Source organism: Chlamydotis macqueenii, chromosome 16, assembly GCF_036417535.1.
Source record: "Chlamydotis macqueenii isolate bChlMac1 chromosome 16, bChlMac1.mat, whole genome shotgun sequence".
Classification (NCBI taxonomy): domain Eukaryota; kingdom Metazoa; phylum Chordata; class Aves; order Otidiformes; family Otididae; genus Chlamydotis; species Chlamydotis macqueenii.
In genome coordinates this window covers 10,068,594-10,212,772 of record NC_141571.1, presented here as the reverse complement: position 1 = coordinate 10,212,772, position 144,179 = coordinate 10,068,594, and the positions used below count along the sequence as shown (strand labels likewise).

The following is a 144,179-nucleotide window of genomic DNA, read 5'->3' as shown; positions in this document are numbered from 1 at the left end:
CTATGAAAATTTGCTTTTGTTTCCAATGTCATTCCCATTTCTTCTAGCTTTTGATTTAAAATTTAGGTTTTGTAGTTACTAATGTTGTAACAGAATTTGACATATCTGGTTTATAATTGTAAGACATTTTTAACAGCAAAACAATATATGCATTTTAGGCAATAACAATATGATAAAATTCTCAAATTGCATGCCAGATCACCCATAATAAGGCTAAATTATATGATTCAGTGGTGGAAACAATGTTTGCATTGTTATTACACCCACAAATCAACTTGTGTGTGCTCTCAGTTGTACATTGTGTATGACTTCCGTTCCAACTTAGCCTGCCTCGTCAAAAGGAAACAGCCCGTGCTTTCTGATCTAAGTGCAGTTAGCAGAGGAGAACAATTGCTCGTTAGTAAAAGCTCTTTACTACAGAAAATGCAACTGTCACTTTGTAAACAAATACACACACGCTTCCAAATGTAACATCCTCAGTGCGCTTTTTCTGCTTCATCTAGTCTGATTTTAATCAATGGGAACTTTGATTTTGTATATGATCCAATATGGTGTCTTATTGACTAATTGCATTTACCTAAGTTGATTTTAAATGCTTACTTCCATACACGGGGAAGTACATTAGCCTATATGAAGTTTCCAAACAGGGAAGTACTTAGGAAATGGGGTGAATTATTTGTCTGTTCAGCTATCATTTGGGTAACAATAGCCATCAGTTAGGAGGAGGGCAATAGCTGAGAGACTGCATTTGGTGCATAGGGTTGAAATCACTGTGGTGTGGCTGGCAAGGAGGCACAGAATAGCGATCAAATGACTAAAAGAGCATCTTCGTGTGAGATTTTGTTTGTGACTGCCTGCTGCGATAGATGTCCCAGGGAGCAGTGTGGTCCCTTTAAGCTTAAAAAAAAAAAACTTGAGAGAGGAAAGCTGATTTTAGAGAATTTCAGTCAATTTTGCTTAACAAAATATTTTTTTAAGACTGCTTTGGTGTCTGCTGATGGACACTCTGCCCCTCTTTGCTACTCCCTTCCCCTGGAACTGAACGTTCAGGTCATGGCATGATGTAAGAGTTGGCATTCTCTCCAAGAGCTTGTGTTCTCTCTTGTTTTGTGCTTTTAAGCAGCACCTGCTCTCACGATTTTGGTACTGAGAAAGACACTTCTGTGTCAAAAGAAACACGCTGGGCCCATGGATATTTGTTTAAAATGGGAAGACCTCTGGCCTCTGTCCCAAAACTGTCTATGTAGTATGCTGTGACTCCTGAATGAGAAATGCCAGGATGAATGTGGTTGAGGAACACCTTTTTCTTAAAACCCTAGTCTTTTCTTAAACACTCGCTTCTCCTCCCAAAAATTAATTTATTAATGTATACCCAATCTGTATGGAGATTCAAAAGCTTGTGCCAGGCTGACCCAAATTTTCCTCTTTGTACCCCCTCAACTATATGCCATTTACATGGCTCGTCACCATAAATTAAATATGTTGATTTACTTTGCCTATGATCTCTTAGAAGAACTGGATGATTAATACCCTCTAAAGCTTGTTTAAACATTAGACTTTCATAAATCTATGCAAATGCTTTTCATTACTGGAATTGTACTAGAGTTGTGATAGCTGGTTTCTCAGATGAGGGATATGAAGGTGGTTAATGGTGCCTGTGATGGCCTTTGTGGAGTATGTGATCACAGCTACTGATTACACATTCTTGACTCAGAAGGAAATGAAAAGCTGTGTACTCACAAAGGCAAGAACTAAGCCCCCCCTCCTCGTACCTGGCTGCAAACCTGGAAATATAGTAACAGAGTCAACAACACTTTCCTTTTAAGTTTAGGATCATTTTTATATATTAAAGACCAACCTTCATGTTATATAATGTACTATAATGTACCTTTCTGATTAAATAGATGCTCTATTACATAAACATAAAAATGCAACACAGTACACTTTATTATGACAGTAGTATATTGTTTGGTTTAATTTTTGTACATCAAGTTGTACCTGCAAGTCTGTTAATTCCTTTCTTATGTCTGAAGATAAGTTTACTGCATGCCTCATGTTTGGTCCTGCCTCCTGATTTACTTTACCAGAAGTTTTGAATTCCCAAGTCTACCTAAGTTGCTTTCGTGCAGAAAAATCTGTAAACAAAATATTATCTTTATTTACTGTCCATACACCACTTAAGAACTTTAAATTACCAGTCCTTGACTGAGAGCGCATTTCTCAGTACACACTGTACAATTTTGAGATTACTAAATCTTTTCACAGATATCACATAATTGATTGCAACGAAGAGGCAGGCAATAAAAGGCTACAGGGATTGGTCTGGTGTTTTGCCAAAACGAAGAATAAGTTCAGCCTCGTTTTGAGACAAGTGTTTTGTGAAGAGGTGCTTTGTTCTTAAAGGCTGAAGACAGAAGCAGATTGTAGGCTTTGTGAAATAAGACAGTAACAATGATACAGATGAAGTCTGTGCTAATTAGCTGCAGACTCTTGTTTTCACAGTTAATGGTTCTTATCTGCTTATGGGCACCAAAGATATCCATCCTCAGATCTTGCCGTCTCCCATGTCTCGAGCATCACTCCATGCCTCCAGTAGCTGTTTTGCACAGCTGTTCAGACTTCATTTCCCATCCAGCTATCTCTTTTGCCTAATATTTTCTTAGAGGTATTGATCCTGGTGGTGATGAAAATCTGAATTGCAATAACTCAAGGAATTAGCTCATTGCATGCTGGGACTCTTGCCTGCTGGCAGTGCTATAGCTCCAGGTCTCCCAGCCTTTGGGCAATCTCGGAACCAGATTTTCTCTATGATCTCAGAGGTGATGGCATAACTGGAAGGGATAGAGGTGCCTCTGTCTGACCTTTTCCACCATATGTACATTTCATAAAAAGGCAACTTTGTAAATTTTTCACTATTTCATTTCAAATTTGGGAAGGTCAAGGTCTACGAGGTTGGACAGAAATTCACTGTTTTTCACTGAGGTAGAGATAAAAAGACTCCTTAATTCCTCAAGCAAGTAATTTTAAAAAAATCACGCTCCTTCTCTATTTTTTTCCTGAATATAGAATTTTGCAGGATGGCTTACCTTGACAAAACTAGCAATTAGGTAAAAACATTTAGCATGCTAAGTTTTAGCAGCCCTGTCAGCTCCCTCTGAAGCTGAAGAAGAAAGCAGTGGCCTAATTTGACTTTACTCACTGTCTAGAGAAAGAGTCATCCTCTTCAGTGACTGCCGAAAAGGAACTTCCCTGTCTGCAACATTAGCCTTTGGGAATACTCACCACCGTGCAATAAGGTGTTATAGAAAGAGAAAGGGAGTTAAATACACTTAGAGCTGACAAAGTCCTGTGATAACCCTCACAGGTGTACACCGATGGCAGAGGAAGTACTCTGTTCCTTAATGCACTTATTCTGAATCACACTTGGATCCTTTTCTCAGTGTGCTCAAGCAGCATACACACCAATACTCCTGCAAAACCCTGTTTAGGTGTAATATGAACCCCTAATGAAATGAGTGCTAATGGGCCCTCGATGCCTTTCCTCATCACAGGAAATAACTCTTTAACTGATTCACCCAGCTGCACCTTTTCACTGCTTTGATTATCAACTCACTCAGTATAATGGCCCCTTTGGGGTGGGTTGTTTCAGCAGCGTGGCTTTTGAAGGTGGAGAGGCACTGCAATTGCTACCCAATTGCTTTTGTAAAATGGGATTGTGTTGAGTGAGCAAACGTGAATGGGAACATGTGTAATAGCAGGTGCGTGCAGGCAGGGGGTCTGTAGTAGTTTTGCCTCACCTACGTATTTGCAGAGGTACTAGAAACTGTAAGTCCAAAGAAATGTTCATTTCTCAGGTTGTCTGTGGGTTTACCTGTGCCTAAATATTAATTCAAGTTAAGTTAGAGAATCTGAATAGCTGGAAGTGTTTCTGATTTGGTGTATGGGGACATAACATAAGTTGCTTTTTTTTTAAAATAAAAGTCTTAATCTCATTAATTTAAACTATATTAATTGTTACATCAATTAATATGTGTGGTTATAGTATTGATATGTTAATACAGAGTAGTCTCAAGTCCATCATGTTTGGCCTCTGGCTTTGTATTCAGTTGCAGCTTACTCCCAGTGTGCATCCGTACAATTGTAGTGATGATATCAGAAATGTGTTGAAAATGTTATGTTACTTATTCTACCCGTTATAGTGAATGAGGATTGCTCTATATATTTTAATTTTTTTTTCTAGAATACCCATTTCTGACCTTGAATCAGTACTAGATATAGAACAAACCAAAACTGCATCAGTTAGACTCAAAGGTGAATACTGACTGTGTTTATAACTGATAGAGACAGTTTGAGCAGTAGGATCATGGATTTATGGCTTTTCTGAGTAAATTTAACTTCAGCAGGGCCTTCTTTATTTGTAATCACAAGAGAGGAATAGCCTCAAATAAAAGCTGTGTGTTTTTTCATAAAGACATGAAAAATGTAAAACAAGACAAAATCCCCGTGGAAACTAATGTGTTGTGAAGCAGTATTCCTTTGTGGGTGAGCTTCAAAATCACCTTAATGGCTTAGATATAGCTACCAATCCAAACTAGTTTGGCCCCAAACTAGGCTTCAACAAATAGAAGCGTCTTATTTCAGTGAAGAGGTAATAAAGGTATTTGTACTACTAAGTACATAGCTTTACTAATGACCTTGGTTTACTGCAGAATTCTGTGCCTGGACTTTATTTATCCATTAGGACAAATGCTTAAACACTTATTGATCGGCAAATTGTACGCATAGTGCTGAATTTTATATGAAAGAAGCAAATCTGGCTGTAATTTGCAGAGTATGCTGTGGTGAGTTGACTTAGTGGGATAACTCATGTTCCTATGAATTCAAATATTTCTCTGAATATATGAGTGTTTTCTAACAGGTCTTTGAGCAAATAGTAATCCTACAGTGCTCGTGAACTGCCTGATTTTCTTGCAGGAAAACTGAATCAATAAATCCATATAAATGGCACCTTTAGATGAAAAGGATATTATCTCAGTCTGTCATTTCTCAGTCTATCTGGGGCGAAACTGCATGTATCTTATTCAGCCCAGCACTCTTACCAAGGAAGAAACATTTATTCTAATGAACAGATTGTATATACATTAGCTTAATAGTGACAACTCCAAACGTGTTCATGTGTTGCACTGCAGTTATAAACAGGGGCAGATTCTCGGCAGATAGAAATGTTCCTCTGGTTACTAGCATACGTTAAGGACTGCTGCTCTGTGCTAGCATGTGTTGCATGACGTCTTTGTTCTGCTGTGTGTACACATCTGTAGGATGCACTGCTGGGAAATGATGCTGTTTTGGTGGGCTTCTGCTGATGTTCCAGTCCTTGTTTCTCTTGGATGAGTCCTGACTTGAGCCTAAGCTCTGTCCCAGAGGATGGCTGAAACCAAGACTCCCGTCTCAGCAAAGCAATAAGATCTGTCCCACAGCAATCAATAGCAGTGATATTTCCTTTAGAGTCCAGTCTTGTTCTTCCCTTCCCTTTAATTTCATTTCACACCTGGAGCTGTAGCTATTAGTATTCATTCACTGCCTCCTATTATGGGTTCAGTCCCACAGAGACAAGTTCTTTCCCTTCCCATCACAGACAGGCTTGTGATGGCTACCGTCCTGGTTCCATGCAGAAGACTGCACCATGGATTTCCAAAGTATGAGTTAGAGTTGGGAATCTGGAACTGGGGCTAGACAAACCCACTCTTCATCTCAGTGGATAACCTGTGGGGAGGAGATGCACCTTCACCAGCTGGTGCCAGAAAGTGTGACATCTCTGAGGGATTTTATGAACTCTCTTACCATCATGTTTGCATGTGGGAAAGAGAAGTCTGACTTTTTTGCTCTTTTTTTTTTTTTTTTTTTTTGTAGCTCTGTGGACAGCATGTAGAGTTAGGAGGTTGCCCAGTGTTAGACTCTGTTTCCAATTTTGTGAACCAGTCCACCAGAGTGTAGTTTGACACAGCATGGTGCTCTGATAGAAGCAAACACAATTCGAAGTGATGTCTTCAGATTGTTTTATTTGACAGATGTATGTTTTTCTTAAAGGCAAAGCATAGTATGAATCAGTCTCATCTAAAATCACTTTTAAAAAAAAGAGATAAGTAGGATATCAGATACAATAAAGGCCAAATACACAATAACCTGAGGCAGAATATCATGGCAAACCATGCTCCAGAGTGTAAAGGTACATAACACTGACAGCAGGTAGAGGTTTTACAAGAAGTAGATACAGTCTTTCCACACCATGAAAGGCCAGTTGTGTGGCTTCCTGTGCTGATTTGTTTCAGTTCATCTTAATGCACTACATCAGGCGTTGCAGAAGATAGACTGAGCTAACAGAACAGACCTTAGTACTGCCAAACTGTGATTTGTGAGACACAGAGAAGGCTGAAAGCATTCAGGTTTAGCTTACTTGCCAATTGTTGGGATTTTCTCTGGTCTCTACCTGAAATGTGGGAGAATTTTCATCTGTGCCTGTTCTGCCACATACTCCACAGTGACCTTGGTGTTTTAAAAATTTTATTTTATTTTTAAATTAAAAGTTATGTGATTAGATAAGTGTTGGAAAAGTGGGAGTGTTGGGAAGGTAGAAGTCTGGGATTATGGGAGCAAATGAGAACTCAATTAGGGAATTTAGGGTGTGATCAGAGGGCAATAGGGAGCAATATGGTTGGTTTGGGCTGATGGGAAGAGTGTGGCTAGGGCACAGGGACAGATGGTTCTTGGCCCTGTGAAAATTTTACTGTCCATAAGACTGGGAAGTTAGGTTGCTTGCTACATGAGTTGTAGGATCCCGAGAATAAAACGCAGTCAAACACAGGCCAGTATTTGCCAGCCGTGGGACATATCTTCCCCATGGACTGTCAGAGCTGGGTTCTGGAGCCAGTAGCAGTGAAACACCATCAGCTTGGGTTGTACTAGGACTAGTGTGTGAACGCAGAATTGGAGGCAGAGTAGATTGGGAAGCTCTGGTCTGGATAACTGTTCCTAAACTAACATGGGGGAGCCCCAGAAGTAACGACAACCTAGCAACTCCACTCAAATGAAAAAGAAAAGAAAATAGTTTTAAGTCGAGTGAGATCTTTTAGATGTTTGAAAGCAGTAGACAACCCCGAGGGTTTCAGGTTCCTGCCCCTTCTAAAAGCGAGACACCAGAGCGGCGCGCAGCCGGCTGCGGCACGGCGCCGGGGTTTCCCAGCCTGGCGCTGTCCATGGTGCTGCCCGCGCGCTGTGTTAACAAACCGCGTCAGCCTTCGCTCAGCCACGCTCTGATATTGGAAGGCCACTTACGTGGTTTATTCCTATAAAAAGCAGAGCCAAAGACTCAGTTTTTCTAGCAGAAGTTGCATGCTTTTCATGCCACCAGCTTGCACACAGAGTTGGAAAATGATTGGAAACAGCATTTTGCTTTCTTGTTTCAAGTGCAGGAGTGTCCATCCACCGAACTGAGAGTAAAGCTCTTTAAGTAAAAAGAGACTGACCCATGACGTGTATTTCTCGATGCATTGAAGTCACAGCTGCCATACACATCTTATTTCTTCCAGATACTTAACTTAGCAAATGGATATCTCTAAAGACTCCATGAAGCTTTTACACAACACTAAATTTAAACTGTTCTGCTTTTTAGCTATTCCTTATGTTCAGATCTGTGTATTCTTCAAAATTTTCTAGACATGGGTCTCATTGGTGACAATTTATCAAAAGGAGATTTGTGACTTATTTTATTAACATACCAAATACTGCATTGATCAGTGCATTTGAGTTTAAAAAAAAATTCAAAATTTGAGGATATAATACTCCTGTATCACAATAAGTAATGTAAATGCCTTCTTCATATGAGTCACTTCTATCAGACAGCTGCTTAAGTCACACTATCACTGATACAGTAGCTGTTCCTTTTCACTGAACTGATTTCTACTGAAAGAATATTTCATTGCAAGAGGAGTGTTTACTTTCACCCTTCAAAGATTTTACTCAGGTTGCTTTATAGCAAGCAGCATAACTGTTAATCTATTAATAAAGGCTGGAGGCATGGGAGTAAGTGTAGAACAAGGCTGTTACCTGTTGGTGTTTTGATTTGTCTTGTGAGTGAGTAGCTTTCCATAGAGGTTACTAATGGAATCTTTCAGAAAATGCTGACTTGCTGATAGTGGCACAGAGATAAAGCAACAGGTACAAATGAACGGTAGAAAGAGTACTGTTTCAGTCTCTATAAGGCAAGATTCACTTTTCCAGTAAGTTTCTTAAGGTATTTTGTAAGCCACTCTGGATTTCCTTCTGTTTTAACTATTTAAATAATTTCAAATAATTTAGTTGAATCTGGTTTTCATTTTGAAAAGTGTGAATCAAGGCATCAAGTAGGTTATTTTATTTCCTATGCCCTTCCTTCAAGCATTGCTTTTAAAGTGGAGCTGCTATGTATCTAGATACACACAGCAGGTATATGAATATATATGTGTATCCTTTCTCTGTTCTCAACACAAAACCAGATGTTTACAGCATGCACTGTCCCACACTCATGCCGTAACAGCAACACACTATTTCTTTGAAAGTCTTTCTCATCTCCAGACTCCGGAAAGCATAAATGAGTGGATCAATTACTGAGTTGCACATTATCAAGACCAGATAGGTATTGAAGTGTGAAGTGTAGCAGACACAGTATGGATTCATTGGGCAAGAAATGATGAGAATGAGGTGAAGGAAGAAAGGTGCCCAGCAAACAATGAAGACACCAAGCAGTATAGTGATGGTGACAGCTCCCTTCATGCAGGTACGCTGGTAGGGCACTCCATCCACGGGGAGGGCTGCAATTCGCTTAACATGCAGGCGTGCAAACAAGAACATGTGAACATAAAGGGAGGCCATGAGAAAAAGCATGGTAAAGAACATGGTGATGAGACAGACAATGACAGTTTTGCTTTCTGAGTAGGCAATGAATATGATGCCACAGATGATACAAGCAATCCAAATGACCACAATCAGGGTTAAAGCTTTCTTCACAGTCATGATGCTGTGGTAGCGGAGAGCATAGAAAATAGTTATGTACCTGTCAATGGCTATAATCAAGAGGTTGCAAATTGAGGCTACCAAAGAAATACAAATCATTGAGTCAAAAACATTGTCCATATGCTGAATAAAGTGGTCATCAATGATCAAATAGCCGTTGCTCAGGATTGCAATCATGATAGTCTCCAAGGCATTTGACATGCTCACTAACATATCTGCCACAGCCAAGCTACAGAGGAAGAAATACATGGGAGAATGTAGGTTTCCATTCTTGAGCACTGCAAGAATGACAAGGATGTTTTCCAGGAGGCTGATGATCCCTAAAGTCAAGAAGACCTCGGCTTTTATGAAGACCTGCTCACAAAATCCATCGCTGTTTCTGTTGTTCAGAACTGAGTCGTTGAAGTCTCCAGTGACATTAAACAACACAGGCTGAAATGAAAATGCAAAGTGTGTGGTATTCATTGTCAGCAAAGGAGTTGAATTCACAAGAGATTATACACCTGATAGAGCACAGTTTAAAAAAGAGAAGGGGAGAGAAAAAAAAAAAGGGAGAAAAAGGAAAATAAGTTGTTCCAAGTTCTTGCTGTGCACATGGGATGGCATCAAGCAGGACTTTTCTTTAGTCACTCTTAAAAGGAGAAACATTAAAAAAAAAAATCTGCATTTGCAGTGAGTTTTGTGTCAGTCACAGGCTACTCTTCTCCTTTATTAGAAAATGAACTTCAAATCTTGCAGGCATCAAACAGTTTTCTCCGAAGGGGAAAAATCAGCAGCACATTGCTGGTTCTAGCTCTCCTGATGATTAAAAGCAGGGAGTTTTCTCATCTGCTGTTGTCTGCTGGGGCCAGTGCAGGTCTGCTGCCCATATGTTGCAGCTCGGCGAAGTATCTCTTGCTGTTTCAGTGGCAAGAAAGGAAAAGAGAACTAAGGGATTTATACATGCATGAGAGGAAAAACAACTCCTACTTAATCCTCCGTGCAGAGCAGTGGCCATTAGAGAGCAAGCACCTTTCTGACTGACAGCTGCGAGTACCGGGTACAGCATCCCCACCGCTGGCTCCACCAGCAGATCCGAAACTGGCTGGCGCCCTCTGCAGATAGCCAGTAGGGCAGATTCGACTTCAAATTAATCTGAAAAAAGGGATTTTCATCCGGCAAAACTTTGTGCCTGTTCTTGACAGCTGGGTCTCGCCCATGGGAGCGAATGGGGGCAGGAAGCGGAGGGGGGTGGGTGTTGAGGGGCAGGCGGGATGCCCATGCGCTCTCTTGGCTTCCATTCCTCTCCTGGCTGCAGCCAGAGCTCCTCTTGCCTGGTTTGAATGTGCTGGCTGAGCTCTGAGCTGAGCCCAGACAAAGCTTCCCTAGAGCACATCCTGGGCTCACCTGGGCTTTGGACCTTGTGCTTGGAGAGAACAGCCCGAGAGTGAGCTGCAGCACGGACAGCACGTGGGTGCACATAATATGCCTGTGGTGTAGTTGCTGTGGTGCTCCAAAAGCTGTCATTAGCTAGATAATACTGGTTTCATCAGAGACAAGCTCCCAGAGATTTAATTCCTTCCCCACAAATGCATTGGGTTTTCTTTGTTTATTTTGCTTCCTAAATTCCTTGCTCACAAGTGAAGCAAAGAGAAGATATGAGTCTCCATGCTGTGCTCTGTGTCATGACTGTTCAGCTCTGCTGAAGGATCCCAGCCAGCCTAAAGGCTTAACCAACTCTTGCAACTTGATTTTTTGCCCCCCCCCCCCCGCTTTCTGCAGAAGTGTGCTATATTGTACTGACAGAGAAGGGCCATCCCAGGAGGGCAGGAGGCTCAGCTGGTTATTAAACCAGTTACGTGGGAGTTAATTAGTAGCTGAATTCAACTTCCAGACCATCTCTGGCAGCACTGTCGACAGAGTTCTTCAAGTTCAGTTGCCTCAGTTAAATAGATTTTTTTTCTTTTCTCTTCTTTTAATACTCTTGCCCAGTTCATGAGAATGGACAATTAATGTTGATCTGGTTTCCGTGGTAGCATTTCCACCAACCTGAAGCCTTCTGACGTAACTTATCTTGAACTTTCTCATTGTCCCTTAGATCTCTGAAAAGTCTTTTATTCCTAAGAGTAAGTGCTGGGTACGTGGGACTGCTCTGATGTCAGACTTATTTTAATGAAGGTTCTTCTAGTAACCTTTATGAGCAGTTTATGTGAACACAGAGGTCTGGGATGAGTTGATCTGACCAGGCGTGTTACTGGGTTGCTAGGTCTGTCTCCAGTACTTCAGCAGACCCGTGCACCCCTGGGCACGTGTACTAGAAGAGCTGCCCAGCTAGACATCCCTGCTGGAGAAATGAAACAAATTTCTGTGTGCCCTTTCCTTTCTTTATTCTTTCAAAAGTAATGCTTCCCCAGCAGCTGCTTTTTCTCACAGGAGCCCACCATAACTGATATTGACTGGAATTGTACTGGTTTTAAGCCTATGCAGGACCAGGGAGATTGTCAGTTATCATATATTAACAGGCAAGCATAAGGTAGCTTTTCCTTGCACATTATTCACTCACACTGTATATCTGTAGTGAATTTTCTTAGGTGGTTTTTTTTTTTTTTTTTTTTGAAAGCACTCACTGATGCCTGTATACTTCATGACTCATGTTTTTTGCAGAAGTACTTTAGAATCAAAGCCATACAATGTCACATATACTAAAGTTTGGGGTTTCTATTACAGGTTTCTTAGCTCAAAAAGTCACAAATCTTTTCGAGTTTCATTCTGAGCCCATAGAATTATTATCACGCACCTGTAATTCAATACCAAGAGGCAACAAATCTCAAATTCGAATTCCAGATGATACCTTTATAGGTACAGTATCCAGTGCAGTAATCTTAATCTGAAAAAGTAGCTGTGAACTTGCCCACCAAGTTGTCCACTTAACATTTAAAATATCTTAATTGGTCTCTGAAAATCTCCCTAAATTAACACTGATATATTTTAACACAGATAGCTTAAAACAACAATCTCTCTCTCCCGTGCCTCTGATCCCATGGCAGGGAAAGATATTCCCTCCATTCAAGCGTAGCAGTTACGGATGTATGCCTAGAGCAGCTATCTTTATTTTGTGCAGTGAGCCCCAGTTGCTTCTTGCCACCTTTCTCGAGCTGATGGAGTGCACTCAAGATGGGGATTTCAAGACATAATGATTATCGCTAGCCTTGTAAACCTTATCTTGCCAGTGGAGGAGAAGCCTATCTTTGCAAGGCTGGACAGATGTCCCTCCCTGCCAGCTCTGTCCTTGGGTACCATCTGGTGGAGGCTGTATCCTGCCAGGGTGAGGACAGGATCAAAGGCAGAGCTCCTGTTCCTGGAGGAGAGCTCACCCTGGAGGAACGGCATCCTTCTGGGCTTGGCTCTGGATTGCCTGCTGATGAAGGGACACTTATGTTTTTGGCACCCACATGTAAACCAATTCATAAGAGTGCTTTGCCGTTTACATTCCAGTCCTGTCTTCCCCATCTGATTAGCCTCAGCAATCTGCTCCGTCAATCCCGTAGGTAACGACTCCAGAACGCTCCATCCCTTGTTGCCACACAATTTCAAAAGGCCGCTACAGGTTTTACTGCCTTTCAGCTGAATCTGAGAATAAGAAGTCATTAAATATGTTTTGTTGTGAATTTCTGGATGTATCTGACAGCAGGAATCAAGCTACCATTTGCACTGAGGTGCAATATGAAGCGGAAATGGAATGTTACATACCAAAATGGATTAATGGCACTATTAGCTTTGCCATTAAGTGCTAAAAATAGTGGGCTAGAGCCTCATGTACCTGATTGCAAGCTCAAACTGACTCTAAGGTATTTGCAAAAATGGGAAGAAGTTGTGTTTGCACAAAAGGCAGCAACGTGTTAGGCCTTATTTTCAAAAGGTGTAAGGGGATTTCTCTGCTCAGCATGAGAAAACCTACAGGATCTGAAATTTTGCAACATATTTTTGCAATAACACATAAATTGTTGCCCCTCAGCTGTCAATTCCTGCTTCATTTCCAGAGATACAGGTAGTGATTGTCTCTGTTGCAGTGCGAAATACACAGGTTCTCTGACACCCACTGCAGTGTTGTGGTGGATTTGTGTCCTGGCAGTTGCTACATTACATCCGAGGAGTGCCAACTTATTAAAATGTACCAAAATAGCAGCAGACATACATATCCTCAATATCCTAGATAGCAAAGTCCACTTGTCTTGGGTAGGGGAGCAGAGTCATGGCAATTGTTGCAACCCAGGGCATATAAAATGAAATAATACTTGGGTTAGGTCCTTCCTCCACCAAAACCTGGTGAAGAGAAGATCGGAAAGTTAGAGATGAGATGCCTGTGCATACTCCCCAAATTTAGCCTTGTGCATAGCTGTTCCCATCCCAAAGCCTCAAGGGAAAACTTTGAACTGCTGCCTGGGATATGCTAAGGACTGTTCAGAGCACATCCTTGATGGGAGTTGTGCAGGTTGAGTGGGACCAGTCCAGGTTTTGGATCTTTGGGCTTTGCTGGGTCATGGTGAGTGCATAAGCTCACGGCACATTTGAATGTTTCATTGCAACTCTGTTAATGTACAGCAAGTGTCATCTTCTCTTTTAAATGAGTGAGTCAAATACCCTTCTCACCTCTTGTCCTGGGCTCTGCAGTCCATGATTGACGTTACACCTCACAGCCTTCTCTCCAAGTGGTGTGAGAGTGTGTTTATTCGACACCCAGGGAGCAGTGTTGTCTTTCCGCTGTGTTCTTGTTTATTCCCTGGACTCAAAACCCAAACTCACTGTTGAAATTATCGACATTGTTTTGTAATCTCATGGTGAGCTGAATGAGAGAAGTCCTTGGTTTCTGTCCCTGTAGTTGCTATGCAACTGTCACCTACTCGCTGTGGTTCCTGATGCCATGTTTAAGGCAGACAGCAGCTGAAGCCATAGGTCAGGGGAGAATAGGAAGGGAAAACATCTCTTGCAGCATTAAGTTCAGTCCCTTGCTGTATCGGCATCATTGATAATTATATCACCTCCTTCTCATATTTTTGTTCTTTCAGCTTCCAGCCCCAGATCCCCAAACTGTGTTGTTCCTTGTAGATGGAGAGGAATCTGTGTGTTGCACCGATTTGGCATGACTTTGATTCAGCTAGACTGTCATATTTGTAGTGATCAAATAGGTAGTATGCAGTCTCTGTGGTTTTGGCCTCCAGAATTACCCTTCTTTTTTTTTTCTGATTTTTTCATTAATGTATTTCTTATTATGAGTCTGTACAAACCTAAAAGCTTGTAGAGACAAGGGGTGATTTTTTTTTTATGCTTGTTTTATTTTGTGTTTTACTATGAGAAATTAACCTCTTGTACTCTAATTCTGAGTACAGCAGTGCTCTTCAGGCTCCAGAGTAATTTACTGGAGGTGGATTGTGGAGATGGTCTTCAAGGTCTCACTTAGCTGAGCAATAGAAATATTTCAAAATGCACCTAGAGTTCAAATCTTGTATTGGTTCTCTATAAAATACCAACACTTTGGTAGACTGCTACAGTTAAAACCAATTCTTTAAACAAGTGTGACCTAAGACAGTTTTTACTGAGGGAAACACCCTTCTGTGCTCCTATAAAGAATAATTTTAAACACATAAAAATTGAAAAGTTTTAGCAGCTTGAAGGCCAGATTGCAAAAATGAACATTGGATTTCATTATGAAAATATCTCCTTAACCGTGGAGGCATTTGAACTCAATCAGCACCAGCATTTGGACTCTGAAGATTTCTAGATACTTAAGATTTCTGCCTCTCGGCCACTGCCTGTTTCAGGTTTGGCTGACAGAGCTCTTTGTGCCTGAGCCTGACCAGGACCTGTAAGCACGCTGGACAGACACCTACAGATACTCTCTCCTCTGTAGCTGTCACCAGATTTGACGGTATTTAGCAGTGGCCACCTCCTTTTAGAATGGCTTCAGAGGAAAATGCATCTTTGCTGTTTTGAATTCTGGTCTGAAATAGAGCTCTTGCCCAGGGTGTACAGGGCCTAATTTCCATTCCTTTCTTTGTCTGAAAAGATGAGACAGTTTATCTTCAGGTGTGTGTTTTCACGTATCGCCAGCATTAGCCCTGATTTGTCAGGATTTTGCCCTGTACTTTCAGGGCTGCATAGGGCTCTGTGAACTAGCAGACAGTTTCTTTCACAGTATCTTCTAATAGACACTTGCCATCATCTTTGCTTATTTTCTAATACCAGGGTCGTCCTTCACTCTTTGAGACTTTCAACTTAAAAATGATTACCTAGTCCATGAATCTGTAATATTAGTAATGAATGTTATGTATGCCTCATTTCAAGCAGACAGATCCTTAGAAGGACTATGAGTAGCCCTTCTACAATGTCAGGGCAACCCACTCTAAGGGCACAGAGATGAAATGGGTAAAATGTGGAAATTACATCTATCAGGACATCTCTTACTGAGGAGGCTTTCATTCATGTCCTTTATCTCATCATTTTACCCTAAAATAACTCCCTTTGTAAGAAAAAAAAAGCTGTAAATAAGAGGATATCAGCACAATTAATTAAATATTGGCTGTGATGAAGTCAAAGAAAAAGATTTAGCTGTTTTCATTATCAGCAAAAAAAGAACCATTTTCTTCGGTAAGAAACTCAGTCATGCTTTACAAAGCAGTTAATATTGTGAGGCAGTTGAATATAAAACCTTGCTTAACATTTGTCATGAGATTCAAGCTGATAATGGCTGATAAATGCATATAATTTTGCTTTATTTTCACTCTTTTTTTTGACAATAGTTTGTGTCAGAAAAAAATTGTAAATTTTAAAGGAGGTTAGAGGATCACAAACAGGTTGCTCCCCTGCAGCAGCTACTCTCCTGTGGTTCCAAGTAGCCAAAATAGTGAGTGAAATACTCTTGAAGACCTTTCCTCAGTTTTGTTCTTTCTAGAAAAGGACTTAACAGAGAAAATATTTTATCTCAGCAAAGCGAAAGTGAAGTGCACTGGTTTTGAATTCTGTGCACGTTTCTGGAGTGCCCATTACTTTACAGGCTTTGATTTGGAAATATCTGTAAACATGTGCTTGAATTCATCATCTGGGCACTTCATGATAGTTACTCAGCTCTCTACTGACATACAGCGTTATCCGATGCTGAAGAGCTGCCTCAGTAGAGTTTTAGTTTTTCATAACAGAATACTGCACAAATGCAATAAATTAAACTTCAGATCTTATTCACCAAATACATTTGTACATCATGAACCTCTTGAGTATTGACTTAGTTCAAGAAAAACACTGTTTAGTATTTTTCACTGAAATCATGAAGACATCACTAGTTATAATAAATAGTGGAAATGTGGTTTGGGCTTTTTTCCTACTTGGAGATTATTAAACAACAAAACTGGAAGTAGGAGCCTCACAAGAACCTGGCAAAGAGGACATACCACTATAAACACTCAGATGATTAAGCACTGTCTGTTAAAATGCTGTGTTTTTCTTGAATGTCTTAGGGCAACAGCTTTCTAAGAGCATTTTTAGTACTGTCAGATTCACAGACTGCAGAATCACTTGCAATATTTAATATCAGATGCAATATTGGAAATATTTCAATTGTGTTCTTCCAAGAAGTTGTGGTTCACACACTTCAGTCGTGTCCACAGCTAATAACATTATTTTATAGTCTGAGGCTCACTGTGATCTGAGGCATGAATGAATCTGACATCAGCTGAGCTCAGTGGAAGTTGCATATGTCTGTACCAGATTACTGGAAGAGATTTTCAAATTGGAGGAGTAGGTCCTCACCTGATAAAAGCAACTGAAGCCCTGTTGAAGCAGAGCATTAGCAGTTTGCATCATTTAGGATGTCACCCACTGAATTTTCTTTCCATCCTGGCTGGAGCAAAAAGCACCAGTACTGCAAATGAAGAGGCAGCCTGCCAACCTTTGTGATTAGTGAGGAAAAGGAACATGTAATAGTGATTGTGATGAGGTGGCTTTCAGATGAGTGTTTCTATAATTTCAGCCAGTTAACAGGCTAATTTAAATAGACTCAACTTTTGGACATTATATACAATTTTCCTTCTCATCCAAGGGTAAAAGGAGACAAAGCAGACCTGATTGCAAAACACTTACCAGCACCTGCAGGTGCTTTGTCATATTTGAGGGATTTTAAGTGCTTTAGATTAATAATACTCAGTATCAGTTTTGTTCTCTCATTTACAGAGTGAAAGACAAGCAGACGTGATTGAGCCAGCTGCATTCTGCTATTCAGCTTCATCAGTGCCAAGAATCCCTGGGATATCTTCCTCATTTCCCTGGAAGCCCTTGTCTTCATAAATCTCTCTGCCCTGCGGTGCTGGGGCTGAGCAGTGGGTGCATTTGGCCTTTTAAAGCCTAATAACCAAATGCTGCTGACTGACCTCATTCCTGGCACTATAGATAACTGTAAGACTTTGGAGACGGAAAAGCTTTAAAGGTGATTTTACTGAGCTGTCAGATGCTCTGGGTGGATGGATATTGGGACAGATTGTTCTGCTAATGCTTGGAGCACCTCAATTTTTTGCTGTACTTGGAGTCCGGTGTTGCTTCCTTGCTGGTAAAATACTCATACAAAAAGGACAGAAAAAAACCCCACAACCAGAAAATTGAAGCTTTTTTTCCCCCCTGATGCTGACAGTCCTTACATGCTAGATATGGACAGTATGCCGTGCCTGTCACCAGCCACTCCTAGACCTGCGGAAGTACCAGTTCTGGGCTGTTTAAAGTGATGTCTACTTGCGTGTCTGCCTATTTGTGTGTGGACCCATCTGAAGACTGGAAAACAAACATCCTTGGCTGAAAAAAAAAAAAAATAAAAAGGGAAAAAGGAGTAAAAAGAAAGTGGGGACAAACGTCTCACAAGTGTTTACATGGTTGCCAGTTCACATTTCAGCATATGGGATTTTCCTGAAATCAGTGGGAAAGGCCATGGGATGGGTGGTTTCCTCCCCTCCTTCTAGCTGCAGAAGAGCGTGCCCGTAAGACTGCTTCTCTCTCAAAGACAGTGATAAGAGCTATCAGAACTTATCCTTTCATTTTAATTACGAGTTAGGTCTAACTTTTCTGTGTTAATTTGGTCCAAGGATTTCCTGTTCTACTCTTTTTGTGTTTGGAAGGCACTGCGCCAAGACTGTAAAAAATCAGCTTCAGTGCTTTTATCTGCATTGCTTTTTGAAAATAACTTCTAGGACAGAGTGAGGCAATCTTTACTTACTACTTGTGGTTTGGGTGTAACTGGGAAGAGCAAAGGCTTGTGTCCATCTGTTAAACCAGCCACACGTGCACAGTCATACTGCTGCTCTCGGAGATGTTGCCCTTCAACAGTAAAATGGGACTTAAATGCTCTTCAGAGTTGGAGAGAGTCCCTTGTCTGGATTCTGAAATTTGCAATATAAGCCAGTTTTTGTTTTTTTTTTTCACATAATGTCAAACTACAAAGTGTGAATATGGAATATTTTCTGTTAGAATCTTCTTGATTTGGAAAGCAAAATATATTTGGAAAGAAAATATGGTTCATGAAACCTTGTATCCATTTATTATGGAAAACAGAAGTGACAACTAGTTATTCTCACGCCGTTTCTTGTTCCCACTTTGTATTTTTTTCAGTTCAAGTGCACAAGGTTATTTACACATCTTTCTTTGTATTTAATAATAACAAATGGTTAGGTGTTTCTGAATAGCACATTTTCCCATTTAACACAAGAAAATAAAAAGATGTTTGAGTTTTTGTTACTGAATATTGTCTTAATGAGAAAAGGTGTTGTCATGAAAAGGTTACATCATCGCTCATCTTGCACAACTTCTGATGGCAGAAATAATTACATTTCAGCTGAATTCACCAAGGGCACTTTTGTTGACTGCTTAGGAACTTCTCAAATGTTTTGTAACCTTGCTCTTCTAGGCCAGTGCCTAAGAGGATTCAGGTGCCGGAACCCTCAACCAATGAAGCCTAGCTTCAGGAGCTCCCTTATTCATAGTTATCTGAAAGGTATTGTGTCACTACCCACAAAACTTTGGCAGAGGGGCAGAGTGACCCTTCAAAAACCCCTCCTGCTTCTCCTGACTTCAGTCTCTTCGAATGTGTGCTCTGTTATTCCCTTTGTCTTCTGGACTGATTGTTATTAGTTAATTTATATATAGATACACATAAAAATGTGTCTAAATGCGATTTATTAACAATATATAGGCATAATATTACTAAGGATTTTTTTTTTTTTATGCGAGCCAATGCTGCCTTTCCTCCTGCAAGCAATGCCAGCTTGAAGTGGACTGTCTGGAGAAACCCTGTGCTAGCAGGGTGTCCAGAGACCTGTCACTGCTATAAATACTCAGCCCAGCCTGGTGGGTTATTGTTCCTGCACTGGCTAATTAAATGTCAGAGCAGGAAGGGGAATAAAATACTGCTTTTACTGTTTTACAGCGGTGATATGAGATTCAAAGCCCGGGTACCTCATTCCTGTATCTTAACCAGAAGATACTTCTTTTTCCAGATGTAGTTCTCCTTTCCCTCTTGCTCCATGAAAAGCAAAAAAGCAAGCTCATTCAGTCTGTGAGCCTGAGCTTAATGTTTTCTGCTCTGTAGCTGGGCAGGTATTTTTCTTGAAATCTCTTCCTTCATTTTCCATATTAAGTGAGAAGCAGTGAGTGAATGCAGCCAAGCTCTGCAGATTTCCCCTTGCTCTTTCCATTGCCCAGCAAATAGCCTGATGATGAATAACGCGGTGACGCTGAGGTTGGAATTTCAAAAAGCTCTCAGTAATAACCTGCCCCTGGCAAACATTGGTGCCTAAGGTTTCTAAATAACAGCTACATCTAAAAATACAGAAGAGAGAGCAGCTGAGTGCTCCCTGCATTGTAAAAGAGAAGATAATGATGAATACATCCTGGAGGGAAAATTGGCAGGGCAGGGTCTTGATTTATCCCATTTCAGTTTTCTGTCGCTGCTGCCGCCCAGGACTGTGCCTGCAAGCTGGTTTTCTTGGGGATGCTGTTTCAGGGACTGTGCCAGAAGGGGCTGCCCAAAGGCAACTTTTATTTCAGTGAAATTCCTTGTTTGAACACCAATTTTGTCAATCATTTTTAAAGACAGCATCTAGGAATCTGGCTTGTGCTTGCTGAGTTTAGTGATGTGTAATAGCCCCCTCTTCAGAAAAGCTGGGCTCGCAACTGTGCTTGCTAAAGTTCTGGTGATTCACTGCCCTGCTTGAGCTTAAAATCACACCACTGCATGTATGAAAAGGATTTTAGTGAATGCTCGGTCATTATGTTTGCAACATTGCTCCCTACAGCCTTCAATGGTATTATATGTGTGTACGGCGCAGATGGACAACTCCATACATAGCTTCAGCCAGCAATGTCACTTACTCAAGACATAGCAGTTGTGTGTAAAAACCTTTTGCTTTATTCTTACCCTGTCATTTGCTGACTGAGACTGAAAACAGAGGAGATGACTGCATTAGAGCTGTCCTGGTACATGGTGCAGTGGCCAGAACAAAATGGGGGGGAAGGTGGGGAGGCAGCTGCAATCTCCTGTCATCTTTTTTTTTATATTTGTTTTTGTCAAATCAAAATCTCTGTTTTGAATGATGAAAGGACCAAAGTTTCAAAAGGAGGTTGCAGGAGAAGAGGCATCCTTTTGTCATAGAGCTCCTTCCAGGATGAAAAAGCCACCTTGGAGTACGGAGCACCCTGGCCTCTACCCGCTCTGCAACTCGTTAAAGGCGTGGTTAGCCGTGTTTCACAGCTTTCAGAAGAGTGATTGACTGTTGCCCTTGGCGGCTTTCAAAAGCCAGGATTGCTTTAGCTTTCTCTTTGATTCCACAGCCAATTTTTTGCTAGTTCAAACCCTTCAGTGTTTACTGTTTGCCCCTGTTGTGCCCCAGCCATACCCAGGAGCTGGTGGACATCCTGGACACAGTCACTGGAGAGTCTGGACTCATCTCATTTAGACTCATATATATGACTCTTCAATTTTAAGCTGCTTTGATGGGCCACTTTTTTGATAGCCTGAAATTAGAGTAGTGTCTGGTGCCATCTTGTGTCACAGAGAAGTAAATAGATAGAGCTGTCACTTATTTTTTGACTTCGCTTTAGGGTGCGTCACGGGATGCAGCATCAGTATTAACAGGGCAAGATCCCCAGTGACATTCAGAGGTCTAGGATTTTGGATGAAATGTGTGGTAGGCAGTTGAAAAATGAGTTAAAATAGGAATCGGTGTAGTGTCACTGGCTTCAGCAAAGCTTTCTCAACTCTAAAGTGCAGGCTGTGGGGCAAGCAAGTGTGAGCAGTGCTGGCTAAAGGCCATCAGGCTTCAGCTAAACTTAAGAAAGAAACTTTTCACAGCAAGCACTGCTTGGTTTTATGTTACTTCATCACAATTTTACAAAGTTGTCCTTGTCAGGGTTAGATCATCTCTTTCAGATGAGTGATTTTGCTTCTGTGACCCCCATGGCCCCTCTGGGCTGTGGGAGGCAGAAGGGACGGTGGCTGCTGCTGGGACAGGGGCAGCTATGGCTCCATCCTCCTCTGGTGTGGGGTTTGGGGTCGGGGCCATTGTCCGCTGGAGCTGAGCAGCCAGCTGGGGTGGCAGGTCCCCTCCTCCTCGCTAAGCAGAACCCCACAAGGACCCGGGCACCGCGGGGATGCACCGAGAGCAGGGCGCTGACGTTTCCTTTATTAACGTTTGTTGCACGCAGTGGGAAGCTCAAAGGAAATTGCTCAAGCAGATGAAGAACTGTTATTTTTAAGAAACATGTGGGTTGTTTCTTTTCTTTTCTTAATGATGACAATGAAACACTATCAAAGGCAGAAGACTGCTGGAAACATTTTGGTGTTCAAAATTCAGCAACTAAGTAGTTTGTGCATTACCAATTCACAAAGGAATAACTAATAGCTCCATTGCTAATTACTGATTTGCTTTATTTACGTATCAAACTGCCACTGTGCTTTGCAGAATGTATTTTACAAAAAGTGAAGAATGAGAAAAGAATTTTTGCCTTTATAAAAGGCACCTCCATCAATTAGGCACCATGTTCCTACTTCTTCATTTTAATGAATAGTTCTATTATCTCTGTCTTCTAGTTTCTAGCTTTTTTTTTCTTTTCTGTATTCTCCCACTATTCATTCAAAATGTGCACATTGAATTAATTAAAAAATTAACACGAATTACCTGAAAAAAATTAAAATCTTCATTTCATGGGAAAATATTTCATTTACAGTATTTCTGGTGAAAAATATGGAAAATGCTTAAATCTGCCACACATCCAGCCAGCGTGGCTGGCACAGGCTTCCACTGCACAATGCCAGAGCCTCTGTGCAGGCTGATGTTCCCTGGAAATTTGAGTGTCCTGCTGGGTTGGACATTCTGCCACGCTGACAATCCTGTCCCAGCCTCCTTATCCCTCTCCCAGCTTTCTCCTCTCTCCCTTGGGCTTTGTTCAAAATCACAGCTATAAACTAAATAATAAAAATAAGATGAAATTGCTACCTTCTGGCTCTCTCAGATCTAGAACATGCTGTCTCTTGACCCAGCCAGGAAAGGCTGGACCGGGTTTTGGATATAAGGGTCTCAACAGGAACGGTTGAACATAAACTGTTCATTTTTCATATTGAAAAATATTATTTCTGCTTACAGTTTAAGAAGAAATTTACAGAGACATAAAAGAAGCTAAGATGTATGAAGCTGTGTACCCTGCGAAGGATTTATCGGTGAGAATACTGCAAAAACTGGCAGAATTTGTGCAAGAGTTGTGTACTGCGCATCAGTAGATGTCACTCTTGACCTGAATTTAATTTCACAGACTCAATCGCTTGTCAGAAGTTTTAATTTTAAATTATTCATCTACTATTGACCCCCTTCCTTTTTTTTTTTGTTTTCTTTTGTTTTGTTTTCTTTGCATTTAATACACAGGGGATCTTCCAGTTCAGTGTACCATAATCTGTTGTGCATAAATATTTTTCTTGCATAAAATCAGCATCAAAATTGGTTCAAACAGAAATACCTAAAATTTGCAATACTATCAGTTTCTCTGTTAGATATTCACTGGGGAAATTGAAAACGCAAACTCCTCTGAAACAGAGCTTCCTTGTGACGTGTTTGGTTGGTTCTCCAGATTCTTTCAGAACTTGGTGGCACAGTCACGCTATGCTTCATGTGAAATGAAGAGGAGGGTGTCCATTTCTGCCCCAAAGATCTCCTTTGCTTCAAATATTGGATTTTTGCTTATGCTAAGAAGCAGAGGTGACATTTAGGTGATTTATGTGATTTAATTTAATAATGTTATCTTTTGAATTGCTAAAGGTTTCTATTTTGATACTTCTTGGCTTTTTCATTGAGCCAGATTTCCTCAAAGAATTCAAAGAACATTGAGGGAAATGCTGATTTCATCCTGTTGTGTTTGCCTGTGCCTATGGAGACAGAATGACTCAGGGAAAAAAAAAATCCCCTCCGTGCACTTCCTCTGATTCTTGCACGTTCTCATTTGCCTTTTGGTAAGTACCTTTATTTCCCTGCATCCAGTCCAGCGTGCTTCTGCTATTTCCATCCCTGTCTGTATCACTGCTGTGCCCAGAGCCAGGCTGTGGTGCAGAGAGGGGCTCCCGCTGCAGAGCTCCCCGTGCCGGGGACACATCAGTCCTGGCAGTGCCCTTAGTGACTTCTACTCTGCTCTTTACAGGGGGTCAACATATGATTTCCTGGTCAGATCTTGCCCCTTGTACTTCACCAACATGTCAATCCCACTCCGTGCGGCCCAGTCCCACTGCAAGCATCCGTAAGGGCAGGAGCAAGTGGTTACCAAACAGGCTCTGAGTCCAGACCGACTCCACCTAGATGCTGGTAGAGATAGAAAAAAGCAACCTTTGCCTCCTAGCAGGGAAGCAGCTTCTCTCTGGAGCAGGGCTGAACCTCACCAGTGCAGGCAGCTGGGAACTGGGATACCTGGCTTCTCTGTATCAGGGCTTTCCATGCTGCCTTACTGGGACTTTGAAAGTGAAGTGAGGAAGAATGAGCCATTCGTAAATGCAAGGCATAAGGAGCCCTTCTTGACTTTCTTTTTTGAGCTGTAAAGATGTGTGTGATGCTTATAGGACCTCACAGCTTGAAATATTAATCAGTGGCCTTCTGCTGTCTTCAGCAATGATTTGGGGGAGAGAGAAAGGAGAGGCTCTATTCATCCTGAAAAATCTAAATAATCCCTGCCATGTAGCCCCAAATATTCTCTGTCTCTTTAAAAATAAAGGCACATGTAAGACAATTATCAGTTTCAGGTGTGAGAAGGACCAGGCTGACTACTCCTCTCTTAACCCCTGTCCCATCAGTGATTCCTAGCTTTGCTTTTTGGCGTCACTGACTTCAAAGGAGGCACAGAGGCTCTGAGTGAGGGTGTCTCAGCCGTGGGCTGGAGCAGGGCAGCTCGCACAGGAAATGGAAGGGGTCAGTCTCCCAGGGTTGCCAAACTGGTCGCTTTAAAATAGTAAGTAAAATATTATTATTGAAAGCCCCCAAACCATTAAATTTCCATGGCAGGAGGAATGAGCAAGTGAGCGCATGGGAGGAAGGACGGATGGGTGGATGGTCAGACAGACAGACAGCTGAACGGCAGTGCTTAGCCAGCTAATGACTGCAAACGTTTGATGTAAAGCACGAGCCCAGCATCCTACAGGTTAGTTATTTTTCTGCTGGTCTCCTTTGCGCCTAGGAGTGTCTCTCAACATGCTGTGTCTTCTCACTGTGGAGATCCAGGCTGTGCTGAAGGTATCATTTCTCTCTTTCATGTTTGCATTTCAAGGCATAGTCTCTCCTTTGGTCACTGAGCAGTACATGTAAGCCCTTTATCATACCAACCCTTAATGTCAGGATGTTTTTTATCCGGTATCTCAGTTAGCTCCTTGATGTACCCATTAACCTAGTGTAAGAAATGACACAATTGCAATGTGCTTCCTTTGGAGTAGGTACTCTACCCTTTCTGGTCCTTTCAGCCTTTTCTTCCTCTTTCCATCAGAAAAATGAACTGTTCTCTCTTCAGTTACTCATCTCCCCCCCTCCGCCTTTTTTTTTTCTTGATTTACCTTCAGTGTGTCTCCCCGCATCACTTTCTGCTGATTGATACCCTTGGCACGCTCACTGTTGTACTAGGTCAAAACCACACATTACATGATGGAGTCATTAGGAGCTCTGACTTCCTCTCTTTTTCAGCATCATTCCACAGAAAAAAAAGAAAGAACCCATTTATAAAACAGGTTTAGGCAGTAATTTTGAGATGAAACAAGTTTTGCGTGAAAGGCTTTGTTTTTCAACTCTGAAATATTTTGAGAGCATTCCAGCTCTGCTGAAACGTTTGTGCTTGATTGAAAGACAAAAATGTTTCTATGAAGTTAATGTTTTTTTAAGGAATAATTTAATTCAAACTCTCCTTTTTAAACCTGAAATTACCTATTTCATGATGTCCTTTTCTTGGGTATGAAAATGTTTAAGAAAACTCTTTAATGAAATGAAAGAGAGACACAAACTTTTTTTTTTTTAAGCTTTTGCCTATTAATTACTTCAGGTTGGTTAAAAACATACTTGTCATAGGATTTTTTTTTTTTTTTTTAACTTCCACAAAAAGCACAAAATGATGAGTTCACATAGGGCTGTCCACATTATGCTATTGGAAAACTCCTGGGGATTTGGCATTCTAAAAAGCAGGGGGGGGAACCTCTGATTTCTGGCATGTGAAGTCACTCCTGGGGCTGTGAGGACACCAGTAAACGGAGAAGCGAGATAACGCAGACTGGGAGGCTGACAAGGAGGTTCATGCCTTGTGGCTGGATACAGAAGTGAAGGAAGTTCAGAATCTCTGTTAGTAAATCTGAGGTACCTCAATTGTCTTTTTAGACTAAAAAACATAAGGAAAGCACAGCAGATGTGCACTGGTGGGAGTGGGACCAGCCTCCTCAGGGACTGTGGCCAGCGAGTGAGATGGGCAGTGGCAAACACACCCAATGCCAGTGCTAAAGAAGAGGGAAAAGCGGTTACAAAGTCATCTTTGACGCTGCCTTTTTTCCTTTTTGATAACGCACAAAGTGTTGTTCTTCCATGTTGATTCAAAACCCTTTCCTCACTCTTTCTGTCTTCAGTGGAGAGCAGTTTATCGAAGTACTGAGTTTTCCTATGTGTTTGCTGCAGCCTGTGATTCTGGCATATGTTTGAATCGACTAACTGAGAAAAAAAAAAAAAGAAAAAGACACCAGAGCTTTTATTAAGGGAAGGTGTAGTTAACGACTTCAGACTAATTAAAAATGTTTCCTCCAGAAGTAGCAGTTGAGCTCCATTCTGATGAACTGCTTTCTCACAGACTTTGTAACCTTGCAGAACATGGTGTTCAGCAGGCAGTGGAGGGGAAAAGATGATCTAATATCTCTGCAGAACCAGTCATTTTCCCATTCTAAAATGTTCTGTGGTGCAATAATCACATTGTAAAAAGAAGTTCCTTGGGATTCTTTAATTTAAAAAGAAAATCATAGTTCCTCAAGGGCTGGGGACTCTAAGCGGGAATAGGCCAATGCTAGAAATTTGATTCTGAGTGAATTAGTTGCTATTTTATTTTAACCAAATGACTTCAGATAGCTGTCGAAGGAACATGTTTGCCATGAATAATTCTTCCAGTTTAGTGAAAAATTTCCATCCTGTCACACTGAACATAGAATAGTCAGAACTGAGAGCACTGAAAGACAGACAATCTTTTATTAGATATTTCTTTAGAAGATCTGGGCCTAGCCAGGCCCTGTTACATTACTGGCCTTTGTTAAGCTAACATTCTTTCAAAGAGTAGGACTTATTTTTTAATCAGTTCAAATGATTAAAACCTGTTTATATGAGCATACATTGACCTTCCTTTTCATTTGTATTGCCTTAAGTAATCTTGGGAGAATTAATTCCTAATCCTTTCCCTTCCACACATTTGCTATTATGGTCTTTCTTGGGTCTGTCTACAGCATTTAGCAGGTGTGCGTTAAAGGCTCTGCACTGCGAAGCTGATGAATCCTGTGGGTAATCCTGTCAGAGCCCGCTCTTAGGCACAGGTTTTGGATCCGCTTCTGGCACGTTGAAGACCTGCCTACAAGGTGAATGAGTTGGCCAGCGCTGCACCACGTTGCTCTCCATAGCTCATCTCTGGCTTCCAGCCCAAATTCCGGCTGCTTGCACTTACTTGCCTCTTGCTTTTGCAGTGCTCTGTCAGATAAATGAGCTCCAAAAGGTCTGTAACGAAGTCAGCTGAAAGAGCAGATGGGACATAAATGCCTGGGTATGTGGGGCCAGGCCAGGGAGCCCTGCTTTTCTGCCCAGAGTGGTCCATTGACACCTCTTCTGCACTGAACTTCTGAACTTCCTCTCCCTGCATTGCTTCTATTAAAAAATGGCTTCTAGACTAGTAGAGGAAGGAGACCTGCCATCACAGCAAAATGTTTCAATTCTTGTCACTTAAAAAAAAACCCAACAAACTGGCAGGAGATACTTAATGGCTTTTGATTTTTCCCTTTTGCCTCAATTTGGAGGAGAAAAAAATCTCAAAATAGGAGGAGTCCACCTTCCAGCCATGTCTGTTAAGAACTTTTAATCTCTGAATTAATTTAAACATGTTTTTATGTTGTAATAGAATATATAAGTGGGGAAACTGAGGTATATTGTCTCTGCAGCTGCTGAAAAATTTTTGTCAGAGGCAAGGTTAGACTTCAGAAATGCCTTGCTGTTAATTCCCTCTTCTAATCACTAGGCTCTCTCCTCAGATACAGATAGCAAAGGCAGAGTTTAAAATGCTGTTTATCTTTGCAGGAATCTTGTACGTTAACCTGCAGGTGCCTTTGTGCTTTCGTCCAGTATGCATATATTCATGCTGGAGTTGGAAGACATGTTAAAGATTGCTGCTGTGCATAAAAATATTGCTGGGAAAATTGAGCATTGTATTGCAAATTTGTTAACATTTTGTATGAAATTAGTTTTGGTAACTAACATGGTGGGTGTTCAGAAAGATCCAGTGTACAGTAATAAATCATAATTTCAGCATTCATGGCTCACTGGTTTCAGGAAGTCACTAGAACAGAAATATCAGTTCAGGAAAAGCAAACAAACAACTTGTACTTTTTTTTTTTTTTGTCTTTTCACAGTACTGCCATAAGGAAGCGAAGCATCATTATTGTTTCTCTCAGTTTTCAGCATAAAAGGAAGTAACACTTAATAAAAGCCATTGGCTGCAAGATTTCATAAGAGAGAGAGAGAAGCAGAGAGAAAGAACGAGAACCGTGCTGTGGCAAAGCAGGTGTGATTCATGAATAAACTATAGTTTGCAACTCTATGGGATACTGATGAAACAAATAGAATTTTCACAGACATGGATAACACGGGAACACCAGACGCTTTTTCACAGGTAAAGGCAGAAACTGTTATGGCTTGCGTGAAAGTGCTGTTTGTTGTGCGTAACTGAAGAGATGGCATATCAGAAACTGAAAATTACTTTGTATTTTATTGGAAAGGGATTTGCAGTAGATTGTTTAATGTAATTGATTATTATGTGGTATGGTCTAATATATCAGAAAGTGTTTGCAGAAGGAGTGTATGAGACAATATTTTTCTGTGCTTTATTCTTAAGAAAGTTGAAATGTGTGAGGCTTTCCTGACAGAAAGAAAGGGAGAAAGAGAGAAAATCAGTCTGTGTATTGCCATGTTAGAGAGGATTTATTAATGCTATATATTATCTGTGCTAAAAATTTCCATAAGAAAATCAGAGTGGAAAAACCATGGTTTATATTGTAGATGAATACAGTCTTTTGATAATCACACTGGAATTTGAAGTGATTGATATGCCAGAACTGAATATACATCAGCTTGCAGCACTATTGAATTTGTCAGGGAGTGCCTGCCAGATATACAGTCACTGTAGCATTCGGCTGGTTTCCATACCTGCATGTTTGGAATCCTGTTATCTGGAGAATTAAGCAGTGGAAAACTCCCCTCTAACTAGGATAGCTGATAGCGTGTGTTGGCAGAGATTCCCTGATGTGTGAGCTGGAGTAAAGGGCAGGATGAAAAGTGGTTGTGGTGTGTGTAGGCTGACAAGGTGCGGTGGAGTGGTCCCAGTTAGTCCTGGGCAGCCACCGAGGGTGGCTTGGCTAGTAATTGCTGCATGCTTTGGGCAGAACACGAGAGCTGGGCAGAACGTAGCTGTGTTTGTATCATCCCCCTTTTTCACCGAGAAGTACGAGACATTCATTGAAAAGATTTTCTAGTCAAGGCTCTAGACAAACCCAGAGCAATTTCATAAACCTGGGTCAAACCTTCTTATTGCTCTTTGGTTTTTCAAAGGGGAAAAAGGGCACAAGACAAACTGCTACCTTTGGTTACCTCCACACAATATCAACCTCCTTGGCCTTGGAGGATTTTGTGGAGGGCAGTGCAACAGGCGATCCAAAGACAGAGTTACTTAGCTTGGCAGATACTAATTGCTTCACCTGAAGTAACACCACCTGAAGTGTAATAAAATTGCAGGTCCCATCTGGCACTGCTCAGTATAACGACATGCTGAGGTGCTGGGATCTATTTGGAGAAGCTGTTGATGACGGTGGTGTTGAAAAAGGCACAAATTCTGTCTGGAAGTGTTTTCTCTTTCTCTGCTGTCTATAGCTCGTGTGTTTATTGCTTGGCATTGATGCATAGGCCTGAGTTGCAGCTTATGAATCATTGCTCTTATTTAGTACTTCAGGTACCACTGGGGAGGTCAAGGTCAGCACAGATGTGGAAATAACCAAATGTTTGCTACCAGAAAGGGCTTATGTGAATGAGAATCAGAAAACAGGAAACCGTAACCATATGGTGCCACTTTTCCCTTTCTTTTGCTCCCTAAGGCCTGCAATAAAGCATATGCACAAAGCTCAGGTTGTACCATCACTAAAATATTTGCAAAGCTAAACTGCACCTGAGAAAAATGTATGTCTCTTTAAAAACTTCCTGAGGCTTTGCATCTAAGTCTTCTGAGAGCTGGTAAGATCACCGTGCAAGGTGTAATGGTTGTCAGCCCTTTTTCTTTTCCACCTTGCTTTGCTTTAATCAGCGACTTTCAAGTACTTTATCCCCATGGCTTTCCCATACAATTCTCATTAGACTTTTTGTTACAGGCCACCTCTCTTAGGTGATTGATTTTTTTTTTTTTATTTTTTTTTCCCCTCCCTTGTCTTTTCCAAGATAGCTTAAAACAGATTTTCCCTGTATATTTACCAAGGGATCAATTCCTTATAAATAAGGCTAAATGATTCCATATCTTCCAATATGTATATTCATGAAGAGGAATATCAGGAGCATCTCTTGTAGCCTCCAAGATGGGCTATTGTTGTTAGAGTACAAATCATAACTTCAATGTTCTGCTGATTGACTGGGGCTTCTAATGACTTGAATATGTGTATTGGGTGGTCAATACAGTTCAGGTGTGGATTCAGAAAAATCCACTCCTTGCGGTTAACATCAAATATTCACCACAGCAGAGGACTTATGAGACAGTTCAGCTTCCTTGGTCCGGCTGGTGTGTTGAACCTGGATATTTGTAGGTTCTGCAGAACTGCCGGATGAGATGGGCTGTGTATGTGCATATTGCTTGGAGACTGTACTTATACTTACGCCAGAATCACTTGTAGGCAGACTAAAGCATCAATATGGAAACAGTCTGTGTGAGTCAGAGCTCACCTTTTCTTCATCCATCTGGAAAACACCTCAAAGCTTGGGCATGTATACAACAAGATCAAAAGACCCAGGGAGGCTGCACTGAACTTTTGTATGTTTGCTACTTAGTGGGAAGTAGCCCATTAAACAAAAATGATAAGAGACAGAGATGAAGTACATCCTGAGGTAGGTCTTCATCATCGCCCATACAAAGGTGAAATCCTGCAGTTAAATTTCCTGCTACTGAGCCATTTGGAACTCCATCTGTCTCATTTCATTCTCAATATTGTCCAGGTACCTGAAACTGGGAACACAATGAATATTGCCAAGCCTCTTCTTGAGGGGAAATTATTTCCTGAGTTTAAGAATGTACTTAAAGACCCAGCAAAAACAGACGTTCAACTAACCGATCCTGGGGAAGTTGACCTTGTTTGGAAAATGTAGTGTACTTTTGTAAGGAAGTATTAAGAACATAGCAAAAATATCTATACAGACAAGGATTATATTCTGCTAAATCTGTCAGAGTTTAGGAGGAGAGTGGCAAAGAGAAATAGCCCCTTTTTACCTAAATATCTTGCTAGGATGATTTATTAAGAAACCAGAGTTGTGGGGGGAAAAAAACAGTTAAGTCAGAAATGATAACTGTCAGCAGATGAGTGCTCACTGGGGTTTTTCCTTAAGCTCTCAAACCTTGTTTTGATTAGAACATAATGAAGAGTTTGTTCACTAAATGTTCCAGCTAATTAATGTGAAATTCATGGAGACCCTGGATTCTCAGTTAAATATGTATGAAATCAGTGTTGCATGCCCTATATCGCGCTTCATACTCTTTGCTTAGCAGGTGTTAACTAATATGGGCTGATAAACCTCAAGTATAATGAAATTAGTCTTGTTCAGCATTTAATAATTTTAGGAGCCCAATTCTTGCTTGATATATATCTTTCTTTTACAAGACTTTAGAGTACAAGATGAGATTGTAAACCTGTAAACAGAAAGATGTGTGCTTTTCTTCAAAACAGATGTCAGTGTTATAGTCTGGTAATCTTTGCTTCTTTGCAAGATTAATTGAACTATCATGTTAATAGACAAATATGATAATCCTTGGTAGTTCTTATCACTGCGGATTACTTTAATTATTGTAACTAAAGGCACAGAACATTATTATTTTAGCAACAAACTGAAATACTTCTGTATGAACCACCTTCTTTATTCTATTTCAGTCCAGTTTGTAGTGTAGTGTTTAAGTTATACCTCAATACTCAAATTGGTAAATTCACACTTAAGTATTGTTTTGAAATCAAGCATCATTTAATATATTCAGGACATACTGCATGTTTCTGTGGTAGCAGGGCAATGAAATCAATGGGAGTCTTACTGTTATATGGAACGTGCCTACTGTAAAACTATCCCTGAATGCTTTTGAAAATCTCGTAGTAGCTGCTTCGAAAGCAAACTGCCTCTAGGTAATTGAGATTGCACCCCCTTAATTGATTTCAACTGACAACAATGTTCAGTAAGAAAGAAATAAGTTTCTTATCACAAAAAAAATCTTACCTTTTTTTTTTTAAAGAAAGGATTCACTTTATTTACATTTTTAATGTAGTTTGTCTTTATGAAGGCCAACGTTTGGAGGAAAACAAAATGACAGTAAAAGAGGATGTAAATCTCATCTAATAATAACACAAAAAAAAAAAAAACAAAGAAAACCAAACATGTTGGCAATTCATTATGCAAACCATTAATACAAGCTGGAAACTAGTTCATACTGGGGACTCCTGCATTTTTGTTGTGGTGCCCGTCTCCAGCCTTTGTAATACCAGTTGCAGTGTAAAGCTTTCCATCGATGTTCTTCCCTGCCCATTCACTGCAGCGTTCGGATCAGGTGTACTTCTAGCATGAATGGGGCAGTTGACATTTTAATCGTTGCAATCTGTAGGAGAAATGGCAAGGTTTCACTGTTCACTGTGTGGTGCACACACTGAGGTCTCTATACATACCGACGTATACAGGAATCTCGTGGTGTGTCAGTGTGCAACTGTAGCCGCAGCAGCACTTCAACTGTGTGCTTTTTCAGGCATGCTGAACTTATCCCAAAATTGCTCAATCTCAGTTTCTGTTTTGACTACTACCTGCAAAATCACTAGCAGGCAACTCAAATACCATGTTACAATTACTTAATTTAATATTGCACCTGCTTAACGTGAAGAAAGTGAAGCAGGAAAATCACAGAATCCAGAATTTTAGCGATACATCATGCCTTTAGATAGCCAAAGTTCTCACATTTGTAAACAACTGGACTGAGATATAAAGGAAGTATGAATGGAAAACTCATAAAATACTATTCAGATAAATACTGCTGTGAATTTTTATTTGAAGATGTAGACGTGCACAACTGTGTCTTTATACTTCAAGGTCACCTGTTGGAAATATCAACCTTAGTTTTAGCTCTCAGTACTGAATAAACTCAGTAGATAATTGGCACCAATTGAGTGTGGGGTGGAAATAAGAATGTCCATGAATGTGCTGATCATATTTGATCTCCATCAGTACTGAAGAACTGAAGCACTGTAGCCGTGGCTCGATACAGCTGAGGGCATCTCCTTCCCTGCCTTAGATTGCCCAGGCCTTTAGTACCAGCCTTGCTGAAACAGGACCTAGGATGTGTGAATTAGGATTTGGAAAACATAATTTTATTTCTTATGAGGTGAGGCTTGCTGCACAAGGTATCTCTGTAGGTCTTGCTCATTGGTACTTCATCACAACAGCAATGCTGAGGCTGTGTAGTACCCAACAAAGCAGTGTCAGTTCTGATAATGTAGCACTGGACTCTGAAAGGATGAGTTTTCAGGGAACATCTCTGCATTGGAAATAAACTCTCATAGGCTGGATAAAGTTTTCTAAAATCTTTTAAATTGGACTGCCACTTGGCCTGAAAGTGATGCTTTGAAAAGCAATGAAACCTTCTGTTCTTTGCACTCAGACTTGGACTTAATTAAAATGCAAAACAAATGTGCAAAATATGGGTCAAATAAGAAGGAGGTTAGGTATGGTACAAACCCAGTAAGGCACATATCAAAGCACCATCCAAGGCTTTGCATCCCACAGTGTCCATAAAGCTTTTTGTTTAATTCTTCTTAAAGATGTTCAGCAATGGGAGAGTCCATAATCCTCACTAGACAGCTAGTTAGTGTTATCCTTACTTTTTTTCTGAACATCTAAGCTGAACCTCTTTTGTTGTAATTAAAATTGTATTTATTCTTATCCTACCACACAGGGAGCAACCTGCTCCTTTCCTTTTTGCAGCAGCTGTTTATGAAGACTATGGCTCCCTCAGCCTTCTCTAGGCTGTGCAATCCCAGTCCTTCCTCTCTTTCCTTGTAAGTCATGTTTTTCCAAAGCTCTGACTGTTCTCATTGTCCTGATCTGGACTTCTCCAACATGTCCAGCTCTTTTCTGGAGACATGGAAAACTTCACATACTATTCCAGCAGAGGCCTTTATGAGTGCTGGGAAGGTCGCTTGTGTTTTTCAGACTGTGCTGCTGTCTGTAACCTCCCGGTGGGATGCTCGCTTTTACTGCAACAGCATGACATCATTAACTTGTGTCAGTTGGTAAGCTGCTGTAACTTCTGGGCCTTTCTGAAGAAAATACATTCCTCAGCCAGTCCTTGTGAAGCTGGTAATTCCTGCTGAACTTTTTCAATTTCTATTTTCACTTCTTGAATTGTATATTATTGCTTGTCTCAATTGTCAAGCTTGTTTTCAATTTGAATCTCCTTTGCAACCCACTTGCAGTTCTTTCCACCTTTGTGTCGAAGTCTGCAAATTTAATAAACCAACTTTCTAGTCCATCACCAGATCATTAACGAAAACACTGAACAGTACAAAACAAAGTCAGTCTCTGTGCAACACTACCCAGTTTATCCTTTGAGTTCTCACAGTGCAGCTCCGGTATTGACTTCCCAAGTGTCGTTTTCTGACAAGTTCCAAGCGATGTTGGAGCAGGAGGGGGTCCTGCTGAGAGCGTGCCGCTCTGTTAGGTGGTGATTGAGGGGAAACTCTGAAGTAATCGCTTCATGTAAGACCCATAAATTGTCACTTTTTCAGAGGGAAATTTAAGAAATATTTAGATACTGAGATTCCTCAATATGGCGATATTTTCAAAACTGGAAGTAGACTAGTTTGCATTGTATGCTGTACTACAGACATGTCACTGGGCACCATTTTGTGTTTTAAATTCCTAAATATTTTTGAGACTAGCTCTTTGAGAGTTTTTGTTGTTCTACTTAATCACTATATACCTTTATACCAATAAAAAATAGTGAAGTATCTTTGGGATCCTAGTGAAAGTGGCAGATTTTCAGTGTTTTCCAGGAAATCAAGTTACTGTTTGAATACCTTCTCCTTTGAATAAATGTTGACAGATATTATTCAGCCAGATATAGATCTGAACAAATAATGCAAAACATTATTACAGATGGATAATTTATTTGATGAATAGCAGCTCTGTTTGACAAATAATATTAGTCTACCTCTATGACTGGCTACAAAAGATGGTATTGCCCCATAAAAATATCACATCAGTCATCTGTATTGACATTTCATGTAAACTACAAGTGAAGAATGTTCAGATACCCCAATCATAGAAAACAGTGACTCCCCTGTAAATATATGGGAGTGCTCAGTACACTTTGGGCCAAGTTCAAACCTGGAAAAAGTGAATACATTAGGAGATGAAAGTTAATAATACCAGATGGGAACTTTTAAGGCAACCCAGATTATGTCCGCTGTCTTTAAGATCACTTAAATGATATGTTCAACAGTGCAGCTCAGCATAATATTGTCAGGAAGACAAATATCCATAGTAAACAAAACCAATTTGTTTGTTTGTTTTTTTTTTTTTAAAAAGTAAACAGACAAAAAGTGTTTTCTTTAAAAGCACAGCTTGGAAAAGGAGATTGCTACTTGAAATTTCATCACAGGTCAATCACTGCATTATATCCTGGCACTTAATTTTTAAGCTTTTACACTGTACCTGCTTTGCAGAAAGTGTTGTGCCCTGTAACTGGAAGGCACTGAATCAACAGAAAATCCTCAGAAGCTTTACCTCAGAGACACTTTATCCTGCTGTTCTAGATAGAAAACAAAAATCTTCAGTTATAAGCTATGTTTAAAAAACTGGAATCCAAAATGAATGAAAATATGACCATATGCTGGATAAAAAATATCAGGCATGTATGTTAAACCAGCATATTTATTTTTGTGTGGACAATGCTAGCATTCAGTCAGATTCATGCCCAGAAATTCCTGAGGTCTCTGTAAAGCAATATGTGGCCACTACTTAGCTCTTCGCTCTTGGACTGAGCCCTCTTGTCCTTTGGAGCATTGATCCTAGTAAGCGTGATGCTACTGTAGAGTGCAGAGGATGAGGAAGAAGCCCTCTCGGTCCAGCCTTCCCTTCTGAGTCCCATGGCAGCCAGGTTTGTCTCTTACTCCTTGCACCAAGCAGATGAGAATGTTTAACACTGTTAAAGTTTAATAAGGACAAGCGTAAGGAACGCTTAACAGTGAAAATCTTGACTAGACTTGAATAAAAATTTCTGCTCATTTGTATGGGGAGCAGGATTTCTGCATGACTTGGTTTTGTTGTCACAGGAAATGATAGAGCTCGGTGCATGTTAGCTATGATCTTTAGCTAAGTAAACCTGAAATAACATTTCACCGAATCGTGCCAGTATTTGTAATAATAGAGATCATATGTATAGCTGAGTGACAGCCACATTTCTTGCTCTACGTCTCCATGGGTGTACGTGCACACATTCCAGGAGTCTTTTTGCATTAGACTGCTGTCATATTATTATGATTCAGGTAGGATGGTCCACAGAATAACAATAAGTTGAGCAAAAGCCACATAGCTCCAACTCCTTTGTAAGTAGTGGAGAGAAAGAGTTGTCAGATAACGAGACAGATCTTACAGGTGGTGAATTGCCTCCTAGAGAAGCCCAGGTATCTCCATTGCCTGCATAGGAGTCAGAGCAATCCTGTGGTTGATTGGGGAATGTCCAACTGTGTGTATTAGAGAATGAGTCAGAAGAGACGCAGAAAGACGTTAACCTGTCTTATCCTTGAACGGTTACCCATGTTCTGCATGCCTTCCACTGCTTCGCTCAACCAACTGTAAATGACTCAGATGACGTGGCTTTAACCTCTCTTTCTTGGTTGATGCTCAGAAGGTCTGGGGACCTTTCTGGAGTCATTAAAGTAATATTTCCATGGTGTAAAGACTACATGCAAAACCTTCCATACCTCTTAGGGCCTCCTGTGAGACTGAGTGGGGTAAACGGAGAGCGGCAGGAAGTCCTGGAAGGGGTCACGTAGAGTACTATGGTGGCAGCTGTCCAAGAATAAGCCAGAAATCTCATATCTCTCCACTAAATACATTTTATACTGTGTCTAGGCCAAAAATACAAAAGCCTCACCCTGCAAAGTAATGGATATGTGGAGAACGCCTGGAGCCCAGTGCTCTTCCTTCAATTGTGAGCGTTGATTTTTCTTTCAAATCACTTACACAGTGATACTGAATTTTGGGTGGCTGATGAAAATTTAATCTGTATTAAACAAGCTTCTTTAACTGGCAGGTAAACAAATGCATTCTTAACACAATATCATGTGTTTCCTTAATGTGCGTGCTTTATAATAGAGGCATTTAATTTTTTTTTCCTAAGTTTTATTATCCAACCTTGTATAAAAACATTCTATTTGGTTGCACCAGTCACATTCTATTAGGCAATATAACACGACCTGACTTAGTGGCATTTTGGTGGATAATATAACAAAAATTGTTTCTTTTTACGAAAAAAAAAATATAACCAAAACAAAGACAAGAATGAGCATTACAAAAATTGTGATGTGCTGAGAGAAAAGCCCCACAGATACAAAATGATAAAGGTCAGGATCTGTTACTCAAGTCTTGTTTGCAAGTAAAAATACCATGCTGACGTGTGGCTGTCAAAAAGCTAAGCGAGCCAGAGACTTCTGACAAATAATTTTGACAGTTCTCATAAGCTGAAAAGTGCCTTTTGTTGCCTCTTTCATCTTTTGAAATGTTTCACTCCTGCTTACAGATGTGCAGAGAGAAAGAGAGTTAACAGAGACATTAAAACAACAGGGTGCTGTTAAAAATAACCCGTACCGAGCACTGTCTTCTGTGTGCTCCCTGGGGAACACATAAACTGTCAGCAGTCTGACTTACTAACTAACCTTCCTGGACTTGCAATGTACAAAACGATTTGCTTCTCTTTTGCAAACATTTTTCTTCATGTATTATTGCGCAAATTAAGAGATGTTCCCTGTTGTTTTCATGGCTTGGGCATAATTTCATTCTAGTCTGAAGGAGACTTTGGTGAAAGTATGAAGAGTTGAATGCTTCATAGAGCCAAAAATGCATTCCCTTCTGCCATTTTTTTTTGTAAAAAGTAAAAAAAAAATTAAAATTTTCATAAAGGCAAAAGAGAAACACACTGAATTACAAGAAAATCTCTTGGTTTTGTTAGAGATGTTATGACAAGGCTTCTTGGTCCTAGGGAGAATATTTGGCCAGAAAGACGGACATTAAAAACCCAGTGCGAGGGGCACCGCAGAGTGTGGAGCCTGCTTGCACGAGAACAGGGATGATGACCCAAATCACCTATATCCTAGGGGAAAAAAAAATAAATTTAAAGTCTCATATTTTTCAAGTGGAAACTCTTGTTTTCTTGGCTAAGCTTAGGAAGCATCCCTGCAGATGTGCACAATATGTCGTATAGCTGGACAACACCATAAGCTTCAAATGAGAACTGAGCTTGCTCATTGAATTACTTGTGTACTGAAGGGAAGGAAATAAATACTTCTCATGTTTATGTTGATCAGCCTGTGCCTTTGACATAAGGCTGCGATGTTATCGTTATGTTATCATTGTCATCCTGCTGCAAAATCTTTGAGCTCTTCTCCATACAAAAAGGCCTAACAGTTGCAAAAATGCTACCCAACTGCCTATCAAGAATTGCTATCCTGTATAAATAGGATCTTGTGCTTTAAAGCTGGCAGAGCCTTGCCTTAAGGAAACTATATTTTTCAATTCCAATATATCCATATTCCTGTTTGCTTACACAGAGCCTGTTCAGTGGGGAATTACCTTGTTAAGATCTAATCGTATCCAGTGTGTGCGTGCTGTAAATATATGGCCATTTAAAATTCAAATACCGAATGTGGAGGTCATTGTAGGAACCTTCTGTGCCTCAGTAAGTGTGAATGAATTATCAGACTGCTTTCGTTCTTTCCTCACTGTTCACATTACTATTTGCAGCTGGGAGCTAAGCCATAAATTACCTTTATATTAGCACTGAAAATTCCAAGGCTTTAAAAACAAAATACTACTTCTTTTATTCCCAATTTTATTTGTAGGCTGTAAAAACATACAGTGTGTCTGTTGATCAGAAAGCGGTTGAGATGTTAGAAATTTGGTAAGCTAAAGTGCGTTCTGTGCAGCGTAGCTCAGGAAAAGAGAGAACTGTGGATTTACTGGTCCATGACCTCTGGGGTGCGACTGGTTATTTTTATGTTGCCCACCTGACTCGTGCCAGGTGACTGTGGTGCTTGGGTGGGTGGAGAGGATCTCATTCTGCTGCAAGGCTGGGCTGCTGGGGTTTTTGGCAGAGAAGCTGCTGTACCCGTGGGGAGCTGTAGGTGTAGGAGAAGCAAGGGGTTGGTTGGGGCGGGAAGGCGCTGGGGGTGGCAAAGCAGCTGCAGTCCCACTGCCTGCTCTGTGCCTCGGAGCCCCGGGGAGCTGCTTGGTGGCTGCTGCTGGGGGTGGCACTTGGGAATCTCGGGCAGCAAAACCAGCAGCTCTCCGGAGCCTTGATTTCCACCCACCCTTGCCCTCACTGGCAGCAGACCTGTTCCCTAGGGATACCTGGTTTTGGGTGTCCACCTTCTTTTTCCTCTGGCAAGAACAAACAAAACCCACTCTAGGTTTTGGTGCCTCGCCCTTGGGGTAACCAAATCCAGATCTGCTTGCAAGGCTGAGATGCTTTCCGCTGTCTGGCTCCGAACACTTCAGTCTCCTGGCAGCAGGGAGGTGGGGAGGCCCCGTTCCCTTCCCCGCACTCCTGCACAGCTGGGGCAGTGCTCCTGGGGAGGCCCTTCACCTGGATGTCTGCCTGGAAGAGTCTGAAAAGGATGATTTGAAAGAAAGGTTTTACTGTAGTCGCTTACCTCCTGAGGGTGAGGTTGTTCTCTGGGGGGCAGGAAACCCTGTGTGTTGTAGCTAATTGAGTGCTGCAGCTAAGCTACCGGATGAAAAACACACCAGTTCCTGAGCGCTGGCAGTAAAACCAACACGGTCCTTCCACATTCCCAGTTCTGCTGCTGTTGAGGAATGTGTGTCGCACACGGGAACTCTCTGGCCTGTCTCAAAGGGAGGTTGGTTGTTCCTTCTACAGTCTGTGAACGCATTCTACCAGCAGCGTAAGCGGCTGTAGCTCCGAGTCCCTGGTTTCTCCACTTGCCTTTTTTCTTTGCTTGATCCATGTTTGGCATTTTCCTCCCTACCTCGTTCACTTAAAAGTGACATAAATTTGTGTGTAAGCTTATTGACAGTGCAATCTCCTTTTTTTTTTTTGGTAAAAGAAAGGGGAGGTGTAATGCTGGCTTGTTAATGCTTTTAGATAAATTCACGTGACAGCTGTACCTACATCAATTTTTCCTCCTTTACCCCAAAAATTTCAAACAGCCCTGATTTTGCTTTCATACTGCCTCTATGCAGCACTTTACACTAAGGGTAAGACACAGGCAAGCCTGCAAAATTGATGTTTTCACTTCTTGCCAGATTTTCTAACTAAAAAAGGTTTCCTCCTGGCAGTTCTATCTCCAGATATTACCACCCCATCTCCTAAAATCGTGAAAGCCCCTGTATATTTGATATCTTGTGGACTCTCATCAGGTTTCAAAGGGAGATTATATTCGCTGGGCAGGTTGTCGATAGAACATAAAATATGAATGAAATTGTAATTTTATGGCAGATACCGTAGCTGTAACTGTCACAAACACTCTGTATCCTCAATAGCCAGATGAAAAAACAGTCTCTGAAAACATTTGATTGACTTTTTTTTCCAGTTAAGCCAGGAAAAAATCGTCAAAATTATGAACATGGTGAAAAATAAAGAAGTGAGCATTGAAAGAGCTTTGCATTTGGCACAGAAAGAGGTGTACGCTGAGAAGGTAAGGTCACTCCTTTGATCTATTTTGCAAGACATTCAAATGTATGCGCATGGTCTGGGAAGCCTGTTTGTCTGTATTGCTTTCAAAGGTGCAGCTCCAACTTTTGCAAACATATACATTCCAGTTTATAACCAAATATGTCAGGTACCAATGGCTAATGGTACCTGTATCTTATGTAATGGATATCCCATGTAGATGCTGCAGCTACACTGGTGTCTCTACCTGGATTAAGTAGTTTAAATATAGACCAGGTATGTCTACATTCTGAGTGCAGCATCAAGTACTGTAACAATAAATGTAGGGCAAAATCCTTGGGCTGATACCATGAAGCACCTCAGGAAAATGATGGATCTAATCTCTGAGGGGCCTTCTAGGGTTGAGTTGTCCTTGGGGCGTGACTGGTCAGCATAAGAGGGTCTGACAACTCAGCATCCTACATGGCCACAAGAATGACTGGCTACAAAGTGCAAGCCTTGGCCAGTGTGATTTCAATTCTAACATTGCCTATGGTTGGCTCTGAACTTCCATCAGGCAAAAGTCGAATCTGTGTAGAGGTGGCTTAGGACTGTTTTTGGATCCTACAACAACATAGCTTTGCTGACCATAGGTCAATGAGACCAAGCGGTCTAGTCCAGAGATTTCTTCAGGATCTGATTGAGACGCAAAAATTTAATTTTTCTGCTGCTAAAGCCTTAATCTCTTCACTGGCAATCAAAAGTGTTTCATTAGCATCTTTCCATTTTATAGAAAACATTGAAGTTATTTCCCAAGAAAAGTAGAAGTTGATAATACTGAGTGGAAATGGTTTGAGAAAGAGGAGTACGTTAATTGTGTACATTATTACATTGGCTTTGTACTCCTCTCGGTTAACCCTGCCCAGTATCTCACTCATTGCAATCTCTGTCCATCATCACCATGGAAGTGCCAGCTGAGAATTCTTTGGAGAAATTTTCACTATCTATTTCCCCTTCTGCTCTGGATTTTTCAACAAGCCTCCCCACGGGAGCACAATCTGGGTTTTTTTGTTTGGTTGGTTTTTTTTTTTTTTTTTTTTTTTTTTTTTTTTGTTTTGTTTTGTTTGTTTGTTTGTTCATTTGTTTTTAACCTCAGGAGCTGATAGAGATTTTGAGGTAAACCTGGTGCTTTTTGGAATTTTCAAAAATAACTTTCTGAACTGCATATTAACTTCTTGACTGGAAAGAAGTAGAAGGAGAAGCAAAAATAAATACTAATAAAAAAGCAGCACAAGTTTTGCAAAAGGGCTGTAGTCAACAAGAATATTAAACTCAGCAGAGTAAGACTACATGGAAATATATTCTCAGAATAAAAAGAAAAAGGTTTCCTTTTCTATTTCTGCCACATTAAAGTTTTTGTGATGGCTAATTATTAGAACTAAATAAAATTTAATATAGCTGGATCATGACCTTCCCTTCCCTGCATTTTCCTGAAGATTATAAAATTAGCCATTTTCCACGCACGCAGTGTAGCTGCTGTAGGGGACCAGATAACAAATTGTATTCCCTCACATAATACCAAGGAGCAAAGATCTTACATTTTACTGCACCATATTGCAGGGTCTGTAAATATTTCTCTTTAAAGTTAGATATGGTTCTTGTTTGCTGCTTAGCCCATTTAATAAACTGCTTGTACTTATGTGTTGTGAAATGTGTTTTGTACAATTCCATGGGCTCTGCTCTTCCCTTCCTGTCTTCCTGCTTTCTGCTCTGCCTTTCACCTTCCATCCCAATCTGCGATCCCTTCATTAGTTCAGCAGGAGTTGTGGATATTTTGTGCTTGTGAAAATCAGGTCAGGAGGATGCTTATATGTATCTTCTGCAAAGCCTCCAGTGCTGTTTGAACACTGTTCGCTGAGGGAGATTTCAGCTGAAAACATGATCGGGTCTGAGTGGACAAAAATTAGCAAAGTGTCGGACATACTGTTGATTTCTGTTCTGTTTTTCAGGATTCACAGGATTTGCTAACCAGCTCACAATTTAACTTCATTATCTACAAATACAAACACTATCGGTGGCAGAAACGAATTTTGCAGGTAACTTTAAAAATTCTCACTTTTGAAGCAATTTATAAAAAAAAAATACAGGATGCTTCGGTTACTTGGTAAATGCTATGAAATAGGTTGCTGAACCACAAGATGTTTTAAGCTATCAGAGAGGTATAAGATACTGAACAAACCTTTTACACCAAAAGTATTCTGGGGGTAATATCTGAAACTCCCCTCTACTGAGTGCCTGGGAGGGCTGTAGAATGCATTAATGATCTAAGAAGTTATTTCATCTCTAAAAAACATGATTAATCACAAAGATGTTTGATTATAATAGATTCTGCCTGGGAGTTGTTTTTCTTAGTTAGCAATAGTAAATATATACAAGTGATGTAGACAAATATCTGTCCCTTTTGACAGGACATCACTTCAACTGCGCTCTCTAAAACCTTGGGGAGAAATGTTCCTGGGGATACTCAGAAGGTTCATTTGGCAGGCTATGCATTTCATCTCTGGTTACTCTGTCCTGTGAATTTTTTTTTTTGATGCTATGAACCCTGACGGCTTTATGGAGTTGCACGATATTAAAGCAAACTTTGGTCAATAACACCTGATGGTGATTTCCTGATGCCATGAAGTCAGTGACAAAGATTTCGCATTGTTTCCAGGAACTTGGATTTCACTGAATTTTCCCTGGAGTTTGGACAAAATTTCATAATGAGCAAGTCCACATCATACATGCTACTAGAGGGTGTTTTTTTTTGTTTACTACTTCTTAACTGTAGAAAGTATAATCTCCTTATTTCCCTTGATATCCACCAGTTTTTGAAATTAAAAGATAATTTGTTTAGACATAAAGTTGATGGAAAGATGGAGAAAACTGTATTAGCTGTGGAAGTTACCAGTCTGGGCATCTGGAGTAGTTTAATTCCAGTTCTCTAGTTACCGGCAGCCTTCAAAAGTCAGAGATGATAATGAGAATGGTTCTGCTGTGGAGGTTTCCTGCTATAAACAGAACAGAGGGAAAGGCCGCGGTGTTAGCATTTGGATGGCGCGGTCTGCACTATAAGAATGAAAGACGCCAAGAATCATTTGTGACCCAAGGTAAATATCTAACTCAGACGAGATCTGAGGCTCTTCGGAGTTTGTCTTCTCTGTGGGCTGTGTTCTCTGAAGCTGGGCAGTCAGATAATATTCACACCTTATTCTGTCAACAAAGCTGTTCCTGCTGAGCAGGGACAGACGTATAGCACAGATACTGGAATCTGTCTGTACCAGTGTGTAACACTGCAAATACAGATCGAGCAGTAGAAGAAGAATAATCTTATTTTGAAGCAAACAATTTTTAATTATTATAGCTGTGAAAGAAAAATAAAATAAATTTATTTGCTGTTATCATTGCTTCCTTCATCTATATGTACGCATATGTGTATATATACATACTGACAAAAAGATTGTGTTAGATAAGATCTAAACCAAAACATAGTAATATTTGTATCAGAAAGTAGTCTCTCAGTACTATCCTTTTCTCCTCACACAGAAGTGGCTATTACAAAAATAACCATCTTCACTTCATTTTAGTACTGGGGCATAGGTTGAAGCAGTTAGTAATTGAATCTGTGCTGAGATGGTCGCGCCGTTAGTTTGTGCTACCACTACTGCTGAATGGGAAGTTTTTGCACTGAGTTGTAGAAGACGAGGAGAACTTAAAAGGAAATAATATTTCAGGGTGATAAATTGATGCACATTCATCAAAAGAAATAGGGAAACACAGTTACAATGAGTATCTGTTTGTTTTGTAACTAAAACAAATATAGTACAGTATCTTGATGATGGAATGTAATTTTTTTTTTGTTTGTTTGTTTGTTTTGTTCTATTCGCTGGCAAGATAGATACATATTCTAAGCTGGTCCTTTATCTTAATGCCCTTGCATGGTAATATTGGGGATGCTGTCTTTCCCTTTCAATGAAGAGCAGCGATGGAGTGAAGTAATGAAGAACTTTCTATTCCAGATTGATTTCAACTCAAGGACAATTTTTAACATTGAGAAAGGAATTATTAAGAAACAGTTTCCTTTCTCACAAGTCAAAGCCTGTGAAGATACTGAAAGGAGGCGCTTCAACATTGTGTTTCATGGGCGACAAGATTATGAGCTGGAAGCAGTGTCTCTTGATGATAAAAGGAAGGTAAGTTTTTACAATGTCATAGACAGATTGCTATAAATAACAGCTAATGTTATGGTGGTACCCAGTAGGTCGCAATCATAAATGGGAATTGTTATGCTGTGCATTGTGCAAGCAAAGAAGTAGGTATGTCTTTATTCTGTGTATGTTCATACATAGAACAAAGGGAATGTGAGTTCAGGATAAAGTTTGGCCTTAGGATTTTGCCACAGTTCACTAGGACTGAAGATGTAAAGCCAGCTCAAGACGTGAGAGGAAAGTGGATGCATTTTTTCAGCTACACCTTGAATGTAACTGGTCTGATATTGTATTAAAACAAGCAAACAGAACTGTCAACATGAACAGCTGAATCTTATTTGAAATTTTCTAAGCAGTTTTTTCTATATATAAGCTATTTATTCAAGCACATGCTTTCAAGAAGAATGAATGGGGTCATCCTGATGCTGTGATATTCATCTTTTACCATCAAAATACACCGGAATGATAAAATTATGAGAGGAAGACAGCCTAGGTACAATGAAATATTTGCTTAATTAAATGATTCAGTGTTGAAAGATTTTGTATGAACTGTTTCATTTTGAGGTCCTCAGCTTCTTTTGAGTTCTTGGTTCAATTAAATATTCCAAGTAGTTAGTGTAATTAGGCTCTACACTGAAACTTGAGAAGCTCGAGCTGTGACATCAGCACAGGCTTTTCACCTGAATGCAGACATCCCAAGTGTTCAGGGGTGATCAAGTCTTGGAGCTGGTGTCATCCCACTGCTGAGGCGCTGAAGCCAGCTGCACAATTTAGGTTCAGGTACAAACTCTCAAAAAGCACAGAAAACTTCTGCTGTTACCCATTTTTACGGGTCTTTTTGTAAAGGGATTCATCCCTTCTGAAACACAACGGTTCACTCCGTGTGCAGAAACTTTTATTCCAGATGAACAGCACCTCATGGTTGATTAGCTAAATTTTCAAAATAGATTACATTTAGCAGAAGAGCTCAAAGAGGCACATGCATTCTGTGCTAAGAACACTAAAATCTGTCCCTGTATAACAATGAGAGCATTTTAAATTCACACTTGCCTTAATCAATTGTATTTTCAACTGTAGGCAAGCCTTCGTTTTCCTACTGGGTTCGTTTGAGATTTCAAGCTTGAACTGAGCCGAACAGCAACTTTGTCCTAGGCTACTTTGTGTATGAATAAAAAAAGTAAAATTATATTTTACAGTAACCCCTCCAGAATAAAATTATATTCTCCTTACACTGACAGCTTTAGAACTGTGGGCATAAAACCAAATTGCAGTTAAGTAGTTTAGGATCATAGAAAGACCTTATTTACTTTACATTAATTTATGCTACCTATTTGCTGCTTATAGTATTGTCTGTCATTTTTATACTTGAAAAATACACCTATTAATGTCTTATTCAAGAGAATTAACATGGAAAATGTACTTTCTCTGCTGCCACTTATTATATAGATAGTGTACCTTCTGAGCAGAGTTATTCAGAGCAATTTGTTCAAGAGACCAACAGATTCCTGCTCTGGAAGACCTGTAGAATGTGATGTGATACATGAAGGACTGCTGGATTTGCAGCAAAACACTGTTACATCCACTGAATGGGTGAAGTACGAACTGCACTTTCGTAGACCTCTGGGCTGTTAAAATTTCTGATAAATTCTTTAAGATTTTAATTTGCTGATAAGAATTAATAATTTAATTACTTTTAAACTTTAAAACTTAGGTGTGAAATCTGCATGAGATGAAAAAAATTGAAAATAACTGTTAATGCAATAGTGGTACCCAACAAAATGCATTTCTGATGTGTGCTAGAGACTGCTGTGTGCATTAGATGGTAACGGTGCTTATAGTGATTTTAACGGTGGGACTTCTTTATGTTTACCTCTTTACTTTTTACTGCATTTTTAGTCATAAGGAAAAGGAGAAAAAGACTGGCAAAGCAGGAGTATAGGTGTCCTGCTAGAGAACATTGACTCTCACTGGCCAAATGGCTGCCCCAGAATTTGTAATTAATTCTTGTAATGTTCTGAACTTCCCTCTTGTGAGGGTGACCAACCATGGAGTGGTGGTTTCAGAGACAGGAATCATTATTCAGTAGGAAATGGACTGCTACCACCATTTCATTCAGCTCCTAAACCATCACAGATAAGCATGACTTCTGCTTGTTCTATTACTGAACTAGCGAACCAGCCACAACGATTTTACAGAGTTTGCTACCCATCCTACAGACAACCTACCCTTCCCCTGAGCCAGCTTCTAAAATACCTAGAAATTGCTTACACTATCAAAGGAGAGAAAAACATCTGTCTACCAAAAACTAATAAAAAATCCCTTAACACTGTAATTATCTGCACAGGACAATTATCTCAAAAGACTTCACAGTTCACAGAAAATGATTTTAATTATTTTTAAAAGGCTACCACTGTATGTCTTGTAAACACTATCCTCAAGTGTGTCCCATGATTTGTCACCTTGTAACATTTAACAAGTTTGTTAACAAACAAAAATTGATTTTTATTTATCTTGTGAAGCAAAGCCCTTGTTGTTTTCTTCTTGATATTAATCCTTGCTTTTCTTTGGCAAAGTAAATAATGGTGGAAACATCTGGAGATCCGGTTAAACTATAAGTCCCTGCTTTAAAGAAAGGAGAGATCAATATAACTGCCAGCTCCATTAAACAATTCTTATCACTTTGCCTGTTTATGTGGGAATAGATGCAATTTATATTTTGTGTTTAATTCTTCTGGAGCAGCTAAACTTATTTAAATTCCTCATAGAACACCTTAATCAACTAGCCACACCTTGAAGAGAGAGTGGAGAAAAAGAAAGGTCTAATAGAACTGTCAGAATGATAAAGAAATGCAGTAACCCTCAAGAAAAATGAGAATGCAAATGCTTAAATAAGAATAAAAACCACATACAGTAAAGCCCCACTTGTTGGTGAGTGTAGGGCCTTTGTTATAAGCAGCAGAGCAGAATCCTAGAAGAGGGTGAAGCAGAACATTATGCTCTATTAGAAGCTGTGTAAGGGCAGACAATTGGTGCTAGAATTAATTTGTCATTTAAATAGGTAATACCCACGCTTTGGCACAGTCATTTCTGATGGAAGCCCTTGAGGGCAGAGTACTTTGACTCCTTCCTGACAAGTGACTCGCGGGAATGAGGGGAGACCAGAATCAGTCCTCATGGAGTAAGAGCATGTGCAGAGGCTTTTCCAAGAGAGGGAGAGTTATTGGACTATAAGGTTGGGCACTAACTTATATTATGGTGACTTGTTTATAGCTTGGTGGCAGTAAAACCTGGAAGACACGGAAACTCTGAAGTCTCATCATATTATACACTGCTGAGTGTGAATTCCTTTAAAAGCTCATAGTCCAGAAGACCCACCATTGCAAACAAACAAAAGGAATAAATAGAGTGGGAGGGACAGAGGGTAGCTAACAAACTAACAGGACATGTGTGATTTCTTTGATGGACAGATCTTCTTAGTTCTCCTCAGGCATGGTAGGCTGGAAGTTCATCATTTATGTCACAGTCTACTTACATGTCAGATGAGAATAAGAAGCCCTCACCTTAAAGGCTTTATGTGTTAGTATTGATACTTTTTGAGTGTTCCATGGAAGATACTATAAAATGTGGAGACTTATTTACATTAGAAAATGCTTTAACAAAGGCAAGGCTTGTGCAAATAAGTAGTCCGTGAATAATGAAGTGTATCTCCATTCCTTGTCCTTCAGGTACTTGGTGCAACTACGTGAAGGAGAATTGACTCTATATTGCATAGGGCTGGGAGGAAAGAACAAGACCACAGACCCTGTAACAAATACTATTAATTTGTCAAGTGGTAACGTGAGTGTCAACAAGGAGAACGGATGCAGTACCTTTTCAGTTCAGACCAAAGAACACAATTATTTGTAAGTATAGTTGGTAATTAATAATTTGTTAAAGCAGAAATACTGAAAACAAGGTCAAGCAACAGAGAATCTCAATGTCCCAGAGCAAAACACAACAGTGGAGAAATGAGGCCATCAGAATTATATAGATTGCCCCTCCCATTGCTCTGCAGTGATTTGGTGAGTATTTTAAGGAGGAATCCAAAGTACCATGTTGTGGTATCGATAAGATACATTGAAGTACTGCCCACAAAGACTTGTCTAGTTGTCATGTCAGGAGCCATTGAAGAGCTGTATCATTCAGCCTGACAGGACAGATGTGGGAACAGGTTCTGACTAGCTCGTGTAGCAAGCACAGTAAGACGTAGCACATTGTTCACCTTCCCCCAAGGTGGAGAAGAGGAATTACGAGGGAACTGCACCACAAAGTCAATATATGGCAAAACTTCAGCTCTCTAACCTTAGACACATAAGCAATTAACTCTGTCTGAAAAGGTCAGAGTCAGCAGCACTGGGCTCCTTTGACAAGTAAAGCTACTGAACATAATTCTGCTTAAATAAGAAATATCTGTGGCTATGTTAGTCAGCATGTTATTTACACTTCCTTGCGTTTATATATGACATTCTTAAATTTCAGGTTTCGAATACCCTTCACTGTCCAAAACAACAGGACACAGGATGTTAGCAAGCTCCAGAACGAATGGGTGTCTCTCATAGAAAGGCACTGTCAGCTGTGCAAGGCTGCCCCACTGCCCCAGGAGGTGCAAGGGTGCACCGAACCTGATTATGAGGATTTTACTGTACCTCTGAGCGAACAGAAAGAGGAGACCCTCCACTTCAGTGTGAATTCTGCTACAACCAGTCTGAACCTGTCTTCAAGCCCCAAGACAAAGCCTGCAGAGGGGGAAGCAGCCCTAGCATCACCATCTCTTCCACTGCCCATAAGTAAGGCAGAGGTACCGCCAGCCCCACCTGCAATCCCGCAGCCCTGCAGCCTTTCTCCTTCAACAAAGAGAACGAAAGCCTTTCACTGGGATGTTGTTCCTTGCGATAAGGTGAGGATGAAACTGATGGTAGCTGTTAAAAGAAAAAAAATATTGTAGCCTATATTACATGTATAATTATCATAAGAGTACAGCTGTGCCACAAAACAACCTGGATGCCCTTCTCTAGGTTTGGATGGAACAAAATGCCTCTGTTCTTTTGGCTTTTTGTTTACCCTGTCACTCCTATATTTTTAGATTCCAAAATCTGTCTGGGGATCATGTGACCCGTGCAAGAAAAAAATAGATGTATCCAGACTCTGTGATCAGTTCCAGATCCAGGACATGGCAGTATTTTCGAGCAACGAACATTCAGTGAATCAGCACATCATGTTAGATCAAAAAGTTGCACACAACTTCAGTAAGTGTATTAATAAGAACTGTGTACTGCTATCTGGAAGCCCGGGGTGAGCACTGCATGCATTTTCTATTTGTACTTTCTGCAACAGAAAGGCAATGAGACAAGCTTGTGTTTAAATAATCTTTTCATTCAGTGCTCCTTTACTCATTTATAAAAATAGATCTCGTGGCTGAGTTGCTCTAAATGTGGTCCTTAATGATGTACAGTAGAAGCACCAAGCTTCTCCTCTTGTACAAAACATCTGGATGTGCCATTGAGCTGCAATGCTGTTGTCTTAGGGCATACATGTAAAATCACATATGACACCTATGAAATCAATGTTAAGACTCTGACTTCAAAGCTTCTCAAATTTTGTGGGCAGAAACAGCTTGGTAGCCAGAACTTTGAGTTCTGTGCTCAGTCTTTCTCCTACATTGAGTTCAAGAATATTCATGTAGGTGTAGATGAGTGGGTGTAAGAAGCCTCTGAGGCAGCTACAAGCCAGGTCACAGGAACTCTCTTGGCCTTTCTCTGGCTGATAGCTTAGACTGTGGACGGCTGTCTTGAATGATCATGAACAGGATCCTTCCCTCTCACATCCCAAGTATGATTCTGCCAAAGACCTGACCTAGAATGGTCTTTCACAACTAATGAAGCAGGTCAACATACAGTTCTGGTCTTACTAATAAAATGATGTAAAGGTCTTTCAATTACTTTGAGAAGTGGTAGATATTAAAGGAGCAATAGTAGTTGTTCTTCAAAGACCACTTTGATTTCTACTACAGCTTTCCAAAGAAGTTCTATAACCTAGAGGTATTTTAAGAAATGTTACATGTGTGAAGAACTTGGGGCAGTTAATTTTGAAGTTTTAATGATTTAATCTTTATGATTATTGGTAAGAAATAATATATTTTGGAGATAATGTAAAATTTTAATCGGGAACTGTAACTGGAGATAACTTGTTGGAATTATTGCATCCATTTACAAACAATTTGAAGGGTTAAAAGGAAGTGGGTGATATGAAAGGGCTGTTGCAGATAAAAAGAATCCTATAATAGTATCTCTTATCTACTAAATTATTGCAGTTTCTTTGAGGAAATTTTTCTTTTGGTTTGCAAATGGGAATATTCTTCCTTTTGATCCTGTTCCTCTTACAACTTTTTTTCATTGAGACATTCTACATCTGTTTCTTAATCTTAAAGTCCCATCAGTGAGATTTTTGGCATGTACTTATTATAATGGACATTACTTAGATCAAAAGTTAATTTGATCCTGAGAATTCTGATTAATCTTCCTGCAAGTGCTTCAAACCACAGTTCTTAAATTAACAAATAAAGAGATGAAGCTCAAAAATGCCAGTAGGTTAAAATTTCTTGAGAATTTGAGTGAGTTTCTGAACACAAGAGAAAAATGAGAGTTCTGAAAGAAGATCTACACACTAAATTGAAGCCAAATGTATGAGAAAATGCAAATAAAAGCTAAGTTATCTAGTGGATTCTTGTAGACAAAATGAAATTCTGCCAAGTAGAGAACAGATAGAGAGGGACAAGAAAAACATCCTCAGATTTCCAATGGAAAAAATTTGGGAGACACTACAATGTATATGTTAATCCAAGACACTACAACGTATATGTTAACCCAAGGATCCAGAGGGTCAAACTGACTTAGGAGCCAAAATACCAGGTTCTGTGACTTGATTGGTGCCTGTTTCTCTTTATGAGATCCAGTTTCTCATATATACAATTCTTATTTTGCCTAGGGAAATACTTTGGGAAAGTTTGATGACTAGAATGTATTCAGTGGCTAATTTTAACTACTGAAAATGTTCAAGAAAATGTTAAATCCTTTGTAGACAAGTTGTGAAAATTTTAAAATCACCATTTTACTATGAGTTATTCACTCTGTTACGGTCTGTAGACATCACCACATCTGAAGACACACAGGGTTCAAAAGGCGTAGAGAAGTAAAAGATATAAGGCATAAAAAGCATAAGAAGGAAAAAGGGAAGATTCTGCTAGGCTCAGCACTAAAGCTAGATCTTATAACAAAATTAAAAGGGTGGAAAGTGTGTCAGAGGAAGAATAAATGATATACAGTCCATTGGCCAACAGTCTCCTAAGAACAATTAATAGCTGGTATGGGCCACAGCAGGTTCCTATACTCTGAAAAACTGTTCCTTTTTAGAATTGGAGGAAAAAAAAAAGTAAAACATACACATCCATAATGAATTCTCCTTTCCAATCCTCTTATGCTGCTTGGAGGTGTTCTGTCATAGCAGAGACTCATAGCAGGACAAGTTTCATGCCAACATGGAGAAGCACTTAAACCTTTTTGCTTTCTCTGCTGATGCCCTTTGTTCACTTCCTTGTGCTTCCTTTTTTCCTTCATCCTGTCATAACAATGATGGAGACAGATGGAAATTAAAGAATAACTGACAAGACAAAGTGGTCCTTTTGGGAGCAACAGCATTACAAATGGTTCTTCACCTGTTTGGGGAAGGGACTTTTTATTTCCATTTTCCTATCATAGTGCATATCATGAGCCAGCCCCATGTCAGCACAGAAGTCTTAAATGTTAAACTCTTAGTCAGATTTTAGAATACCAGGTGGTGTGGAAGAAGTGAGCATTTCTGTTTCCCAGGTTGCTTTCATTTTAGGAGTAATTTTTCTTGCATGGACTCTAAATACCTTCTTTTGAACCCTGGAAATTAAACAAAGCAAGTAAACAAAATAAAAACAAATGCAAAATTTAATTTCTTTGACCTTCAAAATACTATGACGTGCCAATACATTGTATTGTTGTTTGGAAAAAAATATTTTGACTGTTGAGCTGAGTACAAGAGAAATATATATGAGCAAGTACTGTGTACCTTCTGATAACAGTATCTTGATAGTTCTGTCTTAAGCATTGACTATGTTCTGACAGGAGTATATTTTTGCTTGACTACTGATATATATACATAAAGAAAAGACTAAGACTGACTTTTTACCTTAACATAAGCAGCTACTAAGTATTTTGGGTTTTTTTCTTTTCTTTTCTTTTTTTTTTTTTTTTTTTTTTAAATCTGGAAAGTAAATATGAAATGTTTTGGTGATTTTTCCTTCCCTTGAGAATTTTCTTCCAAGTAATCTAAGGATAATTTTCCTCCAGATATTTTTCTTAAAAGCTTCCGTATAAAACCAAGTGAGCTGAAAGAAAAACTATACATTATACATGAAGAGAGCGGTGGACTTACAGATGAGCAGATTGCAGCACTAAGAAGGTAATTTTTGGGCGTTCAATTATTTGTTTATAATATAGGCTACCTTTTGGGCAAGGCATAATCTTCCACAAATAATGTGAAATTTGGGAAAGATGCTACTGAGGCATAGAATCTATTCTGGCTGTGAATAGAATATTAGGGTTGCACACAGAAATCTTAGTCCTTGCAACTGAGATTTTAGAGTACACCCGCAAAATGTCACTTTTCCCATGTTGTGTAGGAAAGGGGATTGCAAGAAATAACAGCAAATCTTACATGGTTTTGTGAACTAGTTACAAGGAGCAGAGTTAGTAAAATAATAAATTGTGGCAGTGAGCAGGTGTAACTTGATGAGAAAACTTTACAACATCTCTTACTACAGCCTTACCATCTATTGTGGGATCAGAAAGGAAAGATTTAAAATTGATTTGGAGAGGAGGAAGGCAGACAAGTGTTAAAGGAGCTTCATGAGATGATGGGATGTTAAGAATATCAGTATTTCTGAGTGGCAGAGATTTGTGGGTTTAAAGCAGAATCCAAATTTCTCTATCTTTGAAGTTGAATTACTATATTGAGAAAAATAGATTTCAGGAGTGTAAGCAAGCTACTGCCCATTGTACTCGAAGAGCAGGTTAGGGATCATCTAAGGAACCTGAAGGTGCACAAGTCCATGGGTCCTGATGAGATCCATCCACGGGTCCTGAGGGAACTGGCGGATGAAGTTGCCAAGCCACTGGCTATCGTATTTGAGAAGTCGTGGCAGTCTGGTGAGGTCCCTGATGACTGGAAGAGAGGGAACATAACCCCAATTTTTAAAAAGGGGAATAAGGAAGACCCAAGTAACTACAGGCCGGTCAGCCTCACCTCTGTGCCTGGCAAGGTCATGGAGCAGATTCTCCTGGAAACCACGCTAAGGCACATGGAGAGCAAGGAGGTGGTTGGTGTCAGCCAACATGGCTTCACCAAGGGCAGATCACGCCTGACCAATTTGGTGGCCTTCTATGATGGGGTGACGGCATCGGTGGACAAGGGACGAGCAACTGACATCATCTACCTGGACTTGTGCAAAGCTTTTGACACTGTCCCGCATGACATCCTTCTCTCTAAACTAGAGAGACATGGGTTTGATGGACGGACCACTCGGTGGATAAGGAGTTGGCTGGATGGCCGCACTCAGAGAGTGGTGGTCAATGGCTCAATGTCCATGTGGAGACTGGTCACGAGTGGCGTCCCTCAGGGGTCCGTGCTGGGCCCGGCCCTGTTCAACATCTTTGTCGGCAACATGGACAGTGGGATAGAGTGCACCCTCAGCAAGTTCGCCGACGACACCAAGTTGTGTGGTGCCGTCGACACACTGGAAGGGAGGGATGCCATCCAGAGGGACCTTGACAGGCTGGAGAGGTGGGCCCATGCCAACCTCATGAAGTTCAACCAGGCCAAGTGCAAGGTCCTGCACCTGGGTGTCATGGCAATTCCAGGCACAAATACAGGCTGGGCGGGGAATGGATTGAGAGCAGCCCTGAGGAGAAGGACTTGGGAGAGCTGGTGGATGAGAAGCTCAACATGAGCTGGCAATGCGCCCTTGCAGCCAAGAAGGCCAACCGCATCCTGGGCCGCATCAAGAGAAGCGTGGCCAGCAGGTCGAGGGAGGTGATTCTCCCCCTCTACTCTGCCCTGGTGAGACCCCACCTGGAGTACTGTGTCCAGTTCTGGAGGCCCCAGCACAAGAAGGACATGGACCAGCTGGAGAAGGTCCAGAGGAGGGCCACGAAGATGATAAAAGGGCTGGAGCACCTCTCTTATGAGGACAGGCTGAGAGAGTTGGGGCTGTTCAGCCTGGAGAAGAGGAGGCTCCGGGGAGACCTGATAGCGGTCTTCCAGTACCTCAAGGGGGCCTACAAGAAAGATGGGGAAAGGCTGTTTAGTAGGGCCTGTTGCGATAGGACGAGGGGTAATGGTTTTAAAATAGAGGGGGGTAGATTTAGATTAGAAATTAGGAAAAAATTTTTTACGATGCGAGTTATAGAACACTGGAACAGGTTGCCCAGAAAGGTTGTGGAGGCCCCATCTCTGGAAACGTTCAAGGCCAGGCTGGATGAGGCTCTGAGCAACCTGATCTAGTCAGGGATGTCCCTGCTCCTTGCAGGGGGGTTGGACTAGATGACCTTTGAAGGTCCCTTCCAACCCTAACCATTCTATGATTCTATGATTCTATTGGCATGTGAAATTTGTAGGAACTGGATTGTATCTCTGAATAGTTTAAGACTGTCGTAGTTCAGCCCCGATCGGGACCAGACTATGCAGTCTCTCTCTCACTCCCCCCACCCTCCGAGAGAATAGGGGGAGATGATATAAGAAAAACAGCTCAAGGTTTGAGATAAGGACGGGGAGAAATCCTTAAAGTTACCGTCACGGGCAAAACAGACTCGACTTGGGGAAAACTATTCATTTATTTCTAAAATTAGCAGGAGAATGAGACAGGGAACAAGATAACCTCCCCCCACCCCTCCCTCTTCCCGAGCTTAACATTATCTCTACTACCTTCCCCTCCCGAGCGGCACGGGGGGGGAAAAGGGAATGGGGGTCGCGGTCAGTTCATCACGCGTTGTTTTACGCCGCTGTATCATCGTCGGGGGAAGAACTCCTCGCATTCCTCCTCTGCTCCAGCGTGGGGTCCCTCCCACGGGCCACAGTCCTTCGAGAAACTGCTCCGGCGTGGGTCATCTCTTCCACGGGGTGCAGTCCCTCTAGAACAGCTGTCCCAGTGGGCCCTCCACGGGCCACAGCCGCCTTCAGGCCTCCATCTGCTCCGGCGTGGGGTCCTCCACGGGCTGCAGGTGGATCTCTGCCCCTCCGTGGACCTCCATGGGCTGCAGGGGGACAACCCGCTCCACCATGGTCTTCACCATGAGTTGCAGAGGAATCTTGGCCAGGAGCCATATTACTCCTCCCCCTCCTTCTTCACTGACCTTGGTGTCTGCAGCCGTTCCTCACAACAGGCTGGCAGATGCCTCTCAGGATCTTTTTTACATCTTATTCACTTCTCATCTCCTCTCCACTTCTTGCAGCCGGGCCGGGCCGAGTTGGGCCCAGTCGGCTGCCCGGTGGGAGGCCAGAGGGTGAGGCCTGCAAGGCCCATGAGGCTCGCGCCTCCCCCTCTCTGCCCCCCGCTCAGCTGCTTCACATCTTCTCCTCCTCTTTTTCCTGTTTTCCCCTACTTAAATACGTTATTGCAGAGGCGTTATCACGGGACATTCTGCTACCAATTGGCTCGGCCTTGGCCAGCAGCAGGTCCGCCCTAGGCCCGGCCGAGTCCACTGAACAAAGGGGAGCGACTTCTAGCAGTTTCCTACAGAAGCTACCACCTTAGGCCCCCCCTCACTAACAAAACCAGAACAAAGACATAGAAAGAAAGGAAAGAAGTGGGATCCTAGAGTAGTAGCCATTATACATCCCAATCCATGTGTGATACTTGGGCCATTTTGTTAAATATCTTCATACGAAAACTTGATGTGAAACTTTCTTGCTTCAAAATGAGAAAAAAAAAATCTGAGTGTTTTGCTAAAGTGAGCTAGGAAAAAGATGAGCCTGGCAAAGAAAGTGAGGAAGTAAATAACTGATGTTTCTACTTCTTGTGGAATTAGTTTAATTTTGACCTTTAAATCCTTATCCTAATCAGTACATCAACAGTAATGTTAAAGTCTGCAGAATTATGTCTCTACTTAGAAAGTGAACAGGAAGATCAGATGTGTAACACGTACATGAATTAATGCCGTTCTCTGAGATGGCTTGTACAGAGCTTGCCTGAAGTATGAAGGGACATGGACAAGACACTGAGTATTTAAATGTTTTAGATATACTTTCTTTTATATATATACATATATAAGAAAGTGCAGTACTGCAGTTTCTAATTGCAGTGATGAAATTGGTCAGAAGATAACTGCAGTGAAATGTCTTGGACACCGAGAGTGCTCTCCTGGTAGACGTGTGGCTGGAGAACCAAACGGCTGGAGCTGCAAAGTAAGGAAATGCCTCCAGTCCCGCAGCATGGCCGAGTGCTGGGGGTCCAACCAGCCCCGTTTACGACAGCAGCCTCTGCTCGCACCTGGGTTTGAAGAAAAACACTGAACATGCTCTGCTGTTCGAGCCCTAATACAGCACTGCAGATCCAGTCCAGGATCTCCGTGCTGTTGAAATCAGTGTAATGCCCCTGAGATCACTGATTTACAGCATCTGGGCTCTTTGCCATCAGACAACAATAATAATAATAATAATAATGATGGCAATGATGCTTGAAAGATTTTATCTTTTTCTTGAAGATTTCAGAGTCTTCCTTTGATAGCAATAATACTGAGGAAATTTTTCTGGCAATGGAACGTGTAAGCTATATTGGATGCTGCATTGCTATATGCTATATAGGATCAACGATTCTGTTCCTGAGATTCTCATTTATTGCCAAAATCTGGGAATGCAGGTACAAATTGTAGTGAAAGCAAGATAATTTTTTTTCCACTCCAACGATTATTTAAAGTGTTACTGAAATAGATGAGATGCATTTCAGAACTGAGGGTTGGATTTCCAAGGCAGTTCAGTGCCTTACGGCTCCCATTCAGACATCGCATCGAAGGAGCAGACGCTTATCTTGAAACCCAGAAGTCTGTCTTGTACAAGGCACTGTAGTGGACTTGGTACAATAGAAGTATCGGGACACTTAGCACTTTTGAAGACCTTTCCACTTGATTTAGGTGGTGTGGAAAATTTTACCATTGAAACCTGTGGCCTTCAGTTAATTGAGAACCTGTGATCATGACAGGAGTTTAAACAGGAGAGTCAGGCACTGGAAAATTCCTTTCTGTGCAAATTATACCTGTCATACTGTCTAAGCCTGAGCAGGAAGACTAAATTCTACTATTGTAGAATGAAAAATATTTAAAGCTAAAACCAAGATCATAGTCTCCAGATTGTGACCAGAGAGCAAAATGTTCTGCTTGTGTATCCAATGAAGGTTTGTGGAGGTGGTGGAATATTATTAGAAACTTGAGAACTTATTTCCAGAGTTCTGTGAATGATTCTTTATTCTGACGTCTTAAAATCAGTAGCAAAGCACTGTTTGTCTCTATAAACGTAATTTTTCAGAACAGTGGGAGATTTTTTCATTGCACAAATTCCATTAGAGTTGCATTCATGTAAAAAGATATTTATGGAATGCATTCACATATTCTTGTGCTTCCTTTTCCACAGCTTCCATTGTTAATGCTTTAAGCTTTAAACTTTCTAGATAATCTGCTAGTTTCATTTAATATACATAATACATTAAAACAATTTGATGGAATATCAGACTTCCGATTAAATGAAGATATGTGCTGTCAGCTTTAAAAAAAAATTATTTGAATTTGCTTTGAAAGTCAAACTATTTTTCATTATAAATAAAAACCCCTTTCATTTGCCAATAGATAACTGTTATTTTAAAATATGAATTCATTTTTTTTCTTGATGATGAAGGGTGATGAATGGAAAATTTCATAATCAGCTTTAATATAGAATTAATAATTCAAAACTCAGCAATTATTTAATTGAAATGTCATATTAAATTATTGACAACAGTAAAAAAAAAAATCTGTTTGTCCTGTATTTAACATACTAAAATCTTTGATTTATTTTTCCATCTTTGAATCAATTCCCTTACTTTTAATGAAAATGTATATCTATCCCCATGAATGTTTAATCACACATGCTACAAATTTAGTAGATTGTTGGCAGAGAAAGAAGAGAAGATAGGAGACCTCAATATTTATTTAAGATTCTTAACACTCCTCATATGTTAGCTATAACATCGATTTCATTTTTCTTAAGATATCCTATGAATTCCCATAGTGTATCAGTCAGGCAGGAAGATCCCCAAAGGAGGAGAACTGTGGTGGTGTGTTTATTTTTTCAGATGGAGGCATATTTAAAAATGTCAGTTTTCTAAAAATCTGCAGCTCTGGAGTGCTGTGGGAGAATATTCTGTTGCCTTATGCAGAGGGAAGAAAGTCGTGGGTCTGTGTTAGACGCTATCGTAACAAATACGAGAAATGGATGTTGGGTGCAATGCAGCACTTAGACAGAAATGCCATTGCCCACTCTTGTTTAATGGACAATTTAAAAAGTTTTAGAGGTACAGTCGGTTGGACCATGGGACCACTGGTTAATCACACCGCAGCACGAGCCTGCTCTGTTTTTGTGCTAGTTTTTCAAAGAAGTTATTGCTGCAGAGAAGCTGAGCCAGCATGGCCACAACTGCTCAAAAAGTGTATATTGTTTGTAGGTGCTTTGTAAAATTTGTCAGATATATTCATCCAAGCAATGAAAACAAAGCACGTATGTTTCAAGCACAGAATTAATGAACCTCTTTGGAAATTATGGCCTTAACTCCTCTGTCGCATGGTTTTACCTTTTCCAAAATAGCCCATGCCCATTGTAAATGGTCTGTAGACCTGCAGGTGAACACTACTGGCTGATATTTTCAAGCCTTATGTATATATAAGCATTTCCAGATACCCCGATATATCTGCAGATCATTTTTGCTTTCTGTTGCACAGGTGGCTTGAATGTCTATAAAGTTCCAATAGTTAAAGAATCAATATGCGATACGTAAACCACATTAAACAGTAAGAAATTCCGATGCATGGATGGAATGATTGTTTTATGTTACAACAACACAGAATGAAGAGGAAGAAGACATCTAATTTTCATTTCCTGTTTTACAGATACATGCCAACACCAAAAGACGCAGAAAGGTACCTGTCATTCAAGGGGTCTCCTTCAGAGCTGCATGTGGTTGATCAGTTTATGTTAGAGGTAAGAAGGCACAGCATTAAAAGACACCATATGCTATTTCTCACACACTCTTTTAGGTAAAACTACTGTTGTTTGAAACTTAAATTTACAATCTAGCCAGAATCAATATAAGAGGATTTATCTGATGAAGAGTTGAGTCAGGTAGATGTTATGAAGAGAACTGCATGGATCTCTCTGCTTCTCCAAGTCACATGCCCTCCCTTTCCTCCAGAGTGGGAGCTGATTTATTCTGAGTTAGATTTCCACAGTCTTTAATGTAAAATTATATGCATTTAACTATTTTTTTTAACTGTTCCTTTTATGTTCAATTCTATGCAGATGTGTAAAATCCCCCACTTAGGCCAGAGATTGGATCTCCTGCTTGCCATACGTGAGCTCCCTGTGAGCATGAGAGATCTGGAACCTGTAAGTAACAGAACTCCTTCACAGCATGTTTATAATCAAAATCTGCCAGTCGGGGTAGAGGGCTAAGTGGCCTCAATGCAGATGTCAAAGTTGTGTAGTTGGGGAAGTTTTGTTTTGTTTTTATCCTTTTTTAAATTTTTTTTTTCCTATAGCAAAACATCTCTTAGTCCATAATGTGAGCAATTCATAGTCTAATAATCCAGGCAGCCTAGTGTATAAAAAAACCCCAAACATTTCATGGCAGTGTTGAAAAGTAACAAGCAAAAGCTTAAAACAGTTTTTAAAAAAATCTCTATAGGTCATGGCTTTGATAGCCAACGAATTGTAAGTGACATGAAACTGTTTGAGATGGGCTACATCTGAAATACAGTGTCACTATCGGCTGGTGCATTTGCAATACTTTTGGGAATGCAATTAAATTTATTGTGTTTTGTTAATGATAGTATTCCACAGTACTGGTTCAAAACGAAACACACAGGAAAAAAATTGAGACAAATGAGGACTATGATGTGTGTGTATATACATGTATGTGCATTTAATACCATCCTTATCCCACTACGGTTCAAGAAGCAGTTGCTAATGTGTCTGGCAGTGGAACAGACATCCACAAAGGATGGAGAAAAGAACAGGAAAAACTTTTCAAATTTTTATTTGAAGTTGTTAATCTTTTCTCTTTCTTTGGTCAATGATAAGACAGAAGTGAATTTCACCATTAAAATCCAGTTCCTTTTGTGGGAAAGTTCATGCCCCACAAGCTGAAAGAATCAATCTAAAGTCACAGATACTTAGAGCAAGTTCATTCGACCAGCATCTCATAGACATTTACTATTTTCAGACGACTGAAGGAGGCTATTCACCCTAAGGATTACAGCATCAGATTGAAATGTTGCAAACCAGAGTTCAAGTCCCTCTCTGCCTTTTTCAACATGACCTAGGGGTGGGAGGGATGTAAATGAACTGTTCCAGTTTCATGGACTGGTCTTCCTATTTCAAACCACTGTCTTACCTGCCAGAGTTTGTATATGCTTTGATTCAAAACAAAGTATTTGAACACAATCTGTTTCTATGAAAATGTTTCAAAGGTTTCACTCTCATTTTACAAGGGAATGAAAACAAAATTTGAAAGTTCTGCAAGTCCAAGTTGTTATCCTTTGTCTAGCTGTAATTAAAACCATAGTAACAGTGAACAAAACTCAGGAGAGGAACAGATGGAAAATGCTGGGGGGATGCACAGATTTCTGACCCTGCCTGATACAATGCCTCACCTTTGCTGTCCTCCACTGAAACCAAATATTTGAATATTTGGAAGCTATTATATATGCTGTGTGCTTTGAAGGACACTTAATATTAATTGAAGAGCTGATTAGTTGTCTAAGTGTTTTCTTATTTATGCACGCTAACACGTGTTTGTAAATCATAGATTATACACCTAAAATTCTATGGAACAATCTGAATATTGGTTTTCAGCACCCTCTGGGCTGTGATGTGCTATAAGTGTTTTAGCAATGGCTTTCAGCTCTCCCGCATGTTTCATCCTTTCCTTGTTTTTAAATTTGTGTGTTGGTGACTGATGAAGAGAGGTGTGGTGCTAAAAAAAATATACGTTTCCTAATTTAAAACAAAACCACCTCTTGTGTCTATAGCCCTCGAAGGGAGGTGGTTTCCTTAGGAAAATAGAAATTGATACTGAGTTTGATTATAGGAAATTATTTCTTGTGGGGAAACCATGCTAAGAATTTTGATCAGATAACAGTCTTCAGCTGGTATACACAGAAGGGAGGAGGTGAAAGATGGAAAACTTATACCACGCTTCAGGCTATCTGCTTCCCCTGATGCCTGACATTTGGTGCAATCTGGTGCATTCAAACCACTTTTTCTTCAGAAGCGTTTTTAAGAGATGAGGTTGAAGTCATTTTGGCAGGGCTGGTTTGGCAGCCGGAAAGGATGTGGCCTTCATCCGCGGCAGGGTAACGGTGCCAACACCAGCTTTATCTTGGTGGGAGACTTTTCACTGGTGCTTCCCCTGGGCTGTTCCCCAGGGAAGCTGAAAAGGGAGGTATCCATCACCCAAAGTGTGACTCGCTTCAGGTGGGCACGATGAGGCTTTAGACCAAGGGAAGGTATAGGCACTATTGATTTACTCACATTTTCAACTTGAACTGAAGGAAGATTTGTGTCTTTCAGCTAGTAAATCAGAAAATCCAAGCGAGTAAGCAGCTGCAATCCAGCCAGAAATTTGTTGCTGTCTTGGAGTACATTTTAGCCATTGGGAACCATTTAAACGAAAAGGCTGGAAAAGAGAAGGCTAAAGGATTTCAATTGTCATCTTTGACTAAAGTGAGTAAATATTTTTCTTGTCATTAAAATTATCATATTATAAGCTATGTCAGCCATTAATATTAACTCAGTTTTGCCCTGAATGTGGGGAAAAGGCAATCATTTTTAATGAGTAGCTAACATTTTAACATCTGCTCTTGGTTACACTAGAAACAAAATCCTCTTTAGCAATGTATTCTCTAATGTCTGTTATAACAAGATGCATTTCCCCATTTCAGACAGCAGCGCTGGCTGGATGGGGGCATTGTGGTGTTGAACGCACTGTGTTTCTAATGAGGTAGAACATCAAAATGCTGACTGCCTTGATATTGAGATTCCCTGGCTTGAAGAGGCATCTGAGCCGCAGGCCTCTGGTTAGATGCAAGTTTAGATAAATTGTATTTTGCAGTTTTGTGCAGAGCGCTGTTGTATGGGTCCTCTTCATTTCACTGTGGTCAGAGGCTCTAACTACAGCATTTCTTCCATGGTAATTGCACTTTTACGGCACTGGAGTAATTTCTTAGTTGCAAAGGTCTTTTGCAACAAGTGGTACAATGCCATTTTAAGGTAAAGTTTCAAAAGCAGAATGTAAAGAAATTAATGAATTCAAAGGGAGTGAAATTTGCCTGCAACAGTTTTAATGCCCCCATCATTACGGGGGTTGGACTAGATGACCTTTAAAGGTGCCTTCCAACCCAAACCATTCTATGATCATTGCTCTGCTGGATGACTGAACAGGGGATGAAGGTGGCAGTTGTGATCTTTACTCTTTCCCTGTAGAGAACTGCTCTACAAGAAGCATCATCTTGCTCTTAGCTCTTTAACGATCTCTTCACTGACCGACCACTTGCATGATATCAGACTGAGCTTTCCTCTCTTATTTAGAATTTACCAGATGCTGCTGCTGAGCACAGGGTTTCTTCCCCCTCCTGCACCCAACAAGGGAGAGCATCATACTCTTATCCTAAAAAGCAAGAAAGAGATACAGATTTCCTAAGCTGCCTTGTACCTTTAACACTATTGTAAGATATACCTGATCTGTAAATAGAAGAAAGAAGAATTTTTATTTTGTTTTTGTAAAGTATCTTTCCCATCTGGAGACTTTAGTATATGAGTGAGTGATTTATAACTCTAGTGACGATTCCGAGACACAACTTGAGTTTTCTTTATATATAATGGCTGTAATACTGCATCTATCATAATTAAAAATGCCTACAAAATAATTTTCTGCCACAGAGCATCTTCCCAGATTCAATTACAGAACTTTACTATCTCCGTGAATACAGCACACTGCTTTTAAGTGGAAAGGAATAAGGACTGTGTTTGGAGGTCCAAAATGAGTTGCAATTAATTAGGATACCTTAAGTTAAAAAAAGACCCCTGTGAGTAAGAAGACACAAAAGAACAAGGAAGGTCAACGGATATGAAACTGTAAAGCTGATCTTGATCAAGAATGTCTGTGAAATGGCAGATTGGAAAGAAGTTGTTTAATTTAATTATGTTTTCTATTCTTGTCAAATTTACCTGGGAGCTATCAACATCCCTGCTGTTTCTTTTTCTTTTTCTTTTCCTCTTTTTTTTTTAAAGTATAATAGCTCAGTCTGTCAATTATTGCTCTACTCTATTTGCAGTTATCCCTGTTGCGGGGTAAGGAGAGGACATTCACCTTGCTTCATGCCCTTGTGGAACAGATCTTCTTACATGAGCCTGATTTGGCTAAATTTTCTGAGGAGCTGACAGAATTTGAAGCTGTTCCTGATGGTAAGAGGAGGGAGGGGAAAAAAAATATCTACAAATAAAACATGAAGTCCTTCAACTTTTGTGGAAAGTCCCATCCTCACAATATGAATGATGCTTATTAGCATTTTTTTCCCCCTCTCTCTTCCTTTCCAGCTTCCATGAAGGGCCTCAGCGCTGAAGTTGATGGTATGTAAATGTGGTTTCTAAATTCAGAGAAAGATTTTCATATGTTGTGCAGTCATTTGGAACAGGTTTTCATTGCACTTTTGTAGTTTGTAAAGTCAAGTAAAGGTTCAAAACATTGAGGTAAAGTGTTGCTATGGTGATACTTAACCTGCCACATTACTGTGAAGAATTTTTAAAAAAGAAATATTAAAGTGTGTCCAGGTGGTTTAGAAATAGAAAAAATATACTGCCCGTGGTAAATAAAGTTTATCATAGACTACAAATGTTTGGTGATACAAGTGCTCTGTCAAAGTTACAGCTGCAGCGGAGTCTCTGAAAGCAGGCAATGCAGCAGGAGAGAACTTCCTACAGTTCAGTCCTAAAGTTCAATAATTTCTTTGAACCAAACTAGTGTCCTTCTCTAGAAAGGGGTTCAGCACTAGTGAAGTCAACATGAGGGAACAGAATAAAGTTCAAATGTAAGACAGACTTTGAGAGACATTTGCAACTTACCATTGAACAGTATCACAAGGTGACCAGTGAAGACAACAGAATTCAGACTGCACTCTTTGAGAGCTGATAGAGAAGATGTATGAGTGGATGGAAGTGACTTGTATTGTGTTGAAAGTTTATAAAAAATTTGTTTTGAAAATGTGACATGAATGTTGACTTTAACTACAGACCAATACATCTTATTTCAGCCTTTGATAATGTACCTGAATGACAGTCACTCTCAGCTTGTGGTTTGAAAAACCCTTGTGCCTATTCTGCTGGGCTTTGGGAGTCAGCCAGGCATGTAGCTTGAGGCTACCAAAGTGTATTTTTACTCCGTTCCAAGAAATTCCAGTCAACTTTTTAGGAGATGCACGTAACTAATAACAACACTACTTACCTTCAATCACTTGTGTTCTTCAGGGACAATGCTGTTAGCAATTTAAAATCAATAAATATTTTAAAGACAGTTTTGGAAAGTCATGAGTAAAGTGGTACAACAGACATGGTAATAGAAACTGTTGGCTCTATCAAAGGAAAGACAAATTATGGGAATTGGAGGAGATTGACTGGCCTCTTCCCTCTGTGGATTCCTGATGGACCTGGTGTAGATCACTCTTATCTTCTGACTCCCATCCTCCAGGATAGAGAGGGAAAGAGATAGACCAAATTCCACTGAACCAGCCTTTCTCACCATGTAGTTCATGGCACAGCCTGGGGCTCATCTGCTGCAAGTATTGCATGAGCACAAGGTGGGGAAGATGCTAGACTACAGCCTGGCTCAGTGCAGGACCGAGTCCCTGCAGTCAAGGCTATATCCTCTTCTCTCCCCGTTTCACACCATGAGAGGTCCCATGGTAGCAGTCTGATGTAGTGCTTGGTGCCAACTGACAAGATTTTCTTAATTGTTACATAGAGTAGAATTTTTTTTTCTTTTATCTTTAAAGGAACCCTGAACTTTCTGCAGAAAAGCATAGGTTTGAAGAATGTTGTTTTCATAGCTGATCCCAATGCTCAGAGCTAGGAAAGGTCAAATTTATGGCTGCTGCATAACTATACTATCGACCTCTTCATTATTCTGCAGTTGCTTGTGAAGTGATCACATATTACTGTTTTCCATACGACCCATGCCTCTTTTACGATTCCTATTTCAAACCGGAAAGTTAATATTCCTAGGTGAACATATTATAGATATGTATTCTCTTAAATTTTCCATGTCTCCTAAATGAGACATTTGCAGTCCTTTGGACACAACTGCCTGCTAGTGAAATTTATCATTTCCTTCCTCTTTTGTTAGTTTTAAAAAAAGAATTGGAAAACGTTATTCAGTGCAGACGGCTTATTAAACCCAAGTCAATCAAGGCAACGCCTCAGGAGTCACAGTTCTGCAAGGAGCTAAAGGTAACATGATCAAAACTGTACTGGGGGCTGGAGGTAAAAGATGAGTAAGCTGCTTGGTTTGTGCTGAGTCCTGCCCTCACAAGGGAGTCAGGAGCCTTTGAGGGAAAGTGGCCTTTTATTCCCCTCTGATAGCGTTATACCATAAACTGCAGCACGGGAAGGGCTTTTCAGAGTTTCTCCATCTGCTTTTGCTTCACAGGCAAATGGGCTGCAGTGGATGAGGAAGAATTAGTTCCACTCTTGCCCATGATAAGCACTATGGAATAATAGCAATTTTAGAGCATATAGGATTTTGTAATAACCTCCTCTGCCCTCAGACCAAAGGGAAAATGGATATCTTTGTGCTGTGTTTCACTCTGGGTGGTGTTGGCATCTGCTAAACACTGTTTTAGGTTTTCTTCTCCCTTGGAAGAGCTCAACGCTATGCTTGTTCAATACATATTAAGCTGTCTTGTATATGTATTTACATATATATAAATGTATACATTACAAAGGGACTGTGATAAAGAGATTTTGTTTCAAAAGTTAAGTTTCTAAGGTCTTGTTTCTGACTCCTTAAAAACTAGAAACTGGGAGTGTTTACTTCACAGTCAAAAAGGCTAGACTATGCCACATGTGGGTGGAAATTAGGACCTCATGTTGTTTATCTAGTTCTGTCAATTTTAATAGATTTAGGAAGTGTCATTGGATGATACAGTAAGAAATTCTCTAACATAGATTTTTTTTTTTGTCTTTGATGTCTTAATACTTGCAAGGAAATGTATGTGCTTGATGTATGCTTATCTTTTGTGAAATGTGAAATTTTTGTGACATGAAAATTTTGACTTGAGTTATCTAGTTTTCACTGCTGTTTAATTTCTGCTTTAATATTATGCTTCTATACCAAATTAAGAAGTTTTATTTTATTATAGGATTTAATTCAGAAATATGAAGGGGATCTATCCCAGCTGTCAAAAAGATGTGATGAAATGAAAAAGCTTTATGGCAACATACTGGTAGGTATCATATTAAAATGTAATGAAAATAAATCTACGTTTCTTTTTTAAAAGAAAGGGAAGAAAGAAGTGCAAGCAGTTCCTGTATTTCCACATGCTTTATAGTTGTATTGTCCACAGAAACTTAAAAAAAAATCACATCTAATAGCGGTGGAATATTTTGAATTAAAATCTGGCTTTTATACCCCTTGAGGACTTACAGCCCACTTTTTAGAGGGTCTATGGCCCAAGTATCAGAAAGAGAAAGATGTTCACCAACTTTATAAATTCAATGAGTTTAACTGTTGAATGTTTTCAAGATGTTACAGAAATCCTATTATGGAAAACATTGATTTAGCTACTGTTATTCAAGTGAGAGAGAGACAGGGATAGAGATGTTAGTAGTAGCACAGATCTAAAAATGGGCAGAGCAGAAAGGAAGCTCTATGGGCAGAAGATTTCTGATAAAGAAACTGTCTGTTCTTGTTTGTTCCCATTAATTCACCCACACTTGCACTGGAGAAGGACCTAATTTTCTCAATCATTTTTTCTTCTGAAGAGAAGCAACCCATCTATGTACAATACACTAGAAAATGTTTTTTGGGTTAGAGGGCCACACCGGGAGGAATGATAAAAGCTCCATGTTGCAATTTTTAACAACATAGCATGTAGATTCCTCGTTTAGTAGGAATGTTCTTAGAGTGTGATTGAAATTCAGGAGATCTCTGCTATGTTATCATCCTCCAGTAGAACAGTCACACTAGGAGGTTTTAAGGAAAGGGACAGCTTCACTGAAATGCAATGTGAATTTCTTTCTGAAACTGGAATAACTTCCTGGTTCTGGGATTAGGACGCAGCTTTAAGTGGCGGTGGTTTGTTGATTTTTTTTTTGTTGTTGTTTTTGTTTGTTTGTTTTTGGGTTTGGTTCCCCCCCCCCCCCTTCTGTATGAGGGGGAGGGATTAGACACAGAGAATTTTTATGACAGGCAAAAGTTACACAGAAGATGCAGCCAGGAAGACCTTTGGGAACAGACAGTGAAGATTAGTGAGATGTTTGACCAAGGAAATTTAATTAGTAATGCTTTACTAAAAGTAATACTGTAAGAATGTGCAAGGGCTTCTTTGTGTCTCTTACATCCTTTCACAAATGGGAAAAATGCGTCAAGGTAGGGTAACAAGCCAAATTTGTATGGCAGCACATAGATGAAGAACTCTGTCCCAGGCCTTCAAAAAAGGTTGAAGGAATGGGACAAAGCAAGAAGAAAAAAGGTGGAAAATAATGTAAATGAGAGAATGAACGATTGAGTTACATGAACGGAAATGGTTGAAAAGTATTCACCAAATTTAAAAGTGGGGAAATTTGTGCTGTAAAACCTTTGGGGGGACACTTCTTGCATGGGGTATGGAAGAATTTGATCTGTTTTACCTAAAAGTCATCTTCAGAAAGAGTTAGCGTCATGCAGCTGGTCCTGCTTGCAGAGCTGTCCCCTGTCCAGTGACAGTGCTGGATGTGCCCTCCTGCACGCGTGTACGCCGTCATTCCTTCTGCACAGACGTTGTTTCTCTCCAGCCGTGTACTTTTAGCCAGGAGGCATTACACATATGATGCTGTGCTACAGATATCTGTGTGAGGCTCTTTGCTTTCCTTTCTTGTATTGGAAACTCTGATCTAAGACTTTTATTTGCATCTGAAGAGAATTTCATTTTCCGTGTAGCTGGAAGTTTCCTCAAGTTTTAACCCAGCTGCTTTTTGCCCCCCCGCCCCTTCTCCGTTATTCTCTAAAGTTAGGCATTTGATATATTTCTCTCACTTAGAATGGATTTTTTTTTTTCTTCTGAATAATGTTATTGCTAGGCAGAACTTTTTGCATATTTATAAAGCAGCAAAAATGTAAAGCAAATATAAAATAGGATGGGTGATCAAAGACCAGGCTATCATCTCAACAGCACTAGGAAGGAATAGTCCAGCTTACGTGGGGGAATATCTGATCTGGAAATGTGTTGTAGGTAGCCATGGAAATAATGTTGCACATAAACCAAAAATCCACGGACCTAACTTTTATGATTTTTATATTCTGCTTATAAAATCCATAATGACCTTGGCATGTGACACTTCTATGGAATGAACAATAAATTGGGGATAACTGCCTGTGGTATGGCTGTGGGCTATCAGCTTCTCACAGATGGTCATTAGCTCCAGGAAATACCTCTCTCATTACTGTTTAACTGATGGTACACTGTGGGTGAGTGGCAAGGCGTGCCAAAGATCAAGGGCTTGGAGCACCCAGGAGGTGCAATTAGGAACACAACAGGCAAAACTATTAATCAGGTGTCACTGGTTAACGTTAAAGTTTTTGTGACTGGATTACATGTGAGTGGTTTCTTTTACTGTGTTTCTGATTTCCAGGCAGAGGATTTACTCCTAAAAACATGTTAGATGATGTCCAGGTGAACATGTTTAGACAATGACAGATACCAGTCCAAACCATTCCCTAGATTTCGGTTGCAGTCTGAAATACTGAAATGCAACCACATTGCAGCTCACCCTTGGGAGTGCTGCGTCCCCCAATTAGAGTACCTCTCAGTTACAGCCAAGAAATTGTAGCAACACAAGATGCCTTTTAAACTTTTCGATGAAGCCTCTGGAGCATGTTCTCTAGATTTGTTCTGCTCAATTAGAAAGCCATTGCAGGCAGAGCTACGTTCTTTAACTCATTGACCTTATTAAGGAAGAATCTTTGAAAATGATGATAAACCTTTTGAATTAAACCTTAGCAACAGATTAATATAAAAAAAATCCTTTCCTGTCCTAGAACTGGAGAACCTGTGTGGAAGTGATTTTAGCGAATGCAGGAATCTCTCTCCTAGTACTGAACTTCTAGTACGACTGCCTTTCACCTCTCATTTTATAGCAGAGTAGACATGGTGCCAGTATTGTTCATGTTCTTTTTCAAGAACTTTCCATCTGTTCACCTTTTTCAGGTGAAGGAAAGAAAAGAACAGGGAAAGGTGGCTCTTTGATAAATTATTTTTTGTCTCAAAAATGGCTGCTTCCCTATAAATATTTTCGTTTGTTTGCAAAGCAAAATGACAGAAAATGAAAGGTTTTTGGTTTGAACAGGCTGCTACCATGCCCACCGTAGGATATAAACCATTGCTCTAATGCACGCATTTTCTTTTATGAACGGGTTCATCTAACAAACTGCAGAGCCAGGAAGCTGCATGATTTACTGATTTTTCTCCTCTTCAGCTGGCGATCTATAGTCCAGCAGAGAGACTGGGTTATACAGGAACTCAGCTTACTGGAGTAATTAGTTCAATGACAACTCCTGGGGTCACTTTTACTTGGGATGTTTTGGATTTTAGCTTGCTGGAAATTTTAGCCAGCTCTAAGTTTTCAAATTATTATATACTACTATTATTATTATTATTGAAAGTATTTAACTTTTCTTTTGCTCTTTTAATTTCATTAAGAGCCTGGACATGGTTTAGATTACTTGGATATACTAATGTTAAATATTCTTCTCTTTCAAATTTACAGGTCAAATTTGGAGAGCCACAAGACCTAGACTCTCAGGAACTATTTGGATGGATATCTTCCTTCATTAGTGAGTTTAGGAAGGCTTGTGCTGAAGTCATGCCATAAGGACAACACAAATCTTATAAAGAGGTGAGGGAAAGAAAAGTCCAGGAAATAACGTTTAATTGGTTTTAAAGTTTCTCTGCTGATAAGCACATAGACAGTATATAGTCTGTACAGCAGTTTACCTTGATTTTAAGAGATATTCAATTTGTAAGTGATGTTTGACCTGTAGGATCACAGAGAGGCTCATAAGGGATCTGTCACTTTTTTTCTGATGTGTGTGCTTTTGTACCTTGAGGTGCCTGTGTATTTAGAAAGGAGACACTTTTGACATTTTATAATTTCTCTTTTTAATATTTTTCCTTTGATACCCAATCCTCTGACTGGGCTTTAACTATTAATTTCAAGGAATAACTTTCTGTATGGCAATCTAATTTTTAATTATTTTTGCTGTAGTTTTCTAAATAATACTTCACAAGTTTCATAATGAAATGGGTAGCTGTTACCCACAGAGAATATTTAGCAAAAATTAATGTTTGTCTTCCTGCTATTAAAGCATTGCATCCTTACTATGTAATGGAGAAAGTGTCTAGCTGGGTGGGTTTTTTTTTTTTCCCCAAAGCAGTACAATAAAATAGTGCTTTTTATGGCTAATGTAATGTATTCAGGTAAAATACTATAGAAGTCCATCAATATGTGAGATTTGCATTGGCAGGAAGACAAAAATATGAGAGAAGCAAAATAAAAACGTGTCATGAGGCATCTAAGTAATGGATACTGGAGCTAATTTTCCATGGTTTTCAAAAGAGAAAATACTTCTGTTGCATTAGTTGGTTTTTACATATTTTTAATTAGAATAATTATCTGGAGCTCAAATATATGAGGAAAAAAAGGAGGCCTATAAATGCAAAGACAAAATGGATGTGTTCAACATTGAAAGCAGAAAGTAGTTCTAAAAGGTCATTCGTAAAATTTGGCATTCTCTGTACCAGTTTTGCAAACAGCGTTGTTTGAGAAAAAGTGTTTTACCTGACTTCTTTTAGGTCTGACTGCCCAGGTCTCCCAGAGTTTGGGCTTTGATAGAAATGCTGAGCACTCTCCCTGACTTCAGTGCTAAAAGGAGTGAAGGCTACCCATCTGAAAGGCTTAGATGCACTTACATCTAAAAATTACATTATCACAACCCTCTCTCAGCTGGCACATAAAACTTCTCTATATCCAGCATTTAATTTGATGTTGTAGATGTTACCACTGCTGAACATGTAGGTATTTAGAGAAAAGTCCTGCAAAGAGCCCAGATACCCATCCAGGTGCTGCAGTACCTGGATTTTTAGTGCTGGTCATGTCAGACAGTAAAGGAAGTGGAATCCTTCCCTGATTGATTCAAATCCTTACAAACCTCCTCTTAAAAGGAGTTCTCTGGCCAAAAGCTGTACTAAGCAGGCAGCATCTCATTCGTGGCCAGCGAGCGGTAACTCCAGGGAAATGTCTTCAGCAGGAGCATCAGGTGCTAAGCAAGTGTGCTGGTCAACAAAGAAGCAACCGCTCTTCCAGCTTTGTGAGAAGTGAACCCGGCACCAGCTGTGAATGCCAGTGGGCCTCACCGCTTAACATCTCTGCCTTAAATCCACCCCTCCTCTTAGAGGAGGTCTAAAAAGATCTTTGAGGAACTAAAGCTCTGCATTGTAGCAACGCAAAAGTACCCAGTGGGTCACCTCAGCTTTTTGCTGCCAGTGTTGCTGCCATCCGTTAGCTCTTGCATGTCCCCGTTAATGAAGCATCATTTTGGCTTCTCAACAGTCTTGGCAGGACTATGCTTCCAGATAAGAACACGCAGTCACATTTCTCAGAGGCAAAAGGAATAAAATAAAAAACAAATAGCAAAATTAGTACCCCTGATACTTATTTTACAGAAAATTAATTACAGAAGCAAATAAAGGGATTTAATTTTAAGGAAAACATATTGGCTATATTTGCCTTCAGTCAGCATCAGAGCAATGACATCTGGCTGACACTGAAGTCAGCGGCATCTGCCTATGTATCAGGGGCTACAGCTTACATCGCTCATTTCTGGTTGAAAGAGGAAAATTAAATTCCTGTTAAATTTCTTGCATCTCTGTACCAGAATGCCCTATACAGTGCATGTACATGCACTGTAAACAACACTTGCAGTTTTTGATGTCTCTCATTACTGCTCCAAAATCGGAACTATCTTCATTTATATGTGAATCATGTAAGATAATCCTGAATACAAGTGCCATTTCCATGGTATCAAGATCCCTGCATCCCTCAACAGCATTCGTGATGGTCATAAGTTTCATGTTTTTCTACCATTATCTTAGCTCAGGAGTCCTGGGAGGTGTCTTTTAACTAAATAGTTTTTTTTCTCTTTTTTTTTTCCCCATGACTCACTTTTTTTCCCCCAGTCTTTTTTTTCTCTATTATTATATCTAACAGCTTATACTTGTTTTATAGCTCAGTTGGCATGGCCTTGTCCAATTAAAAATATATCCTACACAGCAGTCGATATCTGTGTCTTTGTGTGAATATCCTGGAGCATTAATTAAAAAAATTAATGTCCAAATACCTCCTTGGCAAGAAGTTCTAGCCCCTTCAGAGAGCACGAAGCTTTCCTAAGGACTGGGAACTTGCTGAGGAGACATGTTTCAATTTTCTCAAATAAGGTATTTCTTCAGTGCCTGTGAGTTTGAGACCTCCTGGTTTGTATGTAAAAATAAATAAATAGACCTTGTTCCCTACCTCATTCTTTTTTTTCCCCAAGTGTTGTTTTGCATAAGACTGTTTTTTTTCAAGTCTCTTAGAGTCAACTGTATAACTAAGTTTTGGTGGTATAAAGAATAATAATAGTTGGTACACTTCAAAATTTGTGTGGGATTATATAGAGAAACTCTAAGTCTCTGTGTGGATAATGTCTGTGGAATCCTTCTTTAGCAACTGACAGTTTTATCCTGCAAACCTGCAGTCATAAAAGTCAAAGAGTTGAGTAAGCCGTCTGATTGTGGAAACCAGTACAACTGGGAGCACTCTAACAGGTAGAGACCTGCAAGAACTGTATTATTTTTACATCTGGGTTATTTGTTTCCCTGCAAAAACCACCAAGCTGACATTTGACATATTATGAAATATGAAAGCTTAATGATGACAGTATATTAGTAGTTCTTCTCAGTAAAATTAGTCTCAATATTCAGTTGTGTGAAGTAAGGCTGCGGGTCAAACGCTGTACTCTTCTCTTTCATGACAGCTGTGTGAAAACTGCTTGCTCCAGAAGGAAACAGAGCTCCCTCTTGAAAGTTTGTTTCCTTAAAATGCACACTACTGGTTGTATGTGCAGTACTTCAGCAATAATAGCAAAGAGAATTTCTGGGTCTCATAGTAAACATTAGTTGTCTCCAGCAAAAATGTGACTGAGAGAAGCCTCCTGCTCCAGGATTGGAGCTCTCTGTAGAAATCTCTGACTTTGCCTGCCTGCCCAGTGTCTCTGTGTATTCAAATCTGCCCCGAGAAATGCTCTAAGAATGGAGCTCACGGCATGGATCACGGAATTGACTCAAGCTCCCAGGGGGTCCAGTGTTACCTGTCTACCAGCACTCACAAGGGTTTTACAAGAATTCACAGCTTGCAAGACAAATATCTTCCCCCCGGAGGCAGAAATTTCCTAGAGTTGCCTCAAACCAAAAATGTAAAGAGCTGGTATTATCCAACACAAATTCAGTGGAAAAAAATTAACTTCCATAAATGGCCAATTATATCCTAGGACAGTGGCTGAACTTTGCTTTCCCATTTTCCCTTTTGAACTGGCAGAAGACCAGACAGCAGGCAGGGTACGCGTGCTAATTTGTATAAATGAATGGTAAAGCAAAAATAAAAATTGTGGTCTCTTGGGAGGTGCTCTATGCATAAAAGCTTTGGGGTCGCTTATGTATGCTGGTCTTCTAGTTTGAATTAATGCTTTTCAAATACAAACACCAATTGTAGGAGGAGAAAAAAATTGCGTTAGATGAAGTGAATAAAAACACAGGGTCTCTAAAAGGGAACCTGTTGGGCACTCACTGTACACAACTGAAGCCTGAAAGTATTCTTAGAAAATACTCACTCCTGTGGTTAAGAAGTTGTTGCTAATGATGACTCAGAAGAATCACAAACAAACTTCAAGCAGCTTGCTTTAAAAAAGAATATGTAAAAAAATTCAAACTGAGCGGCTGCTTTGACGGAGCACTGAGGTGCTCTGACTCAAACAGGGACTCAAAAAGCTCTTGGTGAGGTCCTTCCCTGCATCGCTCGCAGAAGTTTTGCTGTGGATATTCATAGAGCCAACATTTCATTCCCTGATTTGAAAGACATTTTCAGACTGGTAAAATGCTCGTCTATTAAGTTTTCTCACCAAACTACATGCAAATGTCTGTTTTTTCACTGTTGCTGCTCGCTACCCAAGTAGAATGTACAGAAAGTTGAACCGTCTGCTTTATTCCCAGAGTACCAAAGAAAGGGAGAGCTTTTAAGGAAAACTCTAACTCAGACTCATGCATGTATGAATACTTTGTGCAAATAAGATTTTATTTAGCACTAACGTCGTGTATTTCATGTCACAGTGTATTACTGCAGCTGGCGTGCTAGGTCTAAGAAGCAGGCTGTGCTTCCTTGGGTATACACTGAAATGATTGCAGGGATTGCTAAATGTGCTTAAGCCTTACACTTGCTGCTTGTTTATCCAGGGATGAATTTTGCTCATTAGGAATATTTTAGTCAAGGACAGTCAGCAGTAATTAAACAACAGAAAACTACAAAGTAGGTAAATATTGCTTTAAGCTCATTTTACAAATAAGGCATTTGAAACAAAAGGTTTCAGATGCAGATTTTAAGTCTCTGGATGCAATTTAAAAATGCTGCAATGCTTTTTGAAACATAAATAACTGACACGCTTCTGCTTGCACAAGGATAAATAACTGGTGATGTATGCTACGGTGACATTGTTTGCTCATGAGCATTGCACTAAAAAAAGAGAATAACCCTAAAGGTTATTGTCCGTAAAGATCAAGAACTGATGAGCTTGTTTATGCCAAAACTCTTCTTGCAGCTCCTGGAAATTTTCCTGAACAAGCTCTATAGGACTTGGCCCAAAATGATGCAATTATAAATAGCAATTTGCTTGACTCAATTTCAAAACAGGAACTTTTCTTAGTCAGTAAATAATTCCCAGATAATATCCCAAGTTGCTGTCATTAATACTTCAATGGAAATTTATTATTTGAAATCCTGCCATTTAAAACAATCTGATGCCTCACTTTGTTGTCAGGAATTAAGCCGATTAGGAAAATTAAAACAACCAAAATCCTTTTGATTATGGATTTACTGAACTTGCCCTGCAAAAGGACAAGCCGGCTGTCATGGCTCTTTTCCCCAAGCTAAAGCAGAGCTCTGGCTGCGTTGGATGAAACAGGCGTGCGGAGCCCGCGACGAGCACTCCTGTGGCCTCTGCAACTTCTCCTTTAGAGGCACTGATTGTACCACATCTGTGCAGGTATGCTGTGCAAAACAGACATTTCAGGGAATGAAGTTTAGAAAACACTTGTGATTCACTTCAGTTGCTCCCACCTTTTCCCCTTGCAGCTGTGCAAAACCACTGAAGTGTTATTGAGCTGCTATAGGATACGACTGTCTAGAGACTGGGACAATCAGTTGGAAGGAGGAAACCTCAGTGCCAGTAACTTTTCTTGAAATAGTTACTATACTTTTATATTGAAAATCCATTGGTTAAAATAAAGAACCACCATTGGTTTGAGGCCAGAGCCCACACCTGCCTTTCTTCAAGACTGAGGAGCTAGAGCCCCTACAGCCTGATTTCTGTGAACATGGTGACTACACTTGGATTTTGGATCCAGTTCTGGGGACCACATGCACAAAAGTTATGCAGAATCTGTGTTTTAGGTGTGTAAATCCTTCCTATCAATTTGTCTCTCCCTTCCTGCCAGCAGGAAGGCTCTTCTGACACCCTTCTCAAAGGGCTGGAAAAATAGCTTCTATGTTACAGCTTTTTTATCTGAATGCTCTGAGACTCAGATAATTGCTTATTAGCATTCATCTTGATGAACTCATCCCACAGAAGAACTTTGAGCAGCCACAGAGAAAGCTCAATGCAACACAGTCAGTGAGGTTTTGTTACCTGCTGAGAGAAAGCCAATGTTTCAAGCTGAAAATCCCATAGACTGGGATTGGCATAACGCTGGGAAGCAGGACACTGCATGTTAGGAACTGACTTTTGGAACGGGAGTCTCGGAGAAGAACATCTTTGTCAAGTACTGTGACCTCAGAGTGATTACTGAATACTATCAGCTTTTCAGAAGTACTTACTGCTTGGATATTTGTTTAATTTTCTTTCTGTTTTGCCCAGTATTTCTTGTACATATTTTGGTAGCTTCATTGGAGAGAAAAAAAAAAAAAAAAAAGGAGTTTTAGCAGAATCACAGAATGGTGGAGTCTGGAAGGCACCTCTGGAGGTCATTTAGTCCTGAGCAGGGTGCCCAAGAGCGTATCCAGTGTGGTTGTGAATATCTCTGATAATGGAGAAGATGGAGATTTCACAATTTGTCGGTGAGTTTAACATTTCTAGAAGTAATCAGAAGAGGATGAAAAGAAAGGCAGAATGTGAGTTCAGGAGCCTCATTTCCTTAAGAAAGTGAGTTAAATAACTGACAACAGATTGTCACTTGGGAAAGACACCTACCAGCCAAGGGAGAGAAATTGGTGGGTTTGATGGACTTGATTCCTTAGCTGTGAAATATATGTATTGTTTTCTTCCCTGCATCTTTTAAAGCATTCACTACACCAAAGACAGATAATAGATATTCATTGTTCTTAACAGCTTTGCTGAGACAGACTCAGAAAGGTCTGGTTAAAAATTACTCAGTGACGCGTCCAGGAAATTATTCAAACTTAATGGAAAAGTACTTTTAAAAGACTTGCTCTTTTTCCATCCCAGAGGTGGCTGCAGTTCCTCTATAAGGAGTTCTAGATTACATATGGTTTATTATACAATGTTGGGATCCTTTGGGATGAACTTGCTGCTCTTAGAAATTTTAGAGGGGATTTGAAGGAGGACTTCTAGCCTAGCTCTTGCAGTGCTGTGTGTTTCCCATGCACTGCTGATCGTCTTCAATGGTATTGCCTTGTTTGGCCTTTGATGGTAAATGCATGGTTTCCAGGATACTTTCTGTGGCTGTGGTTTGTAAAGTATCACATATGCGTACAAATAATAGTGAAAAGTGTTATTCATGAGCAGTTACGAGAATTTAGCTTTTGGATTAATGGACTTGCAGGACACATAGGGAATGTGCCCTACCTTTCATGCTGCTGGCACAATTTTCAGAGTAAGAAAAGATGGAAGGATGGAAGATGGAAAAATAATTTAATATTTCTGTACTGCTGTAATGATGTATGCACAGCACAGAGGAATGCTGCAAATGTGGTGTCAAGCTTTATAAAGGGTTGAGAGTGCTGAGAGATAAGGACGTATCTAACCTCATCCTAATACTTCATTCAAACTTCAGGGTTTGGGGATTTTTTTTTTGTTTTTGTTCTTATCCATATATGATACTTCAACGGGCATATTTGGAGGAGTCTAGTATCAATATCTGGGAAATGACTGCTTAAGTATGGCTGTCTCTGGCAAAAAACCAAAACAAACAAAAAATAACAAAGCAAAACATTGTAATCCCCACTGTTTTTCTTGCCACTAATTTCTGTGACAAGAGCAGTTTTAAACATTTAGAGGGACACACAAACAGAAAGCTCAAATGTGAAATCATTTAAACTATGTTTTAAATACCTGACCAAGGAGAAAAACACTTTTCTGTTAGGATTTCATTTTAGAGAGATGCAATAGATAAGCAATAGTTAGGCTTGCTGGAGGCAAGTAAACCTTGGTAGAAAGTAATTGCTTCGCTTTGATTAAAAATCATAGAATGATAGAATGGTTTGGGTTGGAAAGGACCATTAAAAGCCATCTAGTCCAACCTCCCTGCAAGGAGCAGGGACATCTCCAACCAGATCAGGTTGCTCAGAGCCCCATCCAACCTGGCCTGGAATGTTTCCAGGGATGGGGCTTCCACCACCTCTCTGGGCAACCTATGCCAGTGCTCTACCGCCCTCAGCTAAAATTTTTTTTCCTTATATGCAGTCTGAATCTACCTCCCTCTATTTTAAAACCATTACCCATTCTCCTGTTGCTACATGTCCCTGTCAAAAGTCCCTCTCCATCTTTCCTATCAGTGCCCTTGAGGTACTGGAAGGCAGCTATAAGGTCTCCCTGGAGCCTTCTGTTCTCTGGGCTGGACAGCCCCAACTCTCAGCCTGTCCTCACAGGAGAGGTGCTCCAGCCCTCTGATCATCTTCGTGGCCTCCTCTGGACTTGCTCCAACAGGTCCTTCTTATGTTGGGGGCTCCAGAACTGGATGCAGTACTGCAGGTGCGGTCTCACGAGAGCAGAGTAGAGGGGCAGAATCCCCTCCCTCAACCTGCTGGCCACGCTGCTTTTGATCACAATATTTAACCAGATTAATCAATTTCCATCTGCTACAAAGGTTAGGATACTCATACTTTATGTTTATCTCTAAATATGTTGCTAACTTATAGCTGAAAATTATTACAACAACTACTGATGTCAGAGATAAATTAAAAAGACAAAATCAAGCAACCTTTGTTCTAAAACTGTCTGTTAAGCTTTACTTCCAGACCACTTCAAGTGATGGTACAAATGTAAAAGAAAGTGAATTTTGGTCCTGAATCCTTAAGCAGGCAACCAAGAGACACAGGTACAGTAAAAGACTTGGTATTCAAGCTGCCTGAATAGTTGGATAAGTTGCATAGCATGATATCCTTTCCCTGAAAGACTCATTGACTCATTTTCTAACCCACTACCAATTGTGAACTGCAAATATTAGAACTGAATAGACACTGGAAGTTAAATATTTTGCAGATTTAAGTTACACAAATTACATGCACTCCCTAACTTAGCTCTGCAACTTGTAGAAGAAAATGTACATTGAGATTATAATATTTGCTATCCAAATGATCTTTTAACCCAAAATATTAAGTTGAGAAAAAAATACACTTTGGTTTTAAAAGATGTGTGCTTTTGGGAAAGCAGCAGAAACAAGGTTTGCTATACTGTGTTCTGCCTCTGAAAGACTGAGGTAAAATTTAGACACTGTGAGGTTCTTTTGCACATTTGCAGTCACAATTTCTGGTAAGGTCAGATTTTTAGAGGAAATTTCTAGAAGAATTGGGGTCAAATTTTCTCCTTTCCCTCTAGCCCTGCTGATCTCTAGCAAAACAGATGAAAAATAAAGGAAAAACAAAAGAAAAAGGGAATGGAAGGGAAGTGGAAATGTTGAAACTACAGCAACAAAACAAATATCAATTTTCTTTGGAAATTTGTTCTTTAGAAATTAGCCATCATAAATCTGTAGATAAAACAAACCTCTCTACTTTTCCCAGAGAAATAGCCTAAGCCCATTTCTTTCTTTGAAGTGAAAAGTACACTTTTGGGGGCAGATCCCCAAATAGTTTTGTTCCTTTGAACCTTTTCTTTGGTTAATTAATTTTAAATAAACCATTTATTCACTCACCTTTACTCATTTAGGCCTCTCCATATGGAGCTTTCCTGTGCTTGCTGCACTACTACTTGCCTTGACACCAGCCCCTGCGAGCAGCTTGATTGCTGCAGAAAGGTTAAAACACCTGTTGGAGGAGTGGAGAATAGATGTTGGAAACCATATATTAGGGAGAAGAAGTAAAAAAAAAAAAATGCCACGGCGAGTTTCTGTCACTGTTGCTAAGGTGTTTCTAGAGATTTGGAAGGCTGTGCCCAGCTTCGGAGATTTGCTCTTATCATATTTATTCTAAAATGAGAGGAGAGAAATCAGCTACCTGAAGACACCATACTGTGATTTTTATGTTTCCCAATGGTGTGTGAATGTAGCAGGGCCATCTCATATGACCCATGCTACAAGGAGGCTGGAAACTAGTCTGGGCAGTGAATGGAGGCAATGTGAGTTGGTAAGTTAAAAACCAAAACCTACAATACATTGAAAATCAGTTTTTTTTTTCTTCTGTTAAAGCTGGCACATCTCAATAGATGGCACTAAAAATCTGAATGCGAAGCCATTCCCTGTGGCTTCATCCCTGAGTATCATCACAAGTCTTCCAGTCAATCCACTCTCTTTAAATATCAAACAAGCAATACAGCCAATGGATAGTCTCTTAATTCACTATCTTAGACACTTCTTTTAATGCAAATTATTCCCTCAGCAACACTATTTTTAGTTTCTCCTTGGCCCTTGCTATGAAAACCACTCAGTGAGAAATTAATATGGGACACATTCTCGTGAGGGGAGGTAATCTGTGTACCTCGATGGATGTCAAAGGAGATGCACTAAATTGCACCACTTCAGGATCTAAGTTTTCTGTGGTTTCCTTGACACTAAATTAGCAAACTATATCTACAAAACATATTCAACAGTTTAAGCTAAATTGACTGCCAGCAGATTGCTGAAGCCTTTGCAAGCTCCATCGCGAGTTTGCTGTAACCACCTTGCTCAGTGAAACGGGCTCTGAGTCTCCGAGCAAGTACCAAACCATGTTCCTTCCCCTTTCCTCCTGCTAAAAGGGAAAGATTTTCCAGTTAGGCTATTTTTCTGGTTTTCTGACTGTATCATCTCATTTTATTCCATTTTGGGCAAAAATAACACTTCTTGCCTCATTAAAATGCAATTGAAAAAGTTGAGACCATGGCATAGGTCAGCACAGCACTTCTCAAAATTATTTATGTCATAAAATTGCACAAGTGTATCAGGTAAATTAGTTGAAAATACGAAAAGAACAGTTTTTTTTTTTTCTTTTCTTTTTTTTTTTCTTTTTTTTTCTTCCCCTAGACAGGAACTGAAATGCAATAGTAAAACAAGAATTAAACTTTACTTTACAAGTTCTATAGCTGCAAGTACCTCTTATAAAGGCAGTTAATGTATGTGAGTTGATTTTACGGTCATAGTCCACCAAAGCTCTTGTTTTTACAAGAGGGCTAAACATGTAACTTAGAAAGAGATTAACTGGAAATATTTTGAATAAAAATAAACACGAGAAATATTAAACTGTTTGAGGATAGCTCAGCCAAGATTAATGATGAAATTTACTGGCCTGTTGGTGTTGCAAACAACTGACTGTTACTTAGGATCTATGAAGGAGTTAAAAGAACCTACAGGGTCAATTTTTTTTTTTTTCTCTCAGTTTTACACTTGTGTAGATCCAGACCAAGCCTGTTGGACTCAGCATAACCATGTAACTGTGGAATATTTCCAGACATCGATCACAGACTAACTGCAGAAACATCGCAGGACCTGGCGATGAGCATTTCAAACCCTGATTTGCGCTTTGTGCTCGGGCCTGAAGCATGCTCAGGTTTGCAGTACTGGCCAAGTAGAAGGTTGGGCCGTGTAAGAAATGCTGAATAAAGACCTGAAATGCCAATGCTGTCAGCATATCTGAACACCTTTACCTTTACACACATGCAGCCATACTGCTGACTTCATTTTCTTAATCACCTCTAAAATTCACACAGAATTTTAAAATTCTGTTTCCTAAGATGGCCATCAAAACACAAATTTATTATAGCAGCATGTCAGGGAAATTAAAGAAGCCCAACAAATATAAGTAGATGATTGTTTTTCATTGATTTCTCTGTTCTGCTGCTGCAGAAAGTTTAAAAAACTACTTGAAGATGGAATGGAATGAAGAGACGTACATTAAAAATATGCAAACATACAGAAAAAGCTTACTTCAAAAGCCAAGTAAAGTTGGCTTTTAGATTAAAATAAAGCAAGAAAAATCTAGGCTTGATTCTGCATCTGTCTGAATTAAATAGCAAAAACTTTCATTCATTTTAGTCATTACAGCCATATGCATCTGTATGGCTGAAGATTTTATTATATTCCTATAGGGTCTCTTTACATTTTATTCCTAAATAAATGACGTGAAATTTACTTTATAAAATATTTATGGAATCTTCTTAAGAACCATTAAGGTCATTAGCTTGTGAATTAATTCTGGATTTGGCCAACAAACTGTGTAACTAGCCGAGAGCCACAGGGCCAGCTGTCTAGAAGTTAGTCTGTACAGGAGCCAAGAGCCAGATGGAGACGACAGCCAACTCAGGAAATACAATATTTAGCCTAAAAGAATGTCAAAAGACAGTAAAGGGTCTAACAACTAAGCTCCACAAACACAGGTTGGAATCATCATCAACATTCTGCCTTTGAATCCAGCCTTTCTGCCCCCCTCTCCCCCAGCTCTCCTGCGCCGATTCACCTCGCGCGTCCTCATTAGGATGAGTTCAGCAAAAAGCCAAGTAGAGCAGCGCCGGAGCTGGGGGTTTAATCCGAGGAGGAGGCTGATGGGTGCTCAGCCAGCTCAGTACAAAACCACGTTACACACTCAGCAAACAGAAAGCTCAGCTTGACAGAAGGGGAATATAATTAGGATAAAGAAAAAAGAAGAGGAGAGGAAGGAGGGCTCCCGTTACTGAGGGGTTAGGAGAATTTGTAAGGCCTCTAGACACAAGCACGAAGCTCAAAAGCAGAAAGGAAGTCTGAGGCAGATTATTTCTCCCTTTTGTAAGGCAAATGACTAATTATACAAAGCAAGATGTTTTTTTCCAAAGAGATTTGAAAGGTAGCATGCAATATTGATACGGAAATTGTATTTAATGCAGGTTTACAAGCCAGGAGGTAGAAGAAAATGTGAATGTAAACATGGTGTTTTCTCCTTCCTCTTCCTGTGGCTCTTCCCTTTGTCAGAAAGATGCCTCGCACGCCTGCCTTGGTGCAGAAAGTTCCCTGGGAAAGGGCAAAATACATTCAACTGGAGACAGTTTTAGGTTTCTACAGCATGTGTGCAGAAAGGGAAAGAACCTGAGAGCTCAATCTAACTGAATTTCCATTCTTGAGCATTGTTGCTATTTATTTTACTCATTTTTCTTTCAAAGGAAAAAAAAAAGATCTCTGTTAGAGGGAGCTGGATCAATAGTAAGAAATTCCTTGTCAGGTAAAATAAGAACGAGCGTTAACCTTGCTGCTGATGAATTAAATGCAAACTTTGCTTTTTAACTCGTCTTTCCCACAGCATTCCCAGCAAACTTCCCTCATTTCATGCGGCAATTAAAACTCAGCCCAGCCACCCATACAAACGCTGTTACTAATAACCGCTCAGCTCTCTTCCTGCTGTGTGGGTGGGGAAAAAAAGGAGGAGGTATTTTGTGATATGATTCAGGTGTTTTGGCAGGGGCTCTTCAGTCTCTTTACTTAGGCATGGATTTGAGGCTGGATTACGTGCGTTATTTATAGATCCCGCCTCTAGCAGCATCATGTGAACAATGGTCATGGTTGTGCCAGCAGCTCCGCTCCAGTTGATGCCTGGGCTCCCTCTGGCCGAGCTCAGGCCCTGCCTTCTCCGTGAGCTAGCTGTGGGATCAGCCATAACAGCCCAGTTACCAGCCCGGAAATCACTGAGAGCAGGCTCTGGTCTCCATTTAAGGACTTGATCCATCGCCTCCAAGAACTTTTAACTGCCACCATTACTGCCTGAAGTGTGATTTGGTGTATGTTTGAGCAGACAAAACAGACTTTATCTACAGCATCATTGAGTGTGATGCTTTACTTTTCAATGTCCGAGAATGCTAACGTTATTGTAGATTATATTATTTCCAGGAAGATTTCAATTTTTATTTTCAGTTCAGCTCTTTACCCCACAAAATGCACTTTCCCTGATGGCCTCTATTTTGCGTTACTCTTCCCAGAGCAGAGGAAATTTATTAGGATTTCCTTTGCGCTTGTAGGACTTGGCTGTTAAATCGTGGTTGCTGTGTCGGATTTTGCTTGTCCCGTTATTCTGCTGCCTTCTCTCCATCCTGCAAATGGCTTATTGCTATGGAAAATTTTTAATAGTCTTATTCATCTCTTGAATTTGTATTGTTAATGAATATAATCTGAAATCTCGGTATTGGTTGCCCTTTGGGAAAAGAAGACTTTCCTCAAACATAGTGCCTTCCAGTTCCTAGCACGGAGTAAGATTTCTGGTCGAGCTGCTGCTGGCTCCCAAAGGCAGGGAGCTCCACCGTCCTCCGCTGTGTTCCAGATGCTGCAGCCTCCACTCAGTCCCGTTCCTTCCACTCCATAAAAATTGCTAATTTTACTGAGCTATAATCAAGCTAGAAACACATCTAGTACTCAAGAATAAGTTTCAGACATGGAAAAGAAAAAATCAAAATTATGAAAAAAGTTTGTTCAGACACTTTTATAAGTAAGAAAAAAAATAAAGGGACACATCCTAAGTCATGTTCCTGTCACCAAGACAGGAGTAGGAGCCCTGGTGTCTGAGCTTTTCCCATCTCCAACTCCACAATTCAAAGGGTGGATCAGATAAAACAGCAGTTTCAGACCAGAACCACTGACGAGCATGTGCCCAGCACAGATGTGGGCAAAATACAGGGGCAGAATCTGTCCCCTTCTTCATGTTAGCTTTTTTAGCAGCCTCATTTAATTGGACTTCATTCAGATTAGGGAGATTAGGGTACCACTGATGTCAAAATTAAATGACATCTGCCAAAACATTTTGGGAAATTTTTTGACATTTTCTGAAAATGTAATCCATGCTGCAGGACAGCGTCCACCTCGGTCTCCTTTCACAGGTGATGAGAAATATGATGTTAATAATTAATGTATGTCTTATGTTATCTGTGCTGACTGACAGGTAGTTCTAAGAGAATTTTTGTTATATTTTCTGATTTTTCCAGACTAAAGTGTATGAGATGAGGAGCACTTAGCTTTTGCAGAACGTGATCTCAAAAGAAGGTTTCTAACTGCAGGCAAAATGTGTGTGCAAATTTGTTCCTAACTTGCATTTAACTATCGCAACTGAGCTCTGAAATGAAGTAGCTGTTTTCACAAATGGCTGTAATTAGTAAGCTGCATACTTACTAATTTGTTCACACAGCTGAAGTAACCTGCTTGCACAGAAATGTATGCAGAGCTCTGGGAGAAAAGCACACGCGCGAGAGGTGCTTCTCATCTTGACTTTGCACGTCTGCATCTGCTCTGTGCAAAACAGGCCCTCAGGGATTCCGGTTGGAGATGTGGAAGGGGAAAACGGTATTGCCAGGCCAACAGCAAAGTCAACTTTTGAAAAATCTGCGTCAGCTTATACCTCCTCTTGCCGATCAGTTGGGTTTCTGATGTTACTTTCCTTTTTTTTTTCAGTTTTTCTATCTGAGTTTTGGCTATTTTCTTGTTTTTCCATTATTTTTCCCCCAACTATAGAGGTAGTTGATGTCACTCTCCACAACAAAATGAAATTAAAACATCTTATTGGAAATGATTGTAAAATTTTTAATCTCTGACAAATGATTGATCTTTCAAAATCATCAGCAGTTTCAAATTTCAATCTAAATTTATGTACGTTACGAATATATTTGCTGTTATTTGTGCAGTGTTAAAAGACTACTCAGCAGCATGAGGCACAGAAGAGTTTTAAGCATGAGATGTTGAAATAGTGTGGAATTATTTATACATTTGTATTTATTTACAGAATATTATGGCACAAAATCTTTTCCTGTTTTCATACAGCTCTGTTTTGCGGGAGTCCTCCAGACAGGTGTTCCTATGTGTTGACATACATTTTTTTAATCTGCAGATTCAATTTCTACAAAAAGGACAAAGTTGCACCGCAAACATTTACTTTATTTCTTGTTTCCTTTCGTTGTTTACAGCAAGTGGTACTTCTCAGCTTTACTCTTCTGTCTGTCTTTGTTGGTGTCACTGAATGGGAGGACATCGATGCATTCCTAGAAAACAGTAAAATTTCTTTTTACCTCTTGTCTGACCAATGGGCCTCCTTAAAATTTGAGTCTGGCTTTCTAAATTTTAGAGAGTATTGTATTTGTTGCTAGGTAAGAGGACTTTCGGCTGCTTTATGGCTTCTCAAAGACTCTGCTGAGTTCTGCAGACTTAACTCTTCACCCTCAGTTCTCCACAGCAACTGAAAAACACTCCCAGATCACATTTCTCTGCACAAATACTTGGTGTTCAATAGACAGTGAGTTTTGGTGCTTTTTATTCCTCCTCTTAGTTTCCTGTGGCATCTTTAATTTCTCTTGTCTGTTAGTGTCCAGACTTATGGCCAGCATTTGTTAGCGCACGGAGCTGAGGTGCTGTGTGAGCTGTCTGTATCCCAAGCCTCCTCCTCTACAGAGCGGGAGGCAGCAAGATGTGCTGGCATTCACAGCTCCAAAAGGGATCAGCACCTTTCCCAGCTGGATTGGACAGGTAGAAAAGTGGCACCCAAACAGACGGCTCTGGGCAAGAAGTGAATGAAGGCAGCTTGTGGTTAATGGCTGACATGGGACATATTTTTGCAAAGCGGTTATACGCACAAAAAAAATTTGTTATATTAAAAGCATCTATCTAAAAATCATATGCTCAATTTCTTACAAACTATGTTTTTGTTTTGGATGGAAATCTGTTCAGCCAGTTCTGCCACTGGGAGCACTGTATTATTTCTACCAGTCCCTGAAGAGGGCTTAGGTTTCACCATGAGACTACTTCGGTAGGGCCAGATCTTCTCTAGAAGCCGTCAGGACCAAACCAGTCATGTTTTTAATAATCTTGAAATACGTGGAAGTACTAAGCTAAGGTACCTCCTCAGTCTTCAGATCCTTTTGGCACACATCAACCCCCCCCACCCCCCCCAAACTAATAGAGCTGTCTAATCAAAACATTACCAGAGGCTGCCATTTGGCAGCACCATGAGGTGCTACCCGGCAGCATTAATCTTCAAAGAGCAAAGTCCCATCAGAAATCCAAGTGTCTGAGTGACTGGCTTTGCGGAGGGCTGCTTCCCTCCCGGCTGCGTAACAGGGAATCGAGGGCAGCGCGCACAGAGTCGGGGTGCCATGCCCAAACGCACACACAGGAGGTCTGTGCCCTGGAAGACCCCTCCAGGTTTAGATGCTGCGTTTCAACCAGGCTGCAGCTCTGTCCCCCTCCTCCTCCTTTTGAAAATGGGGGACGCCGCAATGGTTTGTTGCTTTCCCTTTGGCATTGCAGCTGCTTAAAAAGTTGCCTGGGAAGACGAGCGTGTGTGTCTGCGGAGGGGGGCGAATCCAAGAGGAGGGTCTCGTAATGAAGCGTCAGATCTGCCCAGCTAGGTGAGAGCTGGGCAGGTTTGTTGTGATAGAACTCTGGGGGGATTGAGGAAGAGGGAGGAGGGGGGAGAGAGAGACAGAGCGAGCTGGTGTCTGCAGCACCTCGGCGCTGATACCAGACACGGGATCTGGTAGCTTTGGGGTGTGCTACCACCTCTCCACTCTGAGCATCCTGGATCTCCATCTCGAAGAGGGGAGAGAGCCAGCAGCAGCAATCATGGCAACGTCAAATGGTTTTATTTCTTCGTGACCTCTCTCTTCTCCTCTCTCTCATCAATAATTCACCTGAGGGCTTTTTTTTTTTTTTTCTTTTCCCCGTTCGCCTCCCCTCCTCCTTCTCACTCTGTTTTTTTTTTTTTTTTTTTTTGATGTGGAGAGAGGGGAGAAAAGGGGGCACTGGAAAGTGTTTATTTGTTCGGCGGCTTTTTGCAGCGTGCTTTAAAGAGCTCGCGAAAGGACCCGGGTAAAGAAAGAAAGACAGAAAGGGAAAAAAAAAAAAAAAGCACAAAGTGGTGGCGGGAGGGAGGAGGAGGAGAAGAGAAGAAGGAGAGAAAAAAAAGAGACAGAGGGAAGAAGCTTGAGGAAAGACGACTTTCAGCGCGGCGTTGCCGGGCGCGTGTGCGGGTGTGTGCGTGTGTGAGCCCGTGCGTGCCCGTGCGGGGGGAGCGGCTGCCGGTGCTGCCGGCGGTGCCTCCCGCGGGCTGCGCGGCGCGGTGGCCGGCGCGGGGCGCGGAGCGGCGGCCGCGGGTGCCGACCATGGGCTGGCGGCTGCTGCCCGCCGTGCTGCTGGCCCTGGCGCTGGGCGGCCCCGCGGCGCGGGCGCAGAACGACACGGAGCCCATCGTGCTGGAGGGCAAGTGCCTGGTGGTCTGCGACTCCAACCCGGCCACCGACGCCAAGGGCTCGTCCTCCTCCCCTCTGGGCATCTCCGTGCGGGCGGCCAACTCCAAGGTCGCCTTCTCGGCCGTCAGGAGCACCAACCACGAGCCCTCCGAGATGAGCAACAAGACGCGCATCATCTACTTCGACCAGGTAATAAGCGGCGGGGCCGGGGGGGGGGGGGAGGGTGCGAGGGTGGGGGGATCCCCGCCGGGCCAGGGTGCCCGCGCCCCACCCCGCCGGGACGCGCCCGGCCGCCATCAACAGGTCCTGCCGCCCGCTCCTTAATGCCGGCAAAAAGTTGGGGTGCAGGGGGGCGGCTGCCTGCGGGCGGGGGTCGGGGGCGGGGGGTGGCGCACGCTGAGTCCCAGTGGTGCGGAGGGGGACCCGTGCGCTGCGCGGGTCCCCGCGCGGCCGCCGCGGCCGCGGCAGAGGCGGGGGCGGTGGCCGGGGCCGTGAGGGGGGCCAGGAGGCGGCCCCGGGGTGGTGGTGGGGGGGCCCTTGGGGGACGGGGTCCCCTCAGGTGCAAGCAGCCTACGTGGATTTCAGACGGCTTGCACAGCCTTTGGGAACGAATCTTAAGGAAAAACGATGGAACTTTTCCGTAGCAATCTCAGGCTCAAAGCACAGCCCCCGCCTCGAGATGCCGGCACCTATGGCATGCACCAGCTCCTGTCCTAGGGCAGGTGCGAGGTACCCGGCACTGGTGGCCCTGTGCTCCCCGCACCGCGTGGGAACGAGCAGTAAATTGTAATAGATGAAGCGGGATACCCCACATAGCTTAACGCGAGCGGTGCCCGTGACCCTGGTGAACTTCCTAGACATCCCGGTGCCTTTCTAGGGCTGTGTCTGGCATAAAGGAGCCTGAAAAGATCAATTAAAAATAAAGCATAATTAAGTGGAAAGAAAGAAAAATGTAGTCATTAAAGAAGATATTTAGCGTGCCCTCATTTAGTATGTTCCCCTCTGTTACTCATCTCTGTTTAATCAAACCCAAATTATTAATAGTGCTTACAGGAGCAAATAAGGCGCACAGCCGGTTTTTGCTCAGATACGCCAGGTGTTTCAGTAACTCAGCCTGCCTGTGAACTGCTGAATGACTTGTATCGTTCACGTACATCCATCCTCTCACAGCTTGAGACTCTCAGGAAGACAGCATTGACTTGACCATGGCTTTTTTAGCCAAAACCAGTCTGCCACTCCTTGAATTAGTGTTCTGATGTTATTTTTGGGGAATGATGAATAAAAACGGCTTTTCTTTATCTCCTGTAACCATGTGTAAAAGAAAGGTCTTGGAGTTACGATAGAGTAGCAAAGAAATAAATATTTTCCACCCTAGTTTATTTATAGTAAAGATGTAATATATAACTAAATATCAATTTTTTATGAGTAGTATTCCAAGTTAATGGCAAGAACAGTGAATAAAACAGCACATATGAAGAGTAAGAATTCCATGGGTGAACGGTTTCTAAAGTTAATAGTCTATATTTTTTATTTACCACTGAATACCTGTACTAATTCCCATGCTGTATGTTTTGTTTGTAGATTCTAGTAAACGTGGGCAATTTTTTCACACTGGAGTCTGTCTTTGTAGCACCAAGAAAAGGAATTTACAGTTTCAGTTTTCACGTCATTAAAGTCTATCAGAGCCAAACAATTCAGGTACGTTGATCACGATTATAAACTCTTTTACTTAAATTCTTTATTTAGAATAAGATCTTGACTGAACACAAGAGTATTTTAAACTCTTCCAAGGAAAAAATAGCTTAGTTTAAAGCAACCTGTAGTGTAGAGTTCCTAGCAGTAGAGTGAATACATTTAAACTGAGCAGCTGTAATAAGGCAAGACCCTCACCTCAGATAAATGGCCACAGTTTCGCTTCTGTACCACAAGAACTGAATCTCTGGGGTGTTATAAAATATTCAATAGAATGAATCACTTGAGTAAAACAGAACTCTAAATTTCACTTAAATGTGTAAATACTATTGAAAAGTCATATTTTTGCTACAAGTTAAAGTCACTGTCTTAAACACAGGGGTTCTGGTGATATCTACCAGATTTGATTATTTTTGTAGCATTTTGTGACCTGGCTGACAGCTCATGATGCCAGGTATCTGTTTATGACACCAGTTTGCTGTGGACCAGGGTTAGTTAAGGTGGTCTTCTTGTTCTATACTACACCAAAACGTTATATCTCTGCAGGGATGTCTTCTAGGGAATCTTTATAGCAGTTTAAACTCTTTTTCACCACATAATACAAGAAAGATATGTTGCATATTAAAAAAAAGAGTGATTCTGCATTTTCTTCTGTAGCTTAATAGCAGCTGAACTCCCTAATTAAATACAAGTATGTACTAGCTTAGAGGAAAAGCCTCTAAGTTCCTGAACATCCCCTCACTGAGCCGACAGTAAATTCCTTAAAGTGCATTCCTTAATCTTCATGCCAGCTCCTGCAATTTCTGCGACATACATGATAGCTTTCTAGATCTGGAATAGCATCTGTGGCTTCCCTTGTTTCCACCCATGAGACCACCAGATTCATAGAAGTATCTGATGCCTTTCCCCAGTCGGTCTTGCTCCTGAATATGGTTTTCATTGTACAAGGCTGAGATGAAACCGATGTCTGCAGGAGGACAGTCAGCCAGTTCTCTGTGGCAGCTCTGGCTTTGGGTTGCTGGTAAAGCTCCTGAGAAAAGTGTAAATGGTAGAGATGGCAAAGAAAGCTGGTGCGAGATACATCCACATCCCTAGTGAAATTCACCTTCCGCTTACAACAGGAAATCATGGTTCCATTCAGGTCAATGACAAAAGGCTTAGACGAAACATTGACCTTATGACAATTTCTATAATGAGCTTATAAGCTCTTTAATATGTTCAAACTTTGTTCCTTTCACTCTCTTAAATGCTGAAAGTTGAACTGGCCTAGAATAACTGTATGTCAGCCAGCTTCACTGGATTTAAACTACATATTGCCAAGAAAGGCGTCAAGGCCTGGATTCTGGAAGCCCAGTGCAGACTTTGGTGTCTCACACACCGGGTACTCAGGTCTGGGAGTTTGGGCCTCGTGACAGGGACTGTTACAACCTACCACGTGACCTGAAATCTTTCATAGATCAAGAGGTGATGGATGGGTTTTGTTGGCTCCGTTTTAGCATAGTTAACGTGAGGCCATCTGGTGAAAGCCCATGATGTGTCTTCTGCTGTGATTAAAATAGCTGTAAGATGATCTGCAGGGAAACCTGACCTAGAGAGATGGAACAGAAGGAGGGAGATGATAAACCAAAAACCAAGCAATGAGTAAACTCTTGATGCCCTTTTCTGCATGTGTGATAACTGGGGGGAGGCCTGAAGGCCATTGCAGTGGAGCAAAGCAGCTTGAGTCTCAGCCACATGCAGACTTAAACACCACTAAATCACCTGAAGGCTTCCTCCAAAGTGATATTACTGTGCCTCTGGAACATCTGTTAGTGCCATTAAATATCATTAAAATGAAATTGGTTCCCTGGGGACATCTGATTAAGTAGATTTCCCAGATAGGTGAATCCTAAATCAGGGCCGGATTCTGCTGCCCCACTTATGCTGAGCACTAATTTATTCTGTGGTGACTCCCATTAAAATTAATGGGAGCATACGCAAGGCCAGCATACTCAATATGAATAAGCATTTCATATTTCATCCCTCAATGACTGCATTATAGCTGCTTAAAAAGAAAAAGCAGAAGAAAGCTAATAGTTCCCCACCAGGGAAATAAAAAATGCCGGGATCTGTCCATTCCCCTGGCCCCTGCCCATCTTTATTTACAGAGTGTCTGTGTCGTGTTGCTTTCAGAGCAGAGGCTGTGCTGACTTTCAGAAGTGTTTTACAGAAAAATGGATTCAGTACAAAAACACAGTGCAGTGGTTCATAAAGCTAAAGGTCTGCTCCAGACTTTAAAGCTAAGCTGCCGTCAGTAATGGAAGGGACAAATATTTTGCCCTTCATGAAGCGTAAGTTCCCAGCCTACTGCAGTCCCTTTGACATCTCATTAGGTGCCTACATCACATCTCTGGGTGCCTGGATTTCTTGAAAATGTCTCCTTTGCTAACGTGTGTCTAAACAACCTGTCAGGCAGGCAAAATGGGGTGATAGCTCATGGCTCTGTATTGCCCGAGAGTTAAAAAATTACCATGCATAAACAACAGATGAGAGCAACGTGTTAACTTTCACGTCGCCTGAGCCCGGACCCTGGCATGCAGTGGGCAGGGTCCCACCAGCTTCACTCAGCCGCAGATCAAGGCCGTGAAACACAAAGGTGCCTGTACACTCCAAATAAATGTAGTTACTAGATTTTCTTTTTTTTTTTTCTTTTTTTTAAAAAAAAGGCAGTGAGATTGGGACCTTAGCAGACCTCTTACACTGTAGTTAACATTCAGTGGCAGTTCTTCATGTTTTTCTGTTAATTGGAGCTTTTCAGTGGTTTTTCTCTTGTAGGTTAATTTGATGCTAAATGGAAAGCCAGTCATTTCCGCTTTTGCCGGGGACAAGGATGTCACGCGTGAAGCTGCCACTAATGGAGTCCTGCTCTATCTAGACAAGGAGGATAAGGTTTACCTGAAATTGGAGAAAGGTAATCTGGTCGGTGGATGGCAGTATTCTACATTTTCTGGCTTTCTGGTCTTTCCCCTGTAAAGTCAATTTTCCTGTGACATTCATCCAGGTGTGGACTCATCATTGCCTCTGTTACATGAAGATCATTTTATCATCATGGGATTGATGTTTCTTTATTGGTTTTTCATGGGTGAATATGGATTCTCTTTATGGATTTTGGCCCCATCTGAACTACTCAGAAGTTTCACAGAATTTTGTGTGATTAAATACGACATATTTGGATTGAGACTAAAGCAGACAATAAATATCTATGCTTAATGTTACAGTCTAAAGCTGCCTGCAAGATTTATTCAGATTTCATTTACTGGACTTATGGGATTCATGAGAGAAGTGGATTTTCTTTAATTATGAAAAGACTGGCAACCAGGTCTATAATTTAGGAGAGTTTGTGTTCAGACTCCAATCAAGAGTTAGTGTGTTGCTGCCAAAGAACTGTATATTGATATATTGGTCACACATGTTTCTGTCATTGGGACTTAACTGACCTGATCTATTCCATTGTCTTGAGAAAGGTAATTACTATTGATAAGTGGTTGACTTTAATTCTCCTCTGCGTGTAGTGTGTTGGATGGCTCACTCATACATTTATGCTCTGTCACTGGTCACAATCGAGTCTAGCTCACACAAAGCTAAGAGGTTACGGCTGTGTTTTGGTTGGGGGTGTAAGGTTTTCCCCTTTTCCACGTGCTGCTTCCTGAAAAGAAGAGGAGATTATAACCGTTAAGACAAATATTCTTACCAGGGTTAAAGGTGATCATTCAGGCACAACTTTGCAAAACAGCTTTGCCCGGCAGGAAATCTCACATTTGTTCTTCAGTTTTAATTAACATGATTGATAATAACAGCTTTATTAAAAACCTAAGGGATTCCTTCCTTAGACACAACCACTTTATTAGCTGGAGATGAGATCCCTTTGTTTGTAATTTTGTCTGTTTTTCAAACCTTCTGTTCTGTTAACGGTATTGTCTGGTTTTGCCTTAACTCCACAACTGTATATAATTTTAGATCATATGTTTAACAAATATGAAATCCAAATAGCTGGTACCTAACTTGGTGCAATATCTTTTTTGGCTTTTTGTACAGGTCATATGAATTCATAAACATATTTATTATATCATTGTTACATAATAAAGATTAATATATGTTAGCTGAATTATTGACCTTTGGATTTTGGAAGTCACTTCATGCTATTTTTTTTATTGGATAGAATTATTATATGCAAAGTGTAAGCTTTTGGGATTCACAGAAACTGTCCTGGGAGGCAGGCAAACTTTTAATAGTTAAGTCTGGCAGAATCCTAGAGAATGATTTAGAAATAACCTATGCATTTTATTTAAAAATCAGAAAATCATGGCTTCACTGAAGTTAGCGTTGAGGCACATTAATCCCAAAGGATTTTGGATGAGACCTTTAGGTGTGCTTTAGGTTTTGCCATCAGCATTAAACTTCAGTGCCAGCAAATTGAATATCGATTAAAAATTATTTTCACATGAACTGCTAATGAAACCTCCGTTCCCCCATGCCCAGAAGATACACTGAATTCGACAGATATTTGTGCCTTGTATATCATGAAGGATATGGTTCTAAATTAAAAAGTACTGTATATTGGGGAATGTTTCTGGATGGAAGTATATCCAACAGCCTGAGACCTTCTCTAAAAGCCGGTTTAGGCTTGGATTTACTGTTTGAGGTAATCTGTTTCCAGTTTCTTCACTTATTAGCCAAGTGCTAATAACTGCTGTACATGGATGTTTCATTGGTTTTAAAGTTTAATGCGTGGCTGGTTGATGCTCCTGATAAAAATGTCAGGGAATCAGTAGCACAGCATTGTGCCCAAATTGTGCCAATGAGTCAGATAAGGGGGTAATTCTTTAGACATATTTCTGTACAGAACACTGCAGTTTGGGAGGGAGTGGAAAGACGGGCACAGAGGCGAATAATTTACATTGCTGAAAAATATAAAAAAGTTTTCCATGATGACTAATCAAAATGTATCACTACTGTACCCCAGAAGTATGTGTGTATATATATGTGTATATATAAAAAACCCTGGGATTGCAGCACATAACATGCATGATATTATAAAAAAGTTATTTGTCACAAGAGTTTATTTCAGAAGGAAACATGATTATTTTGTATAAAATTGGTAAAATCTGAAAGCTCGCCTTACCCGTGGATATATATGTAATATAAAGGAAATGTTGATCCTACACAGACAGAAGAAAAAATGGCATTAACGCTGTCAATATACTTTTCAGAATGATCAAAGGTATCTGACGTCTTTAGTTTGTAAACATATGATCTTTAAAAGCTGCCTTCAGCATTCAGCAATAATACTAAACTATCTTAATACACTGTTGATTTCCCCGTGGCAAAACATTTCTGACTGCTTCACAGTCATTAACAGTTATTTAAACTTCAACTAGGAGTCTAGGAAGTTATTCAGTCAAGGAGATATGTTCTGATAGAAATGTCCTAAATTCTTCTCCTAAGCCTCTAAAATCAGAGTTACTAAGTAATTGTTTTGCTAGTTAAAGGAAAAAATGTTCCAGAGAAGTCACTGCAGAGCAGGCTGTGTTATCTTCACACCGTGCGGAGCACCAGCTCCACTCAGAGGTGGCTTCTGGAGATGGGCAGCTACACACCCCTTCTCTTAGCTCACATTTAAACATTTAAATAACAACAAACTCTGGTTTTTTTAAGGCTACAGTTTGGGCTACTTCCCGATCTTGAGCTCATTTAATTGTATTGTCCTACACTTCAGTTATGTCGGTAGGATTTTCTCCCAGAAGAGGGAAGCTAGCCCAGATGGAGCTGGAAACTACTGTTTTTCTTCTCCCTCTTTCCTCATTCCTTTTCCTTTTTGTCTTCCTATGTTAATGCTACAGTGGTTTTCTTGTTCAGAAGCAACAGCTCAGGAGACACTTCAAATTTCAAAGGGTATTTAAGATGAGAGGTTTGATTTTTTTTTTGAAGAACTTTAAACTCCATTGAGCTGCACTTTAAAGGTTAGAGCTGAATTTCTGATCCCGTTGAATGTGATGCCACTAGTCCTATTGATTCTGGTGAGGGCAGAATCTCCCACTCTGTGTATCGCTGCTAGAGCATGCCAAGGATCCATACCCACGTCCTTCAACATAAACCTGCTTTGCAGTAAACTTCATAGCTTATGGAAAGTTGAGCATGCAAGAAAGCTTTCTGGTCATGCATGCTAAAGGTAAAAAAAAAAAAAAAAAAGCTACTTTCTGAGAATAACATATATTGTTATTGTCCGTGACCTCTTTAAAAAAGCTATCAGTATTTTTACTGTTTAATCTATATTTTACTTATATTTCTATTTTATTCATATTTTATTATAAAACTAAGGGAAAAGAAAGAGCCGTTGTCCTCCTCGGGTGATGTAAATGTTTTTGGTAGAGCCAGGAATAGCCTGGTCTCCTAGATTCATTCCATGTAGAAAGTTGCTTTGTTCTGTGGAATCCTGTTTGCCAGGAGGAGTTTGGGCTAAGTACGCCAAATGACTGTGGAGCCAGAAAAGGTACCGTTCAAAAGAGCCTGGGTAACAAAGCGTTTTTGGAAAAGGCACTGAAGTAGCTTTGAAAATTGCACAAGCAGTTTTGTTCTTTTTTTTTTAAAAAAAACCTAACTTTGAAGCATAGAGAAGGAAAACATTTTTTTTTTTTTTTTAACCAACATTTTGTATTTGTTTTGTGTTGTGTCATTTTCAAGTAGTGTTGTTACGCTTTGTGAGTGTTAATTAAATCACTTTGGCCAGGTCATGGCAGAGTGGATATTGCCACCTCAGCGTCACCACTGAGACGATGGTGACAGGGTTTGGGCAGTGACCGGTGCCATACCCAGAGGGCCAGCTCGTCCGCTGCTGGTGCTCAGTCCTCTTCAGTTTGCTGGATTGCTCCTTTTTCTGATGCAAGGCTTTTTTTTAAAAAAAAAACAGGATGTTTTTGGAGTGAGTGGCATACTGCTGTGTTTCCTTTCCCATGTTATTCAGATGTCTGTTTCTAGAAAGACGAATGCAGTGGAACAGGACAGTTTTAAATGCCCTAAGAAAATCACAATTAGCTATCAACTCCATCTTTTTTTTTTTTTTTTTTTTTTGGCAAGCCCCCAAAGGAACACATCTGCAGTACGTATAGTATTTTTACAAGCAGGTTTTAGGATAGAGAAGATAAATGCAAGAAGCAGTATGTCATAATCACAGCAAGGAAGCCGGACCATTAATATGAAATACGGGCTGAAGCAGAGAGGCAGATATATGTTCTCCTCCTTTTATAAGGGTTTCTGAGTTGGTAACATGTTTTACCTCAGCAATTCATTACAATTGCCCTTCATATTGTAAGAGCTCTTTATAATATTCAAACTCTTTGTCTTCTAAAGACAATGTTAACCAGATGACTCAATGTAAATAGAAAATCCCCGGTGACACAATTTATTGGCTGGCACATGCCACAGCAAGATATTTTTTGTACTATTGCTGTCCAGACGGAAAAGGCTCCTTTGAGAAAAGATGCTGCCTTAGACACTGAGCTAAAGTTATTTATCTGTTGCTGGTTAGGAATAGGTGGGGGAAAAAACAAAACCTTTCCTACCCTAGAGCACGAAGGGGAACGCATACAAAGAATACTGATAAAATCAGTCACTGTTATATAAGCAATGATGAGAATAATGGAAATGTGGCTTGAATAGTCTGTTTCGTGAAAGCTGTGATCTAAGGCATTTGATGGAAGCAATCACTATTTTAATCTTCACAGTCTGGGGGAAAGGAAAAAGCCAGTTGCATCATTTTTAACAGGTTATTTTCCTTTTTTCCCCTTCTACCTCGTGGTTCAGCTTAGCTGCAAAAAAACCAACCAATCAAAAAAAAAAAAAAAAAACCAAAAACCAACCCAGAAATTATCTAAGAAAATTCATTTCTGAAGAGGGATGGGAGAGGGCTTTTTTTGGTGGTTTGGTTTTTTTTTTTTTTTTTTTTTGCCAGTAACTGATGTGGAAAAAACCAAGCAGTATTGGGGAGAAAAATGACTTAACCTAAATACATTCTTGACCTATCGTCCAGTTCAGTGAATTGCCTAAATATGTTCTGCTTATATGTGTAACACTTTTCTACAATGCATGATTCTGACCCATCCTGTTAAGGCCACCATATTGTAATCTGATGACTTTTAATCCTGCTGGAGGAAAGTAGATGTAGAAGTGTAGTGCAGAGCACTGGAGAGTGGCAAATAAAGCAGCTTTATCTCTGTACTCACCCGTGTGCCTGGATTTACTCCTACAAAGCAGGTTTAGCATCCCTGGGGCGTTTTGGTGCAAAGGGCAAATGTGTGTGTGAGCACTGGGAAACAAGCTGAGAGTACGGAGATTTCGGAATTACTGCTGACACAAGGGAAAAATAGTTCTCTAATCTCATTGTGAGGACATTTATGTGCGCTGTATGGTCCCAGTGCTGAAAGGGGGCAGATCTCCACGGCAGCTGGGCAGAGTGACCAGAGCCCTGCGGAGGGGACCAGACTAGCCCGCGGATGGAGGGTCTGTATTGACCCAAGCGTTGGGGCCTCTGTAGAAGTCCTAGAGCAGCATTATGATGGTCAGGCATGCTGTTAGCTCTCATGGAGTTTTACATTTAAAAATCAATGTTTGGGGTTTTATTTTATCCTTTTCTTTGCAAACGAAGGTCTATTTACAGGGAACATATGGGATTCACAAACAAAGGCAGTCTTTAAAATTAACTGTGTCTGAAAATAAATTTAAGAAAAAGTTCTTCTAAGTATATAACAAGGCTGAATTTCTCTTAAGTTGAATGCACACAATTCAGTAGGAAAGCAAATGAACATAAAGGTACATCTGTCTTCTACTACACAATTAAACATAAAGGAGCAGAATTGATGCTGGCGTCTATCCCATGTACCTGGAAACGCGCTCAGCAGCTCAGTACAGCAGCGTAACAGCTCGTTATGCCGGCTCTTCCCTCTGTGCAGCAGCAGAACCAGCCACAGGGCAGCCTCACCAGCCAGCGGTGGCACGGCTTCTGCTAATGAGAGGAAGGTTAGCGCTGGTGTTGGCGCTTTTTCCTGAACAACAGGGCTCAATGCAGCTCCTCCAGAGCCTCTCAAGCACCCTGGCAGACCTGGCCAGCCTTCATGATGCTCTGACCTACAGCAGGTTGCAAAATTTTACTGGAAAAAATTCCCTACCAGGAAATGCCATTTGAATTCAGTTAATGTCTGGAAAAAATGGATCCATTAGAACAAAAGGTTTTTTTTTTTTTTTTTTTTTTGCAAATAAAAGGAGAGAATTTTTTTTGGATCAAAAAGCTTCTGTATTTAATTTTAAATTCACTCTTTATTTGAAAGATTACATTGGTTCAAATAGAAAAGGGAAAGAATTAAAACTAAAATAAAACATTTGAAATAAATATTTGAAAAGAAAACATTTAGGCTGCTCTAAAATGATTTTTGTCACCAGAATTCCATTTGAGTAAAAATTATACAATTTTGGAAGTTCATTCAGATTTTTTGGGTGACTGTATTTCCATATCTCTCTGTTTGAGAGATATTTCTCTGTATGAGAGGCTCATATTAATGTTCAAATTCAGTGAACTTTTCACAAAGACTTGTAGAACTTTAGGGTCAGACTGTAGAAGAAGGGGTCCAGGTTTCACGTAAAAGATGCTTTTCTCTGTGCCTACAACCTGACTCCACCTTCACTCTTATCTACTCCTTCCTAATATGATGTTGGTGGCCAGTCTATTTTATTTGTCTATTTAAGCTTTTTCATAGATTCAAATCCTGGTTGTCTTGCCAGATGCTCAGAGCTGGCTAAGCGCTGAGTGTCCGGCCAAGGAGCATAATCAATCCCTTAGGAAGAGGGACATTTGTCCTTTCACCCTTTGCACGCCAGGCACTGTGCTCCCTGCGTTCCTTTCCTCTCTGTGGACTTGCGACCAAGCAGAAACATTGATATTGAAATTGATATCAATACTGAAGTATTGATAAACCTATTGGCTTAGTTCAACAGTGGTCGGTACAGCTGTTAGCCCAGTTAACCAACCACCGGATGATTTGCTCCTGTGGGGCAATTTTAAAAATTTTTTTAAAGCCTCTGCATTTGGTGAAGACAGACAGTAACCAACCGCTTGAGAAGGCATCCAACCCCAGGCTTGGCAGTTGCAAGAAGTGATACAGAGCAGTTGTAGTCAGTGTGCAGCTGGAACACCCCGGTGCAATGCAGATTTATAGCTAGAAAGGCAGAAGGTAACCTGATGTACATGCAACCTGTTTAATGACACCTGATTTCTCATTTCTTTGGGAGAAATAAGCTCTGGTTCCTTTCTAGAAAGCAAAACTATGATCCAAATAATGAAAGGACTTGAAGAATGAATACCTAAACCATGGGAATATTAAGGCAGTCACTGCTGTACAGGAGAAATGAATTCTGCGGTGGCATCATGTGTTTTAGTTTTTGTGGACTGTTTAAATGGATTCCTACAAAAATAATAAAGGCTTCTGAGGAAGATAACTCCCAGGCCATCTATCTTAGTTGTCTTGAATTCAATACAGGGTAAGTAAGATAGTCTAGGTTTTGTCTGTTGTAAACAGTGATTCACTGGGCATGATTCAGCTGTCGTGTACTTTTTGTACAGGAATTACTTAAGTGAATGAGTATGGAAGATACTTTTCTTCAGGTCTCAGAGAGACAGCTGAGGGTATATAACTTTGATCGAGTAACAATGTTAGAAACAGAAAATAGCTTGAATTTAAAATCCTGACTTGCAGGCTGTAATTCAAATCCCCAATTTATATACGTTGTATTGAATGTTTTGCACATACAACTGGTGTAAAAGGCTGCAAGATTTTTTGTGCTTGTCCGTGTCAGTCCTGGCTGAGACATGGAGTTGGCTTAAATGGGGTTTCTAGTAACGATGGCATGCAAGATAACAGTTGTGACCATTTCTAAACTCTGATGACTTGTCAAAAATTCACCCTGAGATGAGAAATTTTACTGAGTACATCATCTAAAGGTTTCAAGATGAAAGACTGCTCAGTAGGTCTGGACAAAATGTAGCAAGTACATTTTACAGAGAAAAAAAAAATGATGACTCACAATATTATTCTCCTTTAGATGTTGGGAAAAACCAACTACCGTAATGTGCAACCGCACCTGCAAAACTTGCAACAATAACATTCAAAAAGTCTTTTAAAAAAACACCTCCACCTCTTGGAACATCATGATATGTCAGGGCCACCCAACTGATGTATGGAAGAGTGGGGTCAAAGTTTCTGCTTTGCCCTGAGTTTGTGTCTTCCGGACCTCAAACGCATCCTTAAACCACTGGGTTATATTTGGTGGTAGGGAACAAGGGGAAAATCTTCAGAGCAGGCATGTCCGTCCGGATCAGCAGAGCACTCACCCCAGCGTGATGTGAAATAAAGCTGCAGCCTTTCCCCGCGTTCCTCCCAGGTATTCGAGCGTACGCTGTGTGGGAGGTTTCCGCTGAAGGTGAGAAAGCTGTCTGCCTTCCCGTTAGGGATGATTGTCAATAGAAACACCCTAATCTCATACATTGTTAGTGACAAAGGGAACATATTGTCTAAGTAGTAAATAAACCAGTAACTGTTTAAGCACTGCAGAGTTGTGCAAGCCAGGGATGCCGATAAGCTTCATCTTTTTCTCTATAGTAAATCTGAGTTTAAGGTGTTCAAAAGGCATTGTTAGATTTTTTTTTTCTGTTTTCTTCTGGAAAGCTCAGCTAAGGAATTTGGTTTTCATGATGCCCCTTAGGGTCCCCACAATGTAATAAGTCAGCATCATTTTCTAGCTGCAGTTGATAACATTTATTGCTAATTCTTTAAACCCTTCTTTAAAAGAAAACAAGTCTGCAACCTGCATTGCACCCACAGGAATAATCTTTCTTTTCCTCAGTTTGGTAATTCAATTGTGACTTGTAAACTTGTGCAGCTGTAGCAAAAAAGTATACAGTCAACTCTAATCTATCTTGAGGAAAGTAAAAAGTGCTTACCGCTACTGGTGTAGTAAATCCTGGCTGCTTTATTAAATAAATGTAGAATTTCACTCAGAGGCCTTAAGGAAGAAGAATTTTAGAATATCTGAACAATTTAGCACATTTTGAAGCTGAATAAAGATAGATTCAATTTTGGAGTGAGATTTAAAGTGATGGCATACCAAACCCAACTCAAATTAACTTGAAAAGTATAGGCATTATTTATGTCTTCTGAGTTGTGAAAGGCAAACCACCCTACTGGAGAAATTCTCAAGTATCATAAGCATCATCGTTCTGGCACTGCAAAAATAACGACTCTAAAAAAGATCCCATAGCTATTTATAATTTTAAGTCAGATCTTGAATAGTCTTTACATAATTGTTACACATGTAAGCAGGACAAGATCCAGCAGACAGTTAAGCACACATATAACGAAAACAGCTGAAGCAATTTCACGGATTTTGATATACCTGCTTCCACATTTGAAGTTACACGTTTGCTTAGTTCTTTCTTGTACCAACAGAAGAGACTTTACAGGAATAGATAATGCTTTAAAAAGTAATTTGACATGCAACCAACCAGTTAAATTTCTCCTGCCGTGCTAAACTAAGGTCATTGCTCAAAGGAAATCTCCTCCCCTCTCTTGGGAGTCTCTGACCGAACTGTAATAGCGTGGGTGGATTTAGGCAACAGACCCTGCCCTCGGAGAAAGACGAAGTCAAGATGACTCACATCTGTATTAATAAAAAAGCGTCTGTCTTCTAGCAAAGGAAGGGATATGACAAGATAATAAATGTTAAAACCACAGCCCCTTTAGCCCAGGTGGGGCTATGGGACCAGATGTTGCTTTAGCTGCTCCGCCGCAGCCACCAACCTTCCAACCCCGCCAGACTCTCACCTGGGAGAGTAGCCATGCCCAGGCTGGGACTCATGGCAGCTCCCTGCCCTTTTGCTGGACTACGACGACATCAGCTCTCCCGAGGCTGTTCTTGCAGGGTAGCATTTCTTTTTCTTGAGCACCAATGGAGCTGATCTCCAAGGCCACCATCCTCCAGTCAGCATTGCTGAGCCCTCCCTCATTTGGGAGCACTTCTCATTGCCCACTCGGTGGGGAGATGAGCCCCACAGAGTTTCTCTTTGTTTTAGCTGGAGGCCATTTAATCCCTCCTCCAGTTTTCAAGAAGACGACAGTGAGAACTTTTTTTTCCAGATCACTTGGTCTCTTAGATGTACCACACCTAGAAACTTTTCCTGGGATGCTCCCAAATAACTTTGGGTGCTCTTGAAAAGACCTGTTTTCTAGGTGGTCTAAGAACTGGCTTTGATCTTGGTGTGCATTCCTGCAGCGACAGGATCCTCCCATTGGCCTGGGTAGGCAGAGAGCTGCCGGGCTAATGGCTGCCACCCTGCTTTTCTTGTGACTAGAAAGTTTGATTTGGCAAAACATTATGAAATGGACCCCTACAAATCTATAAAAGCCAAACTATTTTGTTCAAAGAAAGGGTGAAAGCAAAGATTCAGCAAGATTTCCTACCAGCAGAATTTACTATCATTTCTTCTTTCACATTATTGCAAAAAGACAGAGGTTTTACAAAAGAGTCTTCCTATTCTTTGAATGAGTCATGGTAATAATATGACATTTTATACTGATTTCTCCATCTCTGGAACCTTTCATCTCAAAATAGTCTAATACTGCAGAGCTGTCCGTATTGTAGCTGTAGAGAAACAAGAAACTGAGTCATAGACAATTTATTTGCTTGATTTGTCTCCAGTCACCCAGGGAACAATTATCAGAAAGGGACACAGAACTCAGGTTCCCAAAATCTGCCCCTCATTTTTAAGCAAATCCTTTGTGTCTAGTAATTAGAATTATTTTAAGCGGTCATCTTCACTGTGATCTCACATAGCTTGGTGTAAAGAAGGGAAAGCTCAACTTATATCAAGAGTTACACAGTTATACACAAATGCAGTTGAGAGCTGAGCACGGTCATGGCTTGGAAAAAAAAAAAAAAAGAATTTATATCATATAGGGGCACGCCAGAAAATATCTGGAGACATAGGAGCACAAAGTCCATCTGGTCAGTTGAATGTGACCTCCTGCAAACTCTCCAAGGTGGGTTTTTATTATCTTTGGTGGATGGAACATGATTCAGGTGATGAAGCAGAGTTTTGTCATGTACATACTGGGACTGACTGGACTCTGCAAGAGTGGGAATCTACAATTCAATCCTTCCTGTACAGTCTAGTCCTGTATTTTACAGAGAGACACAGTAGACTTGATAAGTCTGAGTCATTATATAGGTTGTGAAAAATCTATACTTGTTTCATCATGTCTAAACATTTCACAGATTTCTGTTCCCCCAAATAACCAAGGTCATTGCCAGTGCAGAACTACCAGCATGGAGTGGGTTACAAAATACATTATCCTTTAATGCATTAAAGATGCTTTCTCAAAATTCATACTGGCAACGGGAATACACAAATTCCCTTTGGCATTCTGTCTGAGGTTGTCTACACAGATTGAGGCGAGTGGTTGGCATTTATCTTTCAAATAGTTAGGAACTAGATTATTTATGTATTTATGCATCATGGTTTCTAGATGCTAATTATTTACCAACAGACAAGAAGTCCTAGTTTAGACTTATAATGTAAGTCTGGGAGAAGTTGTAACACTGCAGAATATGACTATACTGCTAGGAACTGTTTTGTAGGCAAGATTAATTTATGTGGCCATGAGCTGCCAGGTCACTGACCTTGAACATAGCACTGTGCTTAAAATGTAGTTAAGCCAGTACTTTAGAGACAATTATGAATGGCTTTCAGCATTGGTCATATGACTGCATTTAATTCACTTGCAACATGGGAGATGTCTGGATATTCGTGTTAGCTCCAAAAGTAAAAAACAGAACTGAGGATCTGAAATGAAACAGGATTAAATCATCTTAATTTATGGCCAGACTCTAAATTCAAATCTCCATGACCGTAAGAGTTGTAGTAAAACAATATCTGCCCTTTAACCATTGAGTAACGTGTGCAAAGGCAATGCAGAATGTAGTACATCAACAATATATATATTTTTTTTTTCTCTTTGAAGTTGGAGAATTCTGGAATTGGTCACAGAGAAAGTGAGAACCAGACAGCACAGGGACATTTCTTTGCTCCTAGCTTTCTTTCCAGCTACTATTTAACAAAAATATTACAGAATTCAAAGGTGCAGTTTAGTAGAGTTTTTCTTAGCTCTGTGCTCATTACCATGGTTCTGTAGGCTACAGAAATGCCTGTAAGCCACATAAGTAAATTAATGAGCCATGTCAGGGTCAGAGCTCCAAATGTTTAAAACCTGGTTCTACTTCAGTCCAAATCAGCTCACAGGTAGGGGCTGGTGGCTACAAAAGCCGTTGGTGTGCGTGGAGCTGGAGAAGGGACAGTTCAAGTTGAGACCAGAGGGATACACTCAGACTCACCTTGGTTACCCAATTTGCAAGTCTTGGGAGATTTTTTGGCTATAATAGGAGCACGGCTGACTGCTGAGTCTGGGATTGGAAATAAAATGAGCTAAAGAAGTGCCTGAATGAGGCAACAAGTACCTCAGCTACTTTTTTTTCTTTTTGTAATATGGCCTTAACCACACAAAAATAGGAAAACTTATGCTTTATTGCACTTTTCTGGACAGAAATTATCTACTCACCAGATTAACTATGTGTCCAACAGATCCTTAACATGCAATATTCTTGTCTGATATAGGGAACTCCCTCTAGAAAGAGCAGACATCAGTAAAAATTTATTCACCGAAAGGGTTGTCAAGTATCAGAACAGGCTGCCCAGGAAAGTGGTGGAGTCATGACCCCTGGAGGTATTTAAAAGACACATAGACATGATGCTTACGGACATGGTTTACTGGTGGACTTGGCAGTTTTAGGTTAACAGTTGGACTCTATCTTAAAGGTCTTTTCCAACCTAAACAATTCTACAATTCTATGAAAGTGGTCTGTGCTACGGAGTGATGTGCAAAGAGAGTTCTAAGTTGCAATCTTGAAATTCAGATTTTTAGGCATGGGGAAAGTGAGTTCAACACCGAGAGTCTTCATTCACCCCTATGATTTTACTAAAAGTCATATCTAAACTCAAAATGGAATTACTTCTACAGAAATCATGGGGAAAAAAATCATGCATATTTCATATTGGGACTTCAGCTTGATATATTCTTATTCCAGTTTCTGCATATTTACAGCTTTGTGAAGCTTTCAGGATGGACTGGATGATTTGTCTTGAAATATGTGGGCTTTGTCAGCCACTATGTGTATTTGGGATAACTGGCATGGATGTCCATTTACACTGCCTCACACACCCATGTCTTTGTTGTGAAGCAGCATGTTGAAGTCTCCGTGTGAATGCTCTGTTTAGGGGTAAAATAACCTTAGAGGAATGTAGATGAATTTCAGAGGAGTGTCTGGGAGGTTTATGCTATCCCATACTTAAGGCACTTTTCTCCTGAGAAAATGCATAAGAACATTTGTAGTGCACTCCTAAGTTCTATACTTTATGTCTTTGGTTGAGTCTCTTAGACTGTTTCTTGGGAAAAAAAAAAAGGCAGCTATAAGCAAGCAGCAGCAACGCAAACGGACAGACAGTTTAGGGTCTTTTCCATCAACCTGTGGTGCAGGGTGGTCCTCGGGTGCGCAGAGCCACTGGCTGAGTAGGTCTTACTCAAGGGAGCAGCAGCCAGGGACAGAGAGGAAATAATCCCTGTGGTTACTGCGGCCAGTAAAGCATGAATGCTATGACTGACTCAGATATTCTGCTCCTTTCCACATCAACAGCTAGCTTGTTCGTGAGAGCTGTTCATGATACTGGGCCAGCTCTGCTTATTTCTGCTTTCCATTTGACATGGCTAAAATAGTCTTGCTTTCATAAAACTTTGGCTAAAGCCTTTAATTTACTGGCTCTGCAGTTTCTCAGGAAGAGTGTGAGATACTTTCTATTTAATTTGGATCTGAAACCTGTATAGACTCAGCCTATTCCTAACCTGGAACTGAACTGTACTTACTTCCTGCAAACCTAGATTTCATGGCATTTCAGCATCACAGATAATACCTTTTCTTAATGAGAAGGGCTGCAGAGCCTATACAATGGAAGTCAAATTAACAGTCTTAAAGACACAGAGAAGTCTCTTCTGTTAGGGCATTTCTGTCTAGTGGGATTGGCACTTGCATTCATTACATGGTGATAAAGTTGTTTGCCTTGTCCTTTTTGGATACTTCAGACATTCAGTATGTGGCCACAGCTTAGAAAAGCCACACTTCAGGAAACTCTGTTGGTAATTCTTCATTCTCCAACACAAAGAAAGCACAGGAATAAGATTAGTCCTGATTGTTAACAAAGATATATCAAGTCACTGACGAGCTCAGCATCCCCCTTGGATCCTGCTGACTGCTTTCATAAAGTTCTGCTCACTGCTGTCTGCCAAGGATTTCTGAATGCGTTGTGTACGCACAGATAATACAGTCTTCAATAAATAGCAGGTTACTAGGATAATCTTCAGCCTGTTTGCCAAGGCCACCCCCTCCTTCGGAGCTGCAGGCTGAAGGAAAGAGTTGGGATAAAGAGCAGGAGAAGGCAAAGAACATGCTGAACAGGACAGGAAAGGGTTTACAGAAAACTGGATCCAGTTAGGAATCCAGCTTGCTTTCCTGTTTCCATCAGCTCATTGCTCAGCATCTTCAATGGCCAAAGAAAAACCAAAGGCCAGCACATCGGTACATGTTTGAGTTCAGTCAGAGACACAACTGCTACCACATCTACCAGTAAGTAATGGATGCTAAGAGAGCTTATACATGGCTCTGCTTGCTTATGGGAATAGGTATTTTCTTATTTAAGAAGGATTGTAAGTGCTATAGGGACTACGAACAGAGAGAGCCTTCATGTGACAAGAAAAGTTGGTACTGATATATTATTAGGAAAAAAATCCTACCGCTAATGGAAATCATAATGTTGGATTGTAACCTGCATGTAGACCAGCTCTAAACAGACAGATTAAAGGTCAAAATAGAAGACTAGAAGTAGAAAAGTAACATTTCAGGGTAAGTGGCTGAAACCCTTTATTAAGAACAGCTCCAGGTTGTGGATAGTTTCTAGAAAAACCTCTGCTGAAATCCAGATCACTGGAAATCTTCAAGCCTATGTTTGAGAAATACCAGTCAGTGAGGAACCAGCAATCAGAGTCCTGGGGAAGTCATTGTTCAGTTCAGAGCTTAAGTTCTCACCCATCTTCTTCCTGCCCTCACCAACACCTACGGATTCAGCTGTGTAAGGTCTTTAGGATTCAGCCCGCCGTTCGAATCCACAGCCTGTCTCAATTTGGGTAAAAATAAACCACGTCTTATTGTCTTTTATGAAGCAGAGCAGCAGCAGCATCTGGCAGAACAGACACCGGTGTGTGTTAGGTTGCAGCTTTTTCCCGTGGTGCTATCTCACCCTTCTGTAGGATGGGGAGAAAAATTTGTTAACACGTGAAGTCTCCCGTGAAAACCTGCCGAGATTTTTTTTTTTGCCTTGCCGTCAGCTGGGCTGCAACCAAGTCCATCTACGCAGCTGCCTAATAACATTTAATTGCTTTATAACTCAGAAGCAAATTGTGTTGATTTAACTGTGTTATAAAAGAAGGCTTTGCTATTATTTCTTGTGGAGTGCAAAACTCTGGCTTGCTTTTTGGAGCATTTACTGTCTTTTTTGTAAAATTTCAAGTTAATAGCTCTTCTGACAAATGTGAAAGAAATGTATTTATGACATTATCACCTCATTTTTACATATCTCAGTCTTGGAGTGTGTCATCACTTTTATTCAAGTGTTAGCTTTTGTTGTAAGTTTTCCTTATTCTAGTTTTAATGAAAATTTTAAGAATGTAATGAAAATATAATCCTGATGCTTAATTATGGCATAAGCCTAGTAGACTTTATGCATAACAAAAATGTCAAGGCCCGTATATTCTGCTAGAAGCCCTTACTTCTAAGCAATGCAATTAATTATACTTGAACATCCTGGAGGTTTATTGCTTCAGATAAAAGCATTCAGAGCACCTTCTTTACTATTATTTCTAGAAGAAAAACAATGTAAAATAAAGATAATTTAAGTATCTTTGACAGACAGGTTTTTTTTTTTTTTTTTTTAAGGAACTGTGTTGCTTTAATGAAAAGCCTCCTTGAACAAATTCATGAGAAATTACTTTGCATACAAAATTTTGGTTTATGTCAGCCTAGGTCATAATTTACTTTATTCTATGGCTTTTAATATATCATTGTACATTTACATTGGTGATCTGGATGCCAGTTTAATTATGTAATGTCAGCTTCTGTAAGACTGATAAAACTATTAAAGAGAAATTCGGTGCTAGGGTGGAATGGTGCTACTAAAACTGAAAAATTGCCCTTTAGTTCTGTCAGCACTCCTGGCACCACTATATTTCTCTCCAATATAAAAGGTGTTTGGTGTAATCATTGCCGAGTGGAAGCCCACGACCGTATTATGAAGACATAGAAAGCTAAATCTGAGGGCTGTGCCTTCAAGAATTGTACTAAGCTGGCTATTTTATTGCAGTTAGGATTTTGACACTAATTTGATTGACTGCTGTATGCATCTTCTGGAAGAGGGGAAAAAAAAAAAAACCTATTAAAACATTACACTTAAAGCAAAGCAACTTGCTTGCCGCAGAGCTGTTTGCATGAGAAAGAAGCAAGGACGTAAGAAGCTTTTCCAAACTAGTGGCATATGTTTCCTTGATAAAATGTGTAATGCTCTGCTTCTCATTGTGCATTTTAGTCATCATGTCTAGATATAAGAAACTCATACTGATTTTTATCAGTTTGATTTAAAAACAATGTATTTTTTCAACAGCTAGATTTAGTAATAGTTTCTTATGGAGCAGCTTTTATTTTGTTTAGTCAATGATATTGATTTCCCTCTAAATATAAAGATTGCACAGCTCAACAGTGGATGCAACAACAGTATTTTAAAGATGAAGTGACTGCCTGGTTTGTTAAAGTCTCTTCTCAATATATCACCCTTTGTTTAATAATTTTGTTTAGGATGTATCTTCATGAATTACTGAATTATCATCTTCAATACTGAAAGCTTTATTATATGTTAAAGGTTTTATCAGTTTTCAAGACCTCCTATATACATTCTGGATTATTTTTTCTAATTAACTTTAAGTAAAACACCATTGTACAGATTTAACTCTGTGTGCATATCAGCAAGCCCTGATCTTCACCTCTTTACCCTGAGTTGCATTGGTCATCAAGTTGTGCTCGCTGGGTGTGCAAGCACTTCTCAGAGCGATTAAGGGTTATAGAATTCAGACGTTGGGTTGACGGAGCGTGGCTACTGCGGGGCCAGGCTGGACCGAGTGCCGTGGCACCGGTAGCATCCTCCTTCTTGGGGAGCAGCCCTGAGCCCCATGAGGTGAAGCTGGGGCTGCAGGCTGCTGGGGGCATGGGGTTGTGATCACAGGTGCAACACAAAATAACACTCTTAAAACAACTAGTTTCAGGCAATAAACTATATTTTTGAAGCTTTTGTTCTGATCGCCTCTTTTCCTAGCTATTCAAAAGAAATATCTAGTGAATTTGGTTGTGGAGTTTTTGGTTTGCTTAGTTTGTTTGTTTTTTTTTTTTTTTTAAATAAAAGCTGTGATTTGGGCTACTTTGGATTTGCTTCTCCTATTCTTTTAAAATACACCCTCTTTCCTTTTTCCTCTTCTTGATGGAATTACAAACAATTAAGAGCCTATAGACAACCAAGAACAATTAAAATCTCCTTGTCTTACTTTTCTGAGTCTTCCCCATAGAAAATGTTGGAGGAAAAGGTCTAAAGCATGTAAGCTCCAAAAAAACTCTAAACCTGTCATCTTATTATAGAACCATAGAACAGTTAGAGTTGGAAGGGACCTTTAAAGGTCATTTAGTCCAACCCCCAGTTTTTCATAACATTAAGCAGTGTTTGGTAGATACTAGGCAAGGCCCAGCACAGTGCAGTGAGTTGTGCCTCTTTGGAACAGCCACAGCATTTATTTTTTCTAATATTCTGTCACTCCCTCTGGGTACTTTAGTTATTCAGGACTAAAATTCCAAACCATGGGAGACAAAAAGTTCTCTAGATACCTGCCCACCTTCTCCCACATGCCATGCCACACATGACTATTCCACCTCAGGGCAGATCTCCAGGTGATATTCCTAAAAAGTGTTTTTGTAACCCTAAACAAGACTTGGGACACATTCAAAAGGCATAGCAATAACGGGATACTGGCTTGAATATCCCCAGGACATCGTAAGTTCTCAAAAACTGTTGTAACTACCCTGGAGCCAAAAGAGTAGGGGAAATCATTCGCATACAGATACCAACTTATCTTTCATGCCATTGATGTTACCATATCATAAATTGAAATTTCATAGTACAACAAAATGATAATTCTCATAATCTTCCCCAAGGTGCTAAACAGCACCACAGGGAACATATAGCACACGTAAGAGTGTAGATAATACAACAACATGACCAACCACTGCAACATTGCAACTGGCAACTACTAACCAATGTAACAAGTGTGTATAATAAATTTTGTTTCAAGCCACTCTGGTCAGATCTGTAGTTATCTCAACCCTTCATTGCCCCAGGTTGGACACCAAAAGAACTGTCGTGGTTGTGCCCCACTCAGCAGCTAAAATACCACACAGTTGCTCGCTCCCCCCTCACCACCCCCCACCGTGGGATAAGGAAAAGAACTGGGAAAGAAAACAAGGCAAAACTCATGGGCTAAAATAAAAACAGTTTAAAAGAACAACAGGGGAAAAGAAACCAGAGATGGTAACAGAAAATACTACAGCACATACCTCACAGTGCCATAGCTCACAGCGGATCCTGATGCCCAGCTCCCTCCCAGGCAGCAAAAGCTGCTCCCCCAGCACCATCCCCAATTTATACACTGAGCATGAGGTCACATGGGGTGGAACAGCCCTTGGGCTCATTTGGGTAACCTGTCCCAGCTGTTGGCTGATCAGTAACCTACCCCAGCTGTGTCCCCAGCCACAGGGGCCAGCAGCTCCTCTCCCAGCTCAGGTGAACATGAACTCTGGCCCAGCCAGAAGCGGGCCAACATGGCCAATTCTTGGCAAGGGACAAGTATGCAAGAAAGAAATGGGATGGGGAAAAGATTAGCGGCAACATGGCTTCCAAGTCAGGGTGCTTACAGCTTATGCAAGACTGGCAAAAAGCACTTTAAAAGAAACAAGGGGATTGAGGCAGAGAATGCGCGATAGCAGGCAGACTTGATAAATATGCAACAGTTTTCCAAACACAACAACTGTGTTAACTACATCTTAACAGTAACAGATGTATTATGGCCCAATCATGGCTGGGCAAATTATCTGTTAAGTGTTTTCGTTCAAACTATTTAAAAATAATAATAAGCAAGAATGGATTCTTAGCCAGCCCCAGTTCCTCACCTCTTTTTTTTTTTTTGCTTTTCACCAAGTTTTTCCTGCAGTAAAAGAAAAATATCTTTACACTCTCCCTGTTTCACTTTATTACAACTTTCTTTGAAAGAATTTAAGAAATGTTAGACAATGGTAGTGGTGAGGGGAATCTATTCTCCAAATTACTCCCATTTTCCTATGTAAGAAATTGAAAGAGCTCAAGTTTTTAATTCAAATTATTAGACTGGAATCCAGCTGAAAGAAGAATGCCTATTTCATTCTGAATTGAAACTTTTGAGAAACCTTTAACAGAAAATTTCTGAATGGATTTTGAACATCAAAAAGAATCATAGGAAAAAGAAAGTGAAGCATTTGACCATCTGCAGCATGAACTGTTGAAGTCTGATCTTTTTATCCTTTCTGTAAAGAAAGGCTGACGTCTCCTGAGGAGAGGTGTTTCTTGGTTTCTGCTGTTCACTGCTTCTCTGTGCTGCTTTTACCTGAGCGCAGAAATCTGGAAAGCTGCTGGGGCTCATTCTTAAAAACATTAATATTTATTAAATGCAATTAATGCTTTTACACATTGTTTACACCTAATAGAAAAGATCTGTAAACTTGCCACAAAGTGTGAAATGCATTTATTTATAGTATCCAAAAAATCCCAATCTTTTCTCAGCCACTCTAGGTAGTCAGCACCAGAAGAGCTGTAAGAAGTGAAAAAGCCCCTTCCCAAAACTCTTGAATGAAGTTCACTTCTGTACAGAGGAGTGCATTAACTGGGGATTCAGAGACACAAAAATCCTTGCACCAGGGCTACACAAACGGGTAAAATTCATGGTAGGAGAATTAAGAGGAAAACTGTATCAAGATTTGAACCAGTATACAGGAGATTATGCTGCTAAATGTCATGGAACATTTAAACTCCAAATGATACTTCTAACATAAAAAACCTCAAATGAACCAAAACATCTGTTTCTGACAGACTAAAAGATTAACAAATTATCACAGCAACATGAAATACCGCGTATTTTTGCTAGAGGCAGGACAGAACAGGTACAGAGGCTGGTCCATAGGTTGCCTTCCTTTCCCTTGCAGATCTTTGCCTTTGCTCAGGATTCCTCCTCCCAGCCCCTCTGTGTGCTATATGGAGCTGGGCTGATTATAAACATCTGAGAATCACTAAAAAAAGCCGTTGGTAAGACACGAGGTGGGAGCTGGAAATGTCAGCTCTCCATATTCCTTGATCTGAGAATATCTTCAAGAGGATGACCAAGATCCTGCCGTTAGGACTTTCTCTAGCTCTCAGTTCACACTCATGGCTTCACATCTTTCCACTTTGTCCTGAGACCCTCAAAATTGTCTTTCCAACACCATCAAACCCTATTAGTATCGCCTCTATAGCACAACATGTTTGATATCCTATAATGCAATAAAAGTCAGCTGGTCTACATTTGACATCTGAATCGTATTAAGAAAGGGAAATCATTATAAAACGAATATGGTGAGATTCCAGTACTTTGGATGACACCCTGCTGAAAGCTGCTCGTGTGCCACTGAAACCAAGGAGAAAGAAAGGACATCATAAATGCCATAAAGGGCTTTTTTTTTGTTTTGCGTTTTTTTTTTTTTTTCCACAGTCATAGTGCTGGAATATGAGCAAATTCTTATTTACTTTGTTCAGTGCCACAATTAGTGAAAATCAAAGCATCTGCAGCTGCATTTTATACTGTAAATTATTAGGTAATTAACCTTAATGCACCCTGCTCAGAATCTCCAGCTTTCCAACATAGCTGAGAGCATCTTTCAAATGCAACAATGGATATGACTGCATCACTGCTTAATTACAAATAAAATGAGCCCCTAATGCAATGTGAGGGATTTGGATGGTGCTAATAGAGAGTGTGCAGGAGGAAGAGGGGAAAAGAGAGATAGAGAAAATTAAATAGTCTTTCATCAGAGCAGAAAGACAAAGATTCAATGACAAGGATGCAAATAAAAGAACATCCAACCAAAGGATGCTTTACTTGCACACTGAGTCATCCTATTACGTTTATTGTCATTCACAAGGGATTGTGTTTGTTCTCCTTCACAACCACAAATGTTTTATATTTTAAAAAACCAAGGATAATAAATAAACAAACCAGTTTGTTTATAAATAAAGCCGAGATTGTTGGAACCTATATGAGGGCGATCAATTTCTGGTTTTACGGAAGAAGTGGGACCTAGCAATGTCAGGGACCGTAAGACCGAACACTTTCACTTATGAAAAGTGCTTTCACTTGCATTTTCACAGAGTGACAGCTAATGGGATTAGCCTGCAAGGCTCGATAGAGGATCCTGCCTCCCAACAGATGGAGTTTGCACAAAGTAACTAGGACTGCTTAGACTTCCCACAGTAACAGTGCTGACGTACTCCCGGAGCTTTAAATATTTTCCACCTGAGTATACAAATTGTGTTCAACAGGAGAAAGACAATGTTAATTCTAGTTACTGGAACATGTAGATTCATATATTAAATAAAATATAATCCTCTATGTTTGAGGATCTGTAGGGCAGAGACCTTTTTATCGCTGCCTGCTATAGAAACCTAATTTAGGTTTGAGGCCCTGCCTCCACATCAGAAAGCTCAGGCAGGACAGATTAAGGCTGCTTCACTAGCAGGAAATTTTCCCCCACCTGGACAAGATGGTGTTTGTCCTCTAGACTGTTTCCCTTTGCATCTCCTCTCCATGATATGCGGAGCCCTAGAAAGACTGGTGATGAAGGACAACCCAGAAGGGATGCGTGACATCCGCGGGACAGAAGTGTTACCGGTGAGGTCAGACGAGCTCTACGTCAGGCAACAACTCGCTGTCAGAGGCAGAGTCCAGGACAGCAGACCCACATTCTCATAGTGCAACCAGCATACCTTAGGCACGTGCTCCACTCCGTCTATAAAAAAGCTCATCCAGTTTTGTCAAAAATGAGTGTGTTACCTTTTGCCTTCAGCTTTGCAGCTGTTACCAGAAAGCAGCTAAATTACAACTTACTCCCCGATAATTTTAACACAAGAAATGCATTATTTTCACAGTGAGTGAAATTGCTGTGACATTGTATTTGTGTAAAAAAAAGAGAAGGAAAAAGGAAAAGGACACATCCAGTAACATATTGGTGGTTACATGACTTTCAGAAAAGCAAATATGAGTTGATTTTGTATCATCTGAAAGGGGAGGGAGGAGGAACAGGTCTGATGACACAAATGAGATCGGTCATTAAATTTCAGCATTAAAATAATACTTCAAGATTTCTGTGTGCATGAAAAGAACTGAAAGGGCTATTTGTCTCTTCAGGGGCGTGAATAACTCCTATTGACATTAATGTGATGGGTTTGATTTATGTTCAGCACAGCTCAAGGGATGAGGTTCGTTTACGCTGAGTAAAAGTGGTGAAGCTTATTGGAGGAATACGAATAATATGAGAGAAGCTTTTAGGTTTAGCAGAAACCTCCAGCTCCAGTGTGCTGCTAGCAATGATGTGCTGTATTAGGTCTCCAAAGCCCAGTGAGGACTGCAGACTTCCTAAAACAAAGCAGTTGTAGCCGCAGATCCCCCACGGTGAGAGCACGTACGTATGCAAGTGTCAGGACAAGAGTACAGGGCTACGAGAAAATAGAAGGAAAGAAGCCTTCATACAGCGGATTGTTCACCTTCTGTATTGCAGCTTTCTGTCGTGTGCTGGCATATAACATGACTGCAAATATTGCACAGTCCATGCGTAAAAAATACACGAAAGAACATTTACAAAATTGTCAGCACTGAGAAACAGAAAGGATTAGGGATAAAACTCAGAGTTGTTGGATGCGGATCCGCTCTGCACACGGACAAAGTTGCAGACAATAGGGCTGAGAAGAAGAAGAGGAAAGCCGGCTGGTGTCCCAGTACCAAATAACAGAGGGGATGAGGGCTCCCATTTTCAGTGGGAATTTTGTTTGAAGTTCCAGGGGTGCTTTGACCCAAAACAAGCACTGTTGGAAGGGAAGAGGGAGAAGTGGTGTGAAGGAATTCTGCCAGTTCAGACAAACAAGTAAACCTACCACAAACTTGCAGGAAGTCTCTTACGGCTCAATACGAAATGATTATATTCCTCTGTCTTTTCTATTGTCACTAAAAAGCCAAAGCCAACAAGCAGAAGCACCTTGTGAGTCACGTTAAAAACGGCTTGTTACAGAACAGATACTTCTCTAAAAGCTGAGCAACACAGGTCAGATCCAGACACTGTCTGCGGCTTTTCATCAGAAGGCAAAGAAGAAGGAAAGAGAATTTTTCCTTATGATCTTGATCCAGAGCCAGCTGGATTTTCGCTCTGCATAAAGGAAGGTACCAGACAGGCTGTCTTTTCCCTCTGCTGGGTCTTCCTCAGAGGCTCAGCATCCTCCTCAGCATCCTCCCACCTCTGAGGGGAGCAACTTTGTCAACCTACCTACTCCACACAAAACACTTGTATTTCTGGAACTGCTGCACTGAGACCAAGAGCTAATATTTCATTTAGAGGTAAACGGGCAGAGGTTCACAACTGCCAGGCCGTGCAGCTCTAACAGTCATGTCATTTTACATCTGTGGAATATCTGAACCTGACTTTACCTGATCAGAGATCATTGACTTTTAGCACATGTAAAGGGAAGAGATTTTTTTCCATCCTTTTTTTTTCTCTCTTGCAAATGAGGTGCTAAAAATGTCCATATTAATGAATGACAGTTCAAAAATGTATAATCTTTTATATAAACACTGGATTACAAATCGATATAAGAGGGAGTATCCTCCATGCAAAAGGAGCACAATAACCCTCACCAAGATTAGTTGCATAGAAAAAAGAAGCTACAGAACTTTGAAAATAAAACCCACAAATTTCTGAGAATAATCACCATCTCATGTTTGCTTATAATTTAATTATGAACTCAATTTTGCAACAATTTTTTAAAGTAGGTAGTTAGCATTAAAGTAATTTATATGCAATTATCTGCTATTGAGCTTCCTCATTATACAGCAATTGCTACATACATTTTCCTGTTGTTTAAGCATATTTTTTTTTGCCAATTGCAGGTTGAACTTGTAATCTAATAATACAAACTATTTGATCCAAGATCAACACTCCTGTTTCACATGCCAGTTTCCAAGAAATGGTTGTTAAGTATTTGGTATAACACATACTGACAGAGAAGCTCTTATTTTTCTTTCCTCTTGCAGGCAAATTGTCAAATAGCAAAATTTTGGATATTTTAATAGTCTTGCCCACTCCCATAACCATCCATCTTAACAAAAATCTATTTAATAAATCAGAAGTTTACCCCATCTGAGGTCATTTCAGTCATTCCATGTGTTTCCCAACTGTTGCAAACTGTTGAACTGACTTCAGCAGAACCAAGTAATTTATGTCATTTGAGGATCCGTCACCTAACTTCTAGAACGGAGATAAATTTCTGCCTCTCACAATCATCAAAAATAATCTATCTCACAGGTCGAACAACAGAGGCTCCAAAGTCAGCAGCAGATATCTCTGTGAGAAACATTGCCTTCTTGTGGTGCAGATGATGTTCTGGTAAGTAACGCAGTGGAATCAATATGTAGAAAAGGATTTTATATTTCATGTGAGCTCTGTAAGAATAATATTGCATAAAGACTTTCCTATGATTACATATTGACTCTTTCACAATATGATAGAGGAAATTATTTCATTTGAGCTCATGGAGAGTAAGGGGAGGAGGTGGAATGCAGATTTTTCTCATCAGGCTTTCCTGAGAAGTCTCTGATTTTTTTGTTGTGTATATGGTAATAGCTTTGGAGAGTTTTAGAAAATGGTACAAGGTGCATCTTCTGGGGAAAAGGAGGAAGACATGCTTTCACAAAGAAAATCAGAACATATTAAGGTATAAGTGTTTGGGGACAGTTGTGAACACATTTTAAAATCAGGTGATTTTTTGCCTAAAACTGCCACATTGCGGTCTACAGTTCTGGAAGCTACAGTGGCCTTGGTAGGACCCTGAGCCGTGCCAGCCTGTGCAGGGCTGTTGGGAGGTACCTGAGCTGCACTAGACTACGGAGAAATTCCTCATGCCTTTCCTGATGTTCAGCTGTGCTGCGAGAGGCGTCTGGTGAGGCTCCCAGACACGTCTTCAGTTCTGTGGGAAGACCCGAGTAACCTGTGACAGCAAACATTGCCAAACCAATTATATTTGCAAGCAGAGAACAGCAGGGAGAAGGGAAGAACTGGGTTTCCATGTGGCATATGTTCTTCAGGTTTCCTTCTCTAAACTGTCATGCAGAGTGATCTAACGGTTTTGCAAAGACTAAAAGAAATTGATTTAGCCATTAAAAAAAATAAGAGCAGCTCTCAGTGCTGTATCAGCTGTAGCTGGAAGGAGAGTTCAGGCTGGCACTAGAAAATTTATTAAATTGTTAAAGTCCACAGAGAAGATGAACTTAAAAAAACTCAGAGGTTCATCTATTCTAGAATTTTTGGAGAGCAGCAGAGTGCTCATCTCCTCAAGTACCAGCAAAGTATTCAGAGAGATTTTTATAAAACCATAGTTCTGCTTTGGCAGGATGATTAATACTGATGATACAGTTCTATAATTTTCTTTAATCCAGCCTATGAAAGGCGTGATTATCCTGGACCTAGACAGAGCCTCATCCTTTGACTCCCTACAGTGGAGCTGGAATCGCTCCTAAATTCCACTGAGATAAATCAGTGAACAAATCTTGAAGTTTTGAAAGAAAACGCTCCCCATTCAATATATTTGCATTTAACAGAAGTAAAATGAACTCACAAACACACTAAACTAGGATAAATCAACCTCCATGAATAATATGTAAGTCTTTGAAGTGAACATCCCGCTTAGTTTTTATGTCTATTGTCACTGATACATTAATTGCTGCTAAGTTATTCATAATCATAGTGATTTGATGGCAAAACTTTTAAGTATTCTGAAAAAGGCAAAAATATTGAATAAAAAGATGAAAATTTCCCAGTGGCCTGAACTATTTTCATAGAATCACAGAATGGTTTTGGTTGGAAGGGGCCTTTAAAAGCCATCTGGTCCAACCCCGCTGCAAGGAGCAGGGACATCGCAACCAGATCAGGTTGTTCAGAGCCCCGTCCAACCTGGACTTGAAGGTTTCCAGGGATGGGGCATCCACCATGTCTCTGCGCAACCTGGGACAGTGCTTCATCAACCTCATCATAAAAAATTTCTTCCTTAAAGAAGGAATTTCATTTTCTATTAATTTCACTTGAATGTAAAACATTGCACACATCTAGCTAGCCAAGGAATTAACAGCTGGTAAACAGACATACATTCATCTTATATCAGGAAAAAGTATGTAGTTGTTACACAGCATCTATATTCAGAAAATCATAATAACACCCAAATAAACTTCACTGCCATATTAGTAAACATAGAAATAGTATTCTAACAGCATTATAAAATATTCCCTGATGAAATCTGAACAGGTAGGAAACAAGAAGGTATGAGTCAGTGGGTCTCTAATTTCTTAAGTACTTGAGTCACACTTGAAAATGGAATATAAGCGGAGATTTCAAATCCTGCATCTTAAGACACTTTTAATTCTTTCCAATGCTGCCCCAAAGAAAAAAGCTCTGTCCTTTGTGTTTCTCATTGTGAACACAAATGGTCTTCCCTTGGATTGATAAATTATTGATACAATTACCTTGCTATCTTGTGAAGCTATGTCAGCTGAATTCATTTAAATAATGCTATTCCCTAAATACCTCTGATCTCAGAGAGAAAATGGCTTGAAACAATTAGAAAGTAGCAAAAGCATTCAAATCAGAGAGAGCAGCTGATCTATGGATGACAAATGTCCACTCCTCCAGGTCCTCCTAGATCCATCTTGAGCAATGCAAGACTTGAGTCTGATTGTTGGAATCAATGACTACCATGGTTTTTTTTTTTTTCTTCAGGAATAGCTTCAGCCATTTTATAATCATATATTGATGTGTTCAGCTTTGGGCCCCTCACTACAAGAAAAACAATGAGCTGCTGGAGCGCGTCCAAAGAAGAGCAACAATGCTGGTGAAGGGTCTAGAGCACAAGTCTTGTGAAGAACGGCAGAGGGAACTGGGGTTGTTTAGCCTGGAGAAAAGAAGGCTGAGGGGAGACCTTATCACTCTCTACAACTGCCTGAAAGGAGACTGGAGTGAGGTGAGTGTCAGTCTCTTCTCCCAGGTAGCAAGCGATAGGATGAGAGGAAATGGCCTCAAGTTGTGCCAGGGGAGGTTTAGATCGGATATTAGGAAATATTTCTTCACCAAAAGGGTTATCAAGCATTGGAATAGGCTGCCCAGGGAAGTAGTGGAGTCACCATCCCTGGAGGCATTTAAAAGATGTGCAGATGTGGTGCTCAGGGACATGGTTTAGTGGGACTTGGCAGTGTTAGATTTATGGTTGGACTTGATCTTAAAGGTACTTTCCACCTAAATGATTCTATGATTACAGATTTACAGGACAGAATAATAGGATACGATCATCTTCCCATAGCTTTGTTCTTTCATATTTGAAAGCATAGCTGGAAACTTTCCAGGGACGAAAGATATAAGATATATAGAACAAAACAAAGGGATCTTAAAGTTATGAAGTAATCTTGCATATATTACAGAACAGCCACTGGCCGCAGATTAGATAATTCAAGAGACTGATTTTTGTGAAGTTAACATACACAGTTCATAAAATGCATGTGTAATTGCTTTCCTAAACTGATTAAGCAATTCCCACATCTATGCATCCCAGTCAGGCAACTGCAGATCTAAATATCCATTTGCATATTTTCTGTCACCCAATTGGCATATACAATTACTGTGCAGAGAAATTAGGAACATTATTTTGCATCCTAACAGCCTGAGAATCAAACCTCCAGGACTTTTTCTTATCAACTCTTGTGATCCATTTCACATTGTTATATTTAAAGTGGATATTGGCCATTTCTCATTCAGAACAAATAATGTAAGTTTTTCACTGTAAACAGAGATAATGAATCAGACAGTTTCTGGAGGGGTTTTAGATAAGTATCTCATGTAATTAATAAAGCCAAAAGAACACACACTGATCCGGTTACTCCTCGTCCACTGTTGATAACAGTAAGATATAAAGTTTGTGAGAAAAATTGAATATTTATATAGGAAATTAATAGAAAAATAATAGAATACAACTTTCCTTGGTTCTCATTCTTTTCATGTCTATCACCTTTTCTTCCTCTACTGCACTTTTTTATTGGCTTGGTCAGATTCCCCTTTTTTAACTGAGTTAATTATTAATTATCCATTTGCTTTATCACCTAAGGCCTCAACTGCACCGCCCCAAACTGCTGGAAGATAAAAAAGAGGTGGCAGTTTTGGAATACGATTTGTAAGCAGAACTGCTCTCCTCAGGATAAGATTTTACTCCACCGATGTAAGCATTAAATCTTTATCTCTTTTTGAAACGTGGATAACTTCAGCAGGGAGAGTGAGGGGAGCACCGGCCTGGGAACACGCGCACGTTCCTGGGGTCTCTGAGGGGAACTGAACGGGGTGAGTGTGCTCCATCCAAGATGAACTGTAGCCCTGCTTCCTCTTTTTTATTACAGCAAAAAATTGACCCTCACTTCCCTTTAAGGAAAAAGGAAGGAAGGGGTTTTATGAGACAATTCCTCAGGTGATGACAGAGGAACAAGTAAGATGTGCAAGGGCCAGTTGTTCTGTTCTCAGCCAGCACCGGCCACTCCCTTGCTAACGTACCGCACCTTGTGAGACTTGCTCTGAGCCGTTTTGCATCTCCCCTGCAGAACAGGAGTGCACGCACAAATCCACGGGGGACAGCCACCGATGGATCAGATGCTGTGAGGCTTTGTGGTGCCACTACCCAGTGTGGGTGTGGGTATTTTTTGTCTTTTCAAAAGCAGTGAGGAGAATTGCTCGTCACAGAAATTATTTAGGTAGTTCGAGATGCAGATATAAATGACACTGTGTTTTCTGGCCTCTAGGAAAAGATCCAAATTTGAGATCCTGATCCAAAAGTGTTGTTGAAGGGTTGTAGGCATTAGGTTTATCATCACCCATCATACACATAGGCAGGAGTCAGGTTCCCACCCTTTCCGTCATCAGCCTAATGCACAAGACTCTGAACTAACATCAACCAAAGCTGCAGGAGATTTTTATACATTTCTAATTTTACCAAGTCAGACTTAATGGACAGAAAAAACAAATAGCATCATCTTTAAAGAGGTCTATATACCTGAGATAGGAAATGCATAAGCCACTTGAGTGTTAATGGAAGTAGCACGAATGCATGCATGGTAGAATAAGCACATTAAGTGCTGTTAATTATCACTTAAACATAGAAATATCTTTGAATAAGAACCGTGCTGGCAGCTCCCCTGAATACAATGGTTTGGGATGCAGAGCCAGAAATGTCTTTCACTTTTTAATGATTTCTGAAATTATGTTATATTTTTACGGATTAAACTCTTGGAAGGTATGAACTGACAAACCTCCATTAACTTCTAGGGAGTACTGCCAATTAATTCCTTTAGGCAATCTGTCTCTATATAAGAATAAGAGGTAAGATTAAATATAGTTAATATGACAGTATAACTTTTTTCCTATATCTGTTAAAAACACATATATTTCCTCAGCATTTTCATGAGAAAGCAGCCTTCATGCTAAAATAACTTAGAAAATTTTCAAAAAGTTGATTTTATTACATCATATCGTATAGAATTAAGACTGCCCCGAAGTGGCTTTTATATCTTTGAAAGCAGCTGCCATGTTGACTGTTCTTTGGACAGAAAAGTTCCTATGGACAACACTGACAGCTTGAAAAGTTCAGTTTTGTTGAAAATAGCTTCCTTAATTCAAAATTAACCTCATGAATGACAGACAAGGGGCATCACAGATCTAGTGGTTATAATATCTGGGAACTGCATACAAGGAGGAAACCTCTCAGGCCAATGCAAGAGGAGCAGGGACTTGTGACTGTTAGCAGCCTTGACTTCTCTCCAAAGCCATATCCCACTAGTGGAATTTATGCTTCTTATCAATTCTTTTGCACCATAGAGAATCCTTACGTGAACAAGTGACAGGAGCAACAATATGCCTCAGATCCAGTGACCAGCATCAGACACCAGGGCACGTGCAGCTTCAGACAGGTCGTTGACATTGCACCCCGTACTAATGTCCTTGGAAAAGCCGGAGTTTTCAATATACCTACGGTGATGGTTAACAAAAATTCAGAGTTGGTAGGTCCAGTCACAGGTTCTGCACGGATTCAAATATGAAATATTTACCACCAAGGTCCAAAGCATGGAGACAGAGTGAACTTCAGCATCTTGCCTATGTCCATACTGCAATCTACAGCCTGGTAGAAAAGACCTATAGAACCTCTTGAAAGACCTATAGAACAACTTTTAAAAGACTTTTTTTAGTAGCTTACTTATCTACTGGACATGTACTTTCTCCTGGTTTCTCACCAGTTGCTGGCTAGAGTCCTCAGGAAAAGTGCTAGGAAAGGTGCAAGACATGATCCACAGAACTATTCATCCAGCTCAGCCTGCATCTTGTTTGCACTTGAACTGTTTCTGGGTGGCTTACTGAAATATGTGACAGCAAAATAACTGGTGCCCAGCCTATGTTTCCAAAGCAAAGAAATGATACTATTTTGCAATATGAATTATATTCTTCTGGGTGCAGAGGTGATATTGTAATTAATTTATTCATACTAAACTGCAAAACTCCAGTTTTGCACAGACCTTTCAGATGTATTTCTCCCTGTTCAAAGTTCTACAAACTTAAAATTGTTAATGTGGTCAATGTTAATTGATTCAGACACTGCCAAAAGAGAATAAAAATTTTGGTCTTCTGAAATATTGATCTCATCTGGAAGCATCAATTGCTGCTGAAAGAAATACATTCCCAGATAAAATGTTTGATTTCGCCTTGCCACAGCCTGCCAAGTTGAGAGCTAGCTGCTTCCAAATGAAATATTTCTGTATTCTGCGAGATGTTATCAACCTCCGGCTCTTTGAATGAGGTTCAAATCAGATGGAGACTTTGTCAAATGTGGAGAAATAAATGGAGTTTCAAACTCTGCCTCTCGAATGCAGCTCTGGACTGGTCACTGCCAATGCGGAATGCTGCCACTTCCTCCTGAAAGTCAAATTTTCTCCTCTTTACTCTCTGAGGCTGCTTTTCTTCAAGGTCAATCCATATTCAGCGTGTAGCTGGGCACCTTGTAGGGCTTTAATAATCATCTGTGTGTTTTGAGGAAAAAATACAGCCTTAATGAGCCCTTGTTTTTTTTTTTTTTTCACACAAAAGATAAGCTTAGCTACAAGATTTTCTATACAGAGACAGTAAATAATTTTTTACATTCCTTTTCCTCCGATACCTTTGACAATCCTCCCGAGCAGAGCCCCGCCAAGGCCACTGTTGTGCCTCTGTGTCCCCAGTAACACGAGACGAACACACCTCTGATACACGCGCTGGCTGGAGCACGCTTTATCGCCAGTCTGCACCGTGTATTTGCTTGCCAGAGAAGTTATAACACAACTGGGAGCACCAGATTGACTGTTTGATGAGCAACCTGAATTCAAATGTGGTTCCATCCCGTTGGGCTACCACGGAAAGAAAGAATGAAATGCCTGCTGGAGTGGAGAGCCAGCATTTCTTGTCTTATACAATCCATTTATTTCTGTATCATTTGTAGGAAGCATTTTAAAAGGACAAATAATTTTAAAGCCACAGTCAGTATTTTATTGCATTCTCATAACTTATTTAGTGCCTCAAATCAAATGCTTTACCCTAGTAATTTACAAAAAAATATGCAGAACACAGCTATATATAATCTGTAAAAATGTCACCCACTATTAGTTTTTTCTATTAAAATGCATCTTTATTACTGACTGAAATTATGAGAAATTTAAGCTGGTTCATATATTTCCCAAGGTACAGAAATCTACAATATCTTATTTTTCCAGTAGACAGCAATGCAATGTGCCTTTCTCATGGCTAAGTCTATCATTATGTTCTAAGACAAACCAGTGGTGTCAAATATGGAATGTAATTTTAATGAGATTCTTCTAATTTTATTATTAATGGCTTGAATGATCACAGCAAATATCAAATGATGTGTGATAGTAACTGCTTCTCTGGTTCACATATGAACAATCACTTAGCCTAAAAATTCCTCGTGGCTCAACTGTGATTATATATACCGAAGCAGAGAAAACGGTACTTCTGTTAGAATTAGTGACAAGCTGGCATAAGTCATCTTTGGGACGCAGGAGGGAAGATCACTCATATGAGTAAAAGCTTCTTGGATTGAGTGCTAAATCTTTAGAATGAAATTCTGGCCCCACTGAGGTCAAGAGCTGATCCAATTTGTACCCATATAGTACAACACAACTTCTCACAAAGAAGATATTATATGAAACCTACTTTGTTTAAGTCTGTGTGCATTTTTTCAACTCCATGGAACAGACTAAAGAAAAAAAAAATTAAAAAATCAAACTACTAAACTTTAAAAGTTTTCTGGACCTCATGCAAAGAGACGTTAATATAAATAAAACAAGACCTCAGTAACTCTGAATTTTGTATCATAATAAAATTGCTTTCACTCTGTTCACAAGCCTGAGGCAAAATACTACTCTCGGTGATGTAAATAAGAATCCTTTCAATACGCATAAAAAGTACTGACCAGGACCTAAACTCATTTTTTTTTTGTTGGACAAATCTGATCAAAAAAGCTGTTTTTAAACTTCATAAGATTAGACATGACCATCATGGAGCTGTCACCTGATAATCTAAAAATATTTATGAGAGTTCCTACTTTTGATGTCTCAGACATGTGGTCTCCTTGCCAGGTATTCCAGAGAGACAAATCCCCAACCAGAGCTCCCACTGGGCTCGATGGGTGAGAGATGAGAACACAGCTGGGTGGAGGTGGGAGCCCGCGGGTGGTTGCGGGTCCAGGAGTGCCAGGCACAGTCTTTCTCCAGGACACGAGAGATGTGAGACGCAAAGCCCGTTAAACTAGCAGATGTATAATGAACAAGGGACTAGACTGTGTTCCTAACAGAATGATCTGGTTAGCATCCAGAGAGGAGTCTGACTGCAGCTCTGACAATTTACTAGATCCTGAATTACTTAAATAATTACTTGGTGATTAATTTGATTAAGTCGGTCCATGTGAAATCAAGGTGAGCTGTAATAGATTCTTCCACTTCCCATTTCTAACTCATACAGTCAATTTAACAGAGAGAGGCAAAAGTTATGTTAAAGCAAATCAGTCCTGATTTCCTTTTTAACTTTTTTAGGTACAGAGAAAAAAACGTTGCTAATCAATGCAATTTTGACTGTGTGAAAGCTGCCTTTTGCAACTCCAGGCAATTATAACAAGTCTACTGAAACATTTGCACTCCTGTGGTACTGTTGAAACGCTTACATTTTTCGAATTACACACTAGATACAAATGCTGCATTAAGCAGCCTTTTCCCAGTACCCTGGGATGGACTTTTGTACCCTTATCCTTGCTGAATAGGTATTTTCTCCAAAAGCAACGTTATTGACTTCAGAGGTGCTATTTACAGTATCAAGTTTTAAGAAACTAAAAAAATCACCCTGAAACAATTTTCTCCCCTTGGTTCCAGCCGACTGTTAGGCAGAACTGAGAAGGAGCCCAGGATCATAACACCCAGAACTGTATCTAGAGCTACCTCAGCTTCTGCCTTTGCTAATTCAGAAAGTATTTCAGTCAGCAAAACTCTGGTTTTTTGCCTTTTTTTTTTTTTTTTTTTTTTTTTTAGAAAACACATTTCCAAAGTCAGTATGAAAGTTTTCACGCTGGTGTATAGATTAAACTTCTCTCAGCTGTGTTTCAGCAGGTACCAGAAGCTGGTGCCTGGCTGGTTTTTGCGCTGGGTCCTAGCACAGGTCATGCTGTGGGCAGGCAGGAGTAGGATGAAGCCTATGATCGCTGTGCTCTGACACACCAGCACTGAAAGAAAGGAACCTAAATTCCTCTTGCTTTGCCCACAAAACAGTCTCTTTAGGTCCAAAATGGTGGGAGCAAAAGCTGCACTGCTGTCCTTTCTGTGAATAAATTTCCTGATTTTACAAAAGCTCATTTCCAATGGGATTAATTTTAAGAAGATGCTCAACTCCCATTGCATCCAGTGAGTGCTAAGCGCATATTCATGGCTTTCTGGATAAAGACGGACTTTACCACCACCTAAGAGCTGTGATTCACAGCTTTGCTAAATGAGAGGATTTCCCACAATCTCACTCCAAGTTCAGTGAGCACTGGATTCAGCGATGCTTTTTCATGCAACACGTGCACACATCAGCTACCGCTACATTTCCCAGCTATAAATCACCTATGGTAAAGTGAGTGCTTCGCCCATCGTACTGATTGGGCTGGTAGGTTACTGGTGTTGAAACCGGGCAGTATTTCTTATGGAGGATTAAAATGATGATTAACCTGAGAATGAGCTAGGAGAACCAGAAACAAGACCAGGAGCTGAAGTCTTGTACTCCAAGTTTACGGGATTAAGTTTATTGGGATCTATCTCACTGAAGACAGGAACACTTGGAGCCCGCCCTTGATGTTCTCTGGCTACAAGTACTGTTTCTGTTTTACCACTCAGCTTTATTCACAGGCAGTGTATGCAAGCTGTACTGGTTTCTAGTTTAGAGGTTCAGAAGTGTAATACCAGCCTGGTTTGGGCAGCAAAACTATGGCATTTTAGCCCATTATATAAAGAGAGGTATTTGATTTCAGAATATCCTTCCAATTAAAGGAATACTTGGATATAACCCAGAATCTTACAATGCAATTCTGGACTCCTTAATCCTCCCCAAGTTCTTTTTTTCTGGCTTCTTCCAAAAATTGTTTTAGTCTCTTTTCTTATATATTTCTTTTACTTTTCAGTCTTATTCAGTTTTATTCTGATTAAGCTCTGAAAAGCCTTTCTTCATATCATATTCAGATTGATAATTAGTTTGAAGGTATTCGTCAGCCTACAATAGCTTTTGTTATTGTGCAGTTTTTATAAAAAATAATTCAAATATTGCTACCTCCTCACTCCCGAGAAGCCTGTAATCCAAATTCCACAGATAAGAATGAACGGGGTATGAGTTCTGCTTTTATATCTTTTGTGCCTTGAACTCCAGAATAAAAAGAGATATAGATTTAAATATAAGTATCTGTTTAGTCAAACACTGACACATTTACAGAAATCAAGGGTAATTCTAAATGCATTCTGTTAACGTAAGATAGCTAATACTAACTTCCTTCCTTTCTGCTATTTCCAGGGTTGTAAACGGGTAATCCAAGCAGGATACAAAAAGTTTTCTCCCAGTGAGCTAGTGTTAGTGCCAGGTTATGCGCCCTTCCCTCAGTTTCCGGACAGAGGTTCCACCAAAGTTACGTAGACAGGAGTGGACCCTTGACAGGATGACTACATTAGGTAATCCACCAGTCTCCTGTGGAGTGACTCAGATACTCTTTTGTGTGTATTTACTATTTACTACTTTACCAGAGTTTGCCAGAAGACTCTTACTAAGGGAGATAATAAAGCTGCCCACGTCAGTGTCAGGAGGTCAATGTGGGCGTTGGTTTAGTAGGGTCGGATGAAGCCCTGGGTGGCATCAATTGACACCTACCACCTTCTAAATCCCTTTGTATGCTGCCATGCACGCAGTTCGAATTGACTCTCTCGTAAGTGAAACTTCTGATAGGCACAGGATGAGGATTTGGTATTTTCTTGATAGAAAGTACTAATACTGAAGCTGATGGTGTGAGCTGCGGGGGAAGTATCAAGACAGATTATAGAGGTTTTATCTTACAACCTGCCCATAACCATGGATTGGTGCCCTGGGATAAAGACAATGAAAGCAACCAGGAAAAGAAATCAGAATAGCAGGTGAAGTCAGACCTATCAAAGCAGAATGGACAAAAGGAAATAAAAAAACAGCTTTCCCCTCCTCTACCCAACACTAGGAATTGACTTTTTACTCAGTTTCATTAGGGGAAAGACACAGCAAAAACCAATTTACCATTAGTTTTCATCCTAACAAACTTAAGAAAACCTTCCTAATAGCTATTAATTTTGTCAGTTTTACAAATTAATCATCAACTGTTGCTTCTCCCTTATTTGATACAGCTCCTGTGGTTCACGCTGAGGACCCAGCTCTGCTCCTGAGAACATGCTGGCACTGCATGCCCGGTGCACTGTGCTTCTGCTTTACCAAGTCGTCCAGGTACTGGTGGATAGCGAAGCTCCCTCCTTGCACTTTGATTTTGTCCCAAGGGGAGGAAGGGCGTACAACCCTGGGTTCCCTCTCCTCATCTGGCATGTGGGAGGCCATGAGGCAGGACTGTCGCATGGAGCCCAGTGGGCTTCAGCTGGGGTACCAACACGTGAAGCCACTTGTAGGTCCTGATGAAAGAATCTGACTCGTATGAAGCTAAGAACAAAAGAGCCTGTAAATCTCATCCTTCCCAATGCTGGCACAGAAGCTAAGAGCCTGCTATGATCACGTAGTAAGGAAACTTGTTTGAAAGTAATTATTGCCTGGCCTCTTGAAAGATCAGAGAATAAGATGGAGAAATATGTTGCGGCTCTGAACATACATTTTGTAAGAGCCAAACAAAATTCTGACTTCAAAGGGCTTGGGATGTGCTTTAAATCTAGAATAGGAGGTCTATGTTTTTCCCTTCATGAGAAGCAGCTTCTTAAATCCAGCCTGAACAAGAGAAAATGAGAAAAACAGGCAGGTTGCTGAGTATGAGAACTAATGAATTCTGATTCCTATGGATCTGTGTTGGCTAATTAACTTATTCTGCCTGAATTCTACTAAGGTTTCCTGTCATCGGCATCTACTGGTTTCTGCATGTAGTTACCATCTCCTGAGTTAGCTATATTGATCTATATTGATTCCCTGCAATATCTTCTAGCATAGACAAATCCCTGGAGCCTGGTGTTCCTACGCTTACAGAGGAGTCCTGAGCAGCCTGGCTTTACCCAGCCTCTCCTAAGTCCCTATCAACAGTAATTGCTGAATGCTAAGTACTAAAGCAATCCACCATCTCTTCCTTCCCTCCAATCCCACTGGCCTCAAGCGCTGAACAGTCCCTAGACTCACTGGTTAAGCGCCTCACCTAGCCTCAGGTGTGTCTCCTGATTGATGCCTGGCGGGTTTAGAGTTTGAAAGCTCTTTTCTCCCAGGTCACAAATTTCCCCATGTGGATATTTGGAGCTGGAGATGCTGCATGCCCCCGGTAAAGCTTTTTCAGCATTTTGAATCTTTAAGGTTTATAAAGCTGCAGGCTGGTGTAGATTCTCTGCTGTCTAATAAGCTGTAAACTCCCGCTGCAGCTTTTCTCACTTGCTTGTTTGCCTGAGAAAACTGAAATCAAACAATGGGAATTTTTAGAAGGAAACACAGAAGGACAGATGTATATGCATAAATCTACCCCCACCCCCCAAACATGAGGATTTCCTTAGGGCACCAGGCTAAAAAATGAGAGAAAATATCCCTACGAAAACTCCCAGTGTTTGTATATCTCTGCAAGAGCTTGTGCTGCCTTGAATACAAAATGGATGTCTACCTCAAAAGCCAGAGGATTCCTCAGAGATTTAAAGGTATAACATACAGTGAAGGAATTTGTAGTAGTTATCTGGCTCAATACAACATTCAAGCATTTTTGGCAGAATGAGCTTTTCTATTTCTGCTATAAAAGCCATTGGAGAGCAGGACAATCCTTTAGCAAATATCAGCAGCAAAAAATATCTATTCCACTTTTTATTAAGTGACCCTGTGCTAATCTGTTCTAGACCCTGATTTCAAACGGTGTAGCCAGAGTCTGTTTTTCTCTTGAGAATGGGCTGATTTGACGTGCCAGGTGCAGAAATGCCTTTCGCATACGCAGACACAGTCTGAATCTCTGCCAGCACTTGCAGAAGGTCCTGCTGAGACCCTGCTACAGAAAACTGCTTCTGACGCTGGAGAGTTTCTCTTCCACGGCCAGGACAGATGGTTAGGGCTCAGCTACTTGACTTGTCAGCACCAGGTACTGTCAGTTGTGTACTCACCTAGAGTTTCCCCAGGATCAGTAAAGGCCGATTGACTATCTGGCTCATGACTGAGTATACAAGGAAAATTCTTGACAATACTACCCCACTACCGTCTTGTTCCCTGTCTTGATGCATGTGTATTTTTTTTCAGGGAAAGGAGTTTTCGTGCCAAAAGGCACAGTTGGCAACAGGCGAGAAGCCTCCTCTCTACAGTGCTGGCAGCAAATTTACTGGAGATCACAGCCTCCGCGGAGCCAAGCAGCCAGTTCAAAGAGACCAGTACCATGCTCCCTGGGAAGCTGGCACAGGTGACAATGGCAAGGGGTCCCTACTTCCATACAGTTTAATAATTAAATCTGGGAGGTCTTGATGAAAAAGTTTGTGATATTTCCTTTTCTGATCAGGGAGGATGGATGTTGATGGTGGGAGCTCAGAGGCGCTCCGCTCTAACTGGCCCATTCACTCTCTGTGTGACACTGGGCAAACCACGAGGGACAGGACCTTTGTGCAGCTCTAAGGCTTAACATCTGTGGCTCTTCATATAGATCAGATAGCCTGGCACGTTGCTGTAGCTGCCAGTCCAAGAAATCTCACCTGCTGTGAATATGCTAGACTTTACTAAAAAATTCACAGAAATAACTGTATGGTTTCACAACTTAAGACATGAAAGAGTCATTCCAAGTAGTCAATACACAGAATGTTTATTAACAGAGTATCAGCTCAGAGCAATGGTTTTGGAAATAAATGTAAAAAATCTTGAGCTTCTCTCAGATACCAGACATTTCTCAAATGCACCAAAAATGTCAACTGTGACACAATCTGACTAATTGTAATTATGATATTTTGCAAAATCAGAGGTGATACATCACGTCTAAAAAAGGAAAGCCTACCCATTTGCTAGCTGCAGTATTCCCCAAGTACTGTTTGTTAAAGACTGAAGAAAGATCCCAGGCACGAAACAACCAGCCAAGACGAGACATTCCTAAATGACTGTACTTTTCGAATCCTCACCTTTCACCCTAACTTAAAAAAAAATATTTATTTGCATAAAGTTTTCATTTGAACTTAACACGTATCATTGGAAGATCACGATGTATTGCCAAGACCTAAGTGTATCTCCAGAGCCTGCTTGCCATGCAGAGGGAGAGGAGGTAGCAGTAGGTGTGCACCACCAAAACCTGCAGGTAATTGTATTCTGTCTGTGATGCGCTTACCGCATGCATGCAGATAAAAACTCGTTATAATTAGTGCTCTGTGTATCTGTTGTGACTGGGTGATTTGGATTGCTTAAAGAACTACTGTCAAAGGTGTTAGTGGCTTTAATGTGATGCTGTAAAAGTGCGACTTAACAAAGTTCAGTGGCAAGGTTCACTCTATTAATTACTGCATGGAAAAGCATACAAAGGAAAATTGAGTTACACTTGAGTTAGAAGGATTTGCAGAGAGACTGCAGACACAAAGAGTAAGGAAGGCTCTCATGTTGAGTCACAAGGTTCAGAATGGACCCCCTTTCTTTTTCTAAAGCCTTGTCTATATTGAGAATGGTCAAGGCTTATCCGCAGGTGTCCCAGAAGACACCAACAGTATATTCCTAAAGGTCTTTTCGAGATCAGCTCACTTTCGGTAATCCTTTTTCTGTAGATCTGAGGGGGCTAGGTCTGACAATATTACGTAAAACTAATGCTGTAAAATTATCCTTCAAATGTAGTCAGTGTATTATTCCATGGAAGTTTATGCAAGAAGATGGAGCAAAAAGATGAAGGCAGTCAGGAATTTACAATGAGAATGGTGGATTAAAACCCAACATTTTCTCTGAGAAAATACCATTTTTCATCAAAAGAGTTCAAATGATGCATCTGGCATCCAAATCTCTCCCAGGAAAATGGCAAAACTGGAAGCCAAAATGTACATTTGAAGTCTCCTGAAACATGAGGTTTTCTGTCTGGGAAATTGGAGAGCTTTGTGTTTGTTTGGGAAGGGGTTGTTTTGTATTTTGTTTTTGTGGTTGGTTGTTTTCAATCCCATATTAAAAATGAGATAAAAGTTATGTTTTCTATCCATCAGAACTGGCTGACTGATGTATCTTATTTATTTTTCTGATTCTACATTCTTTCTTTTATTGCCAATATAGACACTTCCATTACCGTTGAATACAAACTAAATGAAAATCTGTGGTCCATTGTACGTTTCCTTTTCATTGCCTAGGAAACCATGAAAGATTAGCATGGCAAACTTGTGAAGACACATAATATCTGTCATCTGTACGGCTGTATGAAAATGTATCTCAGGCATTAATACTGCTATAACAGTAAGACAGTAGATTTTTATATACAAGGCACAAAGGTGTCAGCAAATACCTTCTGAAACTGTGAAAGTGAATAGTTCAGGGAACGGGGTCTTGGATCTGGTCTTTATTCCCAGCCTTGTTCCTACTACGTTAGCCATGGCAAGCTGCTGCATCATCCTATATATAATCATCTTCCACTAGATTCCTTTTTATCAGAACTCAGTCTCAGGGCTCTCTGTTATCCTGTGCCTGTTTGCCTCTAGTGCAGGGAGACCCTGATTACAGCTGAGTCATCTGGAATATCAGAGTGTAGTATTGTGCCATCCAAACATTTTTTTTTTCCTGCTGATTTCCTTAAAACCTTCCTCCCCACTACAGGCATAATTTTACATAAATTACAGCCCACCTGTCTCAGCCCAGCCTCCCAGTCTCACTGAACTCCTTTGTTGTGCAGCGGACTGGACCAAGCAGGGGTCTGTCCCAGAACAGCATTTCCTTTTCCTCTGCCTCGTCCCAGACCTGTCTGCACTGAAACACACAATGCGAGCTCTTAAAATCTCCTAAGTTGTAGTGTCTCCTTTTTTTTTTTTTAAGTATAGGAATGTGTTACAATTACCACAAATGCATAAGGCAATGAATTCTGATTTTTTTTTCGCAGCACCCATTGTATGCACTTCTTATATTTTTTTTTTCTGTTTTTTTTTTTTTTTTAATGAATATTTGATGGTATTATACTTCTGGCATCATGAAAGGGAATGTTACTTTTTCAGTGTTTCCCAGCCCAGGGCGTCTGTCTTTGCAGATGACAGCAGTAATATAAAGCACGCTTATCCCAGCAACCTGAAGTTCTCTGGATCTCAGACGCATTACAGATTGACATTTGCACTTTGTTGGTACCCTGGATGAAAAGAACTGCAAATTTATCATTATAAAGAGGTATGCAAATCCCTCTTTTTTTTTTTTCAAAGAAACCATTTAATTGTCTATCTTTCCCCCTCAGATTTTTCCCAGCAGTTTCATTAGCTGACAAGACAAAATGCCAGTTCATTTCATATTTAAATATAGGACCAATGTGAAATAATATATCTTTACTTTGGGAGGAAATTAATCTGTTATTATTCTATGAATAATGTCCAAAAGAAAGAACTTAGGCCCTTTTCTCCTCTTTGCAAGGTTGACAGAATATTTGTATTTTCCGTAATAAAATAAAGTACTTTTGATTGTATTCTTTTTTTTTTATTATTTTCTGCAACTATGGAAGCTTAAAAAAATGATCAGAAAAATTGAAAGAATCCTACAAAGTCTACCACTGACACTGACTGACCTCTTCAATGATCTATGTGAAAAGTAGGTACATCTTAAACCTTAAATTTTGGGCCACTATTCCCTAGTGAGGGATGTAGGTAGGTATCTTCCTCCATGTCCTTTGCTCCTTAACCAAAAAACCCCTCTCAGAGGCCCTTGCTACAATAAAAGCAGGTCTCAATATTTAATTTGGAATAACTGTGTTAGATCAGCCGCCAGTTCAGCCTCTAACCCAGACTCCTGTAAAAAGATATTACTCTATGGTGCACATTTGAAATAACCTGGTCATCATTCTGGCACTCATTTTTGTCCGTGCAACTGACTATAGCTGCAAAAATGTCTCTGCGCAGTGGGACTGCTTGAAAATAGATGGTGGCAACTGGTTTCCCACCAGTGCAGGAAAGTGAACACACAGTCACGCGGGAGCCTGCAGCTCCCAAGGGCTGCTTACAAGTCATCTGCTTTTTCCCAGTCTCTTTCCCTGTATCTCCTTCCAGGCTCATAAAAAAAAAAACACATTAAAAAAAAATATCAGTGGGAGCTCAGCTATGGTTTGGAAAGGTTTTGGATCCTCCATTGTCGGAAATGTTTAATTCACTCATCCTCCCAGCTTTAAATGTTTTTCTCTTTAACAGCTCCCACAAATATAGGGGGTGTGGATCCTTGGGCTTCCCTCTGCAGAATCACCTTCCCTTCCTATCTGCAGATTTTACTGTCCTTTAATGTAAGTCTTCCCCCTTTCATGCATGCAAAAAAAGGAGAAAAGAAATGAAATTACATACATTGCTACTGATATTTTATTGAAGTAATGGATTTTTTGCTAATAATAGACAATAAATGAACACAGTAACAATGGATCCCATCTGAATTTTCAACTAACTGATTTTACACTAAACTGACAAAAGCAAATTCCAATTCCCTTACTATTTCTATCAGATACTGCCAGTGTAAGTGGTTCATATGGCGCATAATGGTTTCCCATCCCCGCTGGAAGACTAATGCCTTAGCAAAGTCCATGGATTTACAGAGAACATATTTGTAATGTTTCAAGTTTGGTTTTATTCTTTAGAGGGGACACAGAGAGGTACTTCTAGGTTCATTCACAGTTCTAGCATTACACAAAAAATTAATGATTTATTTCAAGAGTTAAAAAGGAACCTGGAAAGCAAACAGGAAGCCTTTGTCCTCTCTGTCTTACTCTGAAATTCATCATGAGACAGAAGATCTGCAAAATGGTCCCAGGACTTGTTTAAACTCTGCTTTAGATACTTTGAATAACTGGAGTGGGGGTCTCTGTGTGGCAGCATTGCCGTTCCTTTCGAAAAACACGGTTTCCAGCCCTGGCTTACATCCTATGTAAGTCCGTGAAAGCCCCATTAAGTGACTTCTACAAGGAGCAGAGTGCAGACATCATCCTTTCACAAGCCTAAGCTAAGCAGGTTTTTCCAGCGAAACACAGCAAGTACAACAAGCGTGGAAAGATGTTGTCTTTTTCTGAAAAATCACGCTCTGCATACCACTGGAGTAGTTTAACCAGGAGATAAGGAGGATAATTTTCTGTGGAAAGTTAAATAGTTCCCTTTCCTCCCCATTAGAGTATGCTACCTCATTGAAATAGGAACATTTTCCAAGTTCAAAGTAAAATTTCTAATCAAAACATGAGAGAGAAGGAACTTACATAAGACATGGAAAAATCTGAGGTCATGTCCCACTCTGTCTGATGATGTCCAGATAATGTCCTAATTGCACAGCTCTGGGTATCTGGGGCAGATCTCATGCATTTTCCTGAACAATTTCAAAAGATCTGAGTTTCATTCTCCCACATAACAAAAAAAAGCCATCCTCAGAACTTCCAGTATTTTACAAAACACGTATTTCTAGGCAAGCATAATGTCTGAAATCGGGGAGTTTCAATTTATCCTTCTTCAAGGAGGACTTTAAAATACCAAACACTCCATACAGTCTCAGTTGCAAAGACAAACAGGACCAGTGCCTTCAGCCCAGCCCCTCATGCACATCTGTCCATTGCTGTGTACATTACATCGGGTTTTTTTTGTTTGTTTGGGTTTGGTTTTTTTTTTTTCCATTGCCAAATCCTGATAGAAAGGCATGATTTCATGCTGGAAACCCCTATATTTAGGCAAGACAGACCTGACCTGCAGAAATATTTGGTGACAAATGCTATTAAAGGATGTGTCAGACAGCGGTTTGTTTGGTGTTGTTACTCACTGGCCTAGCTCTAACACTTTGGATTTTTTCATGCTTTCAGTAAATTGCTGAGAAATGTCTTTCCAGAGCAGTTTAGCCTATGGTTGGGGAATGGTGAAGAAAAGAGAGCAAAAATTGTTACGGGAGGTGTAGAGTAAGGGCAGTAACATTTGGGGAGAAATCAAACAGGATACAGCACAAGCAATGTAATAAAAATACAATGGCTGTAGCAACACAGCAGCAACCATGGCAAATCCCTGGAGGGATCTGAGGGAAAGCCCTGCCTTTGTGAGAGGCTGGTATCTGGCGTGTGGTTTTGCATCATTCTTGCCTGTTCTATGGTGCATCAGGTCTTGCTTTAGCAGGCCGCTGAAGAACCTGCTTCAAGGCAATTATATAATCACACGCTTCCTAGAATGAAAGTCAGACCTTCCCTGACCTAGCAGTTTTGTACCTGAAAGGCTTTTTTTTTTCCTACCCAGAAATGATGTTTATTTGTGATGCAGTCTCAAACATTTTAATTGTTCTCTTTGGTTTTTGTCCTGCCTTTAATCTCCAAGCTGCATTTCCCATTGTCTCTACCTCAAGCGCCCTTCAAGATGCCCTTAACCTTGGGCACATATCACTGTCAAAAAAGGTATTTCTGTAAAACTGCTTCATCAGTAAAAAAAAAAAAGGTGCAGCTCTTTTCATAAATATCTGCACCACGTTACTCCTGACAAGGACTGACAAGAATTCTTCTCACTGAGTCTACAGCAGGGAAACATCATTTTACATGAATTCTGAGAAGTAACATTATTCCATAGTTTGACCAAATAGTTTTCCGAAGTACACTCTATTTTTTGGGGAAGGGAGCTCTTTGAGGATTGGTGCACATTAAAATTCACAGCTCATTGTTGGTAATGTAATCACAGCATCACATTAATTGATGTTACTCAAGATGACTGCTGCATGTCATGCAAGCTATGCCAGAGCTGAAGAAGACAGTAGGATGTTCCTTGATTTAGGGCAGGAGAATTAACTTCTGACCATACAAGTTTTTATTCTACCCAAGTTTCAGAAGCTGTTGTTTAGGAGATATTCAACAATAAGGCAAAGCTTTGATCTCTTTTCTCATGAATGATGGAAGAATTCTTAGATTTATTGCCTAAAATATCCACTTTACTAAGCTGTCAAGTTTTGCTTGGTGGCCTACTACAGAATGAAATACTAAATTTGATTTAAAGGTCAGAGGAGATGTGTGGCACCTACAATCTGCCTTCGAATTGTTTTTGTAACACTAAATAGAGTTTACAAGGATAGAAAATTGGAACTGGTCAGCATAAGTCATTTCAATCACAGTGTCTTTGCAAAGACAGCTCTACTTTTAACTATACTAAAAGATAAAGGAAATGGATACATCAGTGTGTTCCTCTGGGATTTATGAAACTCCAGGCAGACTTCTGGGACCGTAATTGTAACAGCTAAACAAGGGAAAAGCATCAGGACGATGTTTCTGTTTCTCATGTTAATGCAGCAGCCACAATCACGAGAAGCCTTAATTTGGGGAGACATTTTAATCTGAATTTACTAGAGGTCTAAATAAACTCTCAACAATAGGATCTGACCACTCTCCCAACAGACCTTATTATTATTTCTGCATCTCTACATCTTTTAATTCACAACCCAAATAAGGCCCCAGAAGAAATTACTTTCTTTTAAAATAATTTTACAACTGCAGCCAAATATATTATCATTTTAATTAAATATATGCAGCATAACAAGGGCCAAGATATAAATTTCTATGAGACTGAAGCCTAATTTAATTTCCACATTTAATATATAAAACTCATGACATATAAAAACTTCTAATATCCTCATTTGCCTCTTAGTGCAGTCCTTTATCATGTACATTTCATTAGTCACATAGATAAAAAAAAAACAATTACAAACTAACCGTTAAGTCTATATGAGACATTGCTTGGTAACAAAATTTGGTATTATACTAAGTGGAAATTTCTATCTCAGAAAAAAAAAAAAGGAGTTTAGGCAATTTCCTTCTGCCTCGTTAAAGAAAATAGAAGTTCACTCAATCACCATCTAATTCTCCAAAGGTGTCAGACTGGTTTCTGATTTTTTTTTTCTTGGAAATTTAGAAGGCAGTAGCTCTGCCCTTAAGAATCCTCAAAAAGAACGAAACTTTCAAGAAATCATTGTTCTTCTCTATACAGAAAAAAAAAACTTAACCAACCTTGGACACGACTGAAACAAATGAAAAAATTGACATTCAGTTGAGAAAGTAATTGGGAAGTAAGCTTGTCCCAAACTTGTTTATTCCATCTCCTGACAGAGAGGCAGCGAAACAACCCGGGTTGGCTGCCTGGTAGCACACTGCTCAGATTCGGCACAACCCAAGAGTAGAGTAAGCGGAAATACACTGAGGCTGCTCTCTATTTTGTGACCCCACAGTTGCCATTTGGGCTGTGTATGTAATACCTCATTTTGGAAAGCTCACGCAGACCCTTTCCCCAGCTGTTTCCCACAGCCTTCAATAAAAATGACTGTGTCTCAATTATTTTGGCCTTTCCTCTTATATTAAGGGTCACTATGAACTAAAAATACAGTTTGAAGGGAGAAAGTGGCCATGGTTTTCAAGTTTTAGCTTTTGACTTTTTCTTTGAGGCTTCACATAAAACCCTTACACTGAGCCTTTGATCCAAAAAGATCCAAGCATAGTACTGGTTCAGGTCTGTTTGAGAAATACGACATTTCAGAGATAAAGTCTGGTATCTCTAAAGAGATAAAATTCATGAATTCCTTAAATCAAATAGATTTTGCATTTTGCCCTCTGTTTGCTGAATGTCCTTTATAGACTGCCTGGCAGATTAAGAGAAGAAGTAAAATATCTGAAGGAGTTCAGAAATTCTGCATCAAATGGTTTGGTCTGGAAACACAGCTTTAGCGTAGATTCTTGTTTGTCCTAGGTCCTAGCCATGGACCAGAACCTGGGTAAGAGTCTGCAATCCTTTCTGACCCAGCTCTCGGCACACACGCTTCCCACAGACCATCCAGTTCTACCGATTTTGACAAACAGCCTGGGCTTGGGTTTTCCTTCTTGGCCCTTCTATATTTTCTCCAAACTCAAACTTGGGTTCCTGACCACACAACATAGGCAAGAAGCAGATTCAGGTCTGAGCACAGGGTTTGCACTGCAAATACAAAATACATGTGTCTAAGATGGGGTGCTGCCTGAAGAAATATTATCTGGAAAAGGAGGAAATCTTGCTGCCAGCTTTTCTGAAGGTGGTATTGCTGCTGAAAGAGGTCACCCCAGTCAGTCTGTGTGACCAAAGAAGCTTTTTCCACATATTTTGTGTCAAAGCCAAGAGACCTTTCAATTGGGTTAGCACACATCTGTTTCACCCCTATTAGTAAATACGACCTGCTGACCATTACCTATCAGTATGAGGATTTTACATCTGCACTTAATATGTAAGCAATAGGGAAAGGAACCACTCAGGACTCGTAGAGAGTTCTCAGGAGTGGAAAAAAACCCAAAAACAAAACCAACAACATTTGGAAAACTTGAATGTGACTGAAACATGGCATATATTGGTGGGGTCTGAACCTTAAACAGTAAAGTGGCTGGCTGACAAGTATTGCAAGTTTCTGGGAAGGAGAAAAAAATACAAATATATCCTTCTGTTTGATCACTTGATCACTTGGGATTCTGCTCTGAAGCAGCAAATTCTGTATACAATATCTAGAGAGTCTACAAACCTTTAAGAGATACTGAGTGCCCTCAATTTCTATCGATCACAGTTCTGCATCTTTGTAGAATATAAATGATGAATTACCCAATTCAGTAGCTTTAAACAAAAGGAGAACCTAGATGGAAAATGTTTAGAAGGACTCATTTAATGGCAAGACTTTCTTCCCACAAATACTTTCAGCTGTAATCATAGAAGCATATCCATGGATTTATGAACTCTCATTGTTTTGATGTATTGCTGCATTTCTGCCTAAAAATAAAATAAGATGTTGTAAGTTTGGCCTGAGATCAAATTCTGAGTTTCCAGTACAAAAATGTTTCAATTAGTCATACTGAAAAATCAGGAAACTAGCAAGGAGATACACGTTGCTGTTCATATACTGAGAAAATGTGCCAACTGCTAGAAACACGCGCTTCTATTTCCGAATAATCTAATTAACATTAGCACGAGTGTCAAGTCGTTAACATATTCTTCTGCACAAAGTTATCAAGCTCTGATTTAAACTTCACTTTCACTCAATTAAATGTATAGCCACTTTCCCCACCACTTAGGTAATATTTTCTTAAAAAAAAAAAAAAAAGAAAGAAGAAGAAAACAAAAGAAAGATATAGCGATAGTCACCCAGTAACTGACTGACAGCTTCAGCTATCTCTGTGATTAATCTGTTTGGATAGGCAGGAAAACAGGCAGCGTGTGGATTACAAGACAAAGCTGATGGATAGCATTTTTAAATGCACAAAAGTTAGTTCCAGTAAATTGGAGAGTATTTAATAGATTTGGATTTATCAAAACAACAGACTTCCTGAATGCAGTTTTTTAGGGCTTAAAGCACAGATTTGAGAGTTGATCCTGCTCTCAAAGAGAAGGAAAATCATACACCTGTGACTGATTATTTCCAACTTCTGCATCTGCACACCAGCTTCCGGAGGTTTTGCCTGGAGTTTTGTTTTGCGACCATCTCTGCGTAGCAGTGAGCGCGTGGCAACAGTGGTGTGAGATCACCCTGCAAACCCACTCCGGGCACACACTCAAAAACATCTCCGCAGGGAATAGCTGAATAACTAAGATTAAATGCTTTGGGTTCTTGTTTAAATAACTTTGGGTCTGTCTGGTTTTTGGGGTCTGCCTGGTTTTTTTTTATGTTCTCATTAAACTCTGTGAGAAGAGCCCCTTCGTTTGGGCAGAGCAATAGATATTTCAGAAGCTAGATGTGGTCACTACTACTAAATTTACACCACAGAAAGAGAAGGTCTAGCTAGATATCAAATAAACACTATTTATACTAGAAGACAATATTTTCCAAGCTTTTGAAGACTGAAGGTCTTCTCATACCTTCAGACTCAGAGCATGAAGGTATAAATTAGGATTGTGAAGTAGCTGCAGTTGATGATTAGTAAGCAAACTTCCATGATCAACAATCCAAACTTGTTGAAAAAACATTTACCTGTCCATCTCTATTTATTTATTATTGATTATCATTACTTGTAAAGACTCTGACTACTGCAATTTCTGACTGATTATTTTTAATTTTTCATGAATGTCATTAGCTTATTCATTCAGATATTGCAAACACTTTCCAGTACTATAACTCAGCAGCCATACAGACCATCTAATTATGCA

General features: G+C 40.3%; 3 protein-coding genes across 3 annotated transcripts; 2 read left to right on the top strand and 1 right to left on the bottom strand.

Annotated features, from left to right (window-relative positions):
• Positions 1–8,535: 8,535 nt before the first annotated feature.
• Positions 8,536–9,513, bottom strand: MC3R (melanocortin 3 receptor). Its single transcript, XM_010119712.2, has one exon. It carries the CDS (start codon positions 9,511–9,513, stop codon positions 8,536–8,538), a length of 978 nt encoding a protein of 325 aa, XP_010118014.2.
• Positions 9,514–28,347: 18,834 nt separating this feature from the next.
• LOC104479141 (uncharacterized) lies at positions 28,348–74,155 on the top strand. Its single transcript, XM_086760729.1, has 18 exons — positions 28,348–28,470; positions 40,904–41,008; positions 42,972–43,058; positions 45,024–45,197; positions 46,659–46,807; positions 48,938–49,114; positions 49,731–50,148; positions 50,335–50,497; positions 53,627–53,738; positions 60,467–60,557; positions 60,876–60,962; positions 63,147–63,299; positions 64,910–65,039; positions 65,172–65,204; positions 66,973–67,076; positions 67,988–68,071; positions 71,592–71,720; positions 73,129–74,155. Exons 1-17 carry the CDS (start codon positions 28,435–28,437, stop codon positions 71,694–71,696), a joined length of 2,208 nt encoding a protein of 735 aa, XP_086616855.1. The 5' UTR covers positions 28,348–28,434; the 3' UTR covers positions 71,697–71,720; positions 73,129–74,155.
• A 15,500-nt stretch (positions 74,156–89,655) lies between these two features.
• Positions 89,656–95,578, top strand: CBLN4 (cerebellin 4 precursor). The gene is made up of 4 exons (XM_086760774.1): positions 89,656–89,931; positions 91,324–91,440; positions 94,249–94,384; positions 94,475–95,578. Exons 1-4 carry the CDS (start codon positions 89,656–89,658, stop codon positions 94,681–94,683), a joined length of 738 nt encoding a protein of 245 aa, XP_086616900.1. The 3' UTR covers positions 94,684–95,578.
• The last annotated feature ends 48,601 nt before the right edge of the window (positions 95,579–144,179 follow it).

Coding starts and splice junctions, on each gene's coding strand:
- MC3R (XM_010119712.2), bottom strand. CDS start 9,513: ATGAATACCACACACTTTGCATTTTCATTTCAGCCTGTGTTGTTTAAT.
- LOC104479141 (XM_086760729.1), top strand. CDS start 28,435: ATGGATAACACGGGAACACCAGACGCTTTTTCACAG. Junction 60,963..63,146: donor GCATGAGAGATCTGGAACCT/GTAAGTAACAGA, acceptor TGTGTCTTTCAG/CTAGTAAATCAGAAAATCCA. Junction 65,040..65,171: donor ATTTGAAGCTGTTCCTGATG/GTAAGAGGAGGG, acceptor CTTCCTTTCCAG/CTTCCATGAAGGGCCTCAGC.
- CBLN4 (XM_086760774.1), top strand. CDS start 89,656: ATGGGCTGGCGGCTGCTGCCCGCCGTGCTGCTGGCCCTGGCGCTGGGC. Junction 89,932..91,323: donor GCATCATCTACTTCGACCAG/GTAATAAGCGGC, acceptor TTTTGTTTGTAG/ATTCTAGTAAACGTGGGCAA. Junction 94,385..94,474: donor TTACCTGAAATTGGAGAAAG/GTAATCTGGTCG, acceptor ACATTCATCCAG/GTGTGGACTCATCATTGCCT.